Source organism: Thamnophis elegans, chromosome 3 (assembly GCF_009769535.1).
Source record: "Thamnophis elegans isolate rThaEle1 chromosome 3, rThaEle1.pri, whole genome shotgun sequence".
Lineage (NCBI taxonomy): Eukaryota > Metazoa > Chordata > Lepidosauria > Squamata > Colubridae > Thamnophis > Thamnophis elegans.
Window position 1 is genome coordinate 42,703,866 of NC_045543.1, and position 144,179 is coordinate 42,848,044.

The 144,179-nt window shown below is 40.3% G+C and overlaps 3 protein-coding genes across 4 annotated transcripts; 1 reads left to right on the forward strand and 2 right to left on the reverse strand.

Annotated features, from left to right (window-relative positions):
• Positions 1 to 3,773: 3,773 nt before the first annotated feature.
• On the forward strand, positions 3,774 to 38,041 carry ZYX (zyxin). Of its 2 annotated transcripts, none has more exons than XM_032213567.1 (10): positions 3,774 to 4,076; positions 10,898 to 11,175; positions 32,011 to 32,222; positions 32,918 to 33,016; positions 33,589 to 34,089; positions 35,253 to 35,403; positions 35,644 to 35,813; positions 36,714 to 36,892; positions 37,014 to 37,134; positions 37,225 to 38,041. In XM_032213567.1, the coding sequence occupies exons 2-10, from the start codon at positions 10,920 to 10,922 to the stop codon at positions 37,333 to 37,335; spliced, it is 1,800 nt and encodes a 599-aa protein (XP_032069458.1). In that variant the 5' UTR covers positions 3,774 to 4,076; positions 10,898 to 10,919; the 3' UTR covers positions 37,336 to 38,041. The 2 variants fall into 2 exon arrangements, with proteins under 2 accessions (XP_032069458.1, XP_032069457.1); XM_032213566.1 differs by lacking the exon at positions 3,774 to 4,076 and adding an exon at positions 10,231 to 10,319.
• Positions 38,042 to 41,818: 3,777 nt separating this feature from the next.
• On the reverse strand, positions 41,819 to 120,128 carry EPHA1 (EPH receptor A1). The gene is made up of 18 exons (XM_032213565.1): positions 119,829 to 120,128; positions 110,255 to 110,322; positions 81,649 to 81,924; positions 73,243 to 73,633; positions 61,503 to 61,658; positions 60,686 to 61,018; positions 57,049 to 57,173; positions 55,013 to 55,172; positions 51,032 to 51,128; positions 50,567 to 50,616; positions 49,782 to 49,904; positions 49,507 to 49,692; positions 49,079 to 49,140; positions 47,538 to 47,747; positions 46,555 to 46,704; positions 44,741 to 44,934; positions 44,192 to 44,347; positions 41,819 to 42,381 (listed from the first exon to the last, which is right to left on the reverse strand). The coding sequence occupies exons 1-18, from the start codon at positions 119,923 to 119,925 to the stop codon at positions 42,303 to 42,305; spliced, it is 2,913 nt and encodes a 970-aa protein (XP_032069456.1). The 5' UTR covers positions 119,926 to 120,128; the 3' UTR covers positions 41,819 to 42,302.
• A 9,028-nt stretch (positions 120,129 to 129,156) lies between these two features.
• LOC116505745 (olfactory receptor 10AC1-like) lies at positions 129,157 to 130,134 on the reverse strand. Its single transcript, XM_032213117.1, has one exon. The coding sequence runs from the start codon at positions 130,132 to 130,134 to the stop codon at positions 129,157 to 129,159; it is 978 nt and encodes a 325-aa protein (XP_032069008.1).
• Positions 130,135 to 144,179: the final 14,045 nt, after the last annotated feature.

Here is a 144,179-nt window from a genome sequence, read left to right on the forward strand (position 1 = left end):
CTCTCTTTATCCATTGTTTTCTGCTAGCAACAAGAATGACATACTTCAATTCCTAGGCACACCCTTTCCTGGTGCTTAGGAAAAGATCAGGGCACAAGGCAAGAGTTCAAAAAGGGAGCGGTCCTGCTGGGAGAAATAATTAATTACAGATTATTAACAAGTGTTCTGTCATTATTTTCTTGCTAATTTCAGATGTAAAACTGCACTCATTAGGAAATTTGTTAATACATTTTTGCTGCATTGTTCTGAAATATTTCTGAGGATATATTTAATATTTAGAAATATTTAGAATATTTCTAAAATTGGAACCAAACTTGTATTTTTTTAGTTAAAAAGTTTTTATTTTTAAAATGTTGCTTGCCTATAAAGTAACTTCTGCATGTGCTTTATCTTGAAAGCATGCATGATTAATGCAACAGTCCAGGTAAGATCAATCTCCAATGTAGATAGTCCCATTTATTTCTAGTGGCACAAGAATTGTTTTCTGGGAATATCTTTCAGATTGGAAATGTAGTCATGTGGCATTTCATTTTATGAACACTTCTCAGTGGCAGCTCAAGGAGACTATATTTAAGCTACAAACCAATATGGGAGGTGTGCTGACTTTAGGGTTACTGCCTTCTCCAACTTGCTGATTGATGAGTTTTTTCCTTCATGCTCTGAGCTTGGTGGATGGTTGGTTATTTGAACCAGGTTCAGAGAGTATGAAAGCTTCCTGACTAGTCAATCCTGACTACATATATTCTCTTTTATTGATGACTTTTAGTCTAAGACATCTAAAGAATATCCAGTTCAGAAAGAATTCTGCCAACTTCTTGGTATGCCAATGGAAGATAAACTCACCATAGAAGTGGACTGATTGGTATATAATCATACTTATAGAATTGTGACTAAATGGGGTTAATATGCTGGACATACAGGAACACATTTATAGTATCACTTTCATCTACGGCCATATGCCCATTGAAGGGGAAACTTTACGCCAGAATCAAAACTGGTGGCTAAGCCAGTTATAGGAAAGAAAACTGCTGTCCCCTTATTGATGGTGGCAGTGTCCATATTGCCAGGATTACGCTCAGAATACAAAGTAACTCAACACAGTTACTGCATGCAGCACTAATATCTACAGCATTGAAGGAGCTCATAAACTCAGACGATAATATGTTATGGCAGAGTTCTCCAAGGCACCTGAGGGTAGAACAAGAAGCAATGGGTGGAAACTAATCAAGGAGAAAAGCAACTTAGAACTGAGGAGAAATTTCCTGACAAAAGAATTAATCAGTGGAACAGCTTGCCTCCAGAAGTTGTGAATGCTCCAACACTGGAAGTCTTTTAAGATGTTTGATAGCTATTCGTCTGAAATGGTATAGGGTTTCCTGCCTAGGCAGGGGGTTGGACTAGAAGACCTCCAAAGTCCCTTCCAATTCTGCTATTGTATTGTATTGTATTGTATTGTATTGTATTTGTATCTCCCTGGGTTCATGTTATGGAGACATAAAGCAAACTGCAGAAGAGGCACTTTCCTCACAATGAGTTCCAGTATCTTTTAGCAACATCATATATTGTTGACGCAATACAAGTTCCTATTATATTGCTGCAACTTTGGTTAGATGACACTAGAAGCTGCTAAAGTCATGAGTGAGGAAATATAAAAAAAGTCTCAATACGCATGAAGCAGCTATACAACAGCATTGAATGCAAGTACATTGACTGGAGAACCTTTGCAAATACTTTGACTTAAGAGTTCAGACACTAAATTTCACTCTGGGCACTAAGACATAACACACCACCACCTTGGTAAACAATACACCCTTTGCAACATATAACTGATTATATTATCTCCCATATTCTTTTCTTGTATACAAATTATATGCCTGTATTGCCTTTCTCCCAGTGGCAGGAATTGGAAGCTGTATTTGTTGTTGACAAATACAGATAGATTTTGCTTATCCTGAAAGAGCAAATATAATGCTAAGTCATAATGCAGGGTGTTAGAATTGGTGTAGTTGCATGAATCCAGCAATTCTGATTTATCGTTTACTATTACATAGCTCTGGATTAAGATTCTATGGTTTGTTCACCAGCCTACTTTAACAGCAAACTATGCCTCTGTATAACATAAACTAAGCTATGTTGTGGGTGTGCTTCTTAGGTGCCTCGGTTCTTGCCTTCTGCCAGAAGAAGCTGTATGGGGCTACCCTGTTATGCTTGCAGTTCCTTTGCTTTGTGCCTATTTTGATTGTGTGAAGACAAGAGATTAAAAAAAATCAACAAGAAAAAGAAAGAAAGGAAAATGAAGAGGAAAGGAAAAAAGAAAGTCATAGGTGCATAGTGCTGAAGCATGCCATAGTAAATTCATCAGATTCGGGAGTGGGTAGTTTATGTATATCATTGATTGCATTTGAGGACTAGCGATGCATCTTCTTTTTTCTTATGTTGTAGTTACTATGAGCAGGATAAAGCACAAGCAAATCTTCACTTGCACCAAATAAAACTACACAGAGTGAATTAAAGGAACAATAGTTCCATTAAGTACTTGCAGAACAAAAACTGTGTAAGATGCAAACTGGGAATGGAGAAAACAAGTTGTGACTGCAACCTAGAATGGAGAAATAGTGCAAAATTGTTCCATCTTATTTGATATTTTGAACTGTATTCATTTCATTTCATTTCATTTCATGGATTTATAGGCTGCCCAATCCCCGACGGTTTACAGAACAAAAGAAAGTAATTAGTAGAAAAAAAAAAGAAAGAAAACAATTTAAAAAGCATCACCATGCACCCAGTCTGATCGGGGCTGGACCTCAGTAATGAGATCAACAGCCCCAGGCCTGCTGGAATAGCCAGGTTTTAACGAAGGCCATGAGAGTGGGTAAGGTCCGGATCTCTGGGGGTAATTCATTCCATAGGGTCGGAGCGGCCTTAAGTTAAAGCTTCCTCCCCCCCCCCCCAATCTTCTTGATGCCAGGAAGATAAGAATGCAACCATTTTATAACGCAAACTGTGGGGGTTTTTTGTGTAGAAAGAACAAACGTCTTCACCATTTTTAAAAGGGAACTTGTGAGTCAGAAACTCTTGCAGCTGGTTCAGGAAGAAAGAGAGAGTGGGTGGAGGAGAAGCCAGGCAGACCCTGACTCATCAAAAGCAGCTTCTCGGAGCTTGGGGGTTCCAAAGGAAATGAAATCACTTCTAGAGGGAGAAGGGGAGGGGGAGCGAAGATCCAGGAGGCAAACTCAAGATGAATTTTTCAATAAAGTTGAGAAGAAGGGAGCAGCACAAATTGAAGAAAACCATACAGTGGGGAAAGGGGGAGGGTGAGGGGAGGTGGGCGCCCCAACGAGAGAAAAGTCGGACTGGGACTAAAGAAAGCGAAACAAAAGGGGCAGCACCGACAACCTATAAACGACTTTGTCCTTTTCATTCGGATTGCGGCCCTTTCTTCAAAATAAAAAAGTTTTAAAACTCCCCCCGGCGGGTAAATGTTAATAGGATCTGGCGCTGCACTGACATTCAATGAAGACCAAGAGGTCTTGCTTCTGCGCCAGTACGCCCAGGCGACGCCGACTTCCTAGGACTCCCGAGAGTCGCCCTGCGCAGGACTGCCTCTGCTTCGGAGGAAGGGAGCCCAGAGTAGATAGGATTGACCCTAGAGTAAAACGAGAGGCGAGCCGGACTCCTGGAAGGGCGGAAGCTTCGGTCCCGCTTAGCGCGCATCCCCCGCCCCCATTCCGTCGCCGGCCTCCCCGATTGCCACATTCCCCGAAGAGTGAGCTCAGCTGTTAGCTCAGCGCAGCCTCTCTCCTTTTATGGTCAAACGCTTGGGCAGGGGGAGGCTCTTTTCGGCAGCCTTGGGGCTCCGGCGGCTCGGCTTTCCTCCGCCCCGTCCCCGCTTTGCACAACTCCCCTCTTGGCAAGCCAGGCTGCTCAGAAAGTTGCGCTCGGGCCAGCCAGGCAGAGACGCCTGCCCACGGGTAAGCACCGCCAGAGGCTGCCATCTGCAGCGCCTCGCCTTCCGGAGAGACGCAAGAGCGCCTGCTAATCCCGCGGAGCCCCGGAGCGGTTTTCGGTCCCTGAAGGTAAGTTCGCCCCTTTCCCTGCGGAGGAGAGCTGAGTCTCGCTGCCGCGGGCTCCCTCCTCCACCGCTCTGCCTCGCAGCGCTTCCGAATGCCTCCTTGCTGCCTTGGGCTGGAGGACGCGAGCGGCTCCCGGTCTTTCTCGGGCCCCTGATTGGTCACTCGGGGCTGAAATCCTCCACTTTGCCCTGGATGGCGGCTGGGCGTGCGCGCGTGCGCGCCTCCCCGTCGCGTGCAACAAGCTAGGCGAAGATTAGGCGAGAGATGCGTTATGCAGCCGGGGGGACCTGCGAGCATTTTTCCTGGAGGGTTCCCGGGGGTGGCGGTGAGCGCCTCAGCTCTGAAAGGAAGACTTGGCGTGGTTGGGGCCGAAAGAGAAGGGCAGGATTCTAAGGAAAGGCACCTCTCTCGGGAAATGTTGACAAATTGTGGGGCGCCCTCTTCGGACTTCCCTGCCACCGCTCCCCTGCTATGGGACAGTATCTCCCGCAGCCGACTCCCCTTCTTTGTCTTGGAAAGTTCCGCCAGTCGGTGAAAGCTGAGCCGCGCGCTGGGAATTGTTGCCTGCTTTAAGCTCAACCAAGCCGGAGGGGGGTAGTGCAACCCCGCGCCCCCGAGCGCTTTTCCAGATGTGTTTAGATAGCGGAAAGAATCTGCAAGTTCTTGTCGGGACGGCAACTCTTGCGTGACTTGTGAGTCCTTCCTAGAAAGACGGTTGGTGTTGGTGCTTGTTGAAGCTTCCCCGGATTATTTCTTTTCTCTTTTTTTTTGTGCGGGGGTCGAGTTTTACAGCCGTCCCAATGTAAAAAATAAAAAAATAAATTGGGTTAAGCGACTTTTATCTACATACATGGTAAACACTGACATCCTCTGCAATCTTAATATAACTTTTTGGGTTTTTTGCCCAGAACATTTCTGCAGTGTCTCTCTTACTAACCAAAAAGGCACATGATTAGCAATGAGGAGTAGTGGAGAAGAAAAAAGGAGCAGATGAAGAATTCAGGCAACATGTTCACAATGCTATTATTTATTACTACCCTCCTTCCTCTGAGGACCATATGTCACTCTCCGGCTGCTCACATAATTACAACTTTTATATATCAGTATTGAGAATTTAGAAGTACAACTAGTATAATCCCACCTCCAGGTTGTCATTAATCCTAACTAGAGCTACTGATCCTAGATCTTCTGGCCTTTGCTATTCCCAAATTGATTGGGGCAACAAAATTGAATTGTTCTATCTCTTCAGACATACTTTCTCGAACTGCCAAGCCCACAATCTACATATGGCAGAATGACTTAGAGTATTGGTAAACATCCTGCTTCACTGTCTGTGTCTACGAGAACCAGAGGTTTGTCATGCATCCAACCAGAGACATAATCCATGACACATATGCTGTATTGTGGTTGATAGATCACAGGTTACAAAGTCTTGTCTAGGAAACAGACACCAACCTGAATATGTCTGAGCCCTGAAGGCATCCTAAATTCTAATAATGGGATTGGCTTGCATTTCCAAAACTCAAACATATTAATTGGGAAGCTGTAATGTACTGTAAATAGGGCTGCCACCACAAAGGAACTGAAACTAGGAAGTTTTGAGAAAAAAAAACATTTCAGTTTTAAAAACAAAGCCTTCACCCCTTTTCCTTGGCCCTTAGTTAATGCATATTGAACATATCCCAGTCCAAAGAAAAGCCACAGTGTTATTGGTTTTCTAAATGCCATTCTTCCTCTCAGAGGAGCCCAAAGCAATGCACAAAATTTAAAATTATCCTTAATCAAACATCCCACCAATGTCAGGAGATTGTAACACTACAACAATCAAAATTAAGTGCCATTACACAATTAATCTATACTTGTAATAGCAAGCTATGTGGTAAGACTATGTAGTTCTGGAGTGGTTGTGCAATGAAGGACAACATGATACAAGCAACAAGGTATGACTCTTCAAGTGGTGGTCAAAAGTAGAATGCTTTTATGTAGCAGACCCATTCAAAATCTTACTTTACAATTTGGAGTTTTTTTTTAGAGATATTAGACTCATTCTTTATTTTGGGTGGAGATGCTTATTATGAGTATGTATTCAGTGGTTGACCACTAGATACTTGAAAGTGCACTGAAGCAGGATGGGTGGTCCAATCCTTCCTAGCATGGTGTCCGTTGGAGTTTTTCTGACTGTAACTCCACAGTCCCTTACTACCGGTCATGCTGATTGGGGCTAAAATGAAATCCAGCATGTCTGAATGAGGAAGACTGGTATTGCTGAAACATTAAGACCACTTTGCTGTGTTAATATAAATCAATATAAATTTTGGAACTGATGAGGCTGAGTGTTTCTAACACTTCTCATAAGCTGGGCATAAAGACGTTTAATATTTAAAGGAAAACTTCCCTGTCTTGAGATGGTTTTTGCTGTTGTGTTTTTGCTACTATACCTCTAAAAATGAGAGAAATTATTTGAACTAAGGGTATAGCGATATATTTAATATTTTGTTAGAGACTATTTTAACAGTTGTATGCATTTAAAAATTACACAGACTGGCTGCAGGACTCTTGTCGGCCCTTCCCACTTTTTTTCCTGCCTCAATCTTTCTTGCAATCTCACTTTTCTTTGCCAACAAATGAAACAAAAGGCATAGGATTAGCAATGAGCAATTAGCAATGAACATTTGGTGGGAGTGGTGAGGAAAGAAGGAAGAAAATATTGAAAGTTACTGAAAAGAAGAATTCATGTTATATACTTACAAAACCAATTAAGGAAAGGGAGATATGCCATTGTCATATCTTCACTAAGGACCACTGAACTTGTGTTTTCCCATAATTTTTATGTATCAGTATTTAGAATTTTATTTCTTGTTTAAAGAAGTAGCATTCTGTATTCCCAGCCTACCTAAGGGAACAATGTAATTGCAGATATGGGGTACCCCTTGAGTAACTGGACCTTTATTTAGTGTGTTTGGGTTGCAATCATTTTATGCATAATAGTATTTTTCACATGCATAACATCCCATTCACCTTTTAATGGACATTCAGATGTAATGGAATCTCTTCCGCCATCAGACCACAAAATCAAGGGTAATATAATGCAGATGAAAATTAAATAGAGTGTAGCTTTTGTATATCATGTATGTTGGACCAACCCTTGTGGAAGGGGATTTTTGTCTGTCTTCTAAGCATTTTGATAGAATTATTTTGCTGTAATTCTCCATGGAAGGAATTCTTCAGGGAAGTGAAAACTCTTGAGGATTTGTCTTTCGTTTACTTTGAAAAAGGCAGAATTTGTGTGAAGGAAAACTTCATTTTCAATCTTTGGCGTGATAGAAAATATAGTTCTTTTGTAGAAATCCTAAGCAGTTTAAAATGAGTGGTGCGTGCAATTTGCACTGATTTGAAGGCAGTTAACTTCCTCTCACTCTTTTAAATCCAAAGCTTTAATCTGGTTGACCAAAAGCCATTAAGGTAGTCATTGAACATTTTGTGGCCACCCTCCCAAATAGCTGTTCTAGAGCCTAGAGATACAATAACTGGTTGAGACTTGCTCACATGAGAAATATTCTCCCTTGCCTGTTACTTGCCCATGTGAACATTATAACTCACTCTTATGCTGGCTCTTGCTTGCTTTCTTAAGTACAATTGAACTCCTTTTATCAGTTGACCTTGGAAATGGAGTGTCTCTTCAGAGACCAGTTTGCAAAATGTAGTGTTTGATTCAGTGCTCTGGTGAAGGCAAGAAGGGGGATAAGATGGGCAGGGCAGCTGCAATGGGAAAGCGACTTGTTGTGGGGGGAAAGCGGAAGGAGTTGGAACAGCTGCTCATACTATGCAAGTGTCTTTCTGGGACAGCTGACTCCCACATAGTGTTTGTGTCAATGTTGAGCCTTTCCATTTTTATGTAATCCGGTTTGCCATCTCTTGGAAAACTGGTCAGATGAAGTCTGAAAAGTTGGTAAAACAAAACCTTATGTTTAATGTGTAACTCAGGGAAAAAATAATGTGGACTTTAATAATGAGCTCTATGGCAGAAGTAGGATGAAGAGAGAAATGTTTACAGGTAAACATGGATGGAATATACCGGTATCAGCATCATTAATATTTTCCCCATTCTGTTTATCTGGAGCAGAGTGTTAAAGATATTGTCTGGCATCTTAAAATGATCTGATATTGATGTGTTTCTTGAGGGTGCAGTTCTAAGTGTGGGCTAGACTGCATTTTCATCCTTTTGACTTGCTGGGAGTAATTGTACCAGTAAAATGAGGAATTTGCAATTCTTAATGAATAAAAATGGTCTCAAATTAGTGTGAATAACTCAAATGTGTTAATAAAGCCCCTGGTAGTAAGATATGGTTTTGACTATTTTTGTGTATAGTTATTTAACAAATTTATATAACTCTCAGTGGAATTCTGGGTGGTGAACAAATGGTACATTATTTGTGGTAAAACATAGTACATGATCACTTCAATTAAAAAAGTGAAGTCGGGGCCACAGTAAGAACATCTGACCAAAATGTATTCCCTTCCACACATGCTGGGTTCCATTGACATCTGGAAAGCAAATTCTTCACTGCCCATCCAAACCCAGGGGAAAAGTTGATCCATAAGGCAGGTACCATGGCTGAGAGAGCATACATCGCGCTACCAGGTGACATTGCTTCACTGAGCATGTCCCCTCTACTGGATGTAATGGGATGAGCAAAAACTATTGCAGTTAGGCAGTCTTGCAAATAACTTGGCCCCTTCCTTTTATCACTTTGAGTTGCATCCCAAAGCCTACCGGCAGTCAGTACAGCTCACTACTGCACATGGCAGGGTGGATTTGATTTAAATCAAGTTGATTTAAATCACAATTTATATAACAATTTAAATCACTAGTAAAAAGGTTTGATTGAAATCAACTCGATTTAAATCATAATTTTTAAAGAGCAACTGTCATCTCGGTCTCACAGCTCCTCCTCTGATCCGCTGTTGACTCACCGACAGTCCCAATATTGCAGAATATACAGCTTCATGCTACATAACTAAGCTCCATTTCATGTTGAATAAACTGAATTATTAATGTATCTTAAATAGAAAAAATGTCTTTAGATAGATTTTTACTCCAAAAGCATTTTATTAAAATAAATTTGGTTAAAAAAAACTCATTTAAATTTTAAAAATGATTAAAAAAATTTAATCATTGGTTTTTTTTACCCACCCTGGCCATGGTGAATTCACTACACATGTTGTAGCATTCTGGACTAGCAAAACGTCCTGAATGCTTTTTAAGAGCAGCCCCATGTAGAGTGCATGGCAGTAGTCCATTGGAGAGGTGATTAGGTATAAGGGTTCAAGGGTTCCTGAGCAGCGCCTCCAATCTAGGAATGAATAGAGTTGGCACACAAGGTTTCAAAGGCTTTCCCGGCCATAACTGCCCCTTCTCTTTGAGCAGGAACCCCAGGTTGTACAAGAGTGCTACCTATGCAGAGTTAATAATGAAACATTACTAAAGGAGATGGAAGGCCCACAATCCCATGGCCACTCTGTCTTGTCAGGGATCAGGTGAAGGCTATTCTCCATCCTCCAGATCTCCACAGCCTCCAGGCACCTTGATGACATCACCTGGACCCTGATATGTATACACACATACTGTATAACATACTGATGAATTTTTTATTTTTTTTTACAAAATTGTAGGCCTTTAAATAAACACCCTTCCTGGCACAGTTGCTGTGCTTTAAACTGCACAGGCAAGCATTTGATGTTTTAAAAGAGGATTTGTATTTGACTCATTTAAATTTGTCTGTTAAGACTGTGCTTTAACTGCCTGGGAACAGTTGCCTGACATATTGCAAAGCAACCTTAAAAAAAAAAAACTAAAAAAAAAATAGCCTGTGCCAGGGTTGCAGCTGATAATTGGCTGCTCGTTGTGTGTGCCTTGGCTTCAGCAGCAGAAAAGCCCAACAGCAGGGTGTGCATGCTTTAGGGCAATCTCTGTGCTGCTCAGTCTGGGGAGGGAAGACTTGTGACTCCAGGAACGTGTCAGCACGGCTGGCTGGGACTAGGAGCTGCTTCCTGTGTGGGTGGGTGGGGGAGTGGCAACACCGATAGCTGAGAGGCAAGGATGCTGCCCGAGAATGCTTGTGACGGGAAGGACCAGGCAGGACGGACCAGCTGCAGGACGGAGGAGGAGGGGGCAACGGGGCTGATGGTGGATATCGGGGGCTCCAGGGGCTGCCTCGCAGATGCCGACGCCATGGAGACAGACAGGTTTCCTTTTGTTCTTCTCCTATCCGTTGCCAAATTGCCTTTGTGTTGACCAGCAATGCCTTGAGGTGGAGCGAAGCAGAGGGGACAGCAAGCAGAGAGAAGAGTGTGGATTCTGTTATATGCGTTCAAATGGGTAGAAATACAGAGCGTCGTCCTCTTTAAACCCTGTGCCGTAATGTACACAGAGCCCTATTCTCTCTTTCACGCAGCTGCATTGACTCCCAGGCATGCCTTGTAAGAGGGGAACCTACCCTTTGAGGCATGTGGTTTCTTCTGTGGCATTGATCCATTTTTCCCCATGTGACAGAGCTTAGGTTGTTCCCAAAATATATGCAGGGAGGAAATTCAGGCCTGGCTGTTCTCACCCTAAGCGGAGGCTGAGGCTTATCTACACTTTGGACCTTGCTTATTTGTTCCTTGCATCCTGCTCTCCTCTGTCCTTCATTTTTAACACCCCCCCTCCCCTTTTCCTTTCCATCTTAAATATTCTCATTCATCCTTCGGGCACCAGACTCCATGCTGCTTCTGCCTTTTCATGACTGATAGGAGGGTTTTTCTTTCTTGTCCTCCTTATCTAGGTCCTGTGCCACCCTCACCAAGATGGCCTCATCCGGTGCCCCAGGAACCCGCATGACCTCTACTGTCAGCATCAACATCTCCACTCCAAGTTTCTACAGCCCCCAGAAAAAATTTGCACCCGTCGTTGCTCCCAAGCCCAAAGTGAATCCCTTCAAGGCTGCTGGACCGATTCCGGAAAATGCTTCTGAGCAGAGGCTGCCTCCGGCTGCTGGAGCATGTGCCCAGATAGGAAAAGTGGGGGAGATCCCCATAGCTGTGACTCTTTCCCCAGCAGAAGGTAAGTCACCCTAGTTGTCTTCTACTGGGAAAAGCAAAGGATGCTCAGTCAAAGGACAAGATGGAAAGGTGGTGGGGTATGGGGTGTTGTGGTGGGGGAGGAGGAAATGGCTCACAATCACACCAAAGTTGTAGCTTCCAGGTTAGAAGAAGGTGTGGATCTCTATTTTTCAAAAAAAGTGGAATAATTTCCATGAGGGTGTGGCTGCCAGAACTTTGCTGAGCGAAGAATGAGAAAGCAATCTCAAACAGGAGAATTGAGGGATGACGCTCTGTGATTTGCCTCTGAATCATCTGAAATATTATATCCCTCAATGAAACAGTGCTGGAGGAGCATCAGATAACTATCCTGCTGGGGTTGAAGGCAACTGTCTTCCATCAGAAACTTAACAAGTGGCCTTGGGCTAATTGTGGATTCTTAATTTGACTCTCTGCTCGCAGTGGTAATAAATGAATGTAGTCAGGGGTGATGTAATGTTGAGGCAGCTATTTTACCACAAGTTCCAAAAAATAGTTTAAGATTCTGGTTCTGGAATGCTGCCAAGAGATGCTTGAGTTATAGGGGAGAGAGGGTGCATGTGAATGTCCTTCAATCTGCCTTCCTAATTCTAGATTTGCAACTATTTGGTACAAACTGTACATGTAGAGAGAGATTAATTATTGTATAGGTCAGCATTCTGTAGCATTCCCCAAATCATCAGGGCTCTCCCTATTTAGGGAAAAGGTTAAGCCTTAAAACAGATGTGTTAAGGCTCTGGGAGGTTAAATACAACTGCGTTTTGAATTTACTTCCCCCACCCTCAAAAGCCTTTGGGTACGCTTTCTGCAGCCTTCAGATGCGAGTGCAGTAGTGGTGGGAATCTCATCAGAATTTTTAAATTTATATTTGAAACCAAGTTTATATTTGGAGAGCAAAAGTCCAGAGCCAGTTTTACTTAAATAAGACATTTTAATTTACTTGTACGTTTTTTTGTTTGCATAATCTTCCTTTGTTGTCATAGTTGTTTTAACCCCTTTTCCTAGGCCTACTTAATAAATTATAGGTAGTCCTCAACTACAACTGAGCCCAAAATTTCCATTGCTAAGGAAGACGGCTGTTAAGAAAGTTTTACAACCTTCCTAGCTACAATTCTTAAGTGAATGACTGCACTTGTTAAGTTAGTAACCTGGTTGTTAAATGAATCTGGCTTCTCCATTGACTTTGCTTATTAGAAGTTTGCAGAAGGTGATCACATGACCCCGGCACTCTGCAACTGTCATAAATAAACTGGTATGTGCCAGTTGTCAACTGTCTGAATTTTGATCACGTGACCACTGTAAAAAAAGTCACTTTTTCAGTGCTGTTGTAACTTTGAATTCACTAAACGAATGGTTGTAAGTCAAAGACTACCTGTATTGTTGACTAAGTCATTTTCTTTGTTTTCTTTCTTTCCTTCATCTCCACATTAAGAATGTTCTTGTCTAACGGAGGGCTTTCTAGTCTTTGTCTTTTTAAAAACACCTTTAAGTAGGATACCGTCTTCATTATTTGGTTTCAGATACCCTTGGAATTCAAGTCGTTTATTTTTGCCCTTGTAAAATTGGCAGAATCCCAACAGCATGTCCGTGACTCTATATCTGAGCTTGGGTAGTATTAAAATTCTTTCTCCGACTATAAAAAAGAAGTATACATATACTTTCATCTCATCTGAGGAAACTTAAGAAAGCATGTGCTGAATGAAACCCACGCTTCTTCCTCAGCCCTTCTGTGGCGAAGCACACTTGAGGCTCTGAACAGCGTGCGCGCACAAACACACACACACCACATAACCTGGGAGATGTTTTAACAAATTATAATAGAAATGATTCTGGGATGACTTGTTACAATGTACAATTAAGTGTGATCAAAACTAGTTTATCTGAAATTTTAATTGATTTTTTTTCTAATCAATTGTTTAATGTTTACAAACATTAAAAGTGGCTTCTTGATTGGCTTCTGCATTATCCAAAATAACTGCCTGATTGCTATTTACTAGTATAATTGAATATGCTAGAATAATATTTGATCCTTGAGACGTCACAGCTCTGGTTCTTCAGTTAGTACACCTGCTCCATTTGAATCCTGGGGCTTGTATCCCATACCTAGCTTTTGTATAATTTTTACCTCTTCAGCCTAAGGCAGATGTAAGTATTGCGTGAATATGTTTGTATTTCATAGTCATACTCTGTTATTGCTAATGGAATCTCTCTGGAAGCACATTGACATTTTAATTAAAACATACCCTTGGGATATCTGCATGTGAAAAAAGTCAATAGGACAACATACTAGCATTATTAGTAATTAATGACTTGGTTATCTTTCTAATCAGTGAATAGTTGCAATCCAAGGGATGGCTCCTCCTCAGTCCCAGTTTTCTTTAATGGGAGTTAGGAAGGGCGGAGAGAAATGCTGTCAAGTTGGAGAAAGAACAATAGTGCTTTAGGGATGCAGAACTTGAGCATCTAGGAAGGCTAGAGAGGCAAAGGAAACTAGATATAGAAGTGGTTAATGTTTCCATAATGGGGATGGCCTAGCATTTGCACACAATGATAAGCCAAATAAAGAATCAACCCTGGCTTATGAATCCACCAGTACTAAGAGAACGTTTATTTATGATTAAGACATTATTATGACTTATAATTGCATGAACAAGAAAACTAGACTTGATTGTTTCCTCTAGGTTTAACCAAGTTAGTAGAAAATTCACTTTGATTCTCTTTTCCTAGTCTAGAAATGTTCAAAAATTCATTGCTTGATGTAGCAGAACCTATTCTGTTCATTCATAACTAGAAATATTTGGCCCCTAAAAACATCTGGTTTTGATCCCTGCTTGGGGTGGGGGGAGTAAGTAAAATAACAACATAATAGTATGAATGCCAGAAAGAATACCACTCCTAGTGCAGAAGAGTGGCATCTTGTCACATTTCAGCAATAGTTTGGATAATTTATAGGTTAAATGATAAAATTATTCCTTAAATGCAATGGGAACTTTACGCTTTACAATATTTGAGGGGCTCCTACAGTACATTGACAAGGGGGTCAAACTGTTTTCCAAAACACCAAAAGGCAAGATGAGAAACAATGGATAGAAACTAACCAAGGAGAGAAGCAACCTAGAACTAAGGAGAAATTTCATAAAGATGAGAGCAACAACCAATGGAACAACATACATTCAGAGGTTGTGGGTGCTACATCACTGGAGACTTTCAAAAAGAGATTGGACAATCATTTATCTAAATGGTATAGGGTCCCCTGCTGGAGCAGTGGGTTGGACTAGAAGATCTCCAAGGTCCCTTCCAACGCCATTATTCTATGTTTTCTGTTCACTTGCAAATTTCTTGCATTCAGACAAACAGAGTGGAGAAAAGTCTATTTTATGCTTTTATCCTATCTTTGATTAGGTCTGCAATTCTAAAATCACATGGTCTAAACAAATGCCATGATTTTAGTTCCTGGTCAACTGGCATAGAATTGGGCCTTGCAACAGGCTTGGTTGTTTGATTGATTTTCATTTAGCCCATCAGCACTATATTCAAATAGTAGATATGTAAATAAAAGGCTCAAAAGTATTGGAAAGATATCCACAATACCAATACCAATTTTGGTATTTAATTAATTTAAATTTGCAATAAACCATATTTTCCTTACTAGGTATCATTTTAGAAAAAAAAATCAACAACAAGCACCACAAATTAATGAAATAAATTCCCACATCTGCTAGAATAATTTTTGCCCACTACTGGAAAAAAAAGATACAATTCTAAGAATATCTGATTGGGAATGTAAATGTGGAGAATATGCAGCAGTGGCAAAACTCACAGTATATTTTCACAACAGAACCTTAAACAAATTTAAGCAAGAATGGTTCCCATACATAATACCATACATCACGTAGCACGGCAAATACAAACATTTACACTTTGGCTTCTGTGGGGACCAAATGTTTTATAAAAGCTATAAATTAGCAGGAGCATAAAAAAGGGGGGAAATCAGAAAACAAATGATCTTTTTCCTTTTTTCCCCTCCCTCCTTCCTCTTTATCTTATTTTTAATCTATTGGCATTTTAATTGTTGTCAAATTTGCTTTGTTTATCTTCATTATATGGGTATGTCCCCTTGGTTTAGATTTTGGCCCTGCAGATTGTTGAATTGATTTCAAGCAGTATAGCTCCTACATCACTTAGCATTCAGAGTAGGCAAATTCATCTTCCTTTGTTCTTGAACCTTTCATCCCAAGAGAACAGATTGGGGTTAAATCTGCCAATTCAACATCTGTACTTCATTGCAAGAGTTCCTAGAATTCAGAATTTTTCTTGGCCAGTTGTTTTATTTGAATCGTGGTATTATGGCTTTTCAGAGGACAGGCTTCTCAGGATTTTGGTATCTGAGAATTTATAGAATAACAACTACTAAACATGACTTTTTCAGTCTCTTATAATACTTTGATTAGAAACTGGGGAAAAAAAGTATTGCATTCCCTGATATTTGAAGTAGTTTCAGCTTTTCCCTGAGCTTGATAATATCTTTTCTGTAATTTTGATTTTGGAGTGAGGGAAGGGTTATGAAGATAATCAGTATGGGCTGTGAGCCTGTGAAAGACCATCAATTAAACCTTGGTTGTCTCAACTGCTAAGTAAAAATTGGCCTTGGTCACACTTGTAAATTTGAATATCTGATTTATTGTTTGTGATATTTATAATCATCTCAATCCCAGCATATTCTGGGTGGGGTGCACAGATTAATGGAATACTGCCTGATTTCCAAATGTCTTGGAGTATTGTATTAATTTGTGAGCCCTACCCAGCATTTTCTATTGTTGGGGCAGATTATACCATATTTTTCAGACTATAAGATACACTGGTGTATAAGACACACCAATATTTCGAAGAGGTAAATAAGAAAAAAAGTTTTTGTCCTCCCTGGCCCCTAGGAGCGTTCTGCAGGCTGTAGCAGGGCTGAGGTAAGGCAAAAACACCCCTGTTTTTCACCAAAACAGGGGCATTTTCCCTCCCCCGCCCAGCCCTTCTGAAGCCTGCAGAGTGCTTTGGGGGGGTGGGGAAAGGTAAAAATACCCCAATTTTGGTGAAAAATGGCCTGTTTTTCACCCAAATGGGCACATTTTCCCTTCCCCAGCCTGCAGAGTGCTTCTGGGGGGTGGGCAAAGGCAAAAATGCCCCAGTTTTTTGCGAAAAACAGCTCATTTTTCACAAAAATGGGATGCGGCAGTGGGGCTTCGGGAGGCCAAAAATGGCTGTATTCAGTGTATAAGACACACCAACATTTCCACGCTCTTGGGGTGGGTGGGAAAGGTGTGTCTTATACTCCGAAAAATACGGTATGTATAAAATGGAGTGGTAAAGAAATCGGAAATGAGTCAGTGGTGGGTTGTAGGCGGTATGCCCCAGTACGGGCATACCGGAGCCAGTCCGAAGCACCAGATACGCTTCCGGTATGGTGCTCTGGAGGGCCCACCTGTCTGCCCGAGCTCCTTACCTGTCTTTTAAGGCTTATGCGCACGGGCATGGAGCAGCTGGAGCATTGTGGAGGCTCGCGGAAGCACTAAGATGCATCCGTGCGCTCTGGGTGTGTGCATGTGGATGCCACCGGGCCCGTTCTGACCAAACGCTTGGAACGGGATCCGGAACCCACCATTGAACTGAGCCCTGAAGTCACTTGCCCATCAGTAGTGACCAAAGCATGCATAACCAAAGCAAGAACTTTGTCACTATGCGTAGATCCAACATAGTTGAAAGCTTCTGTTCGCTTTGATATGGGGAAAGGTTTGGGCTTTATATGTCAGCAAAAACTTAACTTAGCTTGAAAAATAAAGAATATATTGCCTTGTTTTTCCCCCAAAAGAAGAAACGTTGCTTGGGCATAGAAGTCTTTGTTAGCTCAGTTCTGCAGCCTCATTTCCTCCAAAGAGTGAGATAGGCAGCTGGTAATGAACATCTGGAACTTGGGCTCTTTTCCTCTGGAGTCATCATTAGTCCTTGTCCTCCTCTTATGACTTGGTTGTTTCTTCTCTCAGGAGAGACAATGCACAAATTGTCTTTGGCCTGCTCTTCCTTGGCTTTACTTCAGGAAGATAATAGTATTGTTGCATAATAAATATGAAAAATGTCTTCACTGTTGAAGGAAGCAAGAGTGGGGGAATTTTGATACATGCATATATGTATGTATCCCACCTTTACTGTTTTATAAATGACTCAAGGTGGCGAACATAGCCAATACTCCTTCCTCCTTTTATTTTCCCCACAACAATTGAGCTAGCAATTGAGTTCCCCAGGCTTATGGTCCTGGGGGATTTCAATTTGCCTTCGCTCGGTGAACACTCTGATGAGGCGCAGGAGTTCATGGCTTCCATGACAGCCATGGGCTTGACCCAGGTAATTCGGGGCCCTACCCACTCAGCGGGTCACATGCTTGACCTCGTATTCCTCTCGGAGCAGTGGACTTGTGATCTTGGTCTGAGGGGTAATGAGATCATACCCCTGTCGTGGTCAGACCACTGCCTACTGAGGCTTGACTTCCGGAGACCAAACCCCCACTGTAGGGAGGAGGAACCGACCAGGTGGTTCCGCCCCAGGCGACTGATGGACCCCTTGAGGTTCCAGACGGAGCTTGGGGTTATTCCTGACTCTCTCGCCCACAGTCCGGTGGAGACTCTGGTTGCTGCCTGGCACTCGGCAGCATCGGAGTCTCTTGACCGGATTGCGCCACTACGGCCGCTCCGAGGTGGCGGATCCTGGAGACCTCCTTGGTTTACCGAGGAGCTCCGGGAGAGGAAGCGCCAGAGGAGACGCCTAGAGCACCTATGGAGGTCTGATAAATCCGAATCGAGCCGAGCACTCTTAACAACTTGCACCAAGGAGTACATCAGGGCACTTAGGACAGCAAAAAGATCGTATATTGCCACCTTGGTTGCGTCCGCTGAGTCTCGTCCAGCCGCCCTGTTTAGGATAACCCGTTCCCTCCTAAATAGGAGGGATACGGGGGAGCCCTTGCAGGGCAGGGCTGAAGACTATGTCCAGTTCTTAGCGGACAAAGTTGCTCGGTTTCGGTCGGATTTGGACTCCACCTTTGTAGATCCAGCCGAGGCACAGGAGGACAATTTGGCAGACCATCGCTGGGTTGAGTTTCAGGATGTTGCCCCCGGGGACATGGACAAGGCCATGAGAGCTGTGAGTGCCTCCACTTGTGTACTGGACCCGTGTCCCTCCTGGCTGGTTGCCAACGGCGGAGAGGTGACACGGGGCTGGATCCAGGTGGTCGTTACCGCCTCCCTTCGGGAGGGGATCTTCCCCGCCGCACTTAAAGCGGCGGTGGTGAGACCCCTCCTGAAGAAACCATCTTTGGATTCAGCCGTTCTTAACAATTATCGTCCAGTCTCCAACCTCCCCTTTGTTGGGAAGGTTGTTGAGAAGGTGGTGGCCTCCCAGCTTCAGCGGTCCTTGGAGGAAGCCAGTTATCTTGACCCATTCCAGTCCCGCTTCAGGCCTGGTTACAGCACAGAAACCGCTTTGGTCGCATTGACCGATGATCTCTGGAGAGCCAGGGATGGAGGCCATGCCTCCATCTTGGTTCTCCTTGACCTCTCGGCGGCTTTAGATACCATCGACCATGGTATCCTTCTGCGACGACTGCGGGAGGTGGGGGTGGGAGGTACTGTTTTGCAGTGGTTCTCCTCCTACCTCTCGGACAGGTCGCAGTCGGTGTTGGTTGGGGTGCAGAGATCGACCCCTAGGCCCCTAACATATGGGGTGCCGCAGGGTTCGGTCTTGTCCCCCCTACTATTTAACATCTACATGAAACCGCTGGGCGAGGTCATTCGGAGGCACGAGATAAGATACCACCAATATGCGGACGATACCCAGTTGTATCTGTCCGCCCCGTGCCAACTCAATGAAGCGGTGGACGTGATGAACCGGGGTCTTGAAGCCGTTAGGGACTGGATGAGGGCTAACAAGCTTGTAATCAACCCGGAAAAGACCGAGTGGCTGTTGTGTTTCCCTCCCAATAATTTGGCTAATGTTCCATCACTCAGGCTGGGGGGCCAAATATTATACCCCTCAGACAGGGTTCGCAACTTGGGAGTACTCCTGGACCCACAGCTGACCTTTGATCACCATCTGTCGGCTGTGACCAGAGGGGCATTTGCCCAGGTTCGCCTGGTGTGCCAGTTGCGACCCTACCTGAACCGGGAGGCTCTCACAACAGTCACTCGTGCCCTTGTGACCTCTAGGCTGGAATACTGCAACGTGCTCTACATGGGGCTGCCCTTGAAGAGCATCCGGCGACTTCAGCTAGTACAGAATGCGGCCGCGCGAGTGATTGTGGGTGCACTCCGGTTCGCCCACATAACACCTATCCTCCGTGAGCTGCGCTGGCTACCTGTTGATCTCCGGGTGCGCTTCAGGGTGCTACTTACCACCTATAAAGCCCTCCATTGGTAGTGGATCTGGGTACTTGAGAGACCGCCTCCTGCCAATTACCTCCTTGCGACCTATTAGATCACACAGATTAGGCCTCCTCCGAGTTCCATCCGCCAGTCAGTGTCGACTGGCGACTACGCGGAGGAGAGCCTTTTCAGTAGTAGCTCCGACCCTTTGGAACGATCTCCCCGTGGAGATTCGTACCCTCACCACCCTCCAGACCTTCCGCACAGCCCTCAAGATCTGGCTATCCCGTCAGGCCTGGGGTTAAAGATTATAATCCGTCCCCTCCCGAATGATGAATGTTGCTTCTATTTTTAATTACGTACTGTTTTATATGTCATTGTGTGTACTCCCTTCCCTATACGTTGTAAGCCGCCCTGAGTCCCCTCAGGGAAAAGGGCGGCCTATAAATAAATTTATCTAAAAATCTAAAATCTAAAAATCTACAACAAAAGCCCTGTGAGATGAGTTGGGTTGAGAGATTGTGACTGGCCTAAGGTCACCCAATAAGGTGGGACTAGAACTCATAGTCTCCCAGTTTCTGGCTTGGTTCTATAGAGCTCTTCAACTTCTTTGTTTGCATAGATGAATATGAATTTGTCTACCTTCTAATTTTTGCTATCATTAAACTTTAGTCCTATTTTTAAAAGCCATTGTTTAAGTAGCCAATCAGGACTTTTGATAGGAAATATTATGTAAGAAGATGGGAAAGGAAAAAATAGCTAAAATAGCATTTAGATTTATTTACCGCTTCCCAGTGCTTTGCAACCCCTCTCTAAGCGGTTTATAGAGTCAGCATGATTTGGGTTTTATTTTACTGACCTCGGAAGTATAGAAGGCCGAATCAACCTTGAGCCGGTGAGAATTGAACTGTGGGCAGTCAGCAGAAGTAGGCTGCAGTACTGCATTCTAACCACTGTGACACCACTATCTTAAAATAGTATATATTCCCTTTTTTTCTAATGAAGATTGACTGTCTATGGTGGGAATCTTTGTATTTGTTCATTCGTATTTACCATTTTTCCACCATTTCTGAACCCATCTCAACTGCTAGGTAAAAGAAGTGCAGAATTTCAGATCTAACTGTAGGCCAGTACTTAGAGGATGGCAGAGTTCCATATTTCTGAGATAGCATTGGTTAGACAAAGTTGTCTGTATTTTATAATTTTTAAACAGTAGCAGCAGTTCCTTTCTACTTTATATGTCCAACTAATAAAAATATGAAATTATGTATGTATGTATGTATGTATGTATGTATGTATGTATGTATGTATGTATAAGAGTTTATGATATTCAGCTTATCTAGAAAATGGCAGGTTAGAAAGGCTAGTTTATGGTGTATGTTGCAATTTTCTTTGCAATAAGGTGTTAGAGCATTGTTTCTCTTTTTAAACAGAACTTTTTTATTTTTCTTTAAAAAAAACACAAATATGTCATTTGTCAATCATTAAAACATTGAAGTACAATTTTTTTTTTGTTGTGTGTACCCCTCCCTCCCTCCACCCCCCCACCCCCCCCTCCTCCTTCCCCCCCCCCCCCCCGACTTCCCAGAACCCGTACCCGGTATGGATTTTTAACTAACACAGTCTAAAATCTATTGAGAAAAAGGAAATAAAGAAATTAATGACATTCTAGATTGACCTTAGCTTCTTCTTACTGAACTAACTTTTAACAGTTTAAATCATTTCTGATCTTAAGCATAGGCTAACTGGAATTTCTTAGTCCCGTATTTATTTTGTATATAGTCAATCCATTTTTTCCAGTCTCGTTTATATCTCTCATTTGAATGATCTTTGAGATATGCCGATATTTTAGCCATTTCAGCTAAGTTTGTTACTTTCAATGTCCATTCTTGGATTGTAGGCAATTCTTCCTTCTTCCAATATTGCGCCACCAACAGTCTTGCTGCAGTTATCAGGTGCAAAGTCAAATTGGTCTCTACCACTGTAAAGTCAGTACATATACCTAGTAAAAATAACTGAGGACTAAACTTTATCCTTCTTTTAAAAACATTTTGCATGACCCACCATATTTTTATCAAAAATGCCTTAACCTTTTGGCAAGTCCACCATATATGATAATATGTAGCATCGAGAGAACCACACCTCCAACATTTAGGCTGAACATTCGGATACATAGAAGCCAACTTTTTAGGATCTAAATGCCATCTATAGAACATCTTGTAAAAATTTTCTCTCAGATTTTGAGCTTGTGTAAATTTCACATTTCTTACCCAGATTCTTTCCCATGTATCCAACATTATTGGTTCCTCAATATTTTGAGCCCATTTTATCATACAATCTTTAACTAATTCTGTTTCTGAATCCATCTGTATTAATACATTATATATCCTCTTTATATGCATTAAGCTTTGATCTCTTATTTGTTTAAACAGATTATCCTCAACTTGAATAAAACCAATTTTTTGATCTATTTTCCACCTAGCCTGTAATTGCCCATACTGGAACCATGTTTGAACTACCTTCTCCTCTTTTAATACCTCTAAAGATTTTAATTGTAATACCCCCCTTTCCGAGGTAAGAAGCTGTCTGTAAGTAATTCTGTCCTGTTTTTGTGCTGTATTCATATTTTCAATTGCGTGTCTAGGAATTGCCCACATGGGTATCTTGTCATTTAATTTATATTGGTATTTCTTCCAGACCCGCAATAAAGCATTTCTTAAAATATGACTTTTAAAGTTCTTATCCAATTTTTTGTTGAATAACAGGTAAGCATGCCAACCAAATAGCAGATCGTGTCCCTCAATGTTCAATATTCTATCATTGGTTAAGTGAATCCAATCACTAATTACAGATAATGCCACTGCATCATAATATAGTTTTAAATTAGGTAGTTTCAATCCTCCTCTCTCACGTGCATCTTGCATTATTTTCATCTTTACCCTCGGCTTCTTTCCTGCCCACACAAATTTGTTAATACCCTTCTGCCATTCTAAAAGGTTCGCATCTTTTTTTAGTATAGGTAACATTTGGAAGAGAAATAAAAATTTTGGTAGAATGTTCATTTTCACTGCCGCTATCCTACCCAGCAAAGATAGGTGCAATTTCTCCCATTTTTTCATCTCTGTCTGTATGCTATGCCAAAGTGGTTCATAATTATGCTTATATAATTTCCCATTTGAAGTTAAAATGTTAACTCCAAGATATTTGACTTTTTTAACTACCTCACATCCTAGCATCACTCCTAATTCTTCCTTTTGTTTAATATTCATATTTATAGCTAATATTTTGGTTTTTCCTAAGTTTATTTTAAAGCCCGACACTTGACCATATTGATTAATCATATTCATTAAAACCATACTGGATTCCTGCGGTTGTTCCAATATTATAACCAAATCATCCGCAAAAGCGCGGACTCTATATTCTTGCTGCCTAATCTTGATCCCTTTTAAACCATCCAAGCCCCGTATTTTATTCAACAATACTTCCAAAGTTATAATAAACAATAATGGGGACAAAGGACAGCCCTGTCTTGTACCTTTTCCAATTTGAAAAGAGTCTGTTAGACTTCCATTGACTATGATTTGTGCTGTTTGCTGTTGGTATATTGCTTTAATTGACTGTAAAAATTATCTCCTATCTGCATTTTTTGCAATATCATCAACAGAAATTGCCAGTTAACTCGATCAAAGGCCTTCTCAGCATCCAAAAATATAAACGCAGCAGGGATCTGGTTGTTCTTTCCCAAATATTCTAATGCATTAATAATTAATCTAACATTACTTTTCATCTGTCTCCCTTGTATAAAACCTGTTTGGTCCGTATGTATCAATTGTTGAGTGACCAACATTAACCTATTTGCTAATATTTTAGTAAAAATTTTATAATCTACATTCAGTAATGAAATAGGTCTATAATTTTTGGGTTGAGTAGTATCCTGATCTTCTTGGGTATCAAAGATATAAACGCTGTCTTCCAAGATGGAGGGACTTTACCTTCCGTTTGAATCATATTAAATAATTCTCTAAGAGGTTCTACCATTTCTAACTGTAAGTTTTTATAGTAAACCGCTGTCAAGCCATCTGTACCTGGTGCTTTCCCTGACTTTAATTGCTTAATTACCTGCAGGATTTCCCCCGAGGTTATTGGTTGATTCAATTTTTGCCTGTGTTCTTCTCTAACTGAAGGTATTTTCTCTTTGTCTAAATATTTATCTATGTCTAAACCATTAATTTTATCCCCTTTATACAGTTCTGTAAAAAATTCCCAGAAAGCCTTTTGAATCTCTTCCTGTTGAAACACCTCCTTCCCTCTGTAAATCAGTTTAGATATAAACTTAGATATATATTACCCAAATCTTTCTTTGACATTATGGATGATTTTGAATTGAGAGACATTTGGCGAGAAAGAAATGCAGAGGAATATGACTTCACTTTCTTCTCGGACAGGCATCAATCCCTTTCAAGGATTGATTTTATCCTAACCACTAATGATTTGCTTTCTAGGGTCAAGAAAACAAAGATTGCAGCTAGGGTCCTTTCGGACCACAACCCAGTTTGGATGGAGTTGGGAAGGGTAGTGCAGGCAAGAAGGTCTTGGAGATTGAATGAAAACTTATTTAGATATGAAAAGTATATTAATGATTGTAAAAAATTACTATCTGAATATTTTGTTTTGAATATGAATAAGGGTACATCTATGGAATTTGTATGGGACGCAAGCAAAGCGTATATGAGAGGAGTTTTGATGAATATAAATAAAACACATAGAAATAAGCAAGGGTTAAAACGAACAGAACTGGAAGAGGAAATTAAGAGAAAAGAGCTGGAGTTAACAATGAACCCAGATGATACAAAGGTTAAGGAAGCTATTAACATATTAAAATCTCAATTTGACATGTTGATCTCTGACCAGGTGGCTACTAATCTATTATATGCAAAACACAATACTTTTTGTAATGCAAACAAACCTGGCAGATGGTTAGCTTATCAGATTAGGAAAAAAAGGAAAACTCGAAATATATCTAAACTGATTTACAGAGGGAAGGAGGTGTTAGAGCATTGTTTCTCAACCGTGGCCGCTTGAAGATGAGTGGAGTTCAACTCCCAGAATTCCCGAGCCAGCCACATTGAGAAACAATGTGTTAGAGGTTCTTTGTAGATCAATCTTTGTGATCCTTGTAAGTCCGTGGGTGATAGTGTCAGTTTTTCTAGCTAAATATGTGAAAGAGAGGAAGCCAAACAGTCACTCAAGAATCTTTGTTGGAGGCATCTTAGTGGTAGCGATGGTTTTGTTTCTCTATCTTTTTTCTCTTTCTTGCCTTCCGTTATCCAATATGTCCAGTGACATTGATCTGAAAGAAAGGTAAAAAATCAGATGGGACTTGATGCTAGAATAGAGAAAAGTGTATGGTTTGATAGGAAGATATGTGCCCTTTTTTTTTTCAAATTTGGGACACAATAAGGGACCGAGCAAGAACCCTGGTCCTTCCCCAAATTGCTTCATTTCAGAAAATGTAAGAAATATTTTTTCTTCCTCCAAAAAAGTAAAATGCAGGTAGTCCTCCACTTACAACAGTTCATTTAGTGACTGTTCAATGTTACAACAACACTGAAAAAAGTGACTTATGTCCATTTTTCATGCTTAACAAGCATCGCAGCCTCCCCATGATCACATGATCAAAATCCAGCCACTTGGCAACTGACTCATATTTATGACAATTACAGTGTCCCAAGGTCATGTGATCCCCTTTGGTGACTTTCTGACAAGCTAAGTCAAGAGGGAAGCCAGATTCACTTAACAACCGTCTTACTAATTTAACCACTGCATTGATTCACTTAACAACTGTGGCAAGAAAGGTCATAAAATGGGGCAAAATTAACAACTGTCTCACTTAATTAACAACAGAAATTTTGGGCTCAATTGTGGTCACAAATCAAGGACTATGTGTATAGAAACAAGAAACAAGAAGGATATAGTGCCACAGAAGCTTCTCTCATAAATAGTAACCATTCACTTCCATGTGAAGAAATAAACCATGCAAACTGAAACCATCATTGAGGGTGGAGTGACTTCTAGCACCAGGGATTTCCAAATTTAGAGAATTGAAAGTCCTGCAATGTACAGAATTCTGCCCAGTTTTGCTTCTTATTACAGTAAGATTGGACTTCTGGGAACTGGTGAAGGGTGCATATTGTTCTGTTACTCTCTGCCTTCTATTTATAGAAGAAGGTTCCTGTAACAGTAATTGTGTGTGTGTGTGTGTGTGTGTGTGTGTGTGTGTTTTTTCCAGGCTCTCTACAAGGGTGAAGGTGATTGTGTCTCTTTTTCTCTGGTAGTTGTGGCTCTGATTTAGCACAATCCATTGTAAGAAAGTATGCTATTTGTGGCAAGGGTGATTTGTCTCTCAGGATGACAGTGGAATGTAGAAGATCTTGTCTTGCTGATATTATGGTATGTGGTGTCAATTTCTGGGGCTTCCTTTTTCTTTTTCTTTGTAAATTTTCTTGTTTCAGGCTGTACTGAATATCAGAGATCCTTGTAAAGATGTAAGGCACTGTTAAAGGTCCCCCACTCCCCACATATACATTATTGCAAACAACAACAACAACAACACTTCACCCCATTCTTTCCCCTTTTTGTTGCTAAGTGAAATAGTTGTTGAGTGAATTTTGCTCCATTTTACGACCTTTCTTACCACAGTTGTTAGGTGACTAATCACAGTGGTTAAGTTAGAAACACATTTGTTAATTGAATCTGGCTTCCGCATTGACTTTGCTTGTCAAAAGTTCCCAAAAGATGATTACTTGAACACTTCAACAGTCATAAATATGAACCAGTTGCCAAGCATTTGAATTTTGATCACATGATCAAGGAGATGTTGCAAGATTGTAAGTGTGAAAAATGGTCGTAAGTCACTTTTTGCAGTGAGGTGGTAACTTTGAACAGTCACTAAATGAACTGTTGTAAGTCAAGGACTACGTGTAATTTTGTTAAGATGCTTAAGATAGTTGGCTTTCAAGCATATGGAAATATTGCACAGTTGTTTATACTAAGTAAAACTGTAACAGAACATAACAAAAGAAAACAAAAATATCTTGATATGAATTAACATTCTTGAAAAAATGTTTTGGAAGCATAAACCAGTTTTGGCAAGCATTCAACTTTTTAAATCCTGTAGTATTCTCTATTCGTGCTATTATCAAGATCTGATTTTTCAAAGGAATGTAAGTGTACAGTATATCTACGTTCTATGTGTGTAATATGCTATCAGATCTGGGCTGCAGAAATCTGGATGGCATCGATGGCAATAAAGTATTGAATTTGAATTTGAATTTGAATTGATTTTATTTGTAGGCCGCCCTTTTCCCTGAGGGGACTCAGGGCGGCTCACAGAAAACCAGGGAGGGGGGAATACAGCACTAAGACGACAACACATAATAAAATAATAAGCAACATGCATACAACATTCGGGCGGGGTAATGGTCCTTATCCCCAGGCCTGACGGGTGAGCCAGTTCTTCAAGGCTGTGCGGAAGGCCTGGACGGTGGAGAGGGTACGAATCTCTACGGGGAGCTCGTTCCAAAGGGTCGGGGCCGCTGCTGAGAAGGCCCTCCTCCTTGTGGTTGCCAGCCGACATTGGCTGGCCGATGGAATGCGGAGGAGGCCTAACCTATGAGATCTTATAGGTCGTAGGGAGGTAATTGGCAGAAGGCGGTCTCTCAAGTATCCAGATCCACTGCCATGTAGGGCTTTATGGGTGATCAATAGCACCTTGAAGCGCATCCGGAGATCGACAGGTAGCCAGCGCAGCTCGCGGAGGATAGGTGTAATGCGGGTGAATCGGGGTACACCCGCGATCACTCGCGCGGCTGCGTTCTGCACTAGCTGAAGTCGCCGGATGCTCCTCAAGGGCAGCCCCATGTAGAGCACGTTGCAGTATTCCAGCCTAGAAATCACGAGGGCCCGAGTGACTGTTGTGAGGGCCTCCCGGTTCAGGTAGGGTCGCAACTGGCGCACCAGGCGTACCTGGGCGAATGCCCCCCTGGTCACAGCCGCTATATGATGGTCGAATGACAGCTGTGAGTCCAGGAGGACTCCCAAGTTGCGAACCCTCTCTGAGGGGTGTAAAATTTGACCCCCCAGCCTGAGTGTTGGATTAATGGCCAAATTTTTGGGAGGAAAACACAACAGCCACTCGGTCTTTTCTGGGTTGAGCACAAGCTTGTTAATCCTCATCCAGTCCATGACGGCTTCAAGCCCCCGGTCCATTACGTCAACCGCTTCATTGATTTGGCACGGGGCGGACAGATACAATTGAGTATCGTCCGCGTATTGATGGTATCTAATCCCGTGCCTACGGATGATCTCTCCCAGCGGTTTCATGTAAATGTTAAATAGTAGGGGGGATAAGACCGAACCCTGCGGCACCCCATATTTCAGGGGCCTTGGGGACGATCTTTGCCCTCCCACTAACACCGACTGCGACCTGTCCGAGAGGTAGGAGGAGAACCACCGTAACACGGTGCCTCCCACTCCCACCTCCCGCAGTCTTCGCAGAAGGATACCATGGTCGATGGTATCGAAAGCCGCTGAAAGGTCGAGGAGGACCAGGATGGAGGGGTGCCCTTCATCTCTGGCTCTCCAAAGATCATCCATCAATGCGACCAAGGCGGTTTCAGTGCTGTAACCGGGTCTGAAGCCTGACTGGAAGGGGTCTAGGTAGTCTGCTTCCTCCAAGGACCGTTGGAGCTGGAAGGCCACCACCTTCTCAACAACCTTCCCCAGAAAGGGGAGGTTGGAGACCGGGCGGTAGTTGTTAAGGACAGCTGGATCTAGGGATGGCTTCTTCAGGAGGGGTCTCACCACCGCCGCCTTCAGTGCGGCGGGGAAGTTCCCCTCCCGAAGAGAGGCGGTTACAACCGCCTGGATCCAGCCTCGTGTCACCTCACTGCAGTTAGAAACCAGCCATGAGGGACACGGATCCAGGGCACAGGTGGAGGAACTCACAGCTCTCATGGCCTTGTCCACATCCCCGGGGATAACCTCCTGAAACTCAACCCAGAGCTGTTGAACTTGGTCCCCCTGAGTCTCGGCTGGAACTGCGGGTGTGGAGTCCAAGTCCGTCCGAAACCGAGCAATTTTGTCCGCTAAGAATTGGGCATATTCTTCAGCTCTGCCCTGCAAGGGTTCCCCCGCCTCCCTTTTGTTCAATAGGGAGCGGGTTATCCTGAACAGGGCGGCTGGGCGGGACTCAGCGGATGCGACCAGGGAGGCTATGTGTGATCTTTTAGCTGCCCTAAGTGCCCTAGTATATTCCCTGGTGCAGGTGGTTACCATTGCTCGGTTCGATGCGGACTTGTCGGACCTCCAACGGTGCTCTAGGCATCTCCTCCGGCGCTTCATCTCCCGGAGTTCCTCGGTGAACCAAGGGGGTCTCCGGGATCCGCCGCCTCGGAGGGGCCGCAGTGGCGCAATCCGGTCGAGGGCCTCTGACGCTGCCGAGTGCCACGCAGCAGCCAGAGTTTCTGCCGGACTGTGGGCGAGAGTATCAGGAATAACCCCAAGCTCTGTCTGGAACCTTACTGGCTCCATAAGACGCCTGGGGCGGAACCACCTGGTCGGTTCCTCCTCCCTACAGTGGGGGTTTGGCCTCCGGAAGTCGAGCCTCAGTAGGTAATGGTCTGACCACGACAGGGGTATGATGTCACTCCCCCTCAGACCAAGATCACACATCCACTGCTCCGAGAGAAATACGAGGTCAAGCGTGTGTCCCGCTGAATGGGTTGGGCCTCGGATTACTTGAGTCAAGCCCATGGCTGTCATGGAAGCCATGAACTCCTGCGCCCCATCAGAGTTTTCACCGAGCGACGGCAAATTAAAGTCCCCCAGGACCATCAGCCTAGGGAACTCAATTGCCAGCTCGGCTACTGACTCGAGGAGCGAGGGGAGGGCTGCTGCAACGCTGTTGGGAGGCAGGTACGTTAGCAGCAAACCCACTTGACCCTTGAGGTCCAACTTTAACAGCAAAGACTCACACCCGACAATCTCCGGAGCAGGGACCCTACGAGGAACTAACGACTCCCGGATAACAACGGCCACACCCCCACCCCTTCCCTGGGCTCTCGGCTGATGTAGCACCTGAAATCCTTCTGGGCACAGTTCTACAAGGGGGACTCCTCCCTCTGGGCCCAGCCAGGTCTCAGTAATACATGCCAGGTCTGCCCTCTCGTCTAAAATTAAGTCCCGGACGAGAGGTGCTTTATGTACAACAGACCTGGCATTTAGCGACAACAGCCTGAGACCAGGGTCCTGATTACTTGCGCCATCTGGTCTTGGAGTGGGGCTCCTAGGGCCGGAAGGAGGGATCTCTGTGATGTAGCGAACCCTCCTTCCCCGGTAATGGCCTGCCCTAGAGTCCCCGCCGTATCTGCCCCTCCCTGTCACGACCGCAATACCCCGACCCTCTCCCGTGTCTTTAGTCCCCTCAACCACCCCCATAGCCCCCGCAATTCCCGGCAGGTCCTCCGAATCAAGCACACTCATTTATACACTCAAGCAGTCCCCACGTAATAATTAAAACACATAAAAATACAAGAATCATAGGGTAATAAAAGTGGGATCATCCAATTCACACATACAATCACATGCACTCACCATACCATTTAAAAGTTTGCGCAGTGTGCGTAGATCTTGTAAAAAAGTATATCTAGAAGGGGAAGTAGCCTTTCTTCCCTTCTTATGTAGTTGGGAAGATCCCAAAAGTCCAGGCGACTAAAAGAAATCGTCAAAGATGTTAAAGTCCGATTTGTCAATAATGTCAGTAGAGGCAGAGTCTGGGTAATTAAGATGGTTGCCCTGGGACGATGAGGGGTAGTGTTAACCAGATGGATACAGTTAGTTCGTACGTGAAGAAGCCCAACAGATGTAATTATAGATGTAATTATAGGAGGGGTGGGTAGGTGGTAATTAAAGAGATGGTAAAGATGGTAAAGATGGTAAAAATGATGAAACCAGCCAAAAGATGGAGGAAGTGTCGGTAATGGCCACTGGAGGGAGTCAGAGGTCCACATATGCTGCCTTTCCGGAGCAATGGTGTCCAATGCAAGATGATCCGGTGGACGATTTTGCCTAACGTGGCCCTCCTGAGGCAGCAGCAGCAACAGGTGGTACCCAACACAACAAAGGGCTTGTCGTTGAAATCCTGGGATCACAGTCCAGGTGGATAGATGATAAATAAAACGTTGCAGAGCCCAGTGAAAGCAGCGGCAAAACACAAAGGGGATGCCGTGCCAAGGGGAAAGAAAGCAATCAGCAGGGCCGCAGTACAAAGCAACAAAGTTGCGGTGGGGGTAAAGAGCTAGTCCTCCAGTCCAAGCAGGCACTTCCATACAGCTCCCTGCCCTCTGTTCAGGGCACAAATCAAGCCTCCCAAGGTAGCGGGGCAGCCTCTTGAGACAGTGGGGCCAAAGCCACCGCCATTCGTACAACGCCGCCACCGCCGCCGCCCAGCTGTTCGAAAGGGAGCAGTCAATAGGACCGTAGTGCAAAGCACCTGGGTTGCGGTGAGGGTAGAGAGTCAGTCCCCCAATCCAAACAGGCACTTCAAGGCATGAATCAAGCCTCCCAGGGTAGCGGGGCAGCCTCCTGAGGCAGCGGGGCCGAAGCCGCCGCCGCAACGCCGCCACCGCCGCCGCCCAGCTGTTCGAACGAAAAATCACCAGGGGAGGTAACGCCGTCCAGGAGCCACCTAAAGGCAGCCCCCTCCTCAAATAATTACCTCCCCGGGAAGCCTGGATGTTGATCACTTGCAAGGACCCCTCCGTTGTCATGTTCGGGGTCCTGGTCGTCTGGAATTTATCGCTATTATTTTTCAATAACCGGAGCGTTGGAGCTCGGCGGCCATTCCCATTCTCACGCATGCGCAACAATCCCCATTCTCACGCAAAAACAATCCCTTCTTTATTCCCATCTAGAGGTAATCTGGATTTTTGCATTTTCCAATTTCTTGATAGCTGTATGTTTGTTTGGTTGTTTTTTTAAAAATCAGAGGTAAATTGCTTTCCCATTACATATATTTTGTAATTCTGAACTATTTTTATAACATTATATTGGTTCAATGTTTCCCAAGTAACATATTATGCTACACATGGAGATATGGTTCAATATCAGATCCACTTACAATTAATATTCTTTCTAAATCTGCTGGATCAAAACTTCCTGGATAACATGATCATTGAGAGCATCATTTCATAATTATGAGAGTTGAAGTCTGATAGAACTGCTTGACTCTCTCTGTTGTATCACTCTAATGTGTCTGCTTCTGCTGCTAAGGGGGAATGTAACCCTTTTGGGTAGTCATTGTGGTATATAATTAGGGATGAGCTATGCTAATCCTCCATGCTTCCTCTTCTCTGCAGAATTTCCTTTGCCACCACCACCGCCTCCAGGAGAAGAGATAGTGGTGGTCCCAAACAACAATGCATTCCCTCCGCCACCTCCCCCATTTGAGGAACCACCTCCTCCATTTGAAGAACCATTTCCCCCTGCTCCAGAAGAGGTCTTTCCTTCCCCTCCTCCCCCTATGCTGGAGGAAGAATCCATGTTTCTGACTGGCTTGCCTGTTTCTCAGGTGAGTCCTCATATAAGATAATGGAAAGCAGGGAAAGACATATTGGGGAACTATTTTTCCATAGTTATCTTGTTCCTACTATGCTTTAGATGTTTGGGCTCCGGCGCGTGCTGGGATAGAATCTAATAAATGAGCAGAAAGTCCCAAGGATGTCTTAAATGGACATGTCTGTTAAAATGAAGTGAGAAAGGAAGGGGGTATGTTTGTAAGCAAAGCAAGTGCTCCCCCCAATATTCCTTATGCTCTGCAATAATTAAAATGGAATTTTAATTGCCGTTCTGCATGAGTTTTTAAATGTCTTTGGATACCACTGTACTTTGTGCAGATACACATTGCATAGTTTATTTATAGTAGTGGTGTGGTGTTTTCCTCAACCATACACATATTTCTGGGATTTATGGGGAAAAGGAAAACTTATATGCTGAATGATTGTCCCCTAAGCAATATCAGTCACCTTTCAAGCATCTGAGATTTGATCTGGTTTTGGCCACATTCTGCAAGCACCTCTTGAAAACTGTTGTTTGTTTGAAATGGAGCTTTGACTGTGGAAGTAATGCGAATTAAGAATGAATTGCTCATTACTAGGACCCTGCTTGGAAATCTTTCCCTTTTGTTCTAGTGTTGACTGACAGAGTGGTTTATGGGTTTAGTAACCTCCCTCAACATGTACCTACCTTTCTTTTCTATTGTGGCAGGAGAAGGACCGTGGAAAGTTGAGCAGCATTGATCTGGAGATTGATTCTTTGTCCTCAATGCTGGATGACATGGAAAAGAATGACCCTTTCAAAACCCGGGTAAGCTGCAGTACAGGATGGCCTTTCCAAAGCTAACTTAAATTGAGATAGTCAGCGAACAGAGGCCCAGCCAGCATGACTAAACAGTTTTCCAAAAGCATTCTGCAAAAAAGAAAGAAAAGTATTTTAAGGAAAACATGAGCTTAGGATACTTTGTTGGATAGGCTAGCTTTCTGTGTGAAGATGATTTTTTAAAATATATAATAGAATGTTTATGCAAGTGGCATCTTTAATCAGAAATGGCTATGCCATCACTTGACTAACTGTGCAAAAATTAGGTGCAAGACCTTGGGTTTGGGGGAAAGAAAGCAGTGGTTCAGGTTTTCTATACTTGACTTTGAGATGAAAAATCTATGTAAGAAAAAAAGACATTCAAACGAAATCTCAGTCTGGGGTAGCTATACTTATGTTTGTCAAAAAAAGACTTTGGTGTGAATGTATGGGCAAATGGGTGGTAGTCACCCATTCCTTTGTTCTTCCTCTGGATGCTGAAGCTAAGATAGATTAACATAGTCTGAGTGGGATGGAAGTGGCGATTGTTATATTGACTTTTTCTTCTGATTACCTTTCAGCTATCTTCAGGGCCTATATTTCCAGCAAATGTAGGTTTTGCTTCTAGAAGCTCTGTAGAAACTGTAGCTCCAACTAAAGACAGTCCAGTTCCTATTACCCAGGCTGCATCCGGTCCCAGTGGAAACTCTATGGCCAAACAGCCAGAGGAAACGGCTCCTGTTCCTCCACCATGGGTAGTAGCCATGAAGCAGCGTAAAGACTTGTCATCATCGGTGTCACCTGCTCCTCCGCCCGCTACATCAGTTCCTAAATTCACTGCATCTCTTCCTGCTACGGGTCCAAGATTTGTACCTAAACCAGCTCCTGTGCCTCCCCCAACTTTGCCGAAACAGCCTGCTTCATTTCCTGCACAGTCTCACTTCCCAGCCCCTTTGGGCACAGGCTCAGCTCCGAAGCCTCCGCCTCAGCCTCCCACTTTCGCTTATGCACAACAGCGAGAAAAACCGCAAGTCCAGGAGAAGCCATTTCCTACTGGGCAGCCATCTGCCCCACGAGAAATGGTGAGGATGCAAATCTGTACATGAATAAAGAATTAAAGAGTGGCATACAAACAAAACAGGATAGCCTGTTAATTAATGTCCCTGTGTCAAAGGCAGGTGATTTTTGCTTACTCCAAATCCGTAGGGAATATGGGGCTGATATCACCTGAATAGCATTTTTGAGGGTTGTTGATTAAGCAAAGTAGGTGTGTTCAGTTTATTAGAGGTGTAACATTTATTTTGCTTTATATCTTAAGGGGGGGAAGCCCCCAAATCTTGATAGTTTTCTGTCAAATATTTTTAGTATAATATGGGGTAGGTAGGTTCTGAAAAAAAGTGAGGTGCGATTGGCAACTCTTGAACTGTGGACTGTCCATCTCTGCTTCATACATAGACCTCAAATCAGACCTGCTTAAGTACTTTAGTCTTTAAAACTGGAAAAAGAGCCTTAATAGGATTTCAGAATTTGGCATCAGTGCATTTTTACAGAACCAAACCCTAATGGGTTCTTTATTCTTGTCTCAGTGGCAGGTACATTCCTATGCATGGTATTTTTTGTTGTTAGTTATGAAGTCGTGTCCGACTCATTGCAACCCCATGGACAACATTCCTCAGCCTTCTTGTCCTCTACCATTCTCCAGAGTCCATTTAAGCTCACATCTACTGCTTCAGTGACTCCATCCAGTTACTTCATTCTCTGTCATCCCCTCCGTCTTTTGCCCTCAATCTTCCCCAGCGTTAGGCTCTTCTCCAGTGAGTTCTTTCTTCTCATTAGGTGGCCAAAGTATTTCAGTTTCATCTTCAGGATCTGGTCCTCTAAAGAGCAGTCAGGGTTGATCTCCTCTAGGACTGACTGGCTTGATCGCCTTGCAGTCTTCGCCAAGAAGTCTTTTTTTAAAAAAATCCAGACAATAATTGCATTTTATACATGCATGTACATTTATTTCTTAGTTTTATATGTTTATAATATAGCTTTTCTTTAAAGTACATATATTCTACTTTTTGTGGTGAAGGGGTGAAAAAGAATGTAGACTGAATAGAAAGGGTAAATGGTACAGGAATTTCTTCATTAATCAATAATATTAAAGAAAGTGCGAATTGATCTTGAATATATGTTCCAGAATGTGGGGTGCTTAAAAGTTGGAGATTGCACTTATCTCAGTTAATCTTCTTTATTTGTCCAGCGCAACCCCATATTTCCTCCAAATGTTGGATCAGATCCACCTAGGAGCAGCTCTGCTCTGACCATGAAGGAAGTAGAGGAGCTGGAGATGTTAACCCAGAAGCTCATGAAGGACATGGATCATCCACCCCACGCTGAAGCCTCCACTTCTGGTCTGTGTGGGCGTGTGAATTTTAGGGGGGGTTAGGAGAGAGAGGGACTAGAATCTATTTGCTCCTTTTAGCAGTTTAATATAGAGGTGGGAAATTTTCTTAACTTTTTGATCCCTAGGAAACCTTCCAAAAAAGGCCTACTTTTGCAATCATGCAAGAGCAGATAAAGTCTAGAGGGATTAATATTGTACTTACGTAAATATCTTCTCAGACTTTTTTCCTCTTTTCTTCCCATTGAAGAATTGTGTGGTTTGTGCAGTAAGGCACTATCTCGGACTCAGCCTGCAGTCCGGGCCTTGGACCAGCTCTTCCATGTTGAATGTTTCACCTGCTTCAAATGTGAGAGACAGTTGCAGGGGCAACAGTTCTACAATGTGGATGAAAAGCCTTTCTGTGAAGAATGCTATGCGGTGAGCAAAATAGTGGGGAAGGATAAGGCAGCCAATCATGGAGACTTGGGAGAGGGGAGAAGCAGTGTGATGCCTTTTGTCTTAGCAGTGCACAGCCTGTTTCCATGGGCTCATTTTGAGGAATTATACTGTCAGCTGATGAGAGCCACCTGTGTGAATTGTGTGATGACCTTTTACGCTAGCTTGATAGGCCTTGGCCAGTTGTTTATTATTATGAGCGGAAGCAGATTCCAGATAAATAAAAATACAAAGTTTGCCTATGTTGGCTAGAAGTTGCAGCCAACTTAACTGAAGGACCTCAGATTATGAAAAGCAGTCTGTATGAATCATGGTTTGCAAAGTTCCAAAGCCAAGGTGTTGAAACGTTTGGGCCCAAAATGTATATTCAGTGTGAGTTAACTTGAGTACTAATCTGAGAAACACCCACATTTTTCCTTCTCTGCTCCCACATAGTTCTTAGTTTTAGATATCACAGGGTGGGCCACATGAGAAGCTCAACCACAGAGAATGGCCAAATCTGTGGAAATGTTTAAAGTACATACAAAGATGTGTGCATGCTCAAATTAACTGTGAATAACCAATCAATTTCACCTGATAGAAAATTACTTTCACAAGAGGAGGCCGTAGGAGAAAATTTCAAGAGTTTAAGCATTATTTCTGGAGTTTTCAAATCAGATGAATGAGAAAGCCAGTGCATTGTCCTGGCATATGGAAGATTAAAGTCATTAAAATAATCTCAATCTAAGGTTGAGTTGATTTTCTTCACAGTTCCTCTTCTTGACTGTTAATCTGGTTGAATTAAGTTGGCTAATGTTGATGGCTTTGTCCTACCAGAGAAAGAAGTAATGCTCTCAACTGGAGCAGATATGCTTCCTTTCTGATCTGCTTTTTGTTCTTCAGGGCACCCTAGAGAAATGCTGTGTGTGCAACCAAACAATCACAGACAGGATGTTGCGGGCCACTGGTAATTCCTACCATCCTCAATGTTTCACATGTGTGGTGTGCCACAAACCCTTGGAAGGGGCATCCTTCATTGTGGATAAAGCCAACCAGCCACATTGTGTTGATGATTATCACAGGTATGTCCCCTGAGTTTCATGTTCTCCGCTCTGGCCATGGTGATCTTCTGTTGCCCTGAAGCTTGGATTTGACCAAGCTGAGTGTCTGAATCTCCTGTATTTTTTTCTTCTGCGCTTGCAGAAAATATGCTCCTCGCTGCTCAGTATGTGCTGAGCCTATCATGCCAGAACCTGGGAAGGATGAGACTGTTCGTGTGGTGGCCCTGGAGAAGAATTTCCACTTGAAATGTTACAAGTGTGAGGTGAGCACCTTCTACCTTTTTCCTCCCCTCTTCTCCTGGATGTCGGCATTTAGTCTACCTTGCTGATTTCTTTCTCTGTTAATCTTTCAGGATTGTGGGAAGCCCCTGTCCATTGAAGCAGATGACAATGGTTGCTTCCCTCTGGATGGCCATGTGTTGTGTAGGAAATGTCACACCACACGTGTCAAAGCTGCTGTCTGAGGATCTTGAATCAGGAGATGCTCTCAATGTATTCCTCCTGCCCAAAGTAGCAGATCTGATCTTTTGTATGCTTTTTCTTATGACTCCTCCTTAGGATCATGAACGCATTTTGCCTGTTTGGCAATATCCCTCCCTTTTCATGAAGGGCTCCTCCACTTCTTTTTTAAAAATATGTATCGCTTACAATACAAGGTCTTAAGTCCTCACTTTCTGGCTTGGAAACTTACCTTGCTATAAGCCTTTCGGTCTTACTGAGTAATAAAGTAGTCCTGGAACAAAAGGCTGGATTCTTCCAACCTGCTTTTTCTTTGTGGAGCTTTGCCCTGTCCTCTGTTCAAATGTGGAATGTAAATTACTATTTTATATCTTATTTTAGAGACAGAATATACATTTCACTGCTGGCTTGTTTTCTGTACTGGACTCGCTTGCCAAGATGCTTCCCTGTGTCAGCAGGAAAACTTTTTGTTCCTGAGTTAATGGACCAGTTTTCTCCATGTGTTTCCCCAATCAAGGTGGTTCCTCTTTTTGTGTGTGTGAACGTGTGATACTTTGGTCTAATCACTTCTGCACTGCACACTATTCAAAGGGCTACTTATTTGTTTACAATGGGCTTTTTGGAGTTTATTGTGAAGCTGGCATAGTGGTGTAATCAGGAGTTGTCCTTCCTCAGCCATTGTTTTGCATTAATAAAGTTGTGCAGTTTTTACCCCCTGTTGTCATTCCAATTATTTATTTTTATAAACAATTCAAGGCGGCAAACATATCTAATGTTCCTTCTTCCTCCTATTTTCCCTACAACAACCCTGTAAGGTGATTTCGGCTGAGAGCGAGCAAAAGTCAGCCAGAGTTCTTGTGTTACAGTACCAGAAGTCATCTTTTCTTTCAAAGCACCAGGCTTCTTCTCTTCTGCCTTAAAGACCATGTAGAACAATGGCCCCCAAGGTTCTCTACAAAGGTAGAGAAAGGTATTTCCATGGATTGGAGGGGACATAATTTTGTGTGCTGCCTGTATACCATGGGTGGGGCTCTGCTTGTTTGTGCGGCCCAGTTGCTGGCATGCCATGAGTTTGAAGATCCCTGATGTAGAAGAAGGAAAGTAGGCTTGGTCTTTTAAATTGCCTTTGCAGACAGAAAGGCCTGTGCATTCACTTTCTGACTTCATTTCTTTATTCAATTAAAACAGTGGTGCAAGATAGCTTTTCTAAGAGAGGGAACCTTCGGCAATGCATTTCTCTTTGGAGGGTATTTCTCTTTCATTTCTCTTTCATTTCTCTTTGGAGGGTATATTCTGCTTAATCTGCAGACTGGACATCCACAAAAATTATACTGTACACAAAGTCATAAATTTACCACCAATGAATTTCGTCTTTCAATTTCATACTACAGTTTGGGAAGAGAGCAAAGTTGGTGGAGGCACAAACTGAAACAAGAATTACTGCTGCTGTTGTAGCATTTAGCTTTGGTTGCTGTTCTGGAAGCCTTCTTCAAATCACATTTCTAATCACAAGACATCCTCAGAAATTTTAATTTTTTAAAATTTAATTAAGAAAAAAACCTTTTACAAATGTCATTCTTTCTTAGTGTAAAACCTTTGTTGAGGAATAGTAAAAGTCTTAATCCATATCAGGTCGAAATACATTATGGGCCAGATTGTCTCCATTTCTTTGCCTATCAGTTTGTATATAAACATGGCTATTAAAAGGTTAGCCATGATGTTATAATTACCTTGAAATTTGCTTGTTTTTGTTAGTGGCTCAAATCTTAGCAATTTCCCAAAATATAAAATATTGTTTTAGATTGCTGCAGAGAACCATGTAAAGTTGAGGTTTATGTATATCGTGGGACTGACAGATGTGTTGCTACTTTGCCTTGGCTTGTAGTACTCAAAAACCTTTTTTTTAGTTGTACAGCAGCCTGTGTGAAAAATAATTAGGCGCCATTGGCTTAGCTTATTGAATATTGCTCTTGTGTGGTATTCTCACAACCAATTTTGTTGAAAAATTGAAATTGTTGGTCAGTGTACCCTAATAGTTTTTCAACAAAGGGGGACAAACAGCTCTGTAGTGTTTTGCAACCAAATGAGAAGCTGCCAGATGTATCAGTAAGCTTACTTGGTGTGCCTTAGGTTAAGGCTGGATTTTGTACGGATTTGTTTCGTACAAATGTAGGCAAGAACATTTGGTTTTGGCAAATGTTCTTGCCTACATTTCATGCTTGCATAATCTTCCTTAGACCTCTGTTTAAAAAGTGGAAGTCTTTTTTCTTATGTAAAAGAGCCACTTTTACAGTAAGTACAGAATGTGATCTGAAATGGAAATTAACACCAATGAATCCACAGAAGTATTTTCATGTCCATTTGCTTCTGTATATTTTCTCCCCAATCTCCAATGTTCTTAAAACTCATTCCTTGCATTTTGATCTGACATGTATTTTAACTGGCACAACCCACTAAGATTTACAATCTTTTTAAAAAAAATCTTGAGAAGTCTTTCTCGAAGATGGCTCTATTAAAGCACTTGATGTTACTAAAACACCTTGTAGTGACTGGTGTCCTGCGTGTAAATAGTGTATCTCATGGTGTTTTCTCCAACAACTCTTCTTTCACTAGGACTTTGCTGTAGAACCTTGTCTAGGGCCATTGTTTTGATGCTGCATGCTTGAACTTTCTTTTGATAGAGTAGGTGGAATACTTGCTTGCTATACCCTGATATAGAAACAAATACCATCTTCACTGCCACTCACAAGTGCATGTGTGGATATTGAACTTACACAATAAAAAAGCTGGTGTGTTATGAAGCAAATCACCAGCTTTCAAGATCATCTTGGGTTCTACAGAAACTTACTTGGAAAATTAAAATGTCAAGTGCCTATGCTACAGAGCTTGCTTCGTAAAATTTGCATCTCATCAGAAAAACACAATGGTAAACTTGGGTGGATAATTGCTACCTTGGAGGGTTGTAAAGGGTGAAATGAGCACCATCTCTTTAGTTTCGTTTCTTATAAAGGCAAAGTTTTGAGATTAGCTATTCCCACTGAAGGATGCATGAACATATCTTCCCAATATGAGCCTTTTTCACTGAATATTGATAGTGTACACACACACACACACAGAGTGTCATATGACCAGAAAAGGTGTGGAACCCCTGAGCTAAGAGATCAGATCAAAGGTATTGTAAAGGGGTCAGAGTTTGAGCTCATACTGAATTAGATTTTACACTAAAGAGCAACAGTGATTACAACGAAAACTGAAGAAAGTGATAGGACACCACTTTCCTAAATATCAAGGCAGTTACAGAAGGCACCTCAGCAAATGCAACAAGATCTCTCTTTTTTGCTTCATAACTTTGTTATTTTTCATTTCCTGCCAAAAGATACCTTATGTATCCTTCAAATGTTCTCCACCTGCTAGCTGTGCTGTAGTTTATGGTTTTCTAGGGGACTGGAGACTAAAACATGATGAACGGTTGCAGGAACCGGGCATGGCTAGTCTAGTGAAGAGAAGGACCAGGGGAGGCATGATAGCAGTGTTCCAGTATTTGAGAAGCTACCATAGAGAGGAGGAAGTTGGGCTGTTTTCCAAAGTACCTGAAGGGCCAGACAAGGTATAATGGATGGAAACTGAACAAAGAGAGATTCAACCTGGAAATAAGGATAAATTTTCTGACAGTGAGAGCAATCAACCAATAGAACATCTTGCCTTCAGACCTTGTGGGAACTTCATCACTGGAAGCTTTCAAGAGGAGACTGGACTCGCATCTGTCAGAAATGGTGTAAGGTCTGCTTAGGCGAGAGGTTGGACTAAATGACCTACAAGGTTCCTTCCAACTCTTAATCTAAAATCTAAAATCATGTGCACCTAAGCTACATAGACTCTTCCTGTCTTGTATTTATGGTTCCACGCAATCTCTATGTGGCTCTAATATTCATAAAGTATTCCCATTCTTCCAGTTCTTGGTAATGCTATACACTACATAAAACATTTACAAAACATTTCTTAGGTTTTTTAGCGTTTTCTTCTAACATGTGCACAAAACCTACTTTTCCCTTCTGTGATGGTTTTAATAGCCAACTTTGAAAAATAGAAATGGTCATGAGCCAAAAACTCTGATCTGCGTTATGAGTTTATTTACAGAATCATATCTACAACATATGATTGATCCAGGTCTGGGTTTTCTCCCTTATGCCACCCCTTCCTGATATTTTAAATATATAAGCAGATCCTCAACTTGAGGAAAAAAACCTCCCAAGAGCAAGGGCTAGTTTGCTTTAAACAAGCCTTTTCTGCTCTAAGGAGTAGACTGCAGAGAGAGAGGGAGGGAGGGAGGGAGGGAGAAACCTTATATACAAAGGAACATCAACTTGGACAAAAGATGAGCACTAACCCACTAAATCAGCGGTCTCCAACCTGGGCAATTTAAAGACTTGTGGACTTCAACTCCCAGAGTTCCTCAGGAAAGCTGGCTGAGGAACTCTGGGAGTTGAAGTCCACAAGTCTTAAAAGTTGCCAAGGTTGGAGACCCCTGCACTAAATGACAAGGATAGGTGTTCGTGCTCTCTGCAAACAATACTGTAATAAACATCTGGCCACAAGCATCTGGAGCCTAGAGTTTGCTGCAGAAAAAGTCCTTTCCAGGTAGGTATGGTTTTACTTCAGTGTTTCCTTACAGTGGCATGTTACGTCCTCAATAGTAGCTGTAAAGTATGTCAAGCCAGAAGCCTCTGCAATAGTGGAAGAGTGAAAGAAGAGAAGGCAACATCTGCTTTTGAAGCATGTGCTGTTTTCTGGTTTCCTGTGCAGGAAGTTCTTTCCTGTTCTAGGCTACTCAGCCCCAACCTGTGCATCGCATTTCAAGGTGCAGCTGTTCGCCTCTGGCTTTTGATTCGCAGGAGGGCTGCCACAGGGTCCCTTTTTTAAAATCTTCTGCAAAATGGAATGGCAGCAACTCTTGCTGGGCACCTGGCATGTTTCACTCCTTGAATCCCTGGATGCTGCACAGGATTCGCTTCTGGTGGCCAGGAAGAATCACCCCCATTTGCTTCAAGTCCCTTAAAATCACACGGATAAGGAAAAAGATTAGTCACTGAATTGCTAGAGGAGAGGGGCAAGTTAGACAAAAGGACCATTTCCTAGAGTGATGGCATCCATGGAAGGTAATCCTCCCCTCCCCACTTGCTTCTCCAGTTCTATTGAATAAATAAAATAAATAGAAAATGATTTCTCAAGATCCATTCTTCAGAAAATGACATGAAAAATGGAACTTAATTTAATTAAATTAATCCATATTTTGCAGTGGCTGAAGATTTTCTAATGAACCCAAAATGCTTCTTAATGCTACTCAAAAGGGAAATAGGGGTGCAAAACTTTAAATAGCTAATTTTTTTCTCGTCTTATAATAGACCATTGTGTGTCATTGTATTACAGCATGGTTCTAATTTAAATCTATAGAGGCAATATTTTATAAGGCCTGTACATAAATGTCCCATATCTCTAAGGTCTGCATCCTACAAATTAGATATTTGCAAAAATTATGTTTGTGTAACAATTTCTTAAAAGTGTTATCTGCCCAAAACATTTTTTTCCGGCTCGTGAATTTTGCTATGTTGGTAATTTGCATATGTCTGATACATTCAGGAAGCATTGCAGATGTATACAGTGTTATAACAAAAGGGATAAGTTGATTGTTTACAGATATTTATTTTGTCCTGTGGCTTTTCATATTCATATTCATAATATCTCTTTTGGATGGCAGAGATTTTCTTTTAGTGTTATAAAAGCTTTCATTTGACATTCTGTATCCTATTTCTATAATTGATTAAAGAGTTCTTGCAAATTTTTGAAGCACTATAAAAAAGCCTAGAAAGCTATTTGGGCCAGAAACATCACAGTGCTGCTGGAAATTGGCAAACAGATTGTTATTTCCTTGCCATGCCATTTCTCACTCTTTGAAACTCCAAAGTAATGCTTTTCTTTACCCACACTAACTGCTCATTTGCAAAATGAAGCCAAAATAGAGATGGTTGTAGCTTTTTTTTAACCCATTTCTAGTTCCTCAAAGGAACAGAATTGCTATGACTATGTGTTTGTTGCTATATGAATCCAAGCAACTACTCGGATTTTAGATGTTTTACTGATTGTCTTCTTGATATATATCTTGAATGTTAATATGTGGAATTGGTATCTTCTTTTGTATCAGGAAAAGTACCAGCCATTCTAGTTGGGTGGAGGAATACTGATAGCAATCCTAACAGTGACGGCAATACTAACAACATCTACAGTGGTACTTCCTAGGGATCACTGCCAAAAAAGGGATCAAATATTTAAGGGGCTGAACGTTAGCTGATGTATTTTTTATTGAGTTTTTTCAAACAGAGGGAGGACAATGCAAGGGTGTGGAAGCATGAGGATGTTACAAAATGTTTGTTGTATTATGAACTTAGTAAACTACAAGTGACCTGCAAAATCAATAAAGTTTTTTGTACTCTAGTACAAGGGTTCCCAATCCCGGGCTGCAGCCCACTACCAGGCTGTGGCCTGCTCAGAATTGGGCTGCATGAGTTGCTGGCTGGAGTGTGCATGTGCAGCTCAACTTACGCAAGTAGTGGGCCAGCAGGCACTTGTGTGTGTGTGTGTGTGTTGACCCACCACTTGCACAAGGGCTGCATGTGCACCAACCTGCCACTCATGTGGCCCAGTTCCCTTGTCCCTCCCCCCCAGCCGGGCTGCAAAGTCACAAAGGTTGGGGACCGTTGCTCTAGTAGAAATTTCAATAGATATTCCGGCATTTAACTGTAATTCATGCTTACAGCCTTCTTCTACTTTTGGTCAAAGCCCACAGCCCATATACCCAAGGCTTACTCAGCAGACAGATCCAGGACAGATTCCATGGTGTTCAGGCCAGCAGTATGGAAGTTGAGGATGTAGCGTTTCATGCGGATGGATTCTAGCCATTCGGCAATAGACCGATAAGGAATCCCATCGGACCCACTGCAGCTTGGAAGTCGAAGTGTCACCCTATAAATTGATAGGTATTTTCAGACCAATTATGAAATTTAAACTGTAACATGGGAGAAGGACAGGATCCTACTTTGATGAAGATGGAACCATTCTAAATGGCTGAGAACTTCTAACTGTGTGGAGAATTTCGCTTTTCATTATTTGCCTCGTGTGAAAATTAGCCATGCATAGTCAGTGCTTTTTTTCATAATAGGAAAACACATCATCTAGAAAGAGCACCCTAAACAAATACATGTAGGATATAAATGTGCAGGTTCCAGAACTTTGTATACAGATTGTGTAGTAAAGAAATTATAATTAACCCTGGTGGTAAAATTCAGCTTTTGTTGCTGAAGATTTATTTATAGATAGAATCTCTCAAACTGTTCTAAAGGAGTGCTTATCTCTTACCGAGGGTCAAAATCAGCCACAGTTCGAAGCAAATGTGGGCTGGAAAGGAAGTGGTCTAGTTGAGCTTGGATCTCCCGGAAACGTGGCCTCCGTGTCCGATCATATGACCAACACACCTTCATCAGTTCATAAAGGATAGAGGGACAGTCCACTGGTGGGGGGAGTCGATACCCATCCTCTATACTTTTCATCACCTACCCAGAAAAACAGGCAATCAATCAGGTTGTGAGTGCAAACTTCCTTGGACAATGTAGCAGAAGTATGAAGAGTTCTGGGCATTTCTTGATCTCAGATCTAAGCATTAGAATCATTTGGAATTAGAACCATGAGTTTTCAGAGAGTCACTTAGATTATTTTTTGAACCATGGATACCAGATTAAATAAACTCATGATAGATCAAGAATTTAAATATTATTTTTTTTAAAGTGCAAAACACGATCAGGGTGAGGTCCCTCTGAAGATTATGTGATTATGATGTGAATGAGTCATTTCAAATGAAAAGCAGTATACTTTTTTATTTTTCAAAGAATTATGCTGAATTCAGCATTTCTTCTAGTAATTTTTCTCCACTTAAAATACAGGAAAGAAAATCATTAGTTGATTGCTTGTCTACAGTGGTGGGACTCAGCCAGTCCGCACTTATTCGGGACAACCGGTTGTTAACTTTCTAAGCAATTCAGAGAACCGGTTGTTGGGAGAAATCTCATTTTGTTTTTTCCCCACTTTACAGGGCTAATCCTGTGAGGAAGGCAAGAAGGAAACATTCTGGTGTTGTTTCTAGCCTAATCTTTATTGCCCTGTTTACAGAAACTGCCTCTCCAGTTAACTCTTGTTACATTGTAACAGCTAAGACAAAGTGCCCATCAACGTGAGTGACATTGAGTTGGCCACACCCACCCAATCACATGACCACAGAGCCACGGCTACCCAGATGTTCATTAGGGAAGAGAACTGGTTGTTAAATTATTTGAATCCCACCACTGCTTGTCTATTACAGTAAACAAAATCTGCCCCCCACCCTAGATCTGTATGAAGTAAGGAACCTTGGAGGCAATTGATAGTGAAAGAACCGTGACCCAACAAAAGGGCGAACGACAAAACCGCGCCCAACTAAACTGCATCGCTGACGTCATCAACGCGGCGACAACAGCCAGCGCGGAGAAAGAAGGGCGCTTTAAATAGCGCGTTGAAAGAAAGCCGATTTAACGTAAGGTAAGGGTTAGGTTTAGGGTTAGGTTTAGGGTTAGGTTTAGGGTTAGGTTAAGGGTTAGGGTTAGGGTTAGGTTAAGGGTTAGGGTTAGGTTTAGGGTTAGGTTAAGGGTTAGGTTTAGGGTTAGGTTTAGGATTAGGTTAAGGGTTAGGTTTAGGGTTAGGTTTAGGGTTAGGTTTAGGGTTAGGTTTAGGGTTAGGAGTTAAGTTTAGGTTTAGGATTTACAGCGTGCTTCTTTATCCGCGCTGTTGTTGCCCTGTTGATGACCTCAGCGACGCGGTTTAGTCGGGCACGGTTTCGTCGTTTCCCTTTTGTTGGTGAACCGAAAGAACAAAAGTATTCTTCTGCTTTCTGCCAATGGAAATTTTTAAGGTGAAATTTGGGTTGGGAGTTCTCACATTGGCAGGATAAATATTTCTGACCCAGGAGTATATATGTTGGTATAAATTTCATGATTCATTAACAACTATTCATTCAACAGAACAGCCTATTTATGACTGAACAAAAAAATGAAGACCTAACCAAACCATTTTTCCCCTCCAGGGTATTTGCTTGTTCAGAGGATGGTTTGACTGACAATCCCTGTTTCTCCTTGCCCTCTTACCTCCTGATTAGACATATCTCCATAGGGCTTGTCTCCATATGAAAACACCTCCCACATGACAATGCCAAAACTCCAGACATCGCTGGCAGAGGTGAAGATTCGATTGGCAATGGCCTCTGGAGCTGTCCATCGAATAGGGATCTTTCCACCCTGTTCAATGAGATTGCAAAGGAACTTGATACTCAACTTTCGCAAGCACTAAGGACTGATATTCTCTGTGAAGTTCAACATTTGTTTGTCTTACGCTTACTAATAAATAGTAAAACACAATAGTTGCTTTGGGCACAGATGCATTTCTTTCTGTAATGTAACACAGAAAAACAGTATGGCTTTGACAGCTCTTTGGTAGTAAAGCTTGAATGCAGGGGTGGGTTCCTGCCAGTTCTAACCTCTTCTATAGAAGAGGCTCCACAAATCTACAGTACCATTTAGAACCATTTCCAGCTCCTCCCACCGTCTGCCCGCACATCATCAAGATGAAGAGCAAGAGGAGGAATTCTGAGATTTGAAGTCCACAAGTCTTAAAGCTGTCAAGTTTGAACACCCCTGGGGTTTTTTTTCTAAAGGGTTAGTGGTGCAAGGGTCTTGTAACTTGACAGCATTAAGACTTGCATGCTTCAAATGCCAGAGTTTCCGAACCAACATTTTGGTTGCTCAGCAAGAGCAGTGAGTTTCACCACATTTTACAATTTGGCTACTCCCACCCAGTCACATGGCTGGCAAGCCACTCCCACCCGGTCACATGGCTGGCAAGCCACTCCTACCCAGTCACATGGCCAGCAAGCCACTCCCACAAAGCAGGCCATACCTACAGAAGAGGTTCTAAAAAAAATTGAAACCCACCACTGCTTGAGTGGGAATATATTCTTTGCAGAATTTTTAAAAAAATCAAAGTTTTTTCACCAATATTGTGAGGCATAAATACATGACAGTACTCTTCCCCCTCAATGAGGAGTACCCTCTAATAGCTTCTGTTGTGTTACCTTTGTTTCATATGTTCCTTCCACATCATTTTCCAGGATTCGAGAAAGACCAAAATCTGAGACTTTGCACTGAAGGGTGTGTGATGCCAAGATGTTGCGGGCAGCCAGATCACGATGCACATAGTTGCGGTCTGAGAGATAGGTCATACCTGAGGCAATGCCCTGCAGCATCGTCACTAACTGCACCGAGCTGAACTTGTCGATATTCTCCTGCAGTGCACACAAGGACACTGATGAATGCTTGTATTCTGTTCATCTGTTTGCTTCACAGCAGGGAAAGGGAGTTATGTTCGTCCTAGGTAAGAGGAACTAAGTCTCCATTCACAGCTGAAAAGCTTCAGTTTAGGGCAGTGGTGGGATTCAAATAATTTTAACAACCGGTTCTTTGCCATAATGATTTCTTCCAACAACCAGTTCGCCAAACTGCTCAGAAACTTAACAACCGGTTCTCCCAAAGTTGTGCGAACTGGCTGAATCCCACCACTTGCTTTAGGGATATATTCAAATAGTCCATCAGACCATCGGGTTGCTTCTACAACATAGGGTTCACTCAATCAAAACAAGCTATGGATTTTGCTAGGTAGTATTATTTATACTCCTAAAAAGTAAGCAGAGGTTGGAGGTTTCCAGATCCACCAAGTACCACTCTATGCATAGGCAGCCTGGGAGAGTGAATGTAACTTAGGTAGACAAGAGTTCCAAAGTTTTAAATGGATGGGAAAGATTTAACAAAACTGGCATCTGCTAAATCAGTATTTCTCAAACACAGCCACCATAGGATGCGTGGACTTCAATGACCAGAAATCCACATATTTTACCTTGCTAAAGTTGAGAAACACTGAGCTAAATGACCACTGGATCATGTGTACAGCAACTGTGGCATTATCACACTGAAAGACCCATGACTAAGAATGAGAATACCAAGTTAAGAGCTGGCTGTAGTTCCTGCTGCCAAACTAAAGATGCTATAGTATGTGTAGAAGATGACCAGGCTGAGCCTGAGGGATGGGGTCAAGCACTTCAGTTTAGAGACCCTTTGAGATCTAAGTCCATCCCTCCTCAAATTCCATTGATGCTTATCTACAGCCAAATCACGTTCACCATAGTAATACAGATTCTTCTTTAGAGGTACCATGAAATAAACTTGTATTCATTTTGGACCTAACCCTAGCTCTGATTTCTTGTGCCTGACAGTATGTTGGGTAAACTAAGATTAGTCTGAGGAGCTTCTATTTCCTTCTGTTTTCTAAACAGGTTTTCCCTGAGGTGGTAGTAAACCCACCAGCCAAGCTGAATCACCTTTAAGCCAGACTGATATCGCTGATTACAAACACACACAAAAACTTGCCTGAAAAACATATTAATCTATAATTCTCTCTCATCTTATTTATGTGGGAAGATATTTCATACTGACTGAAAGATTGATTAATGTCATTTAGCAGTTCAATCTTACTATCTGTGAAATGTTACAGCTCAGACACACATTCATCAGTTCAAGTAGTCACCAAACTCTTCGATTAAATCATTCTCTAGTTTCTTACCCTTAAAAAGGTGTCCAGGGCCCCATTTTCCATGTATTCTGTAATAATCATCATTGGATTTCCTGTGGGGGGAAAAGAAGAAAAATACTAAGGTTATTTTCTTATTATATCCATAGCTTCACCTTCCTTCTCATTTCTTTGGCCACGAACATAGATTATATTTCAGTCCAATTTGTCTGGCAAATATACTTTTGGAGGAGATAAAGCTACTTTCCTCGTAATCAGTCCCTTTCCTTGTCTAGCTCACTATTGCCTATTCAAACTAGTGACAGCTACCCCAACTCAGAACACAACCTTTCAAGAAGTTTTTACATCTTTTGTGCTTCACACCCAATCAATTCACCCCTTCAGGGGAATCAAATATACTTTATCTCACAACTATCACTGAGTGTAAATGTCCTACTGTCATTACAACTCTGAATTCTTACGTTTTGTGACAACTCCCTCGAGCCGGACAATGTTGGGATGGTTGAATTGGCCCATGATAGTTGCCTCACGGAGGAAATTCCACCAGGTTGAATCTGAGTAAGTTGACTTCAAGGTCTTGATGGCCACAACAATACGCTCTTTCCCTGGGAAGTGCAGGGCACCACAATAGACCTCCCCAAATTCTCCTATGGAACATCCCAAAACAAGGCAAAGGATGAAGGAAATGGAGAAATGGCATCAAGCGAGGTAGAGACAATCAGCTAATTAAACTTACCTTCACCAATAACTGTGTCAATTGAGACAATAGATGGGTCCAGTTCCTTTGTGAATTCTAAGACACCCCTTCGGGGATCCTCATATGGTTGGAGATCTACATAAGGTTTCAACCACATCTCATCTGCAATAAAAGCTGACAATATAAACTAGTTTCTCCCAAAAGTTTCAGACAGCAGGGGAAAAATCAATTCCATTGACTTGATGAAAAATGAGGTCCTCCCACACCACAGCCCTAAACATATTGTATAAGAAGTAAATCAGGGCTACTTTCATGAATAAACACCAGGCTGATGAAAGCTTCCTCATTCAGAAAACTCTCCCAGCTGTATGTTCCATCCTTTGAGATGCATAAACTGATTCCCTGGGAGCTGAGTGTGAATGAAGAAATGGCAAGAGAATATGGCTTTTACAGTTCCCATAAACCATTTCTCCATATTAAATCTCTTTTAGCCCCCACCCCCTTCACTAAAAAAAAATGCTTTGGGAAGGTGCATTTGGGGGGAAAGTGGTCAGAAAATTTTGGCCAACAATCTACTAAAACTTATTTATTCCTGATTACCTCTAGCTGGTTACTCAAGCGCCCCTGATTACTTTGCATGTAACAGTCTTTTGCTAACTGGCATTCTACAATATTTTTGCAAGTTTTTTGCAAAATCAATCGCCCCTCCACCCATGTCATGAAAACTTCTGAAGGTTCTAAAGACTGGAGAAGGCCACTGTGCTTGAATTCTAGAAGGCAGATCTTTGCCATCTCCTTTAAAAAAAAAAAAATTGAAGCCTCACCTCGGTTGTAGCCATTGTGGCATGGCCGTGCTCGGTGATGATGAGCTCGTCTGAAGAATAAGAACAAACATAAATACAGGCTGTAAGCAAGCAGGGTATAGAAGAGAGCAAACTCCTGTCTTTGGTGACAACCTTTACACCAGAGGTGGTATTCAGCCAGTTCTGACAGGTTCTGGGGAACTGGTAGCGGAAATTTTGAGTAGTTTGGAGCACAGGCAAATAGACTGGCCCCGCCCCTGCTACTTCCCAGCCTCCCAGCTGATCTTTTTTTGCCCTGAACAGGAGAACAGAGCTGGAAAGCAGGTTAGTAGGGTGGAGAAGGAATGGGAATTTTGCAGTAACCTTCCCCTGCCATGCCCACCAAGCCACAGCCACCAAGCCACACCACCCCCACCAAGCCATGCCCACAGAACCGGTAGTAAAATTTTTTAAATCCCACCACTGTCTTACACACATGGCCTTTACCTTCGACGGAAGATTATGATCCCTGTGATCAGCCCAAGGAACAACAGGATTCCAAAGATGATTGACACAATCACACCTCCAGGAAGCATACCGGTGTCTGCAAGATCAAAGAACGAATTACAGACATCCCTTCACTAGAACAAGAAAATCTATTTATAAATAGATATTAAAATACTTCTATTCAAATAAGAATTAGGATTATGTACTGGATGTCAACTAGGAAGTGGTCATAGTGCATTATTAAAACTGCAAAATGGTCCATAAGGTTCAATAATGGCCTTGCCATCTGTTTTATAAAGTATGGACTCTCGATTATTGGGGCTATGTATACCTTTATTTTTAATTTTAATGTTAATCCATGTTTCGATTTCACTTGTCGTTACACATATCTTTGCATGATATGCTTTGTGCTTTAATACACTTACAGAAATAGTTTTAAAGCACAATACATCAAATTGGTTGCGCTATTTAGCAATCAGTTCTGGTTTATTTATAAATTCCTGATGCATCAGGTTATTAGAAGAATTGATGGAAACAAACAGTGATGATGTCTATGCCCAAAATAGAAATGCTAAATTTATCCAAATACTCTATATTCAAGAGGGATATTGAAGCTTTTGTGGGTAGTTTGATCAGATCTTAAATAATGCTCTTAGCAATGACTGCCTTATGGGTAATTCTTCCTGTATGTTGTTCTCCTAATTCCATTTACAGAAACAATAGTTGGTGGTTTTCACCATGCTTGTTCCTGACCTTGCTTAAATTGTCATAAAGGGAACCATATGGATGTTAGAGGAATTTCATACTGCAACTGTATTCAACATAGGCAGCTACTGTGATGGACCCCAGGGAAATGAATATGTGTGAAAAACAATGGAACAACCCTAAGTATGCAGTCAATTGGCACCAGTAAGCCATATAATAAGAGCTCATAGGTTTTTATTTGCTCTTCATATTTTATTGCAGAAACTGGCACGATTCCCTGTCGATGACAAACATCGCTGCTGTGTAAATTATGCGGCAGATCTGTTGCCAAAAGAAAAGTATTTTCATTAAGAGACTTTTAAGCTGCCATTACTTCCTTCTCTCCAATCATTCCAAAGTGCTTTGAAGCCATCTGTGCTTGCCCTAACTTCTGCTGACTCAGAAAATGATAAAAAAAATTACTCTTCTAACTTGAGCGCCATGGAGCCTGCTAGAACAACAGTCTCCTCATCTCCAAAAAGTTTGGCACTTTGCATGCTATTTGGCAGCTGATACAAAAAGAGTAAAACAGCTATAATCTCTTAACCCTTTCACTGGCCTGGGCTACTGAGGAGAGCTGCAAAGCCAACATTCCACTTAGAAGACCGTTAGGGCAGATGTAGCTCAAGGGTCAAGAAGAGGGGTTGGGGGAGAAGAATTATCTCCAGTGGCAAAATGGTTTGTCCCTAAATTTTGCAGAGCTCCAAGTTTCCAGTTGCAGCCAGCTTCACGGCATTTCTTTTGCATAATAGTTCATTGAAAATGGTCTCAGCTGCCCCAAAAGGAATAATAACAAGGGATCACAAAAGCATGGAAGCATGGGAATTCTTGTTTTTGAACTATTATTTATGAATTCATTTTGCTCTGTGCTGCTTATTTATTTCATGGCATTTTGAAGAACATCATCTGGGACAAAGTCAAGTTACATTTGGAAACTCCATATTTTGATCACATCCTTCAAAAGGCAGCTGTCATGAGGTTAATGTCTCCGTGCTCATGATGATAACACTGCAGGCAGCATCTTTAAATAACACTTCAGTAATAACAGTACACTGTTTCATCTGGATATAGGAGAGAGAGCCTGGAAAATGAGATGCAGCTGCGATTCAATTTTTTTTACTGCCAGTTCTATGGGCGTGGCTTGGTGGGTGTGGCATGGCTTGGTGGGCGTGACAGGGAAGGATACTGTAAAATCTCCATTCCCTCCCCACTCCAGCTGGGGCTCGGGAGGCAAAGAATAGATGGGGCCAGTCAGAGGTGGTATTTACCGGTTCTCCAAACTACTCAAAATTTATGCTACTGGTTCTCCAGAACTGTTCAGAACCTGCTGAATACCAAATCAGCATTAGGCATAGCCATGAGAGAGACCATGGGTAATGCCAATAACAAAATATACTTTTTGCCATTTTGTGGGTGTATTCTCTGACTTCATTGCAGAACCTTAAGCTTTGGGACAAGGAAAAGATTGGTAACTGATTCTTTCAACAGGAATGCTTTGTAAGATGAATGATGGTGATGGAATTCAATTCAATCGTCCAAGTTTATTTCTTTCTTTCACCTTGTTAAAAGAAAGACAGGGCCTATACTTGATATTTATCTGTTCTTAGGAGTATACTCCCAAGGAGGGTATTTACCCATCCATGTTTGCAAACCCTGCCTTCAGCACTCCTTCAGAGGAAAATTCCCTAACTCTCAAGTGAAACAAGACCTTTGCTCCTTTAGGCAGGGTAAAGTGGAGAATATTAAATACTATGTTTTATATTGAAACTTTATGGAGCGATGAGAACAAAAAAAAAGGCTAGGTCACAGTTCTGGATGATTAATTTCTGTAAGAGTGAATATTTCTTATACTAGTAATCAAGTAGCTATTTTTACCCTGCAGTCTGTTAAATCTAGAAAGAACATTATTATTCTAATTGCTGATTTCTGATTACCATTAAATAGAATTGAGGTTATGCCATTATTTTACTTTGTTGTAGAAATAAAATACAGAATTGAATTAATGTAATGTTTAGGGGAAAAAAATACAGAATGTGCCTGAGCATCTACATCGGTTTCTCTCCAGAGTCCTCTGCAGCAATGCATGGCTGATAAGTTGTCACTAGCTGGCTTATTTATTTCAATGATTTGGCAGGGACAGCTGCTTGTGCTAAGAAAGAAACAAACCCATTAAAATATCTGTGGCTTGTTTTGAAATCATTCCCCTTTTTATGGCAAGCAGAAATTGCTGTCCAGCGGCACAAAAATGGCAAAATAAACTTGAAATAAGCCAGTAATGGCCATTGGTAATATATGATATGGAGCTAGCATGCACATCTGGATACATTGGCAGTAAATCCAGAGTTCTTAATTTGTACCTTAAGCTAATTTATGAATCGGATTTCTTCAATTCATTTGGTGGAGACTTAGTGGGGTACAGTGGTTAAGGCACCAGACTAGAGACTGGGAGACTGAGTCCTGCCTTAGATAAAAAGCCAGCAGGGTGACCTTGGGCCAGCCCCTCTCTCTCTGTCCTGGGAAGAAAGCAAGAACAAACCATTTCTGAAATCTTCCCAAGACAACTTGCAGGGACAAATCCAGGCAGTTGAAATACAATTCACGTCAGTGGCAAGAGCAGCCTCACATATTTAATTCTTTAGTGCAATGTTGCTTTCTTTAGTGCAATGAATCAGAGGCTTTATGGATATATATTTGATTGCATAAGACCACAGACAACCTGATCAACTTCAGTAAGTCTGCTACTGTTAAAATCAGTACTAAATTGCTTATTAATTGAACAACTAGATTAACCAGTTAGTTGGAATGATTCTTAGGAACCACATAAATAGATTTGCTCCAGAAATCCTATTAATACTGAGACTGTTTTCACCATAGGGGAAATAAGGAAGTACAGGGGAAGGAGGGAAATTTATCCTCTCCCCCTAGAAAAACTGTTTCCATCAACAATGGATTTTTTAAATCTAGCTATAAAACTTAATTAAATTGTAATTATAAAATGTTATAATAAAAATTAATTAAAATATACAACAAAATTCTTTTATTACAAATGTTAATTTTCAGAAATGTATAGTTTATAATTTAAAAAAAGCACAAAGAGAGAATGCCCTCCTTCCTTCCCCGCTCCCTCCCAGCCCCAAATGCAGTTCCAATTTGGATTGTCTCTTGCCTCAGAATTGGGTTCTAAACCACTGAGCTACAAACATCCCTGAGCACAGAATTGGGATATGAAAAGACAACCTTGTGGCAGAGTGCGGAATTCCTGCTCCTGGGAATATGGTCCAGGTCCTAACGGTGTGATGGAGCGCACCCGCAGCAAATAGGCTGTGTCAGGCTGCAGGTTAGCCAGGGTTACTTGAGGTTTCTGAAGATGATGAACGGTGTAGTGTTTTTCCTCTCCCTGTGGAATTGAATAACCAGAATAGCTTTCTTAGAGTCAAAACAAGATGCAAAGAGCTACACATCAAGGGGACAGTCATAGATTTTGGAGGAGGACAATCGAATAGCACATTTCACCCACTGTTCCCTCTAAGGTGCGCGGCTGCGCGGCCGCGCACATGGCAAGAAACCCCCGCGCAGAGGTTTCTAACTGCCGCGCAGAGGTTTCTTTCAAAGCAAACGTGGGGAAGTCCTTTGCAGGCGGCTAGAACTGGCCGCCTGCAAAGGACCTCCCCAAACTTGTTTCAGCGGCAGCTCTCAGCCTGGGCGGCAGCGTCACGCAGGCTGTGGAAGGAGGGGGAGGAGGAGGGAACCAAAGAGAGGCTTTTGCCGAGTCTGCGCCCCACAGCCAGGACCGTCCTGGCGCCTCAAGCCGCGTTTCTTCCTGCAAAGCCCTTCTGGCGTCAAGCGGAACTCTCGGGTTGCCCGAAGGGCTTTGCAGGAAGAAACGTGGCTTGAGGCGCAAGGACGGTCCTGGCTATGGGGCGCAGACCCGGTAAAAGCCTCTCTTTGGTTCCCTTCTCCTCCTCCTCCTCCTCCTTCCACAGCCTGCATGACGCTGCCGCCGTAGGCTGAGAGCTGCCGCTGCCGCTGCTGCACAACTGAGGGAGGGAGAGCGAAAGCAGAGGTAGCCTCAAATTTAATTTAAATTCTTTAAAAGAATTTTTGGATTTCTCCTCACCAAACCTTTAAGACTGAAAGTTTTTCCTAACATGAACTTGAGCTAATATACTTAATATGAGAAAGGTGCAGCAATTAACACTGCTTTTTAAAAAGAACAATATTTCTCAATTGTTTATCTGTATGAAGTCTGCCTATCTTAAGTTCCTACTATACAAAAGGTATTACCTTCTAAGGCAACCTGTATACAATACATTAGTGGCCAATGTTACATTGCTCCTAATGACAAAATTAGAGCTGTGTTAAGCCTATGAAAAAAATCCCAAATGAATAAAATCATTATTAAGACCCAATGAAAAAATTACAAAAATTATGCATAAACTTTCATGTTCCCCAAATTTCCAATCCAAAACTTAACCCAGATTCTTCAGACATAGATTTGTAATTCAGAGTCAGACTCAATTATTAGAATGAATGCATTAATCAGGGGTGAATAATGTTGGTGAAATCTCATCTAACCTTCCATAATAATAACATACATACACAAATAGCTGACAGCCACATCTCTGAAACACTATTAAATCTGAACTAAATGTTTATCTAGAACTCAAATAAATAGCTGCTTTTTGGTTTTATTTTTTTAATATTTATCAGTCTCTCTTTTATTCCATACTTCTGGTTGAAAGACTATTCTATGTCATGCTAAACAAATGCATGTTCTAGTGGCGGTGGGGGCTCGTTGGCATCTTCAGCAGCAGCCCTGCCTCCTGTGAAAAAAACCGAAGATGGAGCAGATCCACGCAGATGACGTTGCTGCAACATGACTGGAGGAGGAATTCTGGGAGTTGAAGTCAGCAAGGCTTAAAGCTGTCAGGTTTGAAGACCCCTGGGGTTTTTTTTCCTAAAGGGTTAGGGGTGCAAAGGTCTTGTAACTTGACAGCTTTAAGAGTTGCGTGCTTCAATGCCAGAGTTTCTGAGCCAACATTTTGGTTGCTAAGCAGGACCGTTGTTAAGTGATACTGATATTATATAACACTTTTAATTAAGCCGGTACCTTGAATAAACATAACTTTGAGTTTCAAATAACACTGATTTCGTTGTTGTCTTAGGTGACATCTGTGAAAAAAATTCAGGTGCTCAGGCATGAAAATGTGCCGCTCAAACACTATACTTTTCCGCTCACACTGAAAAAAAATTAGAGGGAACATTGATTTCACCTTCTCGAAGTACAAAACCTCATAGTTCACAGAGCTCTGGCTGCGAAGACGGGAAGGGAGCCAAGTCACAGAGAGGCTGCTGTCATTCCGCTTATCCAAAATGACATTGGTCACCACAATTGGAGCTGGATGGAAGGAGAAACAAGATGGTCAAGCTTAACTTGTTCTTTTACAGCTGAAGGCAATGCCAAACCCATTGAAAGTTTGTATTTCTCAGTATTAGTAATGGAGAGTAATTACTAATTACTAATTAGAGAGTAATTGATCTTTGGAAATAACAACAGCTGGGATGAATTCCACAAATAAGGGGCCTGCTATGAAAGGGAACCATGCAAGAGAAGCCAATCTCACCTATCAAATCCAATTTTCCAGCATTCTTTGCATATCCTTTTCAATCTCTCTGACTTTTGGAGCCAGTTCTCCTACAAGTAGTTAGATCAGCATCTGGCTCCAAAATACATTTTGATTAGTGATTCTAGCTCCCAGAATGTACCCTTCATATATGATGGTCCAAGACATTTCTGTGCTGGAGCCGGAAGATCCCAAGGACTCTCCTGTTCTTACATCCACGTACCAACAACAGGACATAAGGTGTTTTTTTTTACTATAGGTACCATTGCCTGTTTAAATCTCTTTAAAAGAAAGAGGTACTATATAGTGCAAGAGTCACAGAAGAATTTCCCATTCCACAATGTTAAATTTGTGATTGTGCATGTTGTTTGGATTTTCTATCCCAACTTCAAGATACCTGGGCTGATCTTGGTTCTAAAAACTATTTCCTTGGAGATTACTTTATAGGCTTTATAGTAGGACTTTCCTCCTGCTCAAAGTTTTCTGCTCAATGCTGAAATGTTCAGTGTTGAAAATTCTCCAACACTAACACATGACCTCTGTATGAAGGCTGTAAAGTCTCCCATCTACTCAGACACCTGTAATCCAACCCATAGAAGTATAGGCAGCCTTTGACTTATAAGCATTCATTTAGTGAAGGTTCCAACAATGCTGAAAAAAGGGACTTATGACCATTTTTCACACAAACATTGCAGCATCCCCATGGTCGCGTGATCATTTTTGAATGTTCAGTTGACTGAGTTTCATGTTTAATGAATAATAATAATAATAATAAAAATAATAATAAAAATAAATCAACTTTTGTAGATCAACATTTGGAGAGTCTTTTCTTCTTAGGAGTATGCAAAAAATGCAAAAAGCCGCACTGCTTGGATCTGCACGCATATTACAAAAATATGTTACGACGTCCTAGGCCCCTGGGTGGGGCCCGACTAGTAACCAATGCCAAATCCGGCGAAACAACTGGCCACTATGATACAATTGTATAATAATAATAATAATAAATAATCAACTTTTGTAGATCCACATTTGGAGAGTCTTTTCTTCTTAGCAGTATGAGCATTTGGACACAATGTAAAAGATATTATTTATGCTATTACTTTTGAAAATATTTTATATGCAAAGTATAGAATAGCCTGGAATAGCACAGCATAGCATAGCATAGCATAGAATAGGTTGCAAGCCACACTTATTTGGAAATCCTTCAATAAAATATGCTTAGGATAAACTCACTATACAAGAATGTGATACAATCTCTAGCTCTGCTTTGCTATGGTTTTATCTTTTTTTTTTTCAAAAGTTGCTCATTATCAATGCTTTATTGATGCTTATGTAACATTACTGCTATCTATCTTCAGATATTGTCAACAAAAGCAGTCCAATGAGTAAAAATAAAACAAACACATCCCAATTAAATTTAAAAGGAAGACATATAAATATGCTCCCTATTAAATATTGGAATATTATGAAGTAAAGCAGTATTTTTCGCTTATTTTCTCATAGTTTATTTTTCCAGTGACTGCTATTATTAAAACTATTTATTTTAAAATATTCTTCCTTTATTGTTAATTGCAATTATTAACCTAATCCCATAAATATGTCAACATTACCTACCACTCAGAAGTATTATAATGTAGAATAGACTCTTAAAAATCAGCCTAAGATCTAGGAAAAAAGATGTGATAAAGACTGGAAAATCTTGTTTCCAGAAGCAACTGGTAGGCAAGATAACTCATTTTCGTAATGAGGAAGGTAGAGAGGTGGAACTGAAATCCAAATAATTAGAAAGGTGATGAGAGACCCAGCTGTGCTTAGAAGTGGCTCTTATTGACATGGCCTGCAACTTGGACCAAGGAGGCAGAGGAGGGATAGAGGTTACCAAAATTAGAGTCTTTTGGCCTTTAAAAGAGTTCCTGATTCATATGTGTTTCTAATGCGGTCACAAGAGATGTTTCTGCTAAGGAAATGACTTGCATAAGTCCTTGTGCCACTGCCTAGTTAGATATGTCCTGGCTTGTCTGGTTCTCCGTAGATGATCAAATAAGTCATTTCTGTAGCATAACAAAACGAATTCTCAAAGTCAGACTGGAAATTATTTAAGTGTTTATTATGGAAATATGTTGCTCAAAGTAGTTTTAGCACCAGCGTAATCCTAGATTAAAGAAGTAGAATTTTCTTCTGATACCACTTCATCAGGAATGAGAACTTTAAAAATCAAATATATTCATGTTAGTGGCCTCCGGTGGAGCTTTGAACACACAGCAGCAATTTACAAATTGTTTTCGGGAGAGTTGATATGAGCTAAAATAAACTTCAGGTTTTATTCTCCAGAATTCTGAGTCTGAAGAATCAAACAGAAACACAGAGCTGCTAACCAGAATAAGCAGGTATAAGAGAAACGAAAGGGCATCTGTATCAGCATCATCTTCACTTTACCAAATTAATCTGATCAAGCTCATAGTGGTCTCTGTTAGCATAAATTTTTAATATGCTGGCTAACTTTTCAATGGAAAATTGTCCCCCCGCATAAACGGTTATGGTTTAAGCTCTAAGGAAAGATTACCATTCCTCAAAGGAAACGCTCCTTTCAAGAATGATACCATTCATCTTATCATTTATATAACTTCTGTTTTTTCAATCATTTTATAAAGTTCTCCATAATATTTCCACCAATCTGTACAGCAGGTTGGGATGATGACCTCCAGTAGACCTGAAGAGGTAAGTCTGATAGTAAATGGCTTCCTCTAGGCAGATCTCTATATCACCATTTGTCCTAGTTCTAATTGTCTGTGAGAATTTGCCATGCTGTCTGGGACTGATGAAAGTTGGCATCCAAAACTAGGCTCCCTACTCCTCCACTCCTATAATTTATCATTGACATTAGTACTGAGTCAGAGAATTACTTTTAACTATTACAGCATGCCCTCATCTTATGTATTACCAAAGTTGTCTATGGAGAGGTGAAGAAGCTTCTTGGATGAGAAGCAAAACGTCTTCAAAGGAAAATCAGAAAGTCCAGTTGCCTCTTGAAAAAGTACCTTTGGTCAAAAGGCAACTGGACTTTCTTATTTTTTTCTTTTCTTTTCTTTGAAAATATTTCATTTCTCATCCAAGAAGCTTCTTCAATCATGACCTGGAGGATTGGGAATCTCCATACACATAGCTGGCTGCTCTTAGCTAGCAAAAGGAACACAACAAGAATTATAATTCAACTTCTACTCCATCATTGGTTGCTCATTTCCTGAGAATGTAACATCTTTTCTCCTTACTCATTGTAGTAACTCACCTGCATGGCCCACAGACACCCAGATGGGGAAACTGGTGCTGTTATGTGAAGCAGGGCCGAGTCCTGACACTCCGTTGTGAGCCCGTACTGTGAAGCTATAATTGGTGTAAGCTTCCAAACCATCCACGATCACACTTGGTTTGGGGAGACCAAAAGCACTGGGGGAAAAAGTCACACTACTTTCACAAGGTTCGCACAGAAAATGGCAACGTTGGCAGGAAACATTGTAAGTAAGATCCTGGCGCCCACCCCAATCAAGGGGAGGTTGCCACCAAAGGGAAATCTGTGTCCCCACAAGGGAGACGTTGAGATTGCGCGGAGGAGAAGGAGGGCCTGGAAAGGCAAAGAGAAGAAAGCGTATTAATCATTCCATCCCGGAAAATCCTGTTTCACAGTTTTTAAACTTTTCTTAATGTACATATTCAATGCATAATGAGATTCTGCAGTGGTATTCATTCATCTTTATACTATGAGTACTTTCCATTGGGCAGAGTTTACCAAAGCACTGGACAGAATATGTTCAGTGGATTTCAACGTAAGTAAGGATGATGGGATCCTAAGCCTAAAATACCAAGGAGAAGGGAGGTTGTATTGCATCTCTGTGCCTTGGACACATACCTTCATCTTACAATATATCCCCAAAGCATTGAGACCTTCGCTGGGAGAGAAATGGGAGTAGGTAAAACAGACAGATATCAATACAATAGTGCAATTCCACCACATTTTCATCTGCATTTTACAAGAGATGTGAGGGCTTTATTCTTCAAAGGACCATCTTCCCTGCCTGGAGACATGTGTTGCTTCTTGAAGGACTTACTTGTGCAGGCCACAGTTTGATCCTCAGTGGATGTTCTAAAGAAGCCTTGGATGCAGGCACAGCTTGTAGAGGCAGGAGAACGGGAGAAGCTCTTGGGAGGACATTTGAGGCACTGCTTCATTTCTAGAGAGTGACGATAGAATCCAGGCTGGCAGGCTGTGCAAAAAACAAGCATCTCATGAACACCTGCAAGGTAGTAGCTATACCCAAATTAACTTTCAAAGTGCACAGTCATAGACATGATGGAAATAATATCTTACCCAAACTTGGAGAATCTTATCTTAGAACTGAAAAGCAGGTAAATAATTAGCTATGTTTATGTTTTAATTCATGGTGAATTTCTTGTTATTGAACTGACTAGGTATGATAAACAATAAATTAGGTTCTACAAGTTCCATAGATAGGTTGTACAATTTTTGTTGGCTCAAGAATAACACTAGGATTCGAACAGCTTATCAAGCATTATGGTTGAAAAATCAATGATTTCAGGAATCAAAATGAATGGTAGGACCACAATTTAATGTTTACTGTATATACTCGAGTATAAGCCTAGTTTTTCAGCCCACTTTTTGGGCTGAAAAAAGCCGCCTCGGCTTATACTCGAGTCAGTGAAAAATTTGCCCGAAATGGAGGAGAAAAAGGGGCGGGGCCATGCCGCTGGGTGACACTCGTGAATGGCCCAGTGCCCCTGTGAGTTTCCCCTCCCTCTGTGTCAGTTTGCCGCGCAGCGCGCACCGCACCATCCCCCCTCCTCACGTTCTAATGTAATGCAGGGCTGTCTTACGATTCCCCTTCCTCCCCCTCCTGCCGCTCTGCAACGATGTCCCACCTCCTCCTTGTTTTGGCAAGCAGCCACATAGTGATGTCCCACCTCCTCTGGTACAGTGATCCAATGATAGGAATCACTGTGCCGTGTGTCATAGGAGGCGGGACATCGCTCCCGCGGCTGCACGGGACATCATCATCACAGCGGGACATCAGCATCATGAGGTGAGTGAAGTATTTCATTGAATACACCGCTAGTTTACTGTTTTTCTTTGAAATAAATATTCAAAAACATTATTGGTATCTATTTTTATTTTTGAAATTTACCGGTAGCTGCTGCATTTCCCACCCTAGGCTTATACTCGAGTCAATAACTTTTCCAGTTTTTTGTGGTAAAATTAGGTGCCTCGGCTTATATTCGGGTCGGCCTATACTCGAGTATATACGGTACTTTATTTTCATTATTATACCGGTATTATGTTACTTTTAATTTTAGTTCTATTGTATGTTCTATTGCTTTTTTGGGAGATAGCAAAATCCCAAGACAAAAGATACATTTTTTTTCATAATCAGAGAATATTATGAAATTGAGAACTAAATTATTTTAATATAATTCAAATTAATATTTGTACCGTCCCGGCTATCCCCATTCCTTAGATCTTTAGATTACCTTTCCGATACTGCCACACTTCCAGTTTTATTGTAGTAGAGGTAGTAGCTTAAAAATGCCCTTGATCAGAGAACATTGTGTTACGATGATATCGGTTTTCTGAATGGCACCAACTTAAACTAAGTAGAATATGGTTGCACTTATACCAAATACTAAAATTCCTTGCTCCCAACGTTACTGTAAATTGTTATAAGTTATGGGTGACATTGCATTGCTTCTTTGTATTTGTACGGAACTGTAATAAAGATTTCTCTATTCATTTAAATAGTACATTTATATTGGATGATAATCATGAAGTCCAATTTGGATGAGAAACATATTTACATCCAAATTTCTGCCAATGCTCTTTTGGAATGCAGAATAAGCCTAGGCTATTATTGGGTTCAACTGAGGACTAAATTAGATATAAAGTTTGTCACGAGGGTAGTCCTGGCATTTTGTCTGGATCCAAACTTGTGCATGAGGAGAGGGAGGGTTTAATCATTTGTTTCTGCTGCATACTAAGTCAGAAACTGGTTCATCTTTTCCCAAGAGAAAATGTCTAATTCTCATGAATGCAAACAAATTCTTCAAACTCTGCAGGCAACAGCCCTGCTAAAGCCTCAGAGATCTTGGGAGTCGTTTGTAGTGGTGTGGAGGAATTCAGTTTGAAGCCCCAGCCAGGCGATGATCAAACCAGTTATTGTATTATTCTCTGCCACTTTTACACTACCATCCCTTCCCATTAACCGAAAAGCAAATTACAAGTGGCCTGCAATGATGTGGAGTTTTGCTAACCCAGAGACTCAGAGAATAAGCTGAAAAAAATCATTGCTCTTTATCCTGCAGTAACAAAATCACCCTTATTGCCACTCTACCCAAAAAGTGAGGGAGGAAGGAGATGAAATAAAAAAATCCCTAAGCAACCTGGACCCTTGTAATAATAGTTTGGCCACTGCCTAAGAAAATGGGAAACTGTCAGTCTTTTGTCAATTTTTACACTTGCTATCTTTGCCTGAGCAGGGAGGGGAATGGGGGGACGGACAAAGGGGGACGAGGGGATGGACTACTAAGCTGTCAAACCAGACTCCCTCTTATCTAATCTGTTGAAGCTGCCGAAGCTCAGGAACTGAGAGGAAGGGTAAGGCAAGAGTTCCCTTCAACAAGGAATCAACATCTAATGATTTCCACTGAAAACCAGCTTCAGAGTGGTTAACTTAGAAATCGGCTGACAGTTGGAATCGCTTTATGCAAAAATGCCAGTAATCCATGAATATTGTTTTAGTATTCTTCTTTCTCCCTTGAGCTGAGTTTCACATCTCTATGCCCCACCCTAAAAAAAAAGATCAGCTGCTACTAATGGCTCCATGGAGAGAGAAAGAAGCAAAAAAAACCCCGAAAATTGCTGCCAATTCTTTTGTCCCCACCCAAAACCTTTCCAGTGGTTTTCCCAGACCCACCCGTGTCAAAAGGCATCATGGCATCAATGTCTGAGAAATGAATTACCTGAGCCCTTCCCCTCACCCCTTCCAAAGTGCCCTGATGTGCTTTGTTAACTATTATGCAAGAGTTGCCATGACAGATTTGGCTATATTATTTCTGCAGAAACAAAAAAGAGGAGAATTGTTACGTGGGTGGCATTAAAAGGGAGTGCTGGAGACCTGAGGAAGGAGGCAGCAAAGGTGAAAAAGGAAAATCAGTAACAGGTTCCAGCTGGATTATGTCACCAGAGGGAGGGAAAGGAATGAAGCTAGGGAAGGTTGCACCACATATGCCCTTGCATAATAAATAAATTAAAAACAGCAGGTGGCAGCACCTGCCATAGGAAGGTAGATTTTCCTTTATAGATGTAGTCCGATATAAATATATTGGATATTTTTTTCAAACTTAATCCATTAACTTGTTTAAAGTTTTTATAATGGTTATTAAAACTACTTTCCAACACTATATTGAATGGCATTTAGAACTGACACACAGAGTGTGGTCCAAATAAAACTGTAAATAATGAGGCCAAGTGTTCTCACTGAAAGGGCCTAAAGGAATCTGATTCAGATTTCTGCCTAAGTAAACTTAGGTACAAGGGTTTGCAAGCTACAGCTCACTTCATCATATTATGGAGCTGTATGAGAGTCCTTCTAATTTTTGGTTTTACTATATTATAGTCTAACTTGGCTCTCTTCTTACTATCACACCCAAGGGGGGAAAACTGTGCCTTTAAATGCAAATGTGACTCCAAAGAATTGAATTATGTTTTCTTCAAGAAAAACAGCAGATCAATTCATTTTAAACAAAATTAAATTTCCTTTCTTATATTAAAAGTCTCCCTCAAGCTCTCAGTCATTTGTTCCAGAGAAAACGTCATTGGCTTAAAATTGGTGAGCTGACAAGGCCTGTATCCTCTTAATGCGTGTTGGATGCACTACACAAACATAAAAAGGGATTTGTTTGCTTTATCACAGCTGCCCATCTGAAGTCAGTGACTACTGTTGCATTTGGCCTTGTTTGATGACCACATAGATATGTTCATAATGTCCAGATAATAATCTTGACAATAGTACAGTTAATCCTTCACCACAAGTGAGCCCAACATTTCTTTTAAGTGAGACATTTGTTAAGTGAATTTTGCCCCATTTTATGACCTTTCTTGCCTCAGTTCTTAAGTGAATCCCTGCAGTTGATAAGTCAGTAACCCGGTTGTTAAATAAATCTGGCTTCCCCATTGACTTTGCTTGTCATAAGATCATGAAAGGTAATCACATGACCCTGGGACATTGCAACCTCCATAAATATGAAGCAGTTTCCAAGCATCTGAATTTTGATCCTATGATCATGGGAATGCTGACAAGGTCGTAAGTGTGGAAAACGGTCATAAGTCACTTTTTCCAGTGCCATTGTAAATTTCAATGGTCACTAAATGAACTGTTGTAAGTTGAGGACTACCTGTACTGAAGGAGTTTACCACTGTCTTCTCCCAATATTTTTTTCTCAATTTCCAGCCCTGTGCTAATATAGAGGGTAGCAAGGACCATTCTTGTTTTTCATCCTTCTATACAGAAAGTCTTCCCCTTTCCTAGATTATCAAGCATGAAAACTTCTTCAGTGAGAAGTTAGTCATGACGTGGGTCCTTGGTGGTTGCTTTGCTTGCTGGTTTTCTTCCAGATGTTTCATTGCCCAGATTAGGTAACATCATCAGTGCTAGTAAGGAATGCTGTTTGCTGACAGTTTATATTCTGGTGGTTGCCCTGTCGATGTTAGTGGCGATGGTCTTAGGGATTCTTTGGCTGGGCTATTTATTCTTGGCTTCCTCGCCATTTTCTTGGTTGGAGTATTGTTTGCTTGATTATTGGTCTGATGTTAACTTTGGAGTTAATCTATGCTGATCTGGGTGCTGATTGCTGGTAGAGAGGTCCTTGGGTCTTTTTGTTCCTTTTCGGGGTGGGTGGTAGTCTCTTTTGCATAGTCTATAGATGTTGTTAATATCTATGTGTCTATTGATGGCTGATTTGTCAGAGTGGCAGGCTTCTAGAAATTCTTTGGTGATTTTGGTCTAGGATGGTCACATTTTTCCAATTGAAGCTATGGTTAAATCTGTCTATATGGAAGCAAGCTCAGAGAACACCAAGGACCCCTCAAGTCAACCCTGAGTTACAAATATTCTCCTTTATTGGAGAAGTTATTCATTTCTAATATGCAATGGATTCAGGTGATTACATCATACTTTGGGCCTGTTGCAGAAGCTGAAATGAATCAGATGCAAGAAAACACTTGTCTTTCAGCCCCTCCTGCAATTGTCCTCCATTTTCCTGGTTCGGGGCTCTTGTCAACCAGGATTAATTATTTCTAATATGAATAGGCAAGGATTAATTCAGAGCAGACAGTCTGATTTCCTTGGAGGAAGGCATAAATTGATGGGTGTTGTGCTGATGCTGAGCCACTTTGCTCTAAGATGAGTAATGCTTCTTTATAAATACTCCTCACTGGTTTGATTGCGCATAATATCATAGCAGCCATGGGTTTCCCACACTATGCATTCAGTGAGCTCACAGCCAATGAAGAATCTTGCTTGATGCATGTTTTGCAAATATGTTTGTCACTGTCATGCTTTCATATTTTCAAAAGTGCATCAAATAAATCCATAAATGAATGTTTGAAAGGAGGCTCCTTCAGCAGAAATTGGACATCTAACTGCCAGAACTTCCTCGTGATACAGCTTGAATTATTTGAGGACTTTTCTGGATTCGCACTTTGATAGTCACTATATTTCTTCCTGACTTTGGAGTGGTGGATAAACACCTTATCCCATGAGATGCAGGAAGACCCATTTCTTCTGTTCTGAGACAGACAGCAGGAAGGTAGGCAGACAGACAGAGGGGAATTTGGTTGCAATTTCGTGAGGGAAAATAACAGGCCGCGTGATGCACCCCTCCCCTTTGTGGGGGAGGCAGACAGTGGCACCAGCTCATCTGCTACCACCACCCAGCAATTATCTTAATGAGCTTGTATGGGCTCATTAAATTGAAGGGAAAGAAAGGTACTGCCACCCCAGTCCAGCCGGAGCCAAAAACGTTTCACTATTAGTGAGAGAAGGCCAAACAGCCAGTCAGAATTGTCCCTGTGAAATCATCATATGGTCTCTTTTCCCTCACAACAGACTATGCCCAGCTCAGGTGTGTTTTGGGGAAAAACATGTGCAATGTTTTTGTGCAATCCCTGACCTATGCAGTCACGTGAAAAATGTCAATCCCTACCACCTGATCCACATTTCAACCTGATCTATATCTCATATGGGAGATTCTTCAGTTGAAGCTTTCTGAGCTTCCCTACAGAAGGTCAAGAAGAAATGGAATGGAAGATCAAGAAAAAATGGGATATGTATATCATTCCTCCCAGTGGTTGGTTCCTACCAGTTCAGACCAGTTCAGCCCAACAGGTAGTGGTTTGGCGGCCTGGGTCGCTGGAACTGGCAGTGTCCCAGTTCTGCCACGTCCCTGAACCAGTTCCCTGGAAGGCGCCATCTTGTTTTTCAGTTCTGTGCATGTGCAGAACAATTTTAATTGCACAGCACATGTGTGTGCAGCGCGCATCAAGAGTGTGTGCAGCGTGCATGCGAGCAAATCTGCAGTAGTGCCTGTCGGAACCCACCCCTGATTCCTCCCTTTCTTCAATCCATGGATTAGTTTAAGCAAGGTTCATGACAAATGACCTGCTCCCTTGATCTTCTAGAACCCCAGAAGAACTTCTAATTCGTTTAATGTCATGCCAGGGAAGGTACTAAGCTTTGAGGCAATCATCTTTCTTTTAGGTGAAATACCACAGATGACTCTGACTCAGGCCTTTGCTATCTATACCACAGGAAATGTCCCAGCTGAGATTGTAAATATTCTGTGCCAAAGTTCTACAAGGTGCTGGTAGTTAGGTCAGCTCAAGAAGCTTGTTTGATTTTAAGTAAAAGAGGTTGATTTGCCCTTCCTGGGATCATAGGTCAAGCTCTTTCAGTATAAACAAATATTTGGATTGCATGATACAAGTCTTGGCTCAAAAGAAAAGTACAAAAATGTGAAGTTGAATATACCAAAAATGCCTATCTGAGGGAAGATGGCTGCAGAAAGGATTCTTGTAAAAAAAAAAAAAAAAAAAAAAAAAAAAAGAAAAATTCTACTGATTTTTCCCCCTGTGGGTGGAAAGCAAACAAATGCAGAAAGCGGATGGAACTCATGGATGTATGAGGCAAATTCCAGAAACAAACTGATCTTTCCATTCCTAATGGCGGGGCTGAATAAAGTTCTCTGAGAACCACAGCTTTCATTTCTATTTATCAGAAGAGTGTGAAAAGAAACAGGAGAATATTGACAGGTGTGACCGTGATATGAAAGAGAAAATTTCAGTGGCATGAGGAAGCATATTCTCATAGCTATGACAGTGAAAGAGACAAAGCATACAAACCAGAGAAATGGAGAACGCCCAAAACCATTCTGAAACAAAAGTAAGTCCAAAAAATACATAATTAACAAGTATATTTGCTGAACGTTTACTGTATTCTCCAGGGGGGTTTCCAAAAGATGGAAATACATGTACTTTATCAAAGGATGTTTATCCTCCCTATTAATACATGTAGGCCTCAATTTATGACAATTGAGCCCAAAATTTCTGTTGCTAAGTAAGCCAATTATTAAATGAGTTTTGTTCCATATTAAGACTTTTCTTGCCACAGTTGTTAAGTGAATTACTGCAGTTGTTAAGTTACTAACACAGTTAAGTGAATCTGGATTCCCCATTGACTTTCCTTATCAAAAGGGGATCACATGACCCCTTGCAACTATCATAAATACATGCCAATTATCAAGCGTCCAAATTTTAATCATATGACCATAGGAATGCTGAAATGGTTATAAGTGTAAAAAACAGCTATAAACCACTTTTTTCAGTGCTGTTGTAACTTCAAATGGTCACTGAATGAATGGTTGTAAGTCGGGGACTACTTGTACCTTTGGAAGTAAAATCAATTCATTTTTCACTGTATATAACTCAGGAATTTTGCCAGTAATTTTAAAGACTGAAATACTCTTGAAAAGATAACAAATAGTTTATAGCAGAGGTGGGCTGCTGCAGGTTTGGCCCAGATTGGCCGAACCGGTAGTAGTGGTGGCAGGAGGCTCCACCCACCTGCCCAGAAGCTTCTGCGCAAGCGCACAAGCGTCATGCAAACGCCCGAACCTGTAGTAAAAAAATTAGCAACCCACCTCTGGTTTATAGGTTTATCTTTGTAGCTATACTGCAGGAGAAGACTTGTGACACAAGTCTGATAGCCACAATTCATGGAATTTTTTATTAAATTGATTAGTCAGAAAAGAGGCTACCGTCCTCCTGATTCTTTGTGGCTTCAGTCCTTCTCAGTACCATCAGCCATCTTTCTAGTCAGACTGCTAGTCAGACTAAGAGCCAAGGTGGCGCAGTGGTTAAATGCAGCACTGCAGGCTACTGCTAGATCAGCAGATCAGCGGTTCAAATCTCACCGGCTCAGGGTTGACTCAGCCTTCCATCCTTCCGAGGTGGGTAAAATGAGGACCCAGATTGTTGGGGGCAATATGCTGACTCTCTGTAAACCGCTTAGAGAGGCCTGAAAGGCCTATGAAGCGGTATATAAGTCTACTGCTATTGCTGCTATTGCTATTGCTCCATAAAATATCCTGCGTATTTCAGTCTCTCTTCATCCACAGAGATAATGAACTAAATGTAGGGCAGAATCTGGATAATGAAGGCCACAAAGGTCTGCTCAAAATTTGTCTGCAAGTATTTAAAAGAATAATTATTTATTTTACTCACAATACATGTATCATGTCTGACTAACCCTTACAACTTCCCTCTCCTAACAAGATGAAGGATAAGTTGTCCTATCTCAACTGCAATGCATGTTAAAGTTTGAGCATGTATCTTCCTTTCCCATTTCCATCTTTCATGTAGATCGGACAAAGACCAGAGCTGTACGGCTGTCCCCTTTAGCCTTTTCTTTATACTATTTGAAGACAACCCCACCCTGATCTTTGAACAAAGGCCAAAAAACATATATATATCTGGCATGCTCCCAACACTGGGTGAGTCCATTAAAGGTTGGTTTAAGCCCTGACTTTCAGCAGAATTTACTTCAAATATATTTTATTTTCATCCATAATCAGCATCTGGTAATATTTAAAACTACTTTGGACTACGAATGTATGCAAAGATATATAGACATTGTCTGTCAGTCTATCTAGTTTACCTTAGAAGGGCTTGGTTAAAACCAAGAATGCTTTCTGAAAAAAAAAAGGAAGGCATTTCCTACCATGTTGGCCCTGGACAGATTTTTGAAAATTTCAGGGTGGCACTCAAGCAACATAGCTGTGATTCTGAGGGAAGGCTGTGTTTGTTGTTGTCCAGCTATCAGTAAATGACACAAAAAATGTTTGGCAAAATAGATTGAGGCATTTTGTACCTTGCCACTAAAACCAAAGTGCCCAGAAAATCTCATTTGATTTGCACCCATGGCAGCACTGTCTTGAACAAACAGCAGCTATATCCTTTGACCAGGAAAAAATAAATGGGAACGGTGTATGAACCTTAAATATCTTCCCTGTCCCCATCACCCTGCTAACTAGGGCCCAAACACAATGGAAGTGTTACCTCTTCTTTCATAAAACATAGACAACCAATTCACTTGATGAATTCCAGTTTTATGTTTGTACAGTAGATATAAATCAAATGTTTCTCATCATCACATTGACTCTGTCTTGAGTTAGCAATGGCTATTATTCCAGTTACGTTTTCTCTTAAAACTTTTTCCACTCTCCCACCCTAAACTTGCCTCCTCATCAGTCTAAGAAGCAGCTTTCATTCTTTTGACTCTGTGGTTGGAAGACACCTTTTTCATTACTTATATGTAACGTCGTTAAGGAGCAACAGCATGCCAGCTACAACTTCGGTAAGTGCCGTCAGAGAGGACCTGCCTGGACAGGATGGATTCTCTATCTCATTCCAGCAAACTGTTCGCAACCCAGGAGGGTGGGGGAGAAAGCAGTCGTAGTAGCAGCTAAGTGGAAAAACTGGCTGAGCTGTGGAAGAGGAACGGGGAGGGGAAAATCCTAGGTTGTAAAAAATTCTCAGCTTTTCTTCTTCTGGTCCCAAGGGCAGGGAGGCAAATTAGACCAAGGAACATGGAGCTTTAGTAGTTGCCCAGGGACTTCCAAGAGTTGTAAGTTAGCCTCTAGAGGGAAGCAATGCTGTAAAACAATCTAAAAGGAAGCATCTTGGGAAGTTGCCATTATGGGTGTATCATACATACATCTCTTTGTTGCATGAGAATATGATCATTAGAGCAACTACTGTATATCAGATAAAACTTTTCTAATCTAGCATTTTGACTATGCAGTGGCCCTGTGAGAAGCTCACCAACAGAACAGAAAGAGAAGAGTCTCCCTCCGCTCTAATTATGCAGTTTCAGAGGCACACTTCTTTTGATTTTACAGAGAATAGAGGGTCATCCTGATGGTGCAGTGGTTAGAATGCAATATTGCAGGCTAACTCTGTCCATAGCCAGGAGTTCAATCCTCACCAGCTCAAGGATGACTCAGCCTTCCATCTTTATTAGCTCAGTAAAATAAGAACTCAGATTGTGGGGGGCAATATGTTGACACTGTAAACTGCTCAGAGAGTGCTGTAAAGCAATATAGAGTGGTATATCGGTCTATTGCTGTTGCTATCCTGGCTAGTAGTGATTGGAAATCTTATTCTCTAGAATATTGTTTAAGCTTCTTTTGTGGTCATTGCTACATCTGGTGAAATTCCATAAGTTCTTGTGTGCTTTAGAGATATTTTTTTCCCATCTGCCTTGAATGCAACACAATTCATCTTTACAGGAAGATCCTAGTTCTAGTGTTGTAACACAGATATATGCCTTTTCGTCAGATTAGATTTTCCTTCCTTCTTTCTATCATGTCCTCCTTACTTGCATTTTAAAAATATATGTTCCAAAGCCCCCCTGTACCCTTTTTTTTTCATAGGTCATTCTTTTTTCAACCTTTCTCATTATAGATGACATTTTTGGAAAGTTTGAATAAGAATATTTTTCTACCACCAGAGGGAAACTCCCGGAGACAAAAACAAGCAACCTGTCTCTCCAGTCCAGTGGCTGTCCAGAGTCCCAAGGTGTTTTTTTAATGCACTTGTCTTGTAACAGGTGATGAAAGTAAGGGAGGAGCAGAAACTACTTTAAACTACCTTTCAGAAGTGTTGTCCTGAATTTTAATATTTACTAGCTGATAACCTGGCATTCTCAGAATGTCAGCCAGGATAGTCCTTAGTTGCTGAGAATCCTGGGATTTATACTCAGGAAATACTCCCAAATCAGGAACAGATGAAACCAAACAGGATGACACTTCTAGCTAAGCCGTCTCCTCCAATATATTGAAATTCATTGTGTATCATTCATATATATATTCATAAAATATCTTCCAATTGATTAACATTTAATTATGGGCATATATCTTGTGGAATATGTTTGTTGGACAAGTAGTTATATGCTCTGATACCCTAGAAACTGTTTCTAAGCCTTGCAGGAAATTAAGAAGCAGCGGAAGGGCAAAATGTCAAATACGTTTACTGTCAGAAGTAGAATGGAACAAAAAAGGATAAGGTAATCCGATGCATTAAAGGGCCAGGGGAGCCAAATATTGTACCCCAATCATGTCATGAGTAATTTCTCACATCTTCTATTTGTAAAATTACATATTTTCCAACCTAGAAATTGGAAAATCCTCCAAGTCCACCTCAGGGTTTGCCCTTTGGGTACTTACCCACACATCTTCCTTTGACTTCTTCGAAACCAATGATGCATATGCACCTGCCCACTGGCACCAACCACTCCCCATTGGGACTGCAGTGCATCTTGGGTGGAACACCTGTCTCCTCGGTTGCATTCTCCAGACAGACACCAGGCACTTCTGTTAGACCCTCAACACCTGCAAGTGTCTCTGGAAAATGGGCCAATCCACTAATGGTATCTGAACAGGTCTTGTAATAAACTCTCACTGAAACCAAGGCCACACAAGCTCCCAAGTTCTGGAAAGCCAGATAAAAACCACGCTGCTGTAGCTTCCCAATGGAGCATACTTTCATGTTCAACTTCAGCGAGCCGACCTCAACATCTCGAGCTGTGAAAATGTTGTCACCTGCCACAGTGTTGATCTGGAAAGCAAAAGGATTTAAGTCAGTTGAGCAGCTTGTTTAAACCAAACACACTCCCTTTCTGAAATGCAGCTGTTCCATCATAAGTAAATTAAGTATATTTGAATCCTCATGAATATTCCGAACTCCCTGCATGTAGAAAATATGCAGGGAAAGTAAGCATGTGGAGAGAGAAGTTTAATTTAGCTTTTATCTCTAAAATTCAGATTTTTTTTTAAAAAAAACATAGCTATTTTCTTTTTTTATAAATCCTAATTCATGTATGCAACCTATCTCTACCCACCTTTTAGATTAATTCAGGACATAATTTGAATTTGCTAAATAGTTTAGCAGAAATCAGATATAAATTGATTGTTTGAACAAAATATTCAGCAGTAAAAGAGACATTCGAAAACATCTAAATCAACATTTTCTTAGCTATTTGGAAAACAAAGAATTTGGCATAACATATCAATCATGACAGCCTAGACTGAGCTAGGGTATAAAACCAAGTATAGTGTATTCAATAATAAAGCTCTGACTAATAGAAAAAATGTAAAATTAATCCTTTAAGATTATAGCATGTTAAAATGTTGCACAACAGTATTGAGATAGAATTAGTCACTTGATACCCAGAGCAGACATAATAAGAGAAAGCTCAGAACCAATTTAGGTTACATATAATCCAAGCAGTTTGCATTAGTTATAGGAACTCTTTCTTGCAATACCAAAAGGTACTAGAAATAATAAAAAAATTCCATTCAGCCATTCTCTTTCTGTTTTGATTATATCATAGAGGTCTTTAGTAATCAGAAATATATGCCAAAGAAATTGATTTGAAAAATATACATCAAAGAATAAAATGGATTGAACTGAATAAAGAAACAAATGTAGAATGTCACTAATAAGCAGAGAATAGATATGGGCGGCATGATACTGTATGATGTGAAGAAATCAAGAAAGGACATAAACGAAAACTGCTTGTCAGCCTTGGCTGGCAGGTTTTGTCAAGTACGGTACTTTTATTTAAATGATGGAAAGATTTAGAAATAAAATCGGTAAGATACCTCCAGAGAAGTTATTTGACCATACTTGTTATACCTGGGCTTTATTGGTCAAAATCCAGAGGCCACGCTGCCCAGCATTTACCTGCAACAAGGGTTAGAATTCATGCGCATATTGGATGGAAACTGATTAAAGAGAGAATCAACCTAGAAATAAGGATAAATTTTCTGACAGTGAGAACAATCAACCAGTGGAACAGTTTCCTTTGGAAGTTGTGGGAGCCTCATCACTGGAGGCTTTTAAGAAGAGATTGGACTGCCATTTGTCAGAAATGGTGTAGGGCAGTGATGGGCAACCTTTTTGGCGTGGTGTGTCAAAAATCGGCAAAAAATCTAGCATAACTTGCGTTGTGTGTCACTTCGACAAAAACATAATTTTGCGCAATTTATAGTTTAAACTACAAAAATATATAATTGCAATATAATTGTATTTAATAAACCAAAAACAAATTATTTAACATAGCTGCTTAGTAACTTCTTTGTTCATCAGTCGATTTCGTATGTTGCCCTTGATATTATTATCAGTATCACTTACCAACGGTCCTGCTTAGCAACCAAAATGTTGGCTCAGAAACTCTGGCATTGAAGCGTGCAAGTCTTAAAGCTGTCAAGTTACAAGAACCTTGCACCCCTAACCCTTTAGGAAAAAAACCCCAGGGGTCTTCAAACCTGACAGCTTTAAGCCTTGTGGACTTCAACTCTTCAACTAAAAGAGAGACTGATAAATATTAAAAAAAATAAAACCAAAAAGCAGCTACTGCAGTGGCTTAGAATTTTACTCAATTACTGTTGAGCCCATGGAAAGTTCTGCAGCCCCAGGAGCAAAGGAAGGGGGACGGAGAGAGAGAGATTGGCTGTTTGGGGTGCTTGAAACCACCTGGCCCTCCCCAAAGGAAACCCTCATTTGCAGGATGAGCCTCGACTGGCTCTGCCCAGCGGGGTTACCCCAAGCGCCATTGGGCAGCGACGGATGCTTATCCTTTTTCCTTCGGCTGCTTCAGCTGGGACTTCAGACACCCCAAGGGAGGGACTTTATCGGGCCTCCCCCTCCCCACCCTTTGAATGAAGGTGTGATATGGCTCCTCCATCCCTGCTCTTTAACCCAGCCAGAATTACAGGAGGGCTGCCCCCGTTCTGCTTTCCGGGGTGGATCTTAGCCGAGGGACACCAAGACCCCAGAATGGGTGGGGGGTGGGGGAAGAGCTTCTTGACGGAGGCCACGATCGACTTTTGGAAGTTGTGTTTTCGTAAAATAAGATTAACCTTTGGATGTGTTTGTTCCGCTCGGCCAGCGGCGTTTTCTCCCACTTAATCCCGGCGGATCCTGATATCTGAGCTGGAAAACTGCAACCCCCCGGAAATGATGACGCCCCGCTGAGTAGCTGGGACTTGCAGAAAAAGGCTGCAGAGAGAGAAGCGTTCGATCCGTAATCCGTCTGTGGGGGGCGCTGGGGACAGGCCGGGCCCCTTCTTCCCACCTCTATCCCCCCCCACTCTTGAGGGACAAGCCCTTTCCCCTGTCCCAACGGTGGAATTTGAGGCTACCTCTGCTTTCCCTCTCCCTCCCTCAGTTGTGCAGCAGTGGCAGCGGCAGCTCTCAGCCTGGGCGGCAGCGTCACGCAGGCTGTGGAAGGAGGGGGAGGAGGAGGGAACCAAAGAGAGCTTTTACCGAGTCTGCGCCCCACAGCCAGGACCGTCCTGGCGCCTCAAGCCGCGTTTCTTCCTGCAAAGCCCTTCTGGCGTCAAGCGGAACTCTCGGGTTGCCCGAAGGGCTTTGCAGGAAGAAACGCGGCTTGAGGCGCAAGGACGATCCTGGCTGTGGGGCGCAGACCCGGTAAAAGCCTCTCTTTGGTTGGTTCCCTCCTCCTCCTCCTCCTCCTCCTTCCACAGCCTGTGTGACGCTGCCGCCCAGGCTGAGAGCTGCCGCTGAAACAAGTTTGGGGAGCATGTGCGTGTCACCCGAAATGGCTACGCGTGTCAGCACTGACACGCGTGTCATAAGTTCGCCATCACTGGTGTAGGGTCTCCTGCTTGGGCGGGGGGGGGTTAGACTAGATGACCTATAAGGTCCCTTCCAACTCTGTTAATCTGTTAAAGAAGCGTTCAGGAAAACACTGGTTATAAACATAGATGCTCCCTTCTGAGAAGCTGACTAATAGCTCTTGAGAATGCTTAACATTTAATCCCATGAAAACAAGTAAAATTAAACATAGGGCTACTGTTTTGACAAGGGGTTTGTCTGGGCAGGAGCCTAATGCTCTGACAAAGTACTAATGCTGGGCAGAGGGTGTGAGCAAACTCATTTCTGAAAAGCTGATGAAGAATAGAAAAGTGAAAGACAGCTGTGGGAGCTCTTGTGCTCTTGTTTCCTTTTTTAGTTGACTGGTTTGGAAAAAACCCAGAGGAACAGACAAGTAAGCAAAAGTGCAGGGAGCTTCTAGTACTTTTCCCACCTGAAAGTAATTCAGTATTCAAATCCATGCTTTTGAGATGTCGTTGTTCTTTTATGAGTGGTAGTTAAATAATAACAATAATATCGATATCAATAGCCCTTTGAAAGTGGCTTCTACTGATATTTCTGAGCCACACTTTCAAAAGCAGTAGGTCAAGACAAAAAATATGAATTATTGATTCCACACCCTTGAATTAAAATTAAATGTTAAAATGGTTTTATTTATTTGTTTATTAAACTTATACACTGCTCATCTTGTCTAGAGGCATCTTACAACCAATAATAACAACAAGATAAAACATTAAACTAATACATACAGTATTAACACTCAAATTGACTTAAAAATGAACAAAGATGGCAGGGAAGGAGACTAAATTATTATTCTCTGTTCAGAATGCCTACCCCATTAAAACATAAAATTTAAGAGCTGGGTTTTACAGGCCCTGGGGTAGGGTGTGACCTCAGGTTGTGTATCTAATTCATTAGATTAATAAAAACATTAATACAATGAAACATAAAATTCATTGCTTCAATGATGCAGAAAGTTGCACAACATCTTCAATGGAACGTATGGGGGAGAACGTCTGAGTAGGTTTGTACTCTGAGTTAGTACATTATTTTTAAATATTAAATTAAAATGCTAAGCAATTCTATGAAAGGCTGTTGCCAAATTTGGATTCCTGCGTGCTCTGTTCAGTTCAAGAATTCATCACACGCTGACACACTGCCAATAATGTATGCAGTAGAGTGACCTCCTATTCATTTACAGCTAATTATATTATACCCAAATACAAAGATGTATGAACTATATTTAAAAGACATAAATAATGCTAGGGAGGTCACTCAAAATGACATCATATGCAAATATGCAGGAGCCAAAATATTAAAATTATTTTCAAATGGATATGGTTATTTTATGCCAGAGTTAAGACAGAAGGGATACATCAAGGACATCTACTGCAGAGAAAAATGATCATGCAAATATTTTTAAATAACTGCTTTCATCTCTCTTTGGGTGGTGTTTGAATGGGTCAGTAGAGGTGGAAGGTATTCCCAGATCACATCTGAAGTCTGAAAGAGTCTCATAGAGTTTCCTCTGTATAAGAAATGCTAAATAATCAGTGATCCCAATTACATAGAGAGAAATCCTTGTGTGTATTTTTTATGTCTAAGAGAACTTACTCTTGATGAAGGGCTGCAAATTGTGTATATATAAGTCCATTCTCATCTCAGTACATATTTGAGTGAATATCACTTTTGTAGATGATCCACCAGCCCAAGTTTTGATTCTCAGGATATAAAGTAAAGGCAAGATCCCACTCACTAGGGCAGTATATCTCAATCTTGTCAACTTCAAGATGGGTGGACTTTAACACCCACAATTCCCAATGCTTGCTGGGGAATTCTGGGAGTTGAAGTCCACCCATTTTAAAATAATCAAGATTAAGAAGTCTGCATCAGAGAGCAGGAAATTGAATTATCTTTCCTTTTTTCCTCCATGTAACCTAATATTTCTGAACCATTTTTTTCGTTATGGTCCCCCTGAAAGGAGCCTTTTTAGACAGTTTTTTTCCTAACCGAACCCAGGAAAATTTAATACCACATATATATTGTATAGGGATGTGGTGGCTCAGTGGCTAAGACGCTGAGCTTGTCGATCAGAAAGGCCAGTAGTTCGGCAGTTCGAATCCCTTATACATATAAGTATAAGCATTTTAAATCATTCCCAGCAAAAATAAAACAATAGAAAAAAATAAATTGAATTCTTAAAAATTATTTTTAGTGAATCTAATTTTTAATTTAACTTACAATTAAGTTTACAAAAGAAAGTTACCTATCCAAGAATGATTCCGTAGGTTTCCTGAATCAGATGTTGTTTTCATTAAAAGTTCAATTGTGATCCTCGTAAGTTTAATACTAATTTCCCCTCTGATTATATATCAATACTTTTTCTTTCCTTTGTTAATATATTATTTATTAAAGTAAAATTACATTCAATCATATAAGATGTTGAAAAACAAACATCCTCCATGAGGCAGTTAATGGTAGCCAATAGAAACACACAGACCATCTCTTGCAATATGATTTTGAGACTGAGCAATCAATTGAAAGGAAGTCCTTTAATTACAGCCATTTATTTGCCATAGTATTGATTTTTCATTTATTTTATGTAACTTCAGTGTCATTGCCATTTATGTGACTATCAATAAAACCCAAGAAGAGAAATTAAATTCTAATACTAATAAGATTTTATAAGGTAGGGTTAAGCCTAAATTATCTATAATCTATTTTCAATAAACAAAATACATTTTTATGTTGACATAATTGTTTGAAACCATTACCTTTCCCTCTGCAATAATTAGGGAGTTAGTCCATAATCTTGTTCTCTATGGGAAGCAGAGCTACATATAAATACGAAGCTAACCACGAATCTTTCCGGATTTATGATGTTTTTTTCAACTTTTTTTCAACTTTTGCCGAATGACCGTAGTCATTAAGCAAGACGTCACATGTCTGTGACTTGCAATTTTCCATGTTTCCCATTAATTCTGCTTGTTGAAAGCCAGTTGCAAAATGCCCAGATGGCAATTATATGACCACAGGACACTGTAGCAGTCAGAAATGTGAAGACTGGTCACAAAGCTGATTTTTAGTATGTATGTATAATCTTTATTGTCATTGTACTTAAATACAACGAAATTGGTTGTATTTCTTCTTTTTAACTGTTGTAACTTCTAACGGTTGTTAAACAAGGCAGTCAGTAAGTAAAGACTATTTGTAGTGGATATAACTTTGAGAGCAGAACGCTTTTATTTGAGGTAAAAGTTCCCCTATCTACAAAGATAGATTGATTAGAATTACCTCATGATACTATTTTATAAAAGGCATTTTTTTTTGCTTTGTAAAAATCTCTGAAAATCTTCGACCATGGCAAAATTACAAGCCGTCATGCATAGCACCTCAGCTTCTGAACTGAATTATTGTTCACATCAATTATATTATTCCTGACTTAAAACTATCTGCATCTAACTCACTATGTCTGAAGAACAAACCAGTGCGTGTATCTATGATTGCAAACAGGTTGTTACAAGTTTCTGATCATTCTGCCATTTTTTAAAATTTCTGAATATTTTTGTGTTCTGAATGAATATAAGAAATCTGGCTAATCTCCAAGTCAGTCTGAAAATGAGGCCTTTGATCAGTGATGAGAAATTGAAGAACTTTGCTAAGGAGCATGTACACTGTACTTAAAAAAAATGCATAGCCTCACATGTATAACTTTGAATAAGCGTACAGGCATTGGTTTATTCCCTTCTCACTTTTATGGATGATATGTGTTTTTCTCAATCTCAGGGCTTCTACCAGAGGCTGGGAGTTTGAGGGTTCTGTGCAGGATCTTAGCTGCTCCCAACACTGTAGTTTTCCGGACAGAGAGCTCTTATGTTGTTCCTTGGACCTGTTGGAGCCATTCTACCAGCAAAGGGGGTCACAGCCCCAAGTGCTCCTACCACCATGGGAACACTTTGACCTTGACTTTTCACACCCTCTCTAGTTCCTCATTCAGGCCCTGACATTTTCTTCCACCTCTTTCCTTCTTAAGTCTGGTTGTTACCATTTACTGCATTCACCTTGTTTGTCCTATCCTTAGTCCTTCTTCCCCAGTGACATTCTGGACCTTTCTTCTTCTGCTTATGAAATTATACACAGAAGATTCTATATAAATGAAAAATTGCCATCTTGTAAACCTTTCTGCAGTACTTGCCTTTCAATGGGGGTCTTCCCGGACTCACAGGTCCTGCTTGATGAGCAGGTGGCACCTGTGACAGGGAAGGCTTTTGAACAAGCATATGTGCCCTTTCCTGGAGAGGAAAGCCCTTCAGATAGTCACTCACTTCCGGCCTCTTTGTGGCTTGACTACTATAACGTGCTTACTTGGATCTGCCCTTGAAGACAACTTGGAAACTTGAATTGTTCCAGAATCCAGCAGCACAGGCAATGTAAAAACTGCACTGATTGCCAGTTTGCTTCTTGGTGCAATTCAAAGATGCTGGTTGTTATTTATAAAGCCCTACATGGCATAGGGCCTAATTACTTGAGGGACTATCTATTTCTCATAGTGTCTGCCTGGCTGATTTGATCCAATGAGTTGGCATGCTGCAGATTCCTTCAATTAAATGGGGCTATTCTTTTGGAACCCTGGGAGCACATTTTCTATGTTGCGGCCTCTGCCCTCTGGAATAAAGTTCACCCTGATATCTGGTGGCTTCCACCCTTCTGGTGTTTCAAAGGGCCTTCAAAACCTGGCCATTTACCCAGGCCTTTGGCAAGAATGCTTGAAGTCCTTTCTGACTAGTATCTGGATATTTTTCATTGTTGTCTGTTTTTGCCATCTTTTTCCTCCTTTATCTTTACTGTTACATGGTTTATCTTTGTAAACTGTCTCTAGTCACTGGGAGTCAGGCAGTGTACACATTAAACAAACAAACAAACAAATAAACAAACAAACAAACAAAGCTTACTTTAGTGAAGAGAAGACGGCGGAACTGGATGCCAACATCGTCCTCTGATTCCATGTAGTAGAGGTTGAATGTCTCCTTGCAGCTCACCATTTCTCCTCTGAAACTCTTGCAGTCTCGAATGGTAAATTTCAGCTCCACAAAGATGCGAGAAGAGATCTCCCCTCGGAAGATCCAGTTTGTGCGGAGCCAGTGGTCAGTGTCTCCTTCAGAGAGGACGCTGCAATCCTGGTACATATACACAGGAGTCCCATTGATCATCTGCTGCCCTTCACTCCACTGCATAGGAGAAGGAGAGAAGATTGGAGACGTTGAGCTGAGGTTCTCTACAGGTTATCGAAGAAACATTGCAATGTTGTTGCTGGCATAATAATGAGAATAATAATAAAAACTATCCCAGGGGGATGAATAAGGGGATAAAAATGCCAAATCTAGTCTAAACATCTGGCTCATTGTGTGACCAACCTTGATAATAAATTGGTACCCCATCTTTTACCCAGAGGGCAGATGGATGGGTGGATATCTGTAGATATTTTAAAAAAAACACAAATATGCATATGCTTCCACTCATGAAAAAAAACCCCTCCTCCAGTGTTTGTTCCCACCTGCACGTTATCTGGATCTGCCTACCTTCTCTTGCTTTCTTTTTCTCTGTCTCATCAAAACCTAGGCCGTAAATCTGGTTGTCACATGCCTTTTTGCTCATGTTCATATTTTTTTTATTTCAATGACACATTACACAGCAGATCAGATTTCTCTTTTGTTTGCTTTTCTTTAAAGCAGCTGCAATGAAGGGCAACCTATCCATTTGATCAGCAAATGACTCTGGGGTGGGCCTGTTCAACCTTGTTCTGCCATTTTCTTGACCTAAAATGCCCTCCTGAGGTGACTGCAACAGGGACGTGATCATTTCAATGTGCCTTGTACAGTGCACACTGTCATTTTGCTCCTTCCTATCTCATGTCTCCAATCTTCGCAGAGGCACCACTAAAAAAATTCCTGCTCTTAATGCTATTATTTATTCAATTTATATTCCATTTTCAAGATGGCATATAGACAGTGGGGGGGGGTTTCAAATTTTTTTAGAACCTCTTCTGTAGGTGTGGCCTGCTTTGTGGGAGTGGCTTGCCAGCCATGTGACCGGGTGGGAGTGACTTGCTAGCCATGTGACTGGGTGGGAGTGGTTTGCCAGCCATGTGACTGGGTGGGCGTGGCCAACTTGTAAAATGTGGTGAAACTCGCTTAACAACGCTCTTGCTTAGCAACCAAAATATTGGCTCAGAAACTCTGGCATTTGAAGCACGCAAGTCTTAAAGCTGTCAAGTTACAAGACCCTTGAACCCCTAACCCTTTAGAAAAAACCCCCAGGGGTGTTCAAACTTGACAGCTTTAAGACTTGTGGACTTCAACTCCCAGAATTCCTCCTCTCGCTCTTCATCTTGATGGGTGGGGGGAGGGAGCTGGAACTGGTTCTGTACCAGGATTGCAGCGTCCTCTCTGAAGGAGACACTGACCACTGGCTCCGCACAAACTGGATCTTCCGAGGGGAGATCTCTTCTCGCATCTTTGTGGAGCTGAGGATTTGTGGAACCTCTTCTATAGAAGAGGTTAGAACTGTCAGCAACCCACCCCTTCATATAGAGTACTCTGTTCTCCTTCTTTCCCCCACAAATACCCTCTCAAATAGGTTAGGCTGAGAAAGAGAGAGAGTGACTGGTGGCAGGCCTGAAGGCCCAATGTAAAACATGGAATGGCGTTACTGGGAGGCATCTCCAGTTGGGATGGTGCCTGATTGGACCATGTGATGGACATGGGAGTGCTGGGCAGGGACTTGAACTTTCATTGGGTGTTGGGAAAACCTGGAAGCTTTCAGATTCGGGTTTTCCCAGATATGCAAATACGACATCTATAATAAAATGGAACTCAGAGGAAACTCAAGCCTCAGAATCTTCTTTCTTTGGGAGTGTTAATCGGAACCCTGACAACTGGTTGATGTACCCAAGTCAATTTCCATTGCTTGGGATAGACTAGATCTCAGACGCCATTTGTCATTCAAATCCACCACATCACTCTGGCTCTCAAAGGACCACCTGACAATTTGTAGGGCTGAAGTTAATCTGAATCACTTCTCAAAAGTCATTTGCAATACACGGAGGAGCATCCATCCATTGCAAATACGTCTCCAGTGCATGCCTACTCAAAAGTTAGCAAGGGCAGAGTTGAAAAAGCAGCTACTCTGCATGCCTATTCCAAAGGTAGTTTTGCCAGTTTCAGGAAAATTTCATCCCGGGGATAAGACTGCAGTCACCTTACAGAGAATTAAAGCATGAACTTGCCCCTTGAGTAACTCAGCAGGTTCCTCCAACCTCCAACTCCTCCCCCTTCCTCAGAAGTGTGAATGAATTGTTATCAGCAAACCTCACTCCTTATTAGCCCTGATGATGTTACCTAGTTTGGGTAATGACACATCTGCAAGAAAACAACCAAGCTCAGAGAGCACCAGGGACTCCTCAAATTGTTATCTGCACCATGCAATTAGATATCAACTTATTGATATGGCAGTCCAAATGAGTTTTTAGTGAAGCTTATTCCCAGGGATCCCAGAGAACAATCATTTTGCAGCCTTCTTCGGTATAATTAAACAATACATAAACAGAATTTGACAGCACAATTTGTTTCTGTATCTGTGGAGTAGTTTCTGGTGCTGTATGAGATAGAGGAAGGAAAAACATACTTGTAATTTTTATCTCATGCTGTAGGCTCTAGAATTTTCTTCCAAAGAAAGCTAAACTCATTGACAAGTTTATTTACAGTACTTTGCTCCTAGTACTTTGCAGCTTCAATGAATTCCTGCAGTCTTGGATAGGCAGGGAATGGCCAAGCTTTAGAAGAGAAACAGAAGTAACACTTTCCTTTAGGGACTAGGTCTGCTCATTGGGTTTGCTCATTATAAATTTGTCCTAATAAGGACAGTGACCTGGGGCTGAAGCAGTGCCTCAAAATGAAATGTTGTTATAACTATTCAACTTTTAATGGATGGAGATCAGACTACAAATCCTAGCCTTTCATCTCTGTTTCTTCACTCCTCTTCTTTTTGATTTCTCTGATGCCTGTCCGCAATGGAGGAATTCAATATTTTTGACCTTCAGGATCTTGCTTAAACTGATTTTTGCTAGTTCTTTAGCCATACCTCGACAGGTCAGAGTTGCAAAAAATGAAGTGGTAGCTACAACTGCAGTCAAAAATGCTCCATCGGTGTATAAAATGCTTTTAATTTGAGGACATTGCATGCATGTGCACAGCAGATATATGTATGCACATAGTAGATATATGTATGTGACATTTAACAGCTCTTCTATAGACCCAGATATAACACTGACTTTTGGAAGGATATTCCATAGACATCATTGTTCATAAAGCAAAAAGTCCATTAAAAAGTTTCCAGTCTTCTATAAAAATAGTTTCCCCCCCCCCCTCCCTAATCAAACAAGTCAATTTAGCCCTGTATTGAGGCTACACCACTTTACATGACACTCTGTAGTCTTTATATAAATGCACATCAGGGAGAAATAGACTTAAACATTGCTTTCTAGCATAACCAGTTTTATGGAGATTGCTTGACTGTATTACTGTGAAGCCCCTTGCAGATTCAGATATGAATTATAACTTTAGTCAGCTCTAAAATGCAGTTGGATGTTATGATCATAAGAGAAAAAACATTATGTGGAACATAATATCAGCACAGGAATTCTAAAGAATTATTCTATGGATAGCATCAAACAAAATTATTTCACCTGAAGGGCTTCTGTACAACCTGAAAATACGACCCTGGGAGAATTTACAGGAGCAAAATCTTTTTTCCCTATACCTCAGTCAGATGTTAGTTTGGGCAGGCTTCAAAAATTATTTGAAAATATTGCTTTGGACCTGGGAAGAGTGTGATTGCTCACTGCTTTTCATTAAAGCAGACCATCATTTAACAGGCATTTCCACAAGCCTTCCAAATCAGTTTCAAAGGGGAAGTAGCCATACTCTGTGTCAGGGCTGTCAAACTCATGGCCTGTGGGCCAAATGCATCACGTGCTGGCCAAGCCCAGTTTAGTGATGAGGAAAAAAGCGCCGATATGTCACGTGATGCTGCCGTGACGACGCGGTTTGACACCCCCTGCTCCATATGATCTGATTTGAGCTAAGCTAAGCTCTTGTCAACAGCATACAAAATAATATATCTTCCCCTTTTGATACACAGGATTGCTAGTCATCCAGCCTGTCCTGTGGGAATCAGTAAGCTCAAAATAACCAATTTTCCCTTAACCTAGTCAATCACAAGTTCCTGAACCCAGTTCAGAAAACATAAGTTGATATCAGGATATGCAAAAGAGTATGTGCTATGTTTATGTATCTGCAAATGTGTATCCATATATAGTATGTATATGAGTGAGACGCAGCAAAAAGAAAATCATTCTTAAATATTAAATATACAGTGTACGAAGTAAATACAATGTACAAATATAAAAAATATGCAATATACTATTAAATATACAAAGCAGTTTCCTAGAGGCCTTTGCCCTGCTAAGACCAATAGCATTGTTAAATAAATAAAACTAAGCAAATAAATACACACACAAATAATTATCTTTATCTTATTACTTGTTAGTATATCTGGGTATTAAAGGAACATACTGATTAGTATTTAAAGTACAGTTGTTAAATCAATGGATTAAGGTTAACTTAGTACTGTAATTCTTTCTTGGGGAAGGGTGGCATACACTGGTTGTTATTGCTAATAGCAGCCGCCCGTGTGGGAGAAAAATGTTCTTTAAATGCCACTGTAGGAGGAAAAGGCACCGTAATAATGTTACAACAGATTTATTTCCTCGGTACTAACGTAAGAAAATTGGCTTCCATTAGAGACAGACAAGGGTGTTTTTTTTCCTTTTAAATCAAATTAGAATTTCTAGGCCATTATCCTTGACAGAATGAGGAAACAGGATTCTGGGTCTTGTAGACATTGTAAAATTATATTGGATGTTATAAAACAATCATGGTATCTTCAAGGCATCTTAGTAATTGTAGGTAGAGATATTTCTGTTAAACATGACTGGATACTTTCCAGTAAATAAAATAGAAAGACATGACAAACTTTCTGATATATACATACATATACATATACATATACATATACATATACATATACATATACATATACTTATACTTATACTTATATACACATACACACACATGCGCGCGCACACACACACAGACACACACACAGACAGACACACAGACACACACACAGACAGACAGAAAGACACATACACACACACACACACATATATATTTGCTGGTCTTGGGGTATTCGGGTCTTTTCCCGTGTAAGATTGAGATTGTCTTGACAACGTTTTGGCGAGGTCTCACTCGCCATCTTCAGGCTGGGGTTTGGGCTTTGTGTTTGTGTGAGTAAAGCGTAATCGTTGTGTGAGTAAATGCACGCATTGCAGAACACAAGAACACAGTAAGAAATAAGAAAAAAACCTCCTCCCTTTTCCAGCACCTTAAAGCTACAGGACATGAAATTAATTTTGAAGGAACCAAATTAATCTCCAAAACTGAACACTTCAACCACAGAATAATTATGAAAGCTATCAAAATAGAGAAACACCCCCACAACATGAATAAACGTGACGATACCTCCCGCCTACCAGACATCTGGAAACCAGCCATAGTCAACAAACGAGCACCACCCACCACCCAGGCCGTTACAACACAAAACAACAACGGACACACAGCCAGCACCAATCAGCACCAATCTACCAATCATGATACAACCACACAACCAATCAACCCATGAAACAAAGCCAGAACTCCACACCCCCCCACCAAGATTTATAGAAAGATGGCAGCTCCGACCATGCTTTACTCACACAAACACGAAGCCGAAAACACCAGCCTGAAGATAGCGAGTGAGACCTCGCCAAAACATTGCCAAGACAATCTCAATCTTACACGGGAAAAGACTCGAATACAACAAGACCAGCATATATATATATTTGTTATATTTATGCTGATAAATAAATAAAGGGAGACTAGTATAGATCTATTTCAAGCTATTTAGCTCTCATCAGCTAGCCATACCCAAGTTTTTTGGGAATCGAACCTGTGCTCTATTGCCTCCCAGGCAGGGAGTTAACCATTTGAGCTACAGAGAACGACTCCTTTATCAGCCAGCCAGGGTGGTTAACTCCCTGCCTGGGAGGCAATAGAGCACATATAAAAATGTAACAAAAAAGGCAACAGTAAAAAATATTGGGTTTCTGTCTGGATGGTCTCTTGTGACGAGCCTAATGACAGAGAGTGGAAGTGTGACCTTCCTCCCATACTTGGGCATACCAGGGGTTGTGACTTTAAGTATATACCTCCCACCCTGGCTGGCTGATAAAGGAGTCGTTCTCTGTAGCTCAAATGGTTAACTCCCTGCCTGGGAGGCAATAGAGCACAGGTTCGATTCCCAAAAAACTTGGGTATGGCTAGCTGATGAGAGCTAAATAGCTTGAAATAGATCTATACTAGTCTCCCTTTATTTATTTATCAGCATAAATATAACAAATGTAACAAAAAAGGCAACAGTAAAAAATATTGGGTTTCTGTCTGGATGGTCTCTTGTGACGAGCCTAATGACAGAGAGTGGAAGTGTGACCTTCCTCCCATACTTGGGCATACCAGGGGTTGTGACTTTAAATAAATAAATATATATATATATATATGTATGTATGTATGTATGTATGTATGTATGTATGTATCAGAAAGTTTGTCATTTTGATTTGGGTTTCAAATAAATATATTTTTAAAAGATACAGTGTTGTTTTTATAAAACAATTAGCTAGCTTTAAAAGGTCATCTACATGCAAGGACAGAAATTACTTTACTCTGGTCGGTGGGTTTGTGTGTATGCATGTCCGTGTCCTTGTGTGCATGCCTGTGGTCCTACTTGCTATGAAAAAATAAAAAATAAATTGTGTGGATTGGCCACAGCTAGTTTCAGGCATTACAACCTGTGGCTTCCCTCAAATGGGTCTTTGAGAGAGAAGATACTGTTTTCTCTAGAGGACCCAAAAACAAATTTTAGGTTTCATAGTTCGTTGTTGTCATTTATGTTTTATGGCCTGTTCTTTTTTAACTTTTTAACTTTGGTTTAAATGGTTTTTGTTGTTTGGCTATTTACTTGTGTGTGTTTTAGGTGTTTTTGTTTATTTTTTCACTGAGTGGGCCACTCAGTATCACGAATGTGAGATGAGAGGCTATGCAGTATAAATGGAACAAATAAATATGTAAATACAGTGATAACCAATATGGCTGCAAAGTTATAGTCAGCAGATCAAGGGAAGAGGTTTGACTGGAGACATAACATGCATGGTACCTGGAAGGTTTGTTATTCTTCTGAATCCAAAATGCTACTCTAAACTTTATCCTAGAGAAAAACCTTTCATCCTTCCATAGCTTAGGGAAATACCATCAGATTGATTAATGCCAGGGTGCCCAAAAAGGGAGGGCTGATAATTTGGCAGCAGAGCACACCTTTTCCATGTAGATAGTGCCAGATTAAATTCCTGACATTTCCAAGTAGAATATTTTAGCAAGGAGGCAGGTAAATATTTTCGCTAGACATCCTGCCCTTACAAAGTGCAAGGTTAAGTAAGCAATGTTTGTAGAAAAGAAAAATGTAAAGTCCAATTTATTTAAAGTACTCCTTATTATTGAATACCAACCAGCAGAATCTATTCAAAGGTCACGGAACACAAAACAGTCAAGAAAATTAAAATTAAATCAAAAATACTGGGAATATGTAATACGTATATTCTGGGAATTAAAATACAACAGACATTGGATAGGTACTAAATAGCATAATTCCACAAAGAAGGTAAAAGAGAGGTAGGGATTTGATTGTGCAACTACTTCTGTCAACTTGACATTTTGACCCTCCCCCCCCCCCATCTCAAGCCCTTTGTCTGGTAGTGACTGGTCTTAAATGATGGCAAAGTGGCAGTCATATAAACTTTAAATGCAGCATTCTAAATTGGAGTTGGGCCACCCTTAGAGACACATTTATCTATTATTTGTATTGGGTCTTTAATTAATGACTCAATGTACTTTAGATAGAGGCCCTTCCTCCTATCCTGCGCACATTCTCCCCCTTCCCCCACCAGCAACAACTGCATGCTATAGTTTAGGCTAAGCCAGAGTGAGTGTGAAATGGGAAGATGGAATAACCTTGAGGAACAGAAGGAAGAGCTGCAACTGAGACAGCAGGGAGATCAAAGAAATCTGAATTTGAGGCTGAAATGTAACCTGAGAAAGCATCTCAGAGTCAGACATGATCTTTCATAATTTTCATTAAGATAAAGGGAGGAGGGAGCAGGTGTATTCAGATTGAGAATATTCTATTATTGTGACCTTATAATAAAAGTAGTATTAGCTTGTGTGTCTTTGGTTTCCAAGTTTGGTCTACTTTAAATGACTAACAGGGTGGCCCAAAGTCACCTAAAGAGCATCTGTGTTTTAGCGTAGTCTTGAACTGTGCATTGCTGGTGCCAATCCAACACTATTGATCTTATCTATTTAATATATAATCATATTGTAATGTCACATTCTATACTGTTTCTGAACAAAAACATCCCTATATGGCAAGCCAAACTCTAGATTAATAGTGAATAAGAATAACTGAGGTCAAGTTATTTCAGCTGCTATGTTGGCGTATGCTGCTAAAAAAACTTGTGCTACAAAATCTGTCTCGAGAGCTATTGATAAATATCCATCAAGAGGAACCCTACAAGATGAGCACAATTTTCTTGGGCAGCATGTATGAAATGTCCAAATGTTCCATAGAAAAAGCTATTGATTTGAATTTAGCCAATTTACGTGAATTTCAGAAAACTGATGACATCAGTTGAAATCTAGGTGTTGAAACAAGAATTCTATTTATTAAAGGTCTCAGATATTTGGGATACGATTTAGCACTAGCATTGTCCAAGTGACTCAACGTAACCAAACAACCTAGATATGCGATGGCCTCTATCAGCTGAACACATTATAGAATTCATTTTAGCATAGTTCTCATTTTTTGTACTACACATGCAATATTTAGAATAATATAACTGGCAGTTGATTATGTTCTTTTTAAAAATTACTTTAGCAAGGAGCACTGTGTGAACACTTCCACATTGCTGTTTCTATTACAACAATACACTCCAAAGCTCTTTGAGGAGAGCTCTGCGATAATTTTCTCTTCCATCTTCCTACAAACCGACACAAGACCTGCAAGCTACAGCTGATCTAGAATGCAGCAACACAGGTATTTAGGGGTCCACCTTGGTTACAGCTATGTAACATTGGTAGTTTCAAGTCACACTAATTGCCAGTGGGCTTCCGCGAACTGACTCTCACCTTTAAAGCCCTTCATGGGGCAGGGCCTGGTTATTTGTAGGATCATTTGTCACGGATAATCTCTTTCCCTTGTATAAGATCAGATATAAGCTTGTCATGCTCCAGGTTCCATCTCTTTAATAAGGTCATTTTCTGGGAAACAGAAGACGTGCCTTTTTTGATGCCTTATGGAATAGCATTCCCTCTGAGATCTGGCAGGCCTTGGGCCTGTCTTTCATAAAAAAAACTTTGAAGGTCTGTCTGCAATGGGTCAGTAGCATTCCAGATTATTGTTTTGATTATTGAATTGCCTTTGGGGGAATTAGTTTTATGTTCCATTATCTTTTCGGATGTGTACATTTCACTGTGTTGTTGCTTTAACTGGATGCTACCCTGAGTAGTTCCTAAGACGATGCCAGTATAAATGGACATGAGGAATACTCAGAAGTGATGAAGACTGTTCCATACAGGTAGTCCTCAACTTATAATCATTTGTTTAGTAACTGTTCAAAGTTACAACAGCACTGAAAAAAGTGACTTATGGCTCCTTTTCACACCGCTGTTGCAGCATCCCATGGTCATGTGATCAAAATTCAGATGCTTGGCAACTGGTTCCTATTTATGATGGCTGCAGTGTCCTGGGGTCACCTTTTGTGGCCTTCTGACAAGCAAAGTCAATGGGGAAGCCATATTCATTTAAGAACCGGGTTGCTAACTTATCAACTGCAGGGATTCACTTAAGAACTGAGGCAAGAAAGGTCATAAAATGGGGCAAAATTTACTTAACAACTGTCTCAGCAACATAAAGTTTGAGCTCAGCTCAAAAATCGAGGATTACCTTTACTGAGCTATCACAGGTCCTGGAGAAACCCAAATCCCCTCATCCAGCCATTCCTCACAAAAACGGGAAGATGTCATTCTCCATGTCCTTATTTTAAGTTGTGCCTGGTTCTAGGCAAAACCTTAAAGCACTTCCCGGGTTCAAATCCACCAAGCTACCTCCCCCCCTTGAAAGACCTGCTAGGACAGCTGAAACCCCAAAGCTGAGAGTTGGGTGAGGCAAATATTCTTTTAGTCAAAAAAAGTGCTAAACCTCCCACAAGCTTCCTAGAACTGCAAGAGGCCAAAAAAATAGGTTTTACTCAGGTTTGAACTTTGCAACTGCAAAGCCAGAAAGGAGTCCACTCCCTGAGTGGACGCTGCTAATATTGTGGGATCATGAAAAGTCTGGTCTTCATGATCCCATAATATGGGATCATGTAGTCCTCATGTTGAAAGATGAAAGAGGCTCTATGTTTTTTCCCAATTGTTTTTATGACACTTACAGAGGAGTTGGAAGCTTTAGTTTCCATTTGACCATTCTACAAACCAGGGAAACTTGAGTTTACAGCAAAGCCCAAGTGCTCCTATTAGAAATTCCCCTAATAATACTTTTCCATGTCTGTAGTGCGAAAGACCATTGCAAAAATCCTAGAGCAGACATTATTTTCATGAGGTTGAGAAAGTCAGAGTTGGAGGTGGGGGGAGGGAAACAGACCTCAGTAACAAGTAACCCAAATTCTCTGCAATTCACTTAAGTTTCTTGCTAGAAAAAGAGGTAAAGGTTTCCCCTGCCCAGTTGTATCTGAATCTAGAACATGGTGTTCATCTCTGTTTCTTAGCCAAGGGAGCCAGCATTGTCTGATGACGCTTCCATGGTCACGTATAGTCAGAATGACTATACATCAAATTGCATGGAATGCTATTACCTTCCCATCAAAGTGGTACCTATTTATCCACGCTGCATCAAGGGACACAGTGGCTCAGTGGCTAAGATGCTGAGCTTGTTGATCAGTAAGTCGGCAGTTTGGCGGTTTGAATCCCTAGTGCCATGTAACGGAATGAGCTCCTGTTATGTGTCCCAACTTCTGCCAAACTAGCAGTTTGAAAGCATGTAAAAATGCAAGTAGAAAAATAGAGACCACCTTTGGTGGGAAGGTAACAGCATTCCATGCACCTTCGGCATTTAGTCATGCCAGCCACATGACCATTGAGATGTCTTCGGACAGAGTTGGCTGTTTGAAATGGAAATGAGCACCACCCCCTAGAGTTGGGAACGAGTAGCACATATATGCGAGGGGAACCTTTACCTTATTTATCTACTCACATTTGCATGCTTTAGAACTGCTAGGATGGCAAGAGCTGTGGCAGGAAAGGAAACTCACCCCATCCTGCACTGCTTGAGTCTCAAACTGCCAACCTTCCAATTGACAGCCCAATGTCTTAATCACTAAGCAAATGATAAGAAAACTCAGATCTCTATTCTCCAGATGAAGAAAGTTCCAGAAGATGCAAGTATCCACTGGAAGTAAAATTAGTAGCAAATAATCCAAAAGGCCTCTGGTGATATAAATAAAAAATGCTGGAAAAAATGTGTTTTGTAGCAGCTTCTGCTCCAAACAAGCACAACTATACACATCCGTAGATAAACACATACTACATCTATCTAGATTTGTCTTTGGCTCTTTCTCTTTTCAAGAATGTAGATGGCAATTTTGATCCATTTCTCTTTCCCTTTCCGTAAATGGTGACTGGCATTCAGCTGTGACCTACCCACTTATATTTGTGTGTGTGTGTGTGTGAGAGAGAGAGATCAACTAATGATTTAAGCAAGACAAAGTCAAAGGGGACAATTTATTCTGGAATTGGCCATTCATAAATGGAAGGATTTTGAGGAACGTGGATTCAGTCTCCATTCTGACTCTCAGATGTCTGAAAAACCTCTGAACCTAGACAGACTACAAAAAATGTACTTTTAACTTCATGTATCAGAGACAGGAAAGTTCTAGCGTAGAGGAGTGGTTCAGAGTGTGAGCTGTGGGTGGTTTTCTTCTAATTTCTGGTCTAAATCTCCCTCATCCCTTTATCTGCAATAAAAGAATAATGAAACCCGCTTATAGGACTCTGGTAAGCATTTCCGAGATGCAGATCAGGATGTGAAAGGCTTTAAACATGCTAAATGCTGTATAAACATAATAATACTTTTACATAATTAAAAACAGAGCTGCTATTTTAGGTGCAGGGATAATTGGGTTACAAGATTTAATCAGTTTAATTGGCAGATTAATCAACTGAATACTTGGTTAGTGAGTGAGAACTCATTTATGTTGGGGGAGGACACGTTAATTAGTGGCCCTTTACATTTGGCATGCTTTTTTTTTTTTTTTTTTTGAAAATATTAAGATGGCCCTCTGAATGTTACTTACTGAGTGAGATCAGTGGGATTTGTAGTTTGTCAAGTTCTGGAGACTCAGGATGTAATCCTGATCTAGAGTCTGCTAGAGTCTTAGTATTTCAAATATTAAGGTACCATTTTGTTTTCATAATTAACTCTTGATCATTCAACTGCTTGTCTCACATTTATTTTGGTATCTTGAAAGATATTGAGATGTTGTTAAATGAGTATTTTAAAATGCTCCAATTATTTACAGTGGAGGTTAGGAGCAGGTGGGAGTCCCTGTCAACCCTCTAAGGGTTAGAAGCTAGAATTGGGTTGGGTTGGATGAGTAATTGGATGGAAACCATTAGGAAATAGTGGGGCTCTAAGCAGGACTGAAAGTTAAGAAAAACGCTCGAAATGCAAGGCCAAACCATTTCTATACCATGGCCAAGAAAATTGCATGGTTGTTATGTAGTCACCAGAAGTTTGAGTTGACTCAAAGAAGGTTCACCTTTTCCACAGTCCACATAAGATTTTTTTTTAATGGCACATTATGTGTATGTATTAAAACATATACTTGAAGTTAGCATAATACCCATCTCTATCAATGGCACCAGGAAGTCAAAAATAGAACCACACAGAAAATATTGCCCCATGATGTGAGAGCCAGATAGGTGTAGCAATTAGGGCTTTGGATTAGAAGAGAATGTCCAGATTCAACTTTATTCTCAGCCACAAAAGCTCGGTAAGTGTGCCAGTCAAGATCTTGTGACCCACCCTATTTTGTTTTGGTGGATAAAAACTGAAGGAGGAAGTGTTAAAATAATACCATGAGGTCCTGGAAGAAAGCAGAGATATAAATGGAAACATGGAATGGAAATATCATTAGCTGCATTAACTGGTATTCAAAACTACTCAGCATTCATGCATCGAAGTGGCAGTTTATGTATTCATTTGATTTAGATCCTACCTTTATTTATATGTATTTATTACGCAACTCTAGGTGGCAAATACAGTGCTCTATTAATTGGCATGGGAATTGTTAACAGGTGTAAGTCTTCATTTGCTTTCTTTCTGTTTTGAAGCAATTAGGTGCTACTTAAAATGTACAAATTGTCTTATTTTCACCATTTTTGAAATGTATAATCAACTTGAAGAAACTAAGCACCTTAAAATCTTCAGTTTCTTTCAATCAATTTCAGTAACATAAGAGGTATATAGTTACAGCACAGGATTATCATTGCAAGAAGTGCTATATTTGCTGTTATTGAGCTGGTGAAGAAAAATGGGGTACAAATCTAACAAAGGAAGAATGATGATGTATGAATAAATAAGACTTGTTTATAGATGTTCATTGCAAGTCTCAAATTAATTGGCTGCAGCTGGTACTTGTCATTAGAGTTTAAAAATTCCATCTTGTAAATGGCACAAGTCCAACCAAAACTACTGTTGGATCACATCAATTACGTGAATTCATGAGATGGCAACTCCTAACTTGGCTGGGGAAGTGAATGATATGGTATGAAACCACCTTAGAGGAGGAATGTTGAAGTAGCCACCTCACCAAATGTTAATTAGATCTCTGAGTTTGCTATGAAACTTGGGTAAGATGTTAGAGTAAGAAGCCTGCTGAATTGCATTGCAGAACTTGCTGATTTGGTCTCCTAACTTTAATACTATGGGTGAGGTTTGTTTTGTTTATTTGAAGGACCAGCCTTTCCAGCTTTCCAAGAGTACAAAGAATCATATCAGCCAATCCTGCTGTGCTGTCAACGCTTAGAGCAGTTAAACCAAATAACAATTATATGGTCTGAAAACATACTGGGTTATTAAACTTGCACCTTAATGTGATGACAAACTAATCAGTCTCACTACTCAATTCAGACCATAGCTCTTAGCCTATTCCCTGGACACATCCTGTCTATAGTGCTGATGTGGTTTCTGCTCATCTGGTGGAGCCAGGTTTTCTGCTTCAGTTGGTTCACATCTCCTTTGGTGGGATTTCCCTACCAGATAGAAAGGAACAGCTGCACTTTCTGGAGATGGGTATACATGGATGGATGGATGGATGGATGGATTCCAAGTGCACATTATTTCGATACTGCTAAGAATTTGTGAAGCAATTAGCTATCAAGTTTGCTAAATGCGCTTGGACCAAGCCTTTCCTCTCATCCTTATATAAACCATGTCCAAACTTGCATCTTCTAGACTTGCAGTTAACCAAAGTACAAACATGCCCTGCAACTTTTCTTTCCTATCCTATGATGTTGCCTTCATGTCATCACCAACTCATGAATGAGACAGCCTTAAGTGATCCTTAACTGTACTAAAGATGTTCAAGCAGTGGCTTCCCCCTTCTTTTGATATTATTCAAAAGAATCTGTCACCCATTATCTCAGAAGGATGCCAGGTGACATCAGAGACCAGATAGGAATCAGCACTAGGGGCTTCAAACTTCATGCCTGTACAGTATTCTGCTGATATTAGCTATGTGATAGTGAAGAAAGGCCCATAGTGAGTTGTTGAAATAATGAAGTAGATTGGGACTACTGTATAGCATGAATGCACATGAAAGGAATAAATAATGATCAGGCTCCAGACTAAAACAGATCTTAAGCAAAAGCATAAGGAAAGATATTTCCCAAAGTGCTTAGAGAGCCATCATCAGTTACAGTAGCTGGGACTGGGTCAGTTGTACAAATGATCCGATTCATTCAAAATTGCTTCACAGGATGAAAATGAAACACTCCCATTAATACAATATGTACAACAATGCATTATGTAAAAATACTGGGAACCATCTTAAGAAGCCAAATCAACATATATAGCAGTATTGTATATGGAACTTTTGTGTCAGGTTATTGGATTAGTAAAGAAAAGTTTCAAATGCTGACATGGAATTTGGTAGCGGAAGAAAAGCAGTACCTACATGTCACAATGGAGTTTAACATTACGGGAAAAGAAAGAGGCTAAATATATAACAAAGGACTTGATGAAAATAATATTTATTTACTAACATCTATTGAGCAAGAAAAGCATAAGAGCAGGTGGTATATTTCTATATGACTTGGAAGGACTGCAGCAGTTAAAATGAAGATGTCACTAGGACTTAGTTTTCTTTTTCAAACCAGTCTAATATGTGTTGAATATAAAATATTAAGTGGTCGGCATAAATAAGTACGGAAGTACTTATGGTCCAAAAAGCTTGAAACTTTTAAATTGTATTACCATGTTTAGCTGCTTAACATACTGTATATCTGAGAATAAACTGTATTTCCTTTGGCCCATCTGCTTCAAGGAAGGGGGCAGGACTTTCAGACAGCCTGCCCAAATATCTTTGGGTTGATTAAAAACATAAATAAATAATATAATAAAAGTTTGCTTAATAAAAAAAGACTTCTATTGAGATGTCTAGAATTAATACAGCAAAAGATTAAGTCCAAACTCCCTTCTTCCATTGCTTCATTATTAAATATCTACTTTATGAGGAAGACAATATTGAAATTAATTCAGTGGAAAGTTAATAACTGGTTTTGATTGCAATGTTTAATTATCAATAATATTTATTTCTTATATTGATTTACAGTATACAGTCCCCCACCTCACAATAATGACTGGATGACATTAATAATTTTGAAGATGAAGATAAAATCTTTTTTGGAACATTTATTTCACAAAGGTCTAGTCTCAGTATCTTCAACTTAGTAGTATTGCACTACAAGAATTATAGAAACAAGGAAGGCTATTGTAAAACTTGACTACATTTAAAAATCTTGCAACAGACAATTTGGAGTATTTGTAAGGCTTCATTTATAATTTTATGGTAAAGTTTAACTTGGAATCCAAACAAATCAAAATTTGCATGATTAAATGGATGCAGAATTTGAATGCAGTAACAGAGACACAACAATGGAAAATTTCAATGGAAGATGAATATTCAATTGACTCTGAATATTATACTTAGAGAAAATTGATATACTTGTTTTATCATAGATATATCACTCCAGTTTTGATTATTAAAATAGAGAAGTTATTTTTTAAAAATAGTTGGAAATGCAATGGACAGGTTGTATCATTTTTCACATTTGGTGTCAATGCTCTAAAATCCTGGAAAATGATTCCTACTAACTAGAAGGAAATTGATTTTAAAAGTTGAGTTATTTCAACCTGCAATATTCACACTCAATTTTACTGAATCAGATATTCTGAGTATATTGAATTGGTTTTATACATGCTAATTACTGCGAGGACATTACGTATATATTTCTTATTGGAAAGAATGTCTGATTTCCTTTTGGAAGAATGAAATTTCTTATAGGAAAAAGCATTGGTGCCCGCTTCCAGGTACTGGTTAGAAAAACATGGATGGTGATAGTGATGATGATGGTGGTGATATTGCTGATGATGTCTTATTTGGCGGAAAGTGGCCCAGATTGAAATAGTGACATTCTTCTACTGAAGGCCTGAGGAGACTACATTAAATACTGACATGTCCTAACTCTTTCCATAGTAATGTTGGCCCTATTTGCAGAACCTTGAAGATACCCTCTTCCAACTTCACATACATATATTCCGCCTAAAGTCAGAGGCCACACAAATTAAAGTACTCCTGCATTTGATCAGAGACAAGTAGCTGTCAACTTTCTTTTCGGTTTCTCTGACAAAAACCCTTTGCAGAAAATTTATTAGTAATGTCCTAGGGGGGTGAACAAGGCTCCACAATGCTTTGCTTTTCTTGAAATGCTAATGGTCTGAGGAAACAGAGAATCAATGGGCAGGAAGTCTTTCATCACCTCATTCATTGCCTCCTGATTCTCCCCTTCAATTGCCCCCTTGCACTTTTTAAATCTGTAACCCCCCCCCCCCAGCTGAGTTCAGAGACTGTAATTTTTGCAAAAGAGAAAAGAGAGGGAAGCTCTCTAGGCAGAAGTGCTAGGGTCATATTCTCTGTCCAATTTACTGTACAATTACTTTCCTATGAACCAACCCTTGCTCCATAATGTTCTCTTAGTAAATATGGATTTGGGAATCTTTGTTTGCTAACTAATCCATAAACATCAAAGAACTTTGAACAGATTTTTTTTAAGGAAAAGGAAAAAAGTGGGTTACTTGTGTAGCAAGCTGTATGGATAGTCAGAAAAGACAGAAATTTGGAAAATATGTTTTTGTGAAGGGCATCTGAAATAGTTATTGGTGAATGTGTGATTCTAGGAATTACATCCCCCGTGTGTATATGTGTAAGTGAATTTATGTTGCTGAACGAAGCTGGTCTATCTTCTAGGATGAAAGATCATACGTGCAGTTTCTCACTAATGCATCAAGACTCTCACTGTGGCACATTATCCAAAAATGCAGTTCTGTCTACCTGCATTCTTTCTTGATTGCAAGTTCCTTGGAGACAGAGAAAGGCATCTCTCTTTCTCTCCCTCTTCATAATATATATATATATATATATATATATATATATATATATATATATATATATATATATATATATATATATATATATATATATATATATATATATATATCCTTACATTTCAGCAATGCCTACAGCGGCATGGTATAGTTGGAATAACTAATGTCATTATGTACTAACTGCCAACTACAGTAAGCCCTGTGTTTCTCATCGGCATCTCCCAAAGCTTGTCCAGGCAATTGTTTCTTGCAAAAATGAACCAGGACACCAAATATTTGCATCTAAATGTGACAAGCTAGGAACAAGTTTTCTCATGCAGGCATGCAAGTGCCCTCCTCCCCCCCTTGAAAACTGCCAATCAGCCAATTACTTCTGTATGATCAGTTCACACCAGGAGGGTCCTAAATTAAAGGCTCGCTGAGATTTTTGTGGCCTGCCCAACACAATTGCTCTGAAAGACTGTTAATCGTTAATGGCTGAATAAGATGAAGGAAAGAAACAGAAGAGGAAGTAGTGATTAAACCTGCATGCATAGCAGGAATGTTATTAGGTGAGTTACTTAAGGAGACTGGATCTTAGTCCACGATCTTTGCTATGCAAAGGTGGCTATACTGGATCACCTTATTATTTTTATCCAACCTAGTGTTGCTTCCTGATGGTTTATAACTCCAGATGTCAGTCCTCTTGCCCCATGTTGTCACCCTCTGTGACAGGACCAAATGTTGTGATCAAGACTCTGACATCATGTAGCCACTTGCTCACCAAACTAGATATAGATTCTTGAACACTCCTACACACACACACACACACACACACACACACACACACACACACATTTTACTGTGCTGTGGTCACAACATATAATTTAACTATACCCACAGAAGAATATGGAAGATTTCAGCAAAATATATGCAGACTTCATCAATAATTGCTTGGAATATTCTGTGAATCTTTCACTATATAGATCTCTAATCACATTACACTTAATATAGAATTAAGACCTGTGGGATGCAGGAATGTATTCCAGTATTCACTGGCAGGCAAATCCATTGTAAAAGTGTGTATGTATGGACCCCCTACCCACAGTTTTCTCTCAGTCTTGGCAAAACAGTAATTGGAAATATATGTTTAATCAGCAGGGGGACACAAGCAATGTTGGAAAACTCAATGCAAAGGAATAACCATGTTAGGGGTCCCCCCCACCCCCGCAGCAAATGCAGAGTATAGCAAAGGCTCTGTGTTTTTTCCTATCTCAAGAAGTTGAAATCTCCTCAGACTTAATTGGGGATGTGAGAATAATTTGTTTAGCTTATGCAGATTTAGCTAATTTGCACTTCCTGTACAATGAACCAACTTGCATATATCTGCAGCTACCTTCAGTTTTCCAAAACCTGTGATCAACTTAGCAGTAGTTATTGTTATTATTCGATATTTATCTTGCCTTTTAAAAGCATATTTGGTCAATTCAAAGCAATGCACATATCTAATTATGGACTCCTTCTATTTTCTACACAACCACCACCTTGTGAGGTGGACTGGGATGAGTCAAAAGTTTGTACAAAAATACATACTAGAGTAGCAGTTCCTCAAATCTGTATATCATATAGAGAAGTGAAAACAAAATATACCAGGACAATCACTTGCAAAGTTATCTATGTTCAAAATACACAAGAAAATTCATATAAATTTTTACATAGACAAAAGCAACAAACTAATAGGGAGTTTAAATAAATTTACTGGAGAAAAAAACAGAAAGTTGAATAACACTGAACTTGACAAATTGGCCCTTTTCTAAATCTAAATCTTCCTTCCATCACAACAATAAAGGCAAGATATAAATACATAAATAGGCTTTTCCATTTTTTTTCATTTTCATTTATTTATATCCCATTTTTTATTTTTATAAATAACATAAGGCAGCGAACATATCCAACAGACTGTCCTCCTATTTTCTGCTCAACAATAACTTGGCAACAATATTCGTCCTCAAGAAAAGTAAAAAGACCAAATTTATCAACATTGTTTCTAGTTATATATATTAGTGAGGTTATGATCACAATTGTGACACCTCTCTCTCTCTCTCTCTCTCTCTCCTCTCTCTCTCCTTCCCCCCTCCCTCCCTCCCCTCTCTCTCACACACACATTTGCCCCAATATGCATAATTATATATTTTCTTGCACTGAACCATTTACTCTTTTAAAAACCATCCAACTAATTCTTTCTTGCACTCTTCCTGGTGCCTGAAGCTTCCTGATAATCTCAAAAACTCTAGGTGATTAATGGACTAGGACTTTCCTTCGCCGAAGCCATGCTAATTCTTCTTCAGAAGACCTACCCTTCTACATGCTTAACATTTTATCTTGAATAATCATCACCATCTTCTGCTTGCTTCGACAACGCATATACTAGCTTGGAACAACACAGGGAAGTTAGGCATCTTATCTTTGACAATGCTTTTTACCGTTTACATAGAACAAATATTAAAGTACAGGTAGTCCTCAACCTACAATTGATTGAAGTTACAATAGACTCCCCCCCCCCAAAAAAAAAGATATTTACACCCCATGTGAAGTTCCAACAGCTACTCCTTTTTCCTGTAGTCCAGTGGTTCCCAAACTTGGCAACTTTAAGACTTGTGGACTTCAACTCCCAGAATTCTCCAGCTGGAGAATTCTGGGAGTTGAAGTCCACAAGTCTTAAAGTTGCCAAGTTTGGGAACCACTGCTGTAGTCATTTGGCCACACTATGGACATCTGGCAACCAGCCCACATTTACAGTTGTTTGCAGTGTCCCTGTGACTGTGAGTACCTGACCTTTTGTGTGTGAGAGAGAAATTGATGTTTACTTCTAGCCTACCAGTAATCGAAGTGTTTATTCAAGGACCACTACATAAAGGTTGTAAAATCAGGCATGGTCACATGATGACCTGCTTAATGACTGTCATGACTTACAACTATAATTGCAAGCTCAATTACAATTGTAAGTTGAAGATTACATGTATACTAGCTTTTAAAAGAGCAATATTAGGCACCAATGTTTAAAATACAGCATTGTTGGAAGAGCAGAAGTCAAATATTTTTTTGTGGATTGCTAACTGCAGGACAAACAGTGACACATTAAAGGAAAACCCAATTTTCCCAATTTAGATTAACAGGGATCAGTGCTTAATCACAGAATACATATTTTACTTATAGAGTAGAAGACCTGGTTTGATGGTTGGTCTATAAAGCAGGGATTACTCTGCTTGACTAAATATTATACAGAAGATAGAATGACTTATTTCTCTAGAGCTCCTTTATTTAGTACCTCCTTTACAGTACCTAATATCACATTAAGGACTTCTTCTTAGTCCACAACAGTTGAAGGAGAAAAGTAATACATTTGTAAAATAACAGACAATCAGAGGGTTAAAAAGAATTGGTGTGAAATTCTTAAAGACAGGATTTGTAGTGGATGATCTAGCAATCTTGTTTGGTGTCTTGGTCAAAGTCAAAGGCTCTGGGTAAGACAGAGCAATCATTGATTACAAGAGACAGCGCTCAGAAATGCACACCCAGAAAGATATATTATAAACAATTTTCCTGACCCAAAAGCTGATTTGTACATCTTCCCCATTTTATTTCACTTTACAAATTATAAGAAGCTCATGGAAACATTAAGTTCCAGGTACATTCCTCAAAATCTCTGCTAATTAAAAATAAAGGAGAGGTGCTTGTTAGTCCCAAAGTTGCTTTTTCAAGAGACAACTGGACTTCCTTGTTTTTCTTTGAAGACATTTTGCTTCTCATCCAAGAAGCTTCTTCAGCTCTGAGCTTCTTCAGCTTCAGATGTCTTCAAAGAAAAACCAGAAAGTCCAGTTGCCTCTTGAAAAATCACCTTTGGGACAACCATGACCTGGATAGCTGAGAATCTCTATAGACAGGTGTTTGTTACCTTCTTCTCTGGGTTGTTCCCAGGATCACCTTTGGCTTGCTAAGTAATGAGATGGTGGCAAAGGGAAATGTCTCCCAGCAAATCTGGGATCTCACCCCTAAGTAGCAGTCCACTGCTAGGAACAATGCAATTTCTATTTGCTCAGAAGAACTTGCTATCTTCCATGAATGGACTCTAGATGTCCTGTTAGATTCTGGGGCTGCGCTAATACCAACAAAGTGTTGAGACACACATGCTCTAATGGAAGATAATCCAGATGAGCTGCATGTTGTCATATAGAACTGAACAGACAGATCTGAATGCTCTCAGGATGTATTTCAGCTTGGTCTAATGGGGGCAGGCAGTTCTAAAGTGATGTGCAGCCAAAATCATTCATAATATCATTCTGAACATTCTATGTGTTTGTTGATCAATCTACCCCTGAGAAGCAGAACTTCCCCACAAAATTCCAAGGCGTTATTTTTCAGGCATTATGGTCACCATTTAGTTGCACCAAACAGGGAGATCTAAATACTATAATCTCAAACCACTCAAAAAACAAAAACTCATTGGCAAATTTGCAACAGTAACCTTTGGTTTCAACAACAGTGGCTGGAATTTTTTTTTAATTCAACTGAAAGTTACTCAGAACTTTTATGAGTGTACTGATCTCATTATACCTCTTATCAACAGTAGCTAAGGACCGGAAATGAGTCACGACCACACCAATTAGACCTTGTCCTTTTATTACATTCTATTTTAATATATATTCAGCATAAGGTTGACATACGCATATCTACCGCTTGGGCTATTTGTACTCTTGGTCTCATCTTTTAGAGAAGATCCCCCCCCCCACTTTCTGCATTTAGAAAAGGAAGTGCACGAATGAAAGGATCATTGTAGTGTATGTTTATGGATAAATATATATTGATAGGTGTCCTCCCATCCGGAGATGACTATTTATAATGGTTAACAGCACTTTGACCCAAAAAAGTTTAGACTACAAGAGTTGAATTGAATCAGAAATTATGGCGCTATTCTCATATACAGTATCTACAATGTCAGCATTAGCAAAGCCATCCACTGGAAGAAGAGATTTACCAATGTAGGAAGGGAGAAAATGCAATTAACCATGTGGCAGCCAAAATGTGGGAAGGCCAGCACTAGGTGCTTGCCCGAGGTTGAATTAAGGGAATGCTACACAAGTTTGTTTCAACAACTAATTTATTTAAATGATGAACACAATTAAATGAGGAACTGCATTGTGACATGGAAAAAAGGCTTTGATACAGCAAGAAATCTGCTGGTGTGAAATTGTTTTCTCTGCATATTCTTTCTCTCTTCCACTTTTGTAGAAAAGCAGAGATCTGCACATTGTGTGGAAAACAGCACAGAACTACCATGCAACACTGAAGATGTTTAAGAAGAGTTTGGACAACCATTTGTCTGAAATGGTATAGGGTTTCCTGCTTGAGAAGACCTCAAGGTCCCTTCCAATTTTGTTATTCTGCTTAAAACGATGGTGAGCAGATTAGGAAGAAAGTATGCATGAGTTTCCTATGGGGATGTAAGTAGAGTAGGAAAAAAACCCCAATGCATCTCTTAATTAATCTGCATAGCTTGTCTGCAATTGTCAGGAACACAAATTTAGGAAATTGGAATATAGTGGCTGAGATTCACCTCCTAACAGCTTTGCGCCTGTGGCAGACTTCTTGTAAACTTGCATCAGTGCAATATTATTTAGTGCTTCCTCCCCTCTTGATCGTTTAAATGCTTTATTTACTGTTGAAAAAGTATTCTGAAAAAGACATACAGACCAAATATACAATTGTACATTGTATATTTCATCTTTTCACTAAAAGTGGAGATGTGCAATTTTTAAAAGTAGAATAATGAAGCATGATAACAATACTATTATAAATGCACTGGTAAACTGCATCCAACAGACTCAGGACTATGCTACTGTTATGCCTAAATACTAAATAAAAATGGGTTTTGCTTGCAATCAAAAGATAGCAAACAGGAAATGAGCTTGATCCCCTCCAGAAAGAATTATAAAAGTGGGGAACAACCACACAGAAGGTTTCCTTAAGTTCCTAAAAAAACATACCTCTGATGAGAGAAGGAGAACAGGTGAAAATCTTCTTAAGGTCATAATGCTAGGATGGTTCATAAGGACAAATGCCATCTGCTGAAATGGCTAAAGATAGCCCATTTTCTAGCAATTACTCTCTTTTCAGCCCTATGAAACTCTTAACATTCAGGAGAAATAAGGGCGAAACCTCAAGTTCTTTTATATGCTTCTGTTTTATGAAGAGGGTGAGAAAGGAATATGAATCGTGGCAGGAAAAAGAGGAAGTAATGAAATTCTCTTTCCCAGTCTTCTGTTCTAGTCCAGTTACAAGCCAGGAGGAAGACTACACACACCACCAAACCTGTTTTCTTCAGGGTAGCCAGCATGTTGCAATTACTTCTTGGCTCCACTTTGAAAGGACAGCGTTGAATTACCCAACAGCTACGGCTTTTATTCTTTACACTTTCCAAGGTCAGAAGAAATATAAATAAGCATGCAGTCCTAGCAGTATCAAATACTGGTGTCAGGACACAGATGGTAGTTCTTTGACTTCAAGGAAATAATTGACAACCTTTGTGACCGAGACATGCCTTGGACTCAACTAGAGAAACAGACAAAGATGAGCATTGCACAATATTTGTTGGGGCCGTTGCCTAGCAGCACTATCCAGCAATTATAAGAATCTCAGGATTCTGACCCTGTTCAGCTGTCAGTCGTACCCTGACACAAAAGAATGTTCAGTGTTCATTAACCACAATGCGATGAGATATCCTATTCACAAGAAATGTGCCTTGCCATTATTATAGAAGTTCCTATAAATCCAAGAGGCTACAGCTCATTTTAACAACATTTTGGAACCTTGATGGATTCAGGTGGTGTATTATTATTAATAAGTGACACTATGTGGTCAATCTTTTCTGGACCCAGAAGATAAGCAGGGCCAAGCCTGTTTAATACTTGGATGGGAAGCTCCAGCAAGGCTGTAATGTTGGAAAGTTGAAAAGTCATGCCAGAAGAGAACATTAGTACGTAAATCATTTCTATGTTGCTGCCAATTTTTTTTACATAGGTATGCCCACGAAATTGCAGGGAATTACATTTTATTTGAAAATGGCTTTAACCAACCAGCAATATAATCCAGCCTGAAAGCATAGGTGTAGTTTTGACAGCCTATTTGTTTCACATTTAAAATGCTGTTATATTTCAACCCACATTTGTCTTGGGACAAGATCACTCAGCAAATGCCTTTTTCAGGACACCTTTAATCAGAAAAAAAATGGGTACCGTGTTTTCCCGAAAATAAGACAGGGTCTTATTTTCTTTTGACCCCAAAATAAACACGGCCTTATTTTCGGGGAGGTCTTATTATTTTTGAGGTGCAGGAGGCGGTGAGCGTGGTCACCCCGTGGCTGCTGCTGTCTTGCAATATTTTCAGGAAGGGCTTATTTTAGCGCATGTGCTCAAAAGTCTGATTGGGCTTATTATCCAGAGAGGTCTTATTTTTGGGGAAACAGGGTACTTAAAAGAAACACAACCTTTTCTGAGATGGCAAGTTATGTGGAAATTTCTTCTTAGCTCCTTCATGGCATCCCTAAGATGGGATGGTTTTTCCTTTCCCTATATCAAGGGTTCCCAGTTTTTTAGAGACTGTTATCTGCAAAGTTCATGGAAGTATACATTTTCAATTGTATCCTCCTTATCTGGAAGTTTTTCTCCCAGGCATCAGAATGGCCCAACTCTGTTGGTTTTTAGGTAAAGATAAAGGTTCCCCTCACACATATGTGTTAGTCATTCCTGACTCTAGGGGGTGGTGCTCATCTCCATTTCAAAGCTGGAGAGCCAGCGCTGTCCAAAGACATCTCCGTGGTCATGTGGCTGGCATGACTAAATGGTGAAGGCGCACGGAACTCTGTTACCTTCCCACCAAAGGTGGTTCCTATTTTTTCTACTTGCATTTTTTCATGCTTTCAAATTGCTAGGTTGACAGAAGCTGGTCAACTAACGGGAACGCATTCCGTTACGCGGTGCTACGGATTCGAACCGCCAAACTGCCAACCTTTCTGATTGACAAGCTTGGTGTTTTAGCCACTGAGCCATTGGTTTTTAGGAAGTCTATAAAATCATGACCATCTGACCATGGGCCCAGAATAGTATGACTATTCCTTCTGATGAAGAAAAATCTAATAAATAGCATGTTGATTGTATGTTTCCATTTTCTACATTGTTTTTTCCCCTATGGATTGTCTATATTGCTAAATTTAATGTTTTGTTTTTAATCTGAATTTACGAAGGTGGAAACTGTATGCTGTTCAGGCTCAGCTTCAATTGGAGCAGCTTACAAGCCTTTGTAAACAAATGAGTAAATATTTTTTGTCTATTATGATCATTTTCTGCTTTTCATTGGCCTGAACTTGCAATTGTACTGTGTTAGTTAGTCAAATTCCTTGTGGGATGAATGCCATAAGTGCCATAAATTGCTCTACCCTTCTCAAAGTTCATATCCCTTGTCCTCCTTATCTTGGCCTCATCTCATCTTGTGTCCTTGCATTGTGGTAGTACAAATTAAGAAAAAAGGTGACTATCACAATCTTATTTAGCCACAAAAAGCAAAGAAAGACCACAGTCTCTCTATGTAGAATAAACATTGAATATTAGTAGATACCGCTAGTCAGAATTGCAAAAGCCTTAACTACAAGAATTTTTAGTTAGGAATTCGCAAATAACTTCAATATGCTTTATATCTAAGCACAGGGGAAAGTCTTGTTTTTTCCCCTCCAGAATGACAAGCCTGTGAGATTGATTGTGGCTTATAGATGATACAATGAAGGCTCACATTGCTTGCATTAACCATTAGTAATGGGTTGTACCAATGCCCCCTCTTAGAATTCAACATGACACCTTTTGTGGTGGAGGGACAAATATGCTATAGAATGGATTTAGCATCAATAGTTAGTCCCACCATTTCCATGGCATGCCTTCTACTATGGAACAATTTCTTGTTGAAAAGACCAGCCCTCTTCTGATTACAGTTAAAAAGGAGAACGAAATACATTTTAAGCTTCTTGTTTAGTGTTTTGAATGATTTTTTCATTTGACTGTATTTTAGATATGGTTAACAGTACACAATCACAAAATAAAAATGGATAACATAAAAGACATTCAATTGATCAATTAGAAATTCTGGAATTATGATTTCAGGAAACTCTTTTCTCATTCATTCATTCATTCATTCATTCATTCATTCATTCATTCATTCATTCATTCACTTTAGATAGCCACCCACCTCACTACCATATCCCAGTGCTACTTACAAAATTAAAAATGCAGAAAATGATACCAAATCAACAAAAAACAAACAGGAAAAATAATGTAAAACATAAAAAATAGAATTATTAAAAACATAAAAACAATAAAGCAGCATTCATTTTCCTAAGGTGGGGGGGAACATTCTTTTGTATGGATGGGGGAAGGGAGGCAGCAAATGGTAGAAATTCCGAATATTTAAAACACTACAGGAAGATCAAAAAAGCTGACATGTGTGACAGTTCCCCAGAGGCAACTGAAATATACAGTGCATTCCAAAGAATTGCAAAGTACAGCAAAGTAGTCTTCCACAAAGCCATAAAGGAAGAGAGAGGAGGGGTGGAGGGAGCGAGGGAGAGAGAGAGAGAGAGAGAGAGGGATTCATTTGGGAAAATGTATTAAATATGGATGACCCATTGCAGAATTAGAAATTTTAGAATTGCCACATAAGAGATTTTGCACTAAGCAGTAACGCTTGATCAGTTAATGCATAGTTCATAAATGGGCTTGTGCCTTTATATCCCACTCCTGTTGTTGAAACTGGATAAAAAATAAACCAGCAAACAAACCTAGATAAGAAGGGAACCAAAAAAATGGTGGGGAGGGAATAAAAGAAGCAAAAGAACAAGAAATGACTAGATATCAGAAAATCAGCAAAATCTATCCAAGAAACAACCTGTGGATTATCTCACAGATTAGAACACTGCATAGAAAATAATATGCAATAGCAAAATTACACTGAAATCAAGGTGAAGTTCAGCAAAAAAAAAATGTTTGCCTCTTGAAAGGAAATATTAAAAAAACAGGAGATTCTTGGTGACAGATGAATCTTTCTTCCCCGTGCTTCAACTGTTTTCCTTGCCTCTTCACATCTAAATCTTGGTCTTTGTTTTTCTTCTGGAATATCCCCTTTTAAAATCATTTAAAATTTCAGGCTAGCACCCTTTATGTTGATGTTGATTTTATTTATATGCCGCCCTTTTCCCCGAAGGGGACTCAGGGCGACTCACAGGATGGCTTTACTGTCTTTTCAACCCCTATTCAACTTTTCTAAGGCTTCTGCTTCTTATTGACCCTCATTTGTCAGACTTCTCTAGCTACTTGGCCCTTTCTAGGAGCCAAGCAACAGAGCAGCACAGACAGAGGGCTTCGTCTCGCTCTTTGACATTAAGTAAACCAACTAATCTCTAGCAGAGATTTCCTAGCTGCCACTGAAAACTCAGCTCCATGCTGCAGTGCAATACAGATTGTTTGCATTCTAGTTTTTGTGGTTTGTACTTACCCCTGAATCTGGAGGGTCTGGCAACCAGCCTAGTTCATTCTGAGAAGTGCTTGTGTCCAGAAGATTAACTGAAAAGAAGAATAAGAAAAAAAAATTGAGTCAGCCATCAAAAACGTGAAATTCGTACCAACCTTGCCTGAAACAATTAATGAAGAATCACCCCAAAGGCCTACATGGTCACAGTGGTGAGTTCCTAACCAGTTTACTACCGGTTTGCTCGTGCGTATTCACAGAAGCGTCCAGGCAGGTGGGCGGAGCCTCCCGCCACCACCACTACTGGTTCGGCCGAACCGGGAGCAACCCACCTCTAATGGTCCAAGGTTCTCTTCTCACCAGAAATCAAAGAGATGCTTTCAAGAAAATCCGTAAGCATTACGAGGGGTAAAGGTAACCCTACTGCTCGAGCTTTCCATCCACTGCTATTCAGAGGCAATCCTGGAAACAAAATGTAGCTCTAGGAGTTTGATCAGCATGATCCTTAGGATCTTTTAAGAGGTCACATGTCTCTTAAGCACCAGAGGGCTGGTCAAGAAGAAATGGGTGGAAGCTTGTTAAAGAGAGATCCAATCTAGAGATAAATTTCCTGTCAGGGAGAACAAATAATCAATGGAATAGCTTGCCTCCTGGAATTGTGGGTCCTTCATCACTGGAGGTTTTTAAAAATAGACTGGACAGCTATTTGTCTGGGATAAAGTCTCCTGCCTTGAGCCAAGGGTTGGGCTAGAAGACCTCCAAGGTCCCTTACAGCACTATGATTCTATGTTCTATTTGTTCCTGTAACATTCTCAATTGTAGATGGTGCAGACCTAATGATTATGTTAATAAAATGTAATTATATAATCAAGGACCTGCAAATAAATCAAAATAGTTGTTATGGGAAAGGCAGCTATCATATAATATTCTCTGATAGTGACTAATTAGTAAGTCAAGGAGGACAAAACTAAACCCGGTGCTTAAAAAAGCATAGTAGATTAAGAGTATGCTTAGGTTGTTCGATTAATTATCTTGTCCTTGGTACCGATTATTAAGGGCTAGAGGTAATCCTCAACTTACGATGACTGGATGCTTAGTGACAATTCAAAATTACAACAGATTCCCCCCAAAAACTACTTATGACCTGACTTTGTAGTTCTGATGTCGCCTCCTCCCTTGGGGTCACATAATTGCATTTGGGGTATTCAAACATTGGTCCATGTTTATGCCTGTTTGCAGTATCCTATGGTAATATGACTATGATTCACTATGGTTTTTTTCTGGAAACCAGTGTTTACGTTTCTAGCCAAAACTGCCTCATAGCGAGCAATGTGTTTGCTTAACAACAGTTGCATTCACTTAATGACCACTTAATGGTCATGTGGTGACCTGCTTTATGACTAACATGATTTATGACTGTCATTGCCTGGCTCATTTAGTGATGTAACTCGAGGACTACGAGTACAATGGAAAGTGGGACAACTCTGTTAGCAACTAAGAATATTGGAAGTCAATGTTTGTGATGAGCAGATCACGAATGTGTTTGGCAATACTCCTGCAGAGAGAAGAAATAAAGCCAAAGGCCTAAACGTGGTGATTCTGAGCTTAAGGCAGGGCAATGGTAGTTCTCTTTTCTAATATAATACAGTGCATCACACGACAAATATGCCTGACAAGCTCTATGGTTCTATATTTGAGAGAAAGAAAAACCAGTCTCTAACATGAAGGCAATGAAAGGATAAATGTAGATATCTCAAGAATATAATGGGGGGGGGAATAGAGATACCCTATTCCTTTCTTTAAAAAAAATATTTTTTTATTTATTTACAAACATGCAAAACACACGCACACAAAACTTAGACGTACACCACATTTACACAATACAATACGAACAGGAACTTCATGTTCTCCTTATATTATTTCCCCTTCTAGTATATTTCATTTGCATTTCACCATTCTTAACCCTCTTATTTTACTCATTTGTCTGCTATATTGGCTGATCACCTCTAGTAAATTTAAACCTCTTGGATGCATATATATATGTGTTAATTCCCCTTAACTACTACTTTGGGGCTTTGTTGTCTTCCTTCATTGATCCTTGTTTCTTTCCTCCATCCACCTATACCTTTTATCCCATATCTGGTAGTATTCTGTTTCTTCTTTTCCCTGGATTTCTTTTGTTAATTTATCCATTTCGGCACAATCCATAACCTTTCTTATTATTTCATCTTCGCTTGGAATTAATTTGTTTTTCCATTTCTGAGCGAAGGCAATCCTCACCCCCGTAATTATATGTAAAATTAAATACTGTATTTCTTTTTTTGTATTTTGCAGTCATTATTCCTAGTAAAAAAAACTTCGGGTTTCCAATCTATTTTGACTTCTGTTATTGCCTCTAGCCAATTTTTGATCCTTTTCCATCAGAGATACCTTATTCCAAATTTGAACTAAACCCCCAATCCAAGGCTACCTAACAATTGGAGTTAGTCTTTAGCTTTAAATATCTGTGAAGAAACTGAAAGAAATTCTCCAACCTTGATAAGAAAAAAAGAGCGACAGCCTTAACACTAGTAGGAACAAATTGAGAACTGCATAAATTCTATAGGCAACCCAAGAAAAAGAACATTATCAAATATATTGAATTGAAATTATGCTCACATGATTCCCAAATCTTTGGATGATTGGTTTTGTTCCATGGGCTGTCCTCTAATGAATCGTTTATACAAACATGCTTATTTTTAAAAGGAAAAAACATTATTTTAAATTTACTGAGGGGTACTTGGTGCTCTCTGAGAGTAATGGAACCCCTCATTTCAGCCCTGAGCTATAAATATTCTCCTTTATTTTACATTTGCTGAAAATTATCAATAAAACAAATTCTGGAATGCTAACCCATAAATGCATATAATATATCTCTTCAGGTATTTATTTGTTAGAGAAAGAAGGGAAGTGACATTTGAACAATGAAACAATGGAAGTCTAAGTGTTGGAGTTTTGTGTTTTCCAATTTTGAAGAAAGAAAATCTGGGACAAAAAATTACTAGCCTAATGAAGTCCTTTTGTGACAAATATAGGCTGAATCAAATTGTCTTCTCACCCTTGGTAGTTTCTAGATAAAGAGAGATAATTAAACACAGAAGTCTTGGATGTAATGAAAGTAATGCTAAATTTAAGCCCAAATTCCCTCGAGAGAGAATAAAAGAATTTTGGCCAGGAGATGCTATGTGTTTTTCTGCCAGAGATTTAACAGTAGTCAACTGTTGATCTGTTTATGAATCCAACTTGCTTGGGCCTAGCACATTTTTGACATCCAGCCAAGAAACCAAATTTCCATTAAGCTAACTAACATATAAATTACCAGGCACAGATAGACCTGTAATTAGAAGGATCTAATCAAATCTTTTTAATAAATTGGTCTAAAATTTGCTTGAGACCATCGTCTTCTTTGTTAATTTGAGAAAATTAAGCTGTTAAAGAAAGCCATTCTTTACATTATTTGACATCTGATGAGTCTGAATCTCCCACATGTAATATTATAACTAATACTTGATGGCATTTGACAGCTGATGAAATAAATATTTGCAGAATATTCTATGGAGTTATAGAGGAGGAGTAGGAAGGAAGGAAGGAAGGAAGGAAGGAAGGAAGGAAGAAAGAAAGAAAGAAAGAAAGAAAGACAGACAGAAAGAAAGAAAGAAAGAAAAAAGCTTTGATACTTTTCTTGCTGTTATTTCACTTTATTTTTGGAGGTTTCATCCCATTGTTCCAGTGAAGGATGCTAGTTTTGTTTTTCTCCATTCCAAGGAGCAAAGAAAATGAAGTTTGGATCCATCTCTTCCCTTCCCCTTCTTATCTTCTTCTTTGTCACTTGGTTAAAATTCAAACCAAGAATAACAACCATGAATCTTAGGTAGCTCATCTTCCCTTGCTTGCAGGGAACTATTTCCTTGAGGCTATTAGGTTACACTTGATTTATTAGATTTCATCATCTAACATCTTTCAAAATCAAGGCAGTTCCAGGGATTCATGCATCATAAATCTTAGTAATTTTAAAAAAATCAACAACCAAACGTTTAGATTCTGCATTCTAAAAATGAAGGCTATGTTGCTACTACTGCATTTTAAGCTAGCAAAAGCATGAACAGGGACAAGAGGAAATTACCCAATTAATTAGAACTGGTTCAGGGATCTACACTAAAAGCAGACTTGATCGGCTAGCAGGCTGTAAGAAAAAAAAAAGCCTCTATATGTCAAAGAAAGTGTGTACAGTCATAGACACTTTTGTCTTAAATCCACACAACGAATAACTGAATTGTTTGTTCTGCTACATGGGTAAAAAGACTGAGTGTCAATCAAACTTAAATCCAAGAAGCTTCCTGGTGTTTAAGAGAGTTTAAGGGTTAGAACATGTAGCCCCTGCTTTCTTTCTGATCCCTTTTGACCTTCAGTGATGGAATTCTCACATTCAGTTTCGGGACTCTGCATATTCAGCGTACCCCAAATCAAATCGGTCCATCTATAAACAGCAGTGAGCTTGGAAGCTTGAATTTAGGAAACATATAAAACATATTTTAAACATTGTAATAGGAACCAACCTTCTACAGCCTTCTATATCTTTCTATTCCAGAGAATAGCTATATCTAAAAATCATGCAATAGGTTTTTGCAATTTCAGTTGACTTTTCTCAGGGCTTGTCTTTATATTCCATTCTGCATTGGGCACGGGGAAAGAGAAGGCCATACTGTTGGCTTAGTTCTTACCCCATCTTCTCTTTTCCTCTTTAAGTCAACTCTGCTCTAGATTCTTTCTTCTACACCCAGCAGTCCTCTCTCCTCTCTTCCTGGCACCAAAAAGGGTTAGGAGAGACATCACCCCTCCCCTTTACTTCACAGAAACAATATCACCTTTGAGCTGCTGACACAGTCCAAGTATTAAGGAAATTAAGGAAGGAATGGGACAGATCAGGAGTTGGAATGAGAACATGGCAAGGTGAAGGAAGGACTCAATGGTTTATGGTGAGTTTCAATTAACTTTTAAAATGCTTTATTTACTGAATGTATTTGAACCCCAAATTTTCTAGGATGATAAAATGACTCTTGATTGTTTTCCACATTTCCAACTTAAATTTGGAGTATCTTTATACATTCTAGAAAATCTTAAACTTAATCTCGTACTAAGTACTTTGTATCCAGTTTTTAAAAGTGCTTTGGAATGCATGAGGTTGCATTTGTAGTACTGTCTCAGTGGTGGGTTGCAAATCCCGTTACAACCAGTATGGTTGGAACGGGGCCAGGGGCATCCTCATGGACGTGCGCGCATGTGTTCAAGTGCCTCCGTGACATTCCAGCTGCTCTGTGGAGCGTTGCGCAGGCACTGTACGCACCATGCGCCTGCGCGGAAGCGCAGAAGCCTTTAAACACTGGTAAGGAGCTCGGGCAGGGGTGGGCCCTCTGGAGCATATTACCAGAACGGTCTCCGGTGCTCTGGGCTGGCTCCGGTACACCTGTACCGGGGCATACTGCCTGCAACCCACCACTGTACTGTCTGTAACTTTTAAAGCAACCGCCTCATTTCCTGGGACTGTGAGGTATCAGGGGACTCTTTAAAGCAGTTGAATCAGTGCCCATCCCAGGAAAAAAATGCTGCTGCTTTAATGGTGCTACCTTTATGGCCTTGTGTCGCCTGAAACATTTTAAAATCAGTTTCAAAAATTAATATTAACAGGATAAAGGCATCATTATATTATTGACACATGGTCTCATTTTTGCTACTACTTCCCAGCTTCCTCATTGCTCTCCAAGACCCACTTTTCCATCAGGAATTTCAGTTGGGAAATATTTCCACAAGTGAGTGACGGCTTTAAAATGAGAACATGCTGTGAAGGCATGACAGAAGTATTAATTCCCTCCAGTCTCTCAGCTGCTGTCATGTCTCTGTGAAGTGTATCCTATCTTTCTATTGTGAAAACCAAAGGTAATCATATTTTTTTAAAGGTTAGAACATCTATACATCAATATCATGTCATAGATAATAAAGAGGCATCCTAAGCACTAATCCATATTATCTTGCTAAGGATCTCTGACAGATCTCTCAATGTTTCATGTTACCATGGCTCCTTCTTTGCAACTATACAATAGTCTGCCTTATGCTTGATTGTTAAGATGGCAAAATAGAGCACAAACTCGATTGTGATGTATCATGACATATCATGACGTTTTTTGCCTTTGTGGAGCCGGGATGGGTGTGGCCTGCACGTGACACATTTGGCCCACAGACTGCCAGTTTGACGCCCCCGATATAGATCATTCTAGTTAAAGATATATTAGAAAAACTTAATTATCTCAGGAAACTTTATTTTCCTAAGTAATTCAGACACCATCAACAGGAGTGTTAAAGGTTTAGATTTAGGTTTTATTTGACTTGTATGCCGCCCTATTCCCAGAAGACTCAGGGCAGCTAACAATCAGAATTGACTAACAAACAAACAAATCTTCATTGCATGTGACTTCTTCGTATGTTCGGTGGCATACAAATTGAATAAAAAAATATACATAGGGAATCACTAACTGTACTAAAATAATGCTAACAACATTTTCGAACAACATTTCTAAAGAATAAAAAATGACTAAAATGTTAGTTATAAACTCCAAATCTAAGGGGGGGGGAATCTTATGTTGGAATACAATACTTAAATTCAGCCTCTTATCTAGAGCAATTCATGTGGATACAAGTTTGGATCACAGCCCTACTATAAGAATTCCTGTAGCTGGATATGAGTTCTAGGAATGAAACTAAAACTTAAATTATGCAATACATATGCTAAGAATGTTAAAGAAATTCTTCCTGGATTCCCTCCAAGAGAAACAATGCATTCTGTGAAATAAAGAATATATCATGGTACAAGTAGGCACATAATTCAGAGTTTGCTAATGCTATATTTCGTGGCTTAAAAGTTATAGATAAAAATGTCTATCTTACAGAAAGTTACATTAAAAAAATGCTTACAAATGTGGTCCATTAGGAAAAGTTAGATACAAGAATATTTTTTGAGAGCTTTTTCCTAATTTTACAATGCGTAAAACTTTGGCAGTAGAGATGAATGACTGCAATGCACATTGATTGGATAAAGGCTGCTCTGGACAGATGGAGGTGGGGGAAAAGGACCGTAACAAATCTGCTTTGAAATGATTAATAGATGCAAGTTATTTTCTTAAAAGTAGAATATCTAGTTCCTTCCTTTTTGTGCTATGAAATTTAAAACCAAAGAATGGATACTAGAGACAGGGAAGCATGCAAGCTGACAGGGAGAATTGGGGGTCTGGCCTTATGTCCTTTGATCACATGATGGCCCTTTAGGTATAAGCAAGCGAATTAAATTCCTGAAGTCTTCCGCAGGTAACACCCTTGCCAAAGTGGCTGTAGGTAGGCTGGTATGCAGGTGCCAAGAAAGAACCACAGCTCAAATTATATCATTTTCTTAATTATGGGCAGATGAGGCATTTCGGGACAATTGCCCTTAAATTTGGGAGAAATAAAAGGTCATATTGTAAACTTATGATTTGCCAGCATCATCAATATGACTAGGTTCTGCAAGGAGAAAGTGTCATCTAAATAGAAACTGAGGCTACACAGAAAAGTATTATAGCGGAAAAGGTTTTCCTGGAATATAAGACATTATTGAAAGAACCATAACTTTAAACTCAGTTTTATTTTTTAAATGTAACTTATGAACCTTGAATCTGATGGTGGCATGTTTTCATCCATTCATTTCAGACATTCATGACTGGCTGCTGTATTTAAACCAAGCTTTCTACCCCAGGTCATTGTCAGTCTTTCAATAATTGGAGGTTAAAGGCCATTCTTGTCCACTCTGCTGTTTACCTAAAGCTACAGAATCAAGTTCAACCAATCACATAAACTAGTTAAACCAAAACATTCTAAGTAAAATTATTCTAATCAGCCATGGAGATTAGTGGGATTGGTTATTATTAAGATGTTGCAACTTATTTTTCTAGTTATCATGTGCGAAATCGCTGAACCAATACAATATTTAACTACATTATGGGAGACACTGCAATAGGTCTGAGTTGGCTTATGCTAGGAGAATGAAGGAAACAAACAAATGGGACTCTCTTAAGAATTTTTTAGCATGTAAAGTTATCCATGTCCTATCATTACACAAATGCAGAAAGCTTCACAAATTGTTTGTAGACCATTTGCAAGACATACACATTTTCCATCCCAGTTTGGAGCTACTAGCTCTGTTTTTAACACAGAAAATGAAAAGTCAGATGCTCATAAGTAAGGGTAAGAAGCAGAAATGAACTTTTCAAGAACTCTGCAATAATTTAGAACGGGTGGTGGTGGTGGTGGTGGCAACTTTAAGACTTGCAGACATCAACTCCCAGAATTCTCCAGCCAGCCATAGCGGACTGGGGAATTCTGGGAGTTGAAATCCATATGTCTTAAAGTTACCAAGGTTGAATACCTCTGAGTTTGAAGCACCCTCAGCCATTAAATAACACTAATTGAGGGTTGGGTTTGGCAACCAGAAATATATAAAGTTTGTGTATTGAGTGAGTGTATATCCATTGCAAAGAAGGAACTATTTAATTTACTAATGTTCTGCAACAACAAAGATATTTGTAAGTTCTGCTAACAGAATGCATTGGTAATTTTTTTTAGAGGAGCTAATTCAGAGAAGCCTAATTTTACTTTATTAATTATGAACAACGTGTCCAGTGATTCTTATAGATACCATTTAAAAAAATTACATGCATGTTGTACTGTATCAGGAGGGGGAGTGGAGGTGTATAATTGGGAACCAACCCCAAAACAGAAATTACAAGTTGCAGCCCAACCCTGCCTGCTAAAGCGGAAGATACCTGATTCCTGTTTCCATTAGGATTTTAATCTAATGAATTTATAAAGCTTATTTGACTCATAACATTATTGCTTGCTTACCAAGAGATTTCAGTTACCCAATAATCTCATTAAAAAAAGATCTTTTGAAAAACAACCCTAAAATCCGGAAGCCAACCAAAGCTTTCCTGAAATCTAGAGCTCCAGGGCTACCATGTGTCATATGAAAAGATTCCCAAGCTATTGGAAGTACCAGGGCCCACTTCATCCTGCTTTTCAGCAGGGTAGTTAACCCCACAATGGAGCAAAAAACAGAGCGTGACTAATTTAACTTTCTTGTCAGGTTCCTCATTGTCTTCCAAAGCTAGGGCTCTTTCATTCATTTCAGACAGCAGCAAATCCAGGCTGATCACTGGATGCGGCAATTGATTCCAACCTGCTGACAAGCAAACCTTAAGTAAGTACAGTTGGACAGATTCAGGCTTTGTCTTTGTGGAAAAAATATCTGAAGAGGACAATTCCCCAGCAGCTCTCCTCCCCAAACATCAGCACTTGTGCATAATGCAACTTTGTGTGGTTTTTTTCAAGCTAACATGTCCTTGCGAAGTGTGTTCTCCTTTTGTTTGGCATTTTTGGTTTCGGAGTCTAAAACTTCCCTCTTGCAACATTCCAAGAAGTTATGTGGCTCCCCCAAGTTTTGAATCCCGGGTATCTTTCCCTTCTCCCCAGCTGCCCTTACCTTCTTTAGCAGGTATCTCTTGCAGAAAGGAAACAGAGAACAGAAACAGCAGCTTCAAAGATAGAGCGGCTTTTCTGCCAAGGAATCTCCGCTCCATTTCCCGTGAAGGCAATCCTGCTCTCAGACCAGGCTGGCTCTGAGCCTCAGTTCCGTCACTCAGAAAGTCTCTCAGCTTGGTGGCCACAGGCCTGAGACATCGAGGCACTCGCCTGGTGCCCTTGATGTGAGACTTTCACCAGAGCCAAAGGACTGACGGAGATTCCTGCATTGCAAAAGCTACCTGCCTGGCCCTGACTTATGATGAAAGAGTACGGCAGAGAAGTGGTGAAACCAGTTCTCTCCCAATCAACTGCTTGCTACTAGCTTTAAAGGGGTTGGGCCAGCTACAAGCAGATAGGCTCACCTTAAAGGTAGTTGCCACTTTTCCTGGGAAGTCCCATTTCCCGCCTCCCTCTGTCAGGCTCCATGGATGGCTCCACAGGGCCACCTGGTGGGCTCACAGTGACATTTTTCAGACCTAGGCCCAATAGGCTTTTCTTCTCACAAGAGGGGAATGTGAAATATAGCAGGTTTGAAGACTGTGGAGATAGATTCTTAATAATCCAGGTCATGGTTGTCCCAAGGGTGCTTTTTAAAAGCCCACTGGACTTTCTTGGCTTTTTCCTGAAAATCATTTCACTTCTCATCCAAGAAATTTCTTCATTCAGTTCAGAAGCTTCTTGGATGAGAAGTGAAAAATTTTCAAGGGAAAAAAACCAAGATAATCCAGTTTTGAAAAGCATCATTGGGACATAGCAGGATAGAATACACAAAATCTTGGTCTTCATGCATGGAAACATACTTACCTGCATTGATATATCTAAATTATTCAAAAGATCTGCTCATTTTTTAAGAAATTCAAATATTCCAAACAGTGCAATAAAGAAGGGTGGTTTGGAGGAGTAGTTAAGCATCAGACCAAAAGACACCGTGTTCTAGTTCTGCCTTAAGCACAAAGCCAGCTGGATGACTTTGGGCTGGTCATTTTCTCTCAGCCCCAGGAAGGAGGAGGCAGTAGAAAGCCACTTCTGAAAATGTTGCCAAGAAAACTGGAGGGATTAGTCCAGGAGTCAAGTCTTAAATCAGGATTGATCTATCATGCCAGATTTTTAGCAACAATATCCAAGAGGTTTGCCTTTGTCTTCTTGTGATGTTTTGGAATTCCTTAGCCTACACCCATCCAAAGAATAAGCTAGCTTGATCCTGCTTAACATTTTTTTAATGAATAGTCAAAGTTAATTAGGGGTTGATACTTACTAACTTCCCTAACAGAGATAACAATATTAAATAAAACTGGAACAATATTTAAGCTGTTCCCCAAATTCTTCAGTCTCTTTGGAAGGATGACATGGAAAGAAGACGGGGATGCTCATGGAGGGATCAGAGAAGTCAAGATGGTGAGCACAACCAATTAATGGAATCCCTTTTTAACATGCATCATGTGTACACAAAAGGTATGTGGGCCTTCAATTGCATGGTTATATGCACCATCTTCCCCATTTTTGATCCTCCCTTTGGGTGTCCCACATGAGCTTTGTGATTTGTCAACAACTCAGGGCTATCTGCCTCCAGTCAAAGAACCAAAGTTCATCATAAAAGCTAACCCAGCCAAGTGAGAACATTCTCACAGTAACCTGAAATAGATTAAGAGCTCTTGAAAAGTTACACAAAACTTTTGATGAAGTTTGTAGTATATTCTTTTGCACTGGAAAATACTAGTTAATCAAGCCCTTTTGCCTGTCTCACCTTTTAGTGTACTCTTACCATCTGCTTCTATTCTTTCCCATGGACTTTTGCTGTTGGAATTCTAAATACCAGCTTTTGGTTAATACTAATGTAACATTATAAAACCTTTGAAGTGAAAATAAAATATGGGTTGCAGAGTAAAATATAATACAGATTATAAATCATAGAGGAGGAGGAGGAGGAGGAGGAGGAGGAGGAGGAGGAGGAGGAGGAGGAGGAGGAGGAGGAGGAGGAGGAGGAGGAAAGTCTTTTCTGGGTTGTGTGTTCCTTTCATAATCATTGTTCCCCCAAACCATATGTTTTGAAAACTTCTTATTGCACAAAAAATCGTACCCCAATCTTGGTAGGTTTGATCCTTTCTAAAAGTGGAGGATCTGAAGTTTTTGCATTTCAGTCAAGACTTCCAAGTTTCCAGGAAGTGCGACAGTGACATTGGTTTATGTCAGATGAGTTAAACAAGATCTAAGGTCATCAGAGGCTGAGCTTTTGGCCTTTTGTTGGTTTTCATTAGACATCCTTTATTACTTCTATTATGGCTAAAAAAGTCCACATATGAAAACTGGCTGGAACTCTTCTGGATCATCCTCTAAACAATCAGCTACTGGCTATTATTGGGTGCCTTGTGGATGAGCTGATTCATTTCCAATTCTGATGCTCATTCAACTTGATTCTGAGAACTTTCCAAGCTGTTCTGAAATGTTTTATTATTCCCATTTCCTTGCTATGGTTTTAAATATAGATTGAAGCAAAAAATGGAAACTAAACAAGGAGAGAAGCCATCTAAAACAAGGAGAAATTTCCTGACAGTGAAAACAATCAACCAGTGGAATGGCTTGCCTTCAAAGGTTGTGGGTGCTTCATCACTGAAGGCTTTAAAGAAGAAACTGGACAACCACTTGTCTGAAATGGTATGTGGTCTCCTGCTTGGGTAGGGGCCTGGACTAGAAGACCTCCAAGGTCCTTCCCAATTCTGTTATATTGGAGATAAGGAATTGTTGAATAATTGTTTTGTGTTCCTCGTTGGCTTTATGGAAGAGGTTGCATGATAAATGGAGACTAAAGCAACAGGCAACTGGAATTATAGCCAGAGGCTGGTAGCAGCACTCAATTTTTAATAACTGCATTTCTTTTTCTGACATGCCCTTTGACTGGCTGATATTTTCCAGCTAAATAGTTGCTTATCTGAATTATTTTTAACCTTGATTTAAAGTAGAGGATCTTTATATTTTGTAGGTGTGGGAAATATAGTAATATCTCTGAAAGAGTACTGCCTGAATGATAGGACTGCCCCCAATGTTTTCAACATTCCTATGTTCGTAGGCAAACTATGGTGGGGACCATTTACAGACCCTCTCTTTTGGGATGGTAGTAGGATGCACAGCAGTGGTGGGATTCAAATAATTTACCAACCAGTTCTCTGCCCTAATGACCAGCTGGGTAGGCGGGGCTTGGTGGTCATGTGATCATGTGGGCGTGGCCAAAACAAAGTCACTCAGGTCCATGGGCACTTTGCCTTAGTTGTTACAATGGTAATAAGGGTTAACTGTAAGCAGGGCAATAAAGATTAGGCTAGAAACAACACCAAAATGTTTCCTTCCTGCCTTCCTTACAGGATTAGCCCTGTAAAGTGGGAAAAAACAAAAGATTTCTTCCAACAACCGGTTCTCTGAACTGTTTAGAACGTAACCAACCGGTTCTCCCGAATAGGTGGAAACTGGCTGAATCCCACCGTTGATGCACAGCCATGCTTTTTACTTATGTTGTCAGGCCAGATTCAGGCATAAGAACAAGCTAGAAACCAGGAGATTGTGAGTTCTACTCCTGTCCTTAGCCATGAAAACCAGCTGGGTGACTTTTCTCTTCCAGCCCAATTCACCTCACAGGGTTATGGGGAAAAGGGGAGGAAGAAGAAGTGTTAGATATGTTTGCTGCCTTGAGTTGAAGAAGATCGACAAAAAAATGAAGGGTGATCTTTTTCACAAATATAAACATTTCTTGTGATACATTCTGGCACTTAGTAATTAAAGCAGTGGTGGGTTCCTACTGGTTTGGAGCAGTTCGGCCGAAGCGGTAGTGGTTTGGCAGCCTGGGTCGCTGGAACTGATTCACCCGGTGGCGCCATAGGTGCTGCCATCTTGTTTTTCAGTTCTGCGCATGCACAGAACAATTTTAATTGTAGTGTGCATGCTCGTGCAGCACACATCAAGCGCACACACATGGTGCACACATGAGTGAACCGGCAGTGGTGCCTGCCAGAACCCACCCCTGAATTAAAGGCACTTAAATAGATACAAGAAGACTGTGGGTTTTTGTTCCACTTTAGGCATAGAAGCTGGCCAGCAGTCACTCTCTCTCAACCTGACCCTCCTCACAAGGGTGATTGTTGTGGAGAAAATAAGGGAAAGGAGCAGCATTGGATATAGAATAGAAAGAATAGGAATAGAATAGAATAGAATAACAAAGTTGGAAAGAACCTTGGAGGTCTTTTAGTCCAACCCCCTACTTAGGCAGGAAACCCTACACCACTTTGGACAAATGGTTGTTCAATCTCTTCTTAAAAACTTCCAGTGTTGGAGCCTTCACAACTTCTGGAGGCAAATTGTTCCACTGATCAATTGTTCTAACTGTCAGGAAATTTCTCCTTAGGTCTAAGTTGCTTCTCTCTTTGATTAGTGTTCACCCATTGCTTCTTGTCCTATCCTCAGGTGCTTTGGAGAATAATTTGGCTCCCTCTTCTTTGTGGCAACCTCTGAGATATTGGAAGCCTGCTATCATGTCTCCCCTAGTCCTTCTTTTCATTAAACTAGACATACCCAGTTCCTGCAACCATTCTTTATATGTTTTAGCCTCCAGTCCCCTAGTCATCTTTGTTGCTCTTCTCTGCACTCTTTCTAGAATCTCAACATCTTTTTTTACACCATGGAGACCAAATATGTTCATTGCCTTGAGCTATTTATACAAATAATAAAGATGAGATAAAGAAAATCTAAAAATCTAAAATAATACTCGAGTCATTCAAGTCTCAAGAATTTTTCATTACCTTTATTTTCTTTTCCTTTAGGATATGTTCCTTTTGAACTGTCAACACAGATGCAAATTAATAAGAATAAAGGCAGGTCCTCATAGCAACATAGATATCAGATAACGTTGTGGGTGCAATGTCTTTTTTATGATGGGCAGATTATCTCTGTTTGTAGTATGATCAATCACAATGAGAAGGTATCAAAGCGGGACAAAGTACAAAATGATACAATACATACAACAGACCCTTGTGGTGATCTAATAGGATCTGATGGATATGCCCTAAACAAACTGGTTAATAGTTCAAAGGATCTCTTATTCAGCCTGTAAACCACATCTCTCCAAAAGTAAAGCATTTCAGTACAGTTTATTTGTACCAATCAGGATACTCCACATGCATTTCTCTGTTCTCACAATGTTATTTGATTACTGGTTCAGTTTCAGTATTTCCCAGACTGGACAGGGAAAAAGCAAGTTATGATATTTTGAAACAATGATATTCTACAGATTTTGAGATGATTTGTTTTCCTATTGGTAGAAATTCTTACTCAACCTATTTCACTGCTCCCAGACTTTAGCAGATGCTGCATTCGGTTCTTTGGGCTTTAATAGGATGTGCAAGTAATCCTCACATAGTGACTGGTTGCTTAGTGACTGTTCAGAGTTATGACGGACCCCACAAAAGGTACTTATATGACTCAGATTTGAAGTTCTGATGGCTGTCCTTCCCCATGGTTATGTGATTTATAGTATTTATAGTCATTTGCAGTGCCTCATATGACCACAATTTATAATGTTTTTGGCTGGAAATCAGCATTTACTTCTGGTTTTCGGCAACCCCCCCTCCCTATTGTGGACAATAGGTTCACTTTACAATTGCCATGTTTACTTGAAGAACTGTCCTGCTTGCTTTTTGACTCCCGCCTTCATTTAACAACTGCCACAGAAAAAATAGTAAAATCAGAGTTGCCATGTGATGACCAGCATCATTTATGACCGTAGTTCTGAGCTCAATTATGGTGACAATCCCAAAACTACCTGTAGGTCCAGAAGCATAAACTACTCTGCTGATTCCACAGAAATGTATCTGGGATCTCTATGGTCTATTTTGACCCTTTAGATCAGTGGTAGTCAAACTGGTCCCTACTGCCCACTACTGGGCGTTCCAGCTTTCATGGTGGGCGGTAGGGGTTTGCTGTAACTCTGCTTTATAAATTTTATAAAGTTACTTCCCTACTTTATAAATCACCATTACTGTGGAACCGGTGGGCAGTTAGAAAATTTTACTACTAACAGAGATGCAAAAGTGGGCGGTAGGTATAAAAAGGTTGACTCCCTCTGCTTTAGATGCAGAAACAGTGAAAAGATTTGGGAAGCCTGATTGAAACCTGATTGGTATGAACCATGCTACTTTCATAAATGGGATTTGTAAAACAAGAGAAGTAACATTTACAGTTTGTGGAAAAAGATTAGCAATACCAGTGTCTGTGTCATACAGACTGCTTTGTTGAAGATTACTACAGGTAGTCCTTGACTTACAACCATTCGTTTAGTGACTGTTCAAAGTTACAATGGCACTGAAAAGTGACTTATGACTGTTTTTTCTCATTTACAACCATTGCAGCATCCCCATGGTCATGTCATCAAAATATGAATGCTCAGCAAATGGCTCCTATTTATTCCTCTTTTAATTTGTTTTTTGCATTTCATACAACACGATGTAAGCCCTCCTACACTGTCCACATCCATGGTTCACTGACTGGTTGCATGGCTTAGTATACCTGGATAATTGTCCTTGAATTTGATGAATGGACTATATACTACACCAGTGAATGTCCTAATGTTTTGTTTTTTTTACTCCTTAAGGGATTGCAAATTCTCTGTTGCTTTTGCCACAAAAGATAAACATGGCCATTCTTTCTAGTAGGTGATGAAACCATATAAAACGTTTACATTAAATTAAATTTATAATTAAAATTATATCACAAGGCCTGCAGATTGCAGCCTCAGTCCAAAGATTCTTATGATAAGCATCTCCTTGCAAAACTCTGATACTATACAGTAGTGATATGAAAGCCCTCTCTGAAGCAAAATGACTCCAGGGAGCCCCCTTGTGCCCATTTGCTGGATTTTTCTCTCCTCTTTCTAGTGGCCTCTTTTGTAAATTGGTGGCAGAAAGTTTTAGCTGTGTGCGTGCATGGATTGCAGTATGAAAGCCTTCCCATCTCAGTATGTTGCATTATAATTTCCATAACACCCAGCAAGTGTCACTTGCTTTCATAAGATCCCAGGGTTCCTGAGTAGAAAGTATGAATTTTATTAATGAAATGAACTAGCAGTTCTCGGGTGGTTATTTTAAAGCTGTGCTTGGATGCACAAAGTAGGACAACAGTTCTCCTCTCATGTCTTGTATGTAAGGGAAGCCCACATACTGATAGGGCAGCAAGGTAAAGCCACTACTATGACCAACACCACCTTCTGTGTCATTTTACTTCCCTAATGAATTCTTCTAGCTTTTATGGAAATTCTTTCAGAACATGGACCGCCTGCAATGGCTTATTTTAATGGCTATTTCACCTACTCTGAAGGGAGATTGAAGGATACAGAAATTTTTCTAAATTCTCCACAGATCAGTTTCTATATTGGTGCTTGGACTGCAAAACTGAAATAAAGTTGTTAATAGTCTTCATATAACGGAGGTCCTCAAAGTTGTAACGCTGTGACCTCTTAGACTTAATCCAGCCTGACTTTGCCCCGAGAAGTTCTTTCAAGTTTCAGCAGGCCAGGCTCAAAGCTTTGTCAGATCCAGGCCACGTGTCAATGTTCCCAGAGAGATGGCTACAAGTTAGAACGAGGCATGAAAATGTGTCAGGTTGGGTTGCCATTGATGCTGCTTCCAATGACCCTCACATGACGCCTTATGTGCTATCACTTGAATACAACTGGTGATGTCACTCAGCTCTGATATTTGCAGCTGGCCCATTCAAGAGTTTACTACTGGTATTGAGATCCTGCCAAGATACTTTTGTACGCAACTTCCCACTTCCTCACTCTCTCCTCTCTGACTTTTGAAGTGATACATTGGTATTCTCCCAGCTTGGCCAGCCGTGACTCCAGATCAGAGCCTTCAGGGGCAGAGCAGAGGTGGTATTCAGCAGGTTCTGACCAGTTCGGGACAACCAGTAGCAGAAAGTTTGAGTAGTTCGGAGAACCTGTAAATACCACCTCTGACTGGTCCTGCCCCCATCTATTCTCTGCCTCCTGAGTCTCAGCTGATTGGGAGGGAATGGCTATTTTACAGCATCTTTCCCCTGCCATGCCCACCAAGCCATGCCCACCAAGCCATGTCACGCCCACCAAGCCATGCCCACAGAACTGGTAGTAAAAAATTTTGAATCCCACCACTGGGGCAGAGATGAGAACAATGGGGCAAAAGCATGCCACATGTTTATAGTCCTCAGTTGCAAGTCTGCTGGTGCCTCAGCCCATTTCCCCTCTGTTCTCTCAATGGTTATTCATGAGCCAGGGACATAGTAAGTACACACTACCATATGCCCCCTACTCAGCTAGAGACCAGTCAGGAAGCAAAACTAAATAAGCTAATTCTATTTTATTGTAAAACTACATTAACAGAATCTTGCAAGTCAGACATTTCCTATGTGGCATCTCTTTGCTTTGTCCCCAAAGGGGGCATTACATCCCTCTGGTACACCATCAGGATGTGGGTCACCATTTCAGAGGGGAGGCAGAGTGACAAATAAGGCATGTTTTTAGGGTTCCTATAAATGGCATTGCAACCCTGTCAGATCAAACCAGATAGGCAGAAATCCACAGGAAATAGGCATCTCCTCAAGTTAGCAGGGTCTCTATCATATAGGGTTTTATGGATAAAACCCAGCATTATGAATTACACCTAGAGTTAAACTGCAACTCCCTTGGTCTTCCAAAAAGGAGTTAAGACATTGCTCTGTAACCCTGCATGGGGAGCCAAGGAGACCACACAGCCATGGAGTTAGTCCCCTGAAAGCCCTTCCTTCATTTTTTAACTAACTCTTGCCTTCTCTTACATTTCATATATATATATTTCACATATATATCATATAGATAGGAAGCAGCCTGCTTCCTCCCATATTTGGGCATACCAGGGGTTGTGACACTAAATATATATATACTCTCTTATATGTTAACATTTTATTGTACACCTCTCAGAGTTCCCTTTAGAGGGAAATGGACAGTACAGAAATGTGGAACATAAATAAATAGTGTGTGAGTGTGCACAGTTAAGCATGTACATTATCGTACACGGTTATTAATTATGTCTTGCATAATTTGTGACCTTCCCACCAAGATGAATTAACAATTAATGTTTGACCATCCTAGGCGGAGCGGGAAGAGAGAAGATTTATTGATGAATCCAGTGGGTGCCTCTGCTTTTTATTTGCTTTCTCTCCATTATTCAAGATTTCCCAATTCACAAGAAATATTGATTTCATGGATTCTGGGCTGGAATCAATTTACTTCCTCAGAAATGAGCAGGTCTGCTTTTAAAGATGCTCCAGTTTGAATAAGCTAATCTTTTTTGCAATAACTTCCTCACAGCTCCTTTGATTTCTTTGTTCCTAACACTATAAATTAAAGGATACAGCAGGGGGGTAATGTTGGTATAGACCAGGGCTATCATCTTATCTCGACGGGGTGAATAACTAGACTTGGGTCGGACATATATGAAAGTGGCACAACCATAGTGCAAGATTGTGACCACCAGGTGTGAGATGCAAGTGGAGAAAGCTTTACCTCGGCCAGAGGAATCATGGATCCTCATCACAGCAAGGCAGATGCAGATGTAAGAGATAAGAATGAGGAGGAAAGGGAGGAGCAGGAGGAGCGTGCAAGCTAGAAGGAGGGGAAGCTCATTGATATAGTTCTTGGTGCAGGCCAAGTGGAGAAGAGCAGAGACATCACAAAAGAAGTGATCAATATGGTGGGAACTGCAGAAGGGCAGGTGGAAGATAGCCAGAGTCAGCCCCAGAGAGACTACAAATCCCCCAAGGTAGCAGATGACCAAAAGCTGAAGACAGAACGCTTGGTTCATCACTGCCATGTAGTGAAGGGGCTGGCAGATGGCTACATAGCGGTCATAAGACATGGCTAAAAGGAGGAAACATTCGGCTCCCCCCAGAGCTACAAAGAAATGCATCTGGGTAGCACAGCCCACAAAAGAAATGGTGCTTTCCCCATTGCTTAACAGGTCAGCCAGCGCTTTGGGAGCAATGATGAGGGTATAACAGAGCTCAATGGCCGAGAGCTGGCAGAGGAAAAAGAGCATTGGAGGACGGGAGGGCTCAGCTGACACAGCCAAGAGAATCAGCAGGTTTCCTGCAAGGGTAGCCAAGTGCATCCCAAGGAGGATGAAGAAAAAGAAAAACCGCAAGTGGAACAGGTCAGAGAACCCAAGCAGCAGGAATTCCATGCTTGAGGATGTCTGGTTATCGGTCTCCATGCAAATGTCAACAGAGGTTAGACCTGCAAGAGGAAAAAAGAATGAGACGAGAGAATGTAAATCTAGATGGAAAGATGAAACTTATCCATTCCCAGAAGTTTACTTATTGTGGTCCAAGTACCCATGGAAACTAGCTGTAGAAAAGGAATGGCAAACTAAAATCCACCAATGCTCCCCAGCTCCAGTTGTTGTGAGGAAGGATAGTAAATTGGAAGGCATGCATAGCTTCCATGTATTTTGTGTAAAACATATTGTTATTCCTGCAGTATATTCTAGAAAAACAAGATGATCTTGCATTTTCCTTTTTTCTATTTCTTCGGAAATCTTGCAAGAAGAAAAGGCAGGTAACATGTTTCTCAGACTGCACCTAACTGACTAGATCGCGGTACTGAAATCCTTGAGCTGTATCTTTAGGGAGTCTAGGTGCTATGTTTCCAGAATCTGGAGAGCAGTGGAGTATCCAAAATCGTAGAATTTGGCCCTACTTCTGACAAAGTCACATCAGTGACGTGCAGTCAGGCGAAGCAGGGGAGGCACAGCCTCACCACTGTCATCATGAAAAGAAAAAAAATGTAAAAGGAAAAGGCGAGAGCTGAGGTCAGGCTGAGCTAGTTGCTGCCAGAGTCACCGTGGATGACTCTGCTTAACTGTTTAAAAAAGCCTCTCAAAAAGCGCCCTCTACAGGAGGAGGCAGGAGAATGACGTGTCTCATCTAGTCTGACTTTAGGCTTTTTATGACCACTCGAGCAGAGTTAAGCAAGGGTTAAAAGCCTAAAAATTCCTGACATAGGTGAGGCATGTCGTTCTCCTGCCTCCTCCTGTAGAGGGCGCTTTTTAAGAGGCTTTTTTAAACAGTTAAGCAGAGTCATCCATGATGACTCTGGCAGCAACTAGCTCAGCCTGACCTCAGCTCTGGCCTTTTTCCTTTTATATTTTTGTCTTTTCATGATGACAGGCAAGAGCAGAGTTGAAATCCTCTCTAAAACAGCTGGAAAAGGTAGGTGTGGGTCAGAGGGAGGGAGAGGAATTCAAACTTCATCCTCCTGGTGCAGGGCTTTGGGCAAAGGCTGGAGGGAAGTGCTTTCCCTCCCCAAGTGTAGTTTGATTGCAGGCAGAGCCACATTGTCTTTTCAAACCTGTAATCAGTGAAGCTGGGCTGGATCCTTTCGGGGCTGTGGGAAAGTATGTGTACTCCAATATGGCTCTTTGACTGGCTTCCTGCCTCCTCCTGTGGTCTCCTCGCTGGTGCTCTCCCTCCAATCCAACTTTGTGTGTGTAAGTGTGTGTATGTGTGTGTGTGTTTGTTTGAGGGAAAGTGAGTGAGAGAGGGAAGGGGGTAGGAGAGATAGTCCAATCCAACTTCTCTCTCTGTGTGTGTGTGTGTGTGTGTTTGAGAGAGGGGGGAGGGAGGGAGAGAGGGAGGAAGGAAGGAGGGGAAGAAAATAAAAATATGTATGGCTCTTTGACTGGCTTCCTGCCTCCTCCTGTGGTCTCCCTGACTCCCTCCAATCCAACTTTGTGTGTGTGTGTGTGTGTGTGTGCTTGTTTGAGAGTTTCTTTGAGTGAGAGAAGGAAGGGGGTAGGAGAGATAGTCCAATCCAACTTCTGTGTGTGTGTGTGTGTGTGTGTGTGTGTGTGTTTGAGAGAGGGGGGAGGGAGGGAGAGAGGGAGGAAGGAAGGAGGGGAAGAAAATAAAAATATGTATGGCTCTTTGACTGGCTTCCTGCCTCCTCCTGTGGTCTCCCTGACTCCCTCCAATCCAACTTTGTGTGCGTGTGTGTGTGTGTCCTTGTTTGAGAGTTTCTTTGAGTGAGAGAAGGAAGGGGGTAGGAGAGATAGTCCAATCCAACGTGTGTGTGTGTGTGTGTGTGTGTGTGTGTGTGTTTGAGAGGGGGGAGGGAGGGAGAGAGGGAGGAAGGAGGGTAAGGGAGAAGAAAAAGAAAAAGAAAGAAGAAAACTTATTTCGCAAAGGAGAAAAACAAATGCTGTCGCTTTAAATCAGAACTGAGCATTCCTGGCTGTGGAATTCTGGGAGTTGAAGTCCACAAGTCTAAAAAAATTTGAAACCCACCACTGTGTCAGTGCCTCACCAGCCATAAACCTCACCACACGTCACTGAGTCACATTATACATTTTATACCTAACAGTGACTTGTAACATCACTATAATACATTCTGCATTGGTGATAATGTTGATGATTATGTTGTGCAACTTAGCACTGTTGAAAATATTGTTTGATTAGCATTAAAAAATTATTAGGCACATACAATATTATACCCTAACAAGAAAATGACTTGAGTTTTCTAATGAAATAGCTTGATATCCCAGCATCCCAACAATCCTATTTCCCTTCTTATGAAAAGGCTTCCACTGTGATACCACTGTTTTCTGATACCTACATTTTACATATAACCTCCCAAACCAAGGAATATTTATTTGTATGGAAAAATAAAATAAATATTTCTTGGATTGGGAGGTCATGTGTAAAATATGGGTGTGGAATATAACAACCTGCCTCTTTCCAGAGTAATTAATGCCATGGTGCACAAAAATCACTATAAGAACAGCAGCTGAGAGGCTATTTATCAGTGATCATTCAATAGCAATTGCAGGAAGACATAAAATGGATGCAGCCAGCCAACATGAGACTTTGGAGTAACATTAGAATTAAGCTTGCTGAATTTATTCATGAGTACAGGAATTGTTGCTGAAAGATCATGGCATGAATAACAACAATATCAAAATACTGCTTTATAGGAAGCTTTCTGTGAAACCCTTGTCTAATTTCACATGTAGCCATTTCCTCTCGCGATTGGAAATTCAGGAATCTAGACTCAATGCATCGAAGCTGGGAAGGGTCAAAGTATCCAGGTTGAATAGGAAACACAGAAAGCCTTAAATCAGCATATAAATAATGAGCTCAGGCAAAAAAAGTTATGGTTTTCTCTTTTCTTGTTCAAACAAAGAATATAACCTCTGCTGCTTCTGATTCATGTGCAGGGCAGCTTACAGTAACCAACAGGAAATCTTGGAGGTTATATAGGCAATATAAGTATAAGGACAGCAAAAACACTTATTGGTTAATGTGATGCAATTTTGTTTTGCGTCCACCTAGTCTGGATTCTTTGTCTACAATAGTGGGTTGTTAAAGCAGGAAGATTAAGGCAGAAGAAATTTTAGTTTGAAGAGAGCTAAACAATTTCTGCCCAAGGAAATATAACAAAGGAAAGTGATTGCTCAGATTGTGCTGGGTTACTTTTTCAGTCCAGAGTTTGATAAAGCTGTTATGGCTTTTTCACACATTATTTTATATTATTCACTGTCACAAAATACAAAAGAAACATTTTCAACCGCGTAACCTTTAAGATTTATATCATATTAGAACCTAAAGGAAAATTGGCACACAACGTTTTACAGATGGCATACAAACCCATCATTAATATCTATGACAGATAAATCACAGATGTTGGAAATGCCATGAAACAGAAGGAACATTTTGTCATATGTGGCAAATGGGTAAAAGACCCAAAAATACTGGCAAAAGACATAGGCAGTTCAGTGCAGAAAAGATACACATACACACACAATAGAAATGTAACTGAATTTAAGGAAAAATAGTTCTCGCATGTATAGTAATATATAGCAATGTATACAATCATCTGCAGTTTGGTGTAATGGGGCCTAAATGTTTATAAATATTGTAATTAGCAGACATAAAAAGGGTGAAGTCAAACACAATAGCTTTAAAAACATTTTTTTTAACTTTATTTCCTCTACAGTATTTTAATTTTGTTAAACTTGTTTTGTTTATCCATTTTTCTTCTTTAACAAATATAAACACACACACACACATACCACATATACACCAAGTAACAATACAATAGAGATTTCAATATCAAGTAATTTAGCTTCAGACTGAAACCTTTATCACACAACAAATACCTTGATATAGGATCTTTCTTCATCTCTTCCTACTTAACTTTGAATGAAAAAGCCAAATAATCATTGCAACACTGATATCCTAAAAAGTAACTAATGACACGATAACAGAATAATAGATTGGAAGGGACCTAAGAGGTTTTCTAGTCCAACTCCCTGCTCAAACAGGAAATCCATTTCAGACAAATGGTTGTCCAATCTCTTTATAAACCCTCCCTTTTTAAAATATCCAATACTTTAATGCATCTAAACAATAGAATTGATTGTATGAAAATAACAATGTATCAAGATTTATACTAACATAACAACAACAAAATAAATACAGAAGGAACCACTTTCAAGGTTTCGGGGAACAAAACTATCTGAAACATGAGAAATGTTTTCCTTTGTGTCTATTATGGCTATTGCCCTCTGTCTTTATTCTTTCTTCTATTGCAAGATACAAGTTTGCCCCTTGGAATTCCTAGAGGAAGGAGCTATTGTCTAGATCAGAAAATGAGCTGGTCCAGAAAAGATTTAACAGATTAACAAAGTTGGAAGGGACCTTATAGGTCATCTAGTCCAACCCTCCGCTCAAGCAGGAGACCCTACACCATTTCTGACAAATGGCAGTCCAGTCTCTTCTTGAAAGTCTCAAGTGATGAAGCCCCCACAACTTCCTAAGACAAGTTGTTTCATTGGTTGATTGTTCTCACTGCCAGAAAGTTCCTCCTTATTTCTAGGTTGAATCTCTCCTTGGTCAGTTTCCATCCATTATTCCTTGTCTGGCCTTCAGGTGCTTTGGAAAATAGCTTGACCCCCCCCCCCCTCCTCTCTGTGGCAGCCCCTCAAATATTGGAACACTGCTATCATGTCTCCCCTGGTCCTTCTCTTCACTAGACTAACCATGCCCAGTTCCTGTAACCATTCTTCATATATTTTAGTCTCCAGTCCCCTAATCATCCTGGTTGCTCTTCTCTGAACTTTTTCTAGAGTCTCAACATCTTTTTTATAGTGTGGTGACCAAAACTGGATGCAGTATTCTAGGTGTGGTCTTACTAAGGCTTTATAGAGTGGTATTAGTACTTCACTCGATTTTTATTGTAACCCTCTGTTAAAATGAAATAACCCCCTTTCCCATCATTTCCCTTAAAAGCTAATTTAAACACATCTACACTAGTGTCATGCAACTCCCAGGCCTAGCTATGGTTCCTTCCCCTCCATAAATCCTTTCAGGGCTTCTAGGCTACCTGTGAAAAACAATTTGGTATTGGTTTTTTGCTGCAACCCTCCCCTGGCCTGGTTCTTGATCTGTTTTGCAAACTTAGTCTTTTCTTGTTTCATAACAGAAGAATGAAGGATATCTCCTTAATCTGTTTTTTATCCAGTTGTAGCAAGAGCACTGAAGAGAAACCATGGATCCATCCTCTTCTTTTAAAAAAATTGCCAAAATGATTTCTCTTTCTATGGTGTCCAACTGCATCCTTCTTTCCTTCTTTCTTTTACTATCTTATATATCCTGTGTGCTTTCAAGTACTCATTCTTCCTTTCTGCTGCCTATGAAGGCCTCCCTTGAGAGTCTGCATGCTGAAACGTTAAGCATCTTTGATCCTTTCAAAGAAAAAGACCTTACAGCATTTTCAGGGACAAGAATCAAAAGTGATTGACAACCCAAATCTCTTAAAAAAGAGACGGACAGTTGCATTTTCCTCTAAACACTCTGAATTTTGCTTTGTTTCACTGGATTAGAAGAATAAAGATGGCTAGTTAATATTTTATAGTATGTAGTGCTTCTTAGAAATATTTTTAAATGAATAAATGAATGTTATTTTGTGAAGTAGCAATAAAAGGAGAAAGGTGTTCTGATGAAGAATAATACATAAATAAAACCACACTAGAAGAGACACATTGGGTCAAGCTGAAGAATAAAGAATGAATGGCCATTTGGATCAAGGCTGGTAATTTGTAGAATATTAAAAAACCCTCAATTTGTTGCAATTTAAGCAGAAAGGCAGGCAAATTGATGCTGCTAGCATGTAAAGTAGCATCTAATGCCCACAATTAATAACATAACATCTTCGCTCCAGATTTCTTTGTCAAGCAACTATAAAACCAGAAATTTCCATTCCATTTGACTTTTTAAATCTGAAGGTATTGGTATGCTTCCCATCTCGCAGATATCAAATGCACAATAGCTATCAATAATTTGGAATAGTGCCATGCATAAAAAAAGTATCACGTTATCTTTTACTACCTACCTGTTCCTTCTTGAGAATTTGCTTTCCCCTTGATGGGGAATGATCTTATTAGTTTTGAAATGCATGTATGGGTGTGTGTTTAGACTGTCATTGCACAATAAGCTCTTCAATCAGTTGCAACCTACCTGGCTCTCTATGCTTCAATCATTAAGTCCCAAGTGATGACATCATGAAGAAATACCTCTCATTATCTGAAACCAAACAATCTCAACCCCTGGAGATCCTTTTTTCACTTCCTCGAGCAATAGAATGAGCTTAGACTCCACCAAGTGAAATCCAGAAGAAATTCTCAAACTTCTTGAGACCAAGTTAGAAAACTGGAAGACCTGTTTGTGGTGCAAATTAAACTTTTGAGAAATTTCAAGGAAGATTTTGGCAAAGCATTTTATTATTATTATTTTTGGAAAAAAAAGTCAGAAAGTATAAATGTTTGACATTGGGGGGGGGGGGAATCTTACATTCCATTGTATGTTAAGTTGAAAATTTAAAAAGTGTATTTAAAAAAAACCTTTTCATTTCATTGGTAAAAATATAGAGAAGTTTAATTTTTTTGTCAATTATAATTTAATTAGCAATTGACACTCTTTTTCATTAATTTTGGGTGCTCATCTCTTTTCACACAATGCTTGAATTTGTACAATAGAAATAAATGACAAAATGTAAAGATGTGAAGGATAGCTGATTGTTTTCTGTTTACTTACTCACATACAAAATTAGATAAATATTATTTTATTATAATACTATATTATAATGAGAATCCAACAAAGTTGCTCATGTATCTCAAACTGTGGCATACAAGTTTATCCATTTCCTCTCTCCTCCCACTCCATTCCATCTTTCAGGGACAAGAATTATAAAGAGCCTGTATTCACTAAGTAGAATGAAGAAAAAGATCTCAGAATAGAGTAGAGTAGAGTAAATTAGAGTAGAGTTGAGAGGGTGAATCCAAAGAAGATTTTTAAAATTCTAACTTTGCAGGTGTTTGAAATCAGAGCACTGTTAGCTGCAAGGGAGAAGAGCAATATTAAAAAGAAAACATCCCTAGTTGGTTCTTTCATATTTTAGATATACACACCTTTTCTGCTCAAATTTCTGTTCTGAATGTTACATCTACTGTGCAAAAAACCGAAATGCAACTTCATTCATAGGCAATATTTTCAACAACCAACTGTCTTCACTTATCTGCTATCCAGGTTACACACAAAACTGTCCGAAACCCACTGGGAGTTTGGTGGATTCATAAAATGAAGGCTGGAAAACAATCATTGTTTGGCCGAGATAACAGTAAGGTGCAAAAGTCCTAAAGAAGTAAAATAACTGTTTAGAATCCAGGAAGTGACATGGGACAAAATCCTTTACTTGTTGATATTCCAGTGTTTTCTGGGTATTTATTTATAGTGGGAAAATGTCTGGACCAAATGTAATTTCTAATGTTGGATTTTGCCCCTTACCAGAGGGAGTTCCCTTTTGGAGTACTGGGAAGCCATTACCATGGCAACTCCACTGCGCTGTACAGTAGAAGCTATTTTACAGCAGTACAGTAGAAGCCAGTTTAAGATACAACAGGCTATATCTTAACAGAACACACACACCAAGGTGTGTTAGGGGTATCTTAGCCCCACAGTATTTGTTTCCACAGAGTAAGTCATTTGTGTACCAAGTTATGCTGGAACACACACACACACACACACACACACACACACACAGCCATTTATATAGACAGATAGATAGATTTTAAGGCTACTGCTAATCTTTTTCATTGAACTTTGAATTTCAATACCATTGGTGACCTTGAGCTCCAGGTCCCTTGAAGGAAAGTAAAATCAAATAATTCTGTATTTTATCACACCAAATGCATTGCTATTATCTTCTCATCTTACTTAAGATGGGCCACTTTTTGTGAGCTTTTGGAAAGCATATGAAGGTACTGACAAAGATCTCCATTATTGCCACTCACAATTCTTAAGTTCCAAAGTTGTGGATGAAGAGAAAGGGAAACAAAAAATTTCTTCCAAAGACCAGGGTAAGGCTTTATCAAAGCTTGAGTAATGGCTTTCTCCCTGGAGATGAGAGTAAGACAATTGCTCCCAAAACCTGTGAAGAGAAAATGATGTCTGTTGGATTATTTTTATCTTGAAAAGTCTTCTCACAATGATCTTATGAGTGTAATTTTTCTTTTGGAAATTCTTGATTTGGTAATCTGAATTTTGATCTGGAAATACTATATTCTGAAGCCCTGGGAAAAATAGATTGCCACTCCCAGATGACTCCCTCCCAAATCTCAAGATAAGGGATAGGGGAGTGAGGGAGTAGTATATGTAGGACTGAGTCAAGCATAAAGTTGTTGGACTTGAATCTTTCTTATGAGCACTATTATTTGCTTGCAGATTCTGCCTAAACAAAAATACCCCCCCCCCCCGAATCTCTTTAGCATTCCAAATTGGTTAGATTTCTTACAAAACTTCAGGGACACATTGGATAACTTGTCCCTTACAAAGCCACACTACTACTCATTGGGTAAAGTGGTAACAGTCTGTCTAGAAAAGAGATACAGCTACAGTTGTTTTTAACTTTCTTTTCCCCATACCTCTGAAATCCAGGTTGTTGGCTCACCGGTGATCTTTCTTTCATCTACAGTTTATTCTTATGATCTCCGTGGACTTGAATTGATTAGCATATATAAAGGAACAACATCTTAAATATCTCAAAGTGTTGGATAAAATGTAATTATTTGAACACAAACATTAGCTCATCAATAGTGAATCAAGCTAACTGAGAGTTGATATTTACTTAGACAAACAGTATGCGCCACTCTATAATCACAGAAATGTTTGTTGTCTGGGCTTTGAAGTTTACAGAAAAATCCCTCTGACCTATAGGAATCCCCTAAAACAGGAGTGTCAAACTTGTGGTGTCACGTTGTCATCACATGACGTATTGTGACTTCCCTCCCTTCGCTAAAACAGGGATGGGTGTGGCCAGCATGTGATGTATCCGGTCTGCAGGCCACGAGTTTGACACTCCTGCCCTAAAAGTACCCAAAGATAGGTGCCAAAATACTCCATGGGGACAGGGCATAATGACCAATAGCTCCTGAATTCTAGCAGATATATAAGAATATAGGACAACAGTAATAATAATTTATCTGATTGCTATTATATTGAATTGTTCAATCAGTTCCAATTCATTATGATCCAATGGACATATTTTACTAGGATAGTCTGTCAGTCACTGTATCTATGAGTTCTTGTCATCTCTGATCTACCCAACTTCTCTTCTACCAGCATTTTATATTATATTACATTGGGAATTATCATTACATACCGTAGATCTACAGATAAAGGAAACAAAATGCCAGTTCAATGTTCAGTGATAGAATCAACATAAAAACAATATTTTGTAATTGGCTCTATTGTTAATTTAATCTGGTGTTGGTTCTTTAATGCAATTCACTTTTACTAGTAAATTATATAATTATATAACACAATACAATTTCCTACTGAATTAGTGGCTGGTTGACAATCATAGTCAGTTTAAAACATGTTTTCATATCTGAACAATTAAATAGCTTGCTTTCTGTCCATAACAACTTATGCTTGAGCTTGTATGTTGTGATCTGTGCATTCCAGAGTCCAAAATTGAAGCCATAATAAATAACCAACCAATTTCTTAACTAGTGCTTGAAAATAATGATATAAAGGCAATAAAATAATAACAGCTACCTATTGGGAGGGAAAATAATACAAATAATACTTAAAGCTGACAAACAAATAAATCAAATATGAAATATTAACCCATGAGAATTTAGCCTATCATTCAATTCAATGAGAGAAAGGAAAGCTGATCACAGAATTCAATTCAATTCAACACTGAATTAAAAAAGAAATAGAGGCATGGAGAACATCAGGAGAAATGAATATCAAACATTAAGAAATGCTTAACTTCATTCTGTGTTCAGCAAAAGGAGTAAATAAAAAGAGAAATATCAAGACTCTTACTGCAACAAAGGCCAGCAGTTTCGAGGTTTATTATTACAGTATAGTAAAGTGGGAGAAATTTACCAGATGTGACATTCACATCTATGTGTTAAGGAAAGGCACCTTTTGCACAGGTACCACTTGAGAATAGAGAAGATGCTTCAGGATCGAAGTGAGGCTGAGGACAGGATGGAAATAATTGTCTCTCCTTTGCAACCTGTAAAGAAAGTTCTGGTCTCTGAAGTACACTCCAATAAATGGAAAGGAAGGAAACTAATGAGTCTCTTTCAATAATTTCTTTGCCCATATTCTTTAGTTGCCCTGTTCAGTGTATTTTTGAAACCATGGAGCTTGGGATCCCACTTATTAAAAATATGAATTTTGATTTGTTTGATTTTGGATGCAACTGAAAGGTGAATCTGGGATCAAGTCAGCTCAGCTGCTTCAGATACCCAACAGATAATACTTCTAAAGTCTAGGAGAGGCATGTATTGGCGTGCTTTGGTCCAGCTGTGCTTTTGGGGGTTTCACTATAAATCCAACTCAATGGACTACACTGATCTCTTGAGAGTCATGCAGGTTAAGTGATGAAGGTGTCAGCATCTGAAGGCTTAAAATGGTTTCTGTCTGGCATGAACCAAAAGGCTGGCAAATGAGCGGAAGAGCTTAGGATACACTGTCCCCTTCTGCATTTCTTCTGATCAACTTCAGCCATGAGTAGAGATGAAAACAAGAGCAGAGCAAGCTCAAACTCAAATGAGCTCAATCTAGCTTCAAAAGGTAAAGTTATTCTATGGAAGTTTCTGCCATGAGCAAATGTATTATTAGTCCAGATAATCCCATTTTGAAAAAAAAAACTGGGAATAAACAATCAAGCCAGATGCCAACTGTCCAATTAGTGAACCCAAAGCAAGGAAACACTCTTGGGAGAATTGAATTCCCAAAAGTAAAAGTTTATCGGATGCACAATGTTGGCACTGAAGAAACAAAACCAGCTCTGGTTTCCCATGCTAATGCTTGTCCTGTTAAACAATACCTTCTCCTTCTCCCCACCCCTAGTTGATCACGTTGTCCAATTATGAGATGGTCTTTTGTTATGAGAATGGTCAAAACCATCTGAAGCACCTGCAGCAGTGATCTTGCTGGCTCCATTCTGTCACAATCTCTGCATACATTCTCTATGTTCCATTTCCCTCCTCCTGGTTCATTGGCAAGTTGAAAAGAATTAGGTTTCAAAGAAGCAAAGCAGTTCAATCTTGACACCAGAAGATGATCAAAACTACTTCCAGATAGCTATTGGTTAGGGGAAAACATTCAGGAAATAAATGAATCATTGACTCACTAATGTTCATTCCTGTGATTAACAGAGTACATGGCTAAGACACTATCAAATCTACCATGGTTTTACTGTTCATCTATGAAAATGGGAAAAGTTGAGAGTGATGTCTGGTAATCTTAGCTTGGAAAGATCATCCATGGGTCATTTAAATTATAATTTTTACTATCTGTGGCTAGCAGCATTGTTATATGCATGGAATACTTAAAGGAAGTATTGAAAGTACCCTACTTTTCTTCAAACTGGGGTCCTTTTTACAACAAGATATCCCTGGCAGATTCCTTCTATTACATGAGGGTATCTGTTTTGGCTTCAAAAGGAAACTGCTTGCTGTAAATAGTATTTTTGACGTCTTGGTTTGACCGCAATGTCAAATTTGCACATGCTTTGAGTCAAATCATGTAAAATATCAATAGTTTACTAGTAAGAGCAGCCTAATCTAGCAACCTAGATTTGAGACATATAAATTATGCATCAAAATTGTGACAACACTCTCTATTGGCCAATATTTCAAAAGTTAATCCTCTTAGTTGTGTCATCTAAAATTATTTCAAAATGGGACATTAGAGGCCAATTAAGAAAGTATCATAAAAATCCTTTGGGCCTAATTAAAAAGTTTTTCTATTAAAGTAAAATGGTAATTGCAGATTAAGTACTTGATATGGCCCAGTGTTGAGCCCTGTAGTCCTCTCTGAATTTCCAACAACTGAACTTTTTCCAGAATGAGGCCCCGAAAACTCTAGGGTCTTGTTTAAAGTAATTGATGTTGAACTACACAAGAGTTATATTTAACCAATAATTCCATCTGTGCTCTCCAATGAATTATAGCAATGTTTATTCATTATAGCAGAATTATAGCACTGACATATTTAGCAAGGTAAACCTGGCTTCTAGGAAGTGACTGTGAATATTCCATCTCAGCATGGGCCATGGTACATATATATCAATACTAGCCAATAACCCAGTATTGCCTGGATATTTATTTATAGGGGGGAAATATCCAGATCAAAGCCCCCTTGTGAAGTACTGTGAAACTACTGTGTTGCACAGTAGAAGCCATTTTAAGGCACAACAGGCTGTATTGTAACAGAACACACCCCCCCGGAGACGTTTTAGCGGTGTCTTACCCCCACAGTATTTGTTTCCCAGAGAGTAAGTCATCTGTGTACCAAGTTTGGTTGAAATGGCTTGAGGCGTTTCAGAGTTATGCTGGAACACACACACACACACACACACACACACACACACACAAATACACACACACACACCTGTTTTTATATATATAGATGCAGGGCAATACTATTCTGCTGCTATTTAATAATGGATAGTAGCACATTCACGAGTCCATGTCCAGAATCAGAATCTTAGAGAAGGTCCAGATTCAAAGCCAAATGAACTATATCATGGGGAAGATATATTTAATATTATCTTGTGATATATTTGAGTGAAATAAAACAATAGAGGGTGTTAGGTTGAATGGAAGAATGCAAAGGGACACTACAGAAAGCTGATTAGGCTGATTTTCCATTTAACAGTCTTCTGTTCCTCAATACAATTGATATGGTTCACAGACTGTGAAACTGTGGGTGACAATCCTCTCATTTGTTTGTATCTGATTTACATTGAATCAAATCTGAGGTCCAGTCTATTCCATATGGGCCTGCATTCTCCCTGAAATGATATTTGGATTTCAAGGTGGTGGTACAGGTAGCCTTCCTTTAGCAACTGTTTGCAGTTACGATGGTGATGAAAAAGTAACTTTACAATCAATCATCACACTTACGACCTTTGTAAAGCTATAAAGCAAAGGAAAGCTGATTATATGTACAGTTGTGGGTACATTTAGCAACTACTTCACTTAATGATGGAGTTGCTAGTCCCAAGTATTATCTGTATTTCTATTAGTCAGATATTATTGTTCTTGATATATTTAGTTACATAATTTAGATCTATAAGGCTGTCATTGTTTAATTATAGATACAATATGAAGGGAGCCCACCGTATCACATCTTATGGTGTAAATGTGTTTTATTTTCCATTTTCATTTTCGTACAGTCACACATATACTGTACAGAACCAGGGCCATATAACATTAAACAATAAACACAGCCATTCCTCTTGTCAATAATACCCCCCAAAATAGAAACCCAATGTACCTCTTCAACCTTCCATACATCCTTTCTTTCGCCCCCCTCCAACTTTCCGTCTTCCCACCATCAGTCCCCTCTACCTTACTTCCCCTCCCCCTCTACCACACCTCTCTCCCAATACACTCCCTCCCTTCCTTCTCACCCTCCCTCCAATCCTCTCTCCCACCCTCTCTACCCCTCTTTCTTCTATCCCTCTACTCCTCCCTTGGTGTATTTCTACTATCTATTAATATATTCAGCTTGTCCTATTTTTACACTGGAATTAAAGAGCAACAGTATACAAGTGCAATCGTGTTACTTTAAAATCTAGCACATACTATATATCCCCCTCCCCCCTAAGACCCCACCTCCCTTCCCCCCCCCCGACTTCCCAGAGCCCGTACACGGTGTAGCTTTTTAACAAACA

Coding starts and splice junctions, on each gene's coding strand:
- EPHA1 (XM_032213565.1), bottom strand. CDS start 119,925: ATGGAGCGGAGATTCCTTGGCAGAAAAGCCGCTCTATCTTTGAAGCTG. Junction 73,634..81,648: donor GCCGTCTTCTCTTCACTAAA/GTAAGCTTTGTT, acceptor TTTGCTTTCCAG/ATCAACACTGTGGCAGGTGA. Junction 51,129..55,012: donor ATTCCGCACTCTGCCACAAG/GTTGTCTTTTCA, acceptor TTGATCTTGCAG/ACACCGGTATGCTTCCTGGA.
- ZYX (XM_032213566.1), top strand. CDS start 10,258: ATGGTGGATATCGGGGGCTCCAGGGGCTGCCTCGCAGATGCCGACGCC. Junction 35,814..36,713: donor TCTGTGAAGAATGCTATGCG/GTGAGCAAAATA, acceptor TTTGTTCTTCAG/GGCACCCTAGAGAAATGCTG. Junction 37,135..37,224: donor TGAAATGTTACAAGTGTGAG/GTGAGCACCTTC, acceptor TTAATCTTTCAG/GATTGTGGGAAGCCCCTGTC.
- LOC116505745 (XM_032213117.1), bottom strand. CDS start 130,134: ATGGAGACCGATAACCAGACATCCTCAAGCATGGAATTCCTGCTGCTT.